Genomic DNA, 144,179 nt, shown 5'->3' with positions numbered 1-144,179 from the left:
ATGACGTTTTTATGATTTTTCTGTTTGCAGGTTAACTCTCCTCCGAGGAACTACTTTGATTTTTGTTTTTCGAACCGCCATCCGGGTTCAGCTGTAGGGTCGCGGTTGCCGAAGTCTTTGGAGTGCAAGCCTGAGACACTAGGTCGAAGGTTCTGGTTGGCCTAAGGGAGTTGCCCTGGGCTGACAGAGGCATTCCTTAGCATAGAACACCCTACTGCCGCGAGCAGCATATTAGTGAGGATGGAGTTCTTCGAGTTGGAGAGACCTGTCGAGACAATAAGCTGCAAGAGCAAAGTTTACAAATTAATGAACAGAAAACAATTTTTAATACTGTGTTTATTTATGTTGCTGAGCTTAATGATATTTTTAATTGGTTATGTGACATTCTCTTTTTAAGTGATGTTCATGCCCACTGTGCAACCTATACCTCCTCCTACTATTTCTTCTCATTCTTTTCACCCTCTGCCCGAACATGAAATAGTCAGAAGATTGGAATTTGCTAACAATTCCTTTATTCAACTTTTGCACCAACACCAGCTAGTTATGAACACGACAAATTGTTGGATTTGTGGCCTAATGCCCCATACGACCGATAAAGTATTCCGTTCTTGGTTTTGCCTTTCAGCCTTAATGGTTTTATTTGGGCATACAGAACGATGTTCATTTATGCTCATAGTGTCTATCCCCAACGTTCAGCGAAAGATAATCCGAAGAATAGTGCTCTGGCCAAGGGTATAGTCGACATGGTCAAAGGAATTAGTTCCTATGAGACTATTCCGAAAGATGAGACACAACCATACATTGGTTGGAATGTTACTGGACATGGAGTTAGTCTGAGTGTTAACCAGGGAGCGAAAAGTTCTCCACCGATTTGGATAGTGCCCTATCAATCAGGGTCGCTATTGTCTGCAGGGTAATGGCAAGAATCCGAAAGCTCAGTTAGGGAAGAGTGTCTGCACTGAGACTTATGTATTTGCGTCTCAGACTTCCCTAGCGTTCCTAGCAGCTAAGGGTACCTATTTCATCTGTTACGACAAAGCGTACACATGGTTGCCCCCTGACTTCTCGGGCACATGTTTTGTTTCTTTCCTGTTGCCTCCCACTTTTTCAGCTGCAGCAGATTACCATAAGACGAGAGTTGCTAGGGGTGTCTTCCGCAAAGAAGATACCGCAGGGCAAGAGTTGGAAGATTTCTTTAGGGGCTTTCTGCCGTTCTGGGGACCTATGGCTAACAGCAGAAACATTCGCCAGTTGACAAGAGTGGTTGAGTCCACCGTAGTCGAAACTGCCGGTGCCCTTGGTAACTTGACTGCTGAGCTCCAGTCGGATCGACTTATGACACTTCAGAATAGAGTTGCTCTAGCCATACTAGCAGATAGAGGTGGAGTGTGTTAACTGATTCAATTGAACTGCTGCGTTTTCATTCCAGACAACGCTCCGACAGTCTTCCAGGCCATTTCCAAGCTACATAAGATCTCTGAGTCTGTACATATAGACAAGGGAGATTGGTCGTTGATGGGATGGTTTTGGGGATTGATATCCACGTGGGGATGGAAGATTCTGATGGTCATTGGGATGGTCTTAGCTATCCTTTTCCTGTTCTGTCTCTGTGTACAGTGTGCTCCTGCTAATTGTGGCCTCTGTGCTACTTCGTGTGCAAGGAGACCTGTCCAGAGAGAGGTGCTAAGTACTAGGATGATGCTACAGCAACATATCGATGATCTGATGAATATAGACCTAGATTCAGACTGATATGGGTTTGGGTTTATTGCCTATGTAAGGACAAACGGAGGGTCTGTGGTTCCGTAGTTTGAGGGTCCGTGGTTCGGTGGTTCCGAACCCGTTCAATGAAGGTCGTCGGATATAGACGATTTTGGTGTCAGCGGACCGCAAATGACGAGTGCGGTATTTACGAGTGTTTTTGTCATAATCGATCAATGAGAACACTAGGTATTCAGGGATTTCGTTTGAACCCTAAGGTTCCATTTTGTGTACGGCAGCCATTTTGTGTGGTTGCCCTCACATCGGCCGATGGCTGCGGCCGAACGAGTTCTTGGGACACGTACACCTTAGCTGACTCTTATATGACCTGGCCGAACTGACTCCCTTGCACGAGGCCGACCTCGCTGAGCCAGTTCCTTGTTAAGCAGCTGGTCAGATAAAGATCAAAGAGCAGGACATTGCCTAGTTTATGGCACATTGCACCCACCCTTTTATCTTGCTTCCATCTGTTTCTGCTCCTTCCTTTATGGCTTAATTACTGACTTGGGTTAAGGTTTTATGATGGGTTTGTCCGGCCTGATCGAACAGGATATTGGAATGTGCTTGGTCATTTCTGGTGGGCTGGACAACGGAACGTGGGATTGTCTTCATGCCCTACTTTTGAAATGTCATGTCCCCATTGGTCAGTTTGTATGTAATTGAAGCCTGGAATGTGATTTTTGGCATAAAAGGCCATGCTTCGCTCATTGAATTTGTGCAGTCTCTAGCGAACCACCCGTGTTGTGCTTGGTAGACCTCTGTTCCTGGTTGCAGCCAATAAACTTTGGTCTTTGACGTCATCAAGAAGTGTCCCGTGTCTCTGTTTGCCGAGGCAGGGGAACTCGAAGACATCGGGCGTTTTCCCTGGTGCCGCTGGGTTCTAAAACCCGGTTCTTCAAGACCACTGGGCTGGCCCAAAGACTGCTAGGGGACTCAATCACCCCTAGCGCAAGCATCTTTGAGAACTCCTCTTTGATGCAAGCACTCACCCTGTCAGTTATCCTGTAGGTTTTGTGCTTTACAGGTAAGCTGTCTCCTGTGTCCACATCATGGACGTACCAATCTGTGACACCAGGAACCAGGGAGAACAGGTCAGAAAACTGTCCCAGCAACTGGCGGCAGTCATTCTGTTGCTCAGGGGTCAGGGTGGAAAAGAGGTTAACACCATCCACTGACCCATCTTGCTCTGTTGCAGACAGGAGGTCAGGAAGAGGCTCAGTCTCCTCCATTCCAGCATCTGTTGCTAGAAGCATGCCCACTTCAGACCTCTCTAAGTGGGGCTTTAGGCAGTTGACATGTAGGACCCTCAAGGGGTTCCTAGGAGACCGCAAGTCCACCAAGTAGGTAACTGGACTCTTGCGCTCCGCAACCTCAAATGGTCCAGTCCACTTATCCCGTAGCGCGCAGGGCTTCACTAGGGCCATGACCTACACTTTCTGACCAGGTTGAAGCTTTACCAGAGTGGCATTCTGGTCATACCATCTGTTCATCTCCTCCTGGCTGGCTTTCTGATTCGCCTCGGTGAGTTGTGTGAAACACCGAGTCTGGTTCCTGAAGGCTAGCATGTAGCTATATACATCCTGGGGAGGTTTCCTTGGAAATTGCTCCCAGCCATCCTTGACCAGACTCAGAGGTTCTCTGACTGGGTGTCCATAGAGAAGCTCAAAGGGACTGAACCCGAGAGATTTCTGTGGCACCTCACGGTATGCAAAGAGTAGGCATGATAAGAGGACGTCCCACTTACGCCTCATAGGTTCCTCAAGACCCAGAATCATGCATTTTAGGGTTCGGTTGCACCTTTCAACCAACCCATTACCTTGGGGGTGGTAAGGAGTGGTGAACTAGTAAGTTACCCCACACTTCTGCAACAGGGACTTCATATACTTAGAGATGAAGTTGGTTCCCCGTTCAGACACTACCTCGCGAGGGAATCCTACTCGTGAGAAAATTCCCATCAGTGGTCGTCCCACCACAGGGGCCGTCACTGTCCTCAGAGGTATGGCTTCCGTATACCGGCTGGCATGGTCCACCAAGACCAGGATGAACCTGTTGCCCATGGCTGTCTTGGGGTCCAGTGGCCCCACAATGTCACTCCCTACCCGCTAAAAGGGTGTACTGACCACAGGAAATGGCTGGAGAGGAGCCTTTTGCTGCCTCCTACTCTTTCTACTTGCCTGGCAAGTCTGACATGTCCTGCAATGAGTGTCTGAACTCTTGCGCATTTGGGGTCAATGAAAGTGGGTGACAAGCCTCTCAAAGGTCTTGTCCTGCCCCAAATGTCCTGCCAACGGCACATCATGAGCCAGCCCCAGTAGGAAGTCCCTGAAACTCTGGGGTACCACCAGCACACTGGCTAACCCAGGTTCATCAACCTCACTATACAGGAGACCATTCTCCCAGTAAATCCAATGTGATCCTGACTGATCACCTGCTGCCTGGCTTACAGCCTGTCGCTGCAAGCCCTCAAGAGAAGGGCATTCTCTCTGCTCCCGGCAGAATTCTTCCCTGGAGGGGCCTCCTTCCTGCTGCCAATGGGTCAGCTCAGGCAGGTCCCCCAGTTCAGCTACTTGCTCCCTGGTAGGCTCCAGGGCATTCCCTCAGGGTCTACCTCCTACTGGGCCGAGGGAACTTCGGGGGCCGGTTTCCCGTGCCCACTACCTCTTCTCTCTAAGACAGGTTCCTGGGCCTCCCTCACAGGCTGCAGGTCCTCTTGAGCACCCCTACTGGCTGTCATTGACCAGGTGGTCACGCACGCCCAGTCAGGCAGACCCACCATCTTCAAGTGAGTACTCTTCACCTTTTCCCAAGGTGAGCTCTCTAAATCGTTCCCCAACAAACAGTCAACAGGCATGGCGGGCCTCAAAGCTACCTGAAGAGTATCAGACACCCCCCACTCAAAGGGAACCTCAGCCATTGGACAATGGCTCTCTGTGTTGTCAGCGGCAACAACTCAGCAAAATGCATGGGGGACAATCTGCTCTTGAGACACCCTAGTGAGTCCAGAATCCTCACCTCTGACCACCAATGTTAGCTTTGGGGGTCTCTAGTTGGCACAGGTAGGTACTTGTGACAAATAGGGATGCTTGCCTCTAGTCAGGGTAAGATGGTACACTCCTAAAATAACCCCTGCTCACCCTCTTGGTAGCTTGGCATGAGCAGACAGGCTTATCTCAGAGGCAGTGTGTAAAGCATTTGTGACTACATACAGTAACCCAGTGACAAAACTACAGATGGACACCACACAAGGTTTCTATAAAAAATAAGTATCCTTTATATAGATTTACCACAAGACCGTAAACGACACAAATACACAATACTATACTTAAGATGGTAGTTTTAGCTTAGTTCAGTTCAGTTCTTAAGATGCGACACTTCGCGTCAATGTACCTTATGATGCGTTGCGCTTCCACAACAAGTAATGTTGCAATGAAAGAAATAAAGACGTGAAGATCTTCCAGGTGGGGCACGCTTCTCCGATGATACGAGAAGTCTCAATTCGATGCATCAGCTGCAGTGGCAACACCCTTTTTTCAGCGATGCGACAGCAACAGCTTCAGCTGCGACACTCTTCTCCGACGTTTGCGAGAAGCTTCGGCACGATGCGGCAACTACAGCGGCGACATCCTTGTTCAGAAATTCGACGGCAGCAGCTCCGACGGCGGAGCGCTTCTCCCGGGATGCGAGGCGCTTTCCTCGATGCGGTGCAATGCGACAGTTACAGCGGCGACACCCTTGTTCAGAAATGCGACGGGAGCAGCAGCGACGGCGACACGCTTCTTCCTAGTTGCGAGACACTTTTCTCGATGCAGTGCAATACAACAGCCCCAGTGGCGACACCCTTGTTCAGAAGTGCGACGGCAGCGGCAGCGACACACTTCCTCTTCGTTGCAAGACGCTTCTCTCGATACGGTGCACTACGACAGCTCCAGCGGGGACACCCTTGTTCAGAGATGCGACTGCAGCAGCAGCGACAGCGACACGCTTCTTCCTCGTTGAGACGCGCTTCCAGCTACTTGCAACACGCAGTGCCTCAGAAGGCCCAAAACAGCAGCAGGCACTTTTAAAGAACACTGGGGAGCTGGGGGGTGAAGTCTGTTGTCCCTGAGACTTAAGTAGGAGGCAAGCTCTTTTCCAAGCCCTTGGAGATCCTTCTCAAGTTGAAAGCAAAGTACACAAAGTTTCTTTCTCCTTCCTTTGGCAGTCAGGTAACCACTGCAGGCCAATCCCCCAAGCAGCACTTCAGCTTAGAGATAGTCTCTCCTCAGTTTCTTCAGGTTCCTTTCCTCAGTAAAGGTTTCTTCTTATAGTCCAAAAGTGATCTAATTTATAACCCAAAATCCTTTGTCCTCTGAGGGCAGAGGGGCCTTTGCCCAGTCCAAACCAGTTCTGAAGCACTCTGTTTACAGGACTCCTTCTTTCCTTTCACAGTGCAGGGCAGAAACATCAGACCCACCCCAGGAGGTGGAGCCAGCATTGTGGAAGTCAGGCACAGCCCTATTCAGGTCCCAGGTGCAACTCCTCCCACCCATCTATCAATCAATCATATCATTTGTAAAGCGCACTACTCACCGTGAGGGTCTCAAGGCGCTGGGGTGGGGAATGCTGCTACTGCTCAAAAAGCCCGGTCTTGAGGAGTTTTCTGAAAGGTCAGCAGGTCTTGGGTCTGCCGTAGGTGGATGGGGAAGGTTTTACAGGTCTTGGAGGCGAGGTGGGAGAACGATCTGCCACCGGAGGTCGCTCTTTGGAAGCGGGGGACTGTGGCGAGGGTGAGGTCGGCGGAGTGGAGCTGGCGGGTGGGGGTGTAGAAGCTGAGTTGTCTGTTGAGGTACGTTGGTCCGGTGTTGTGGAGTGCCTTGTGTGCGTGGGTGAGGAGCTTAAAGGTTATCCTCTTGTTGACCGGGATCCAGTGCAGGTCTCTCAGGTGGAGTGTAATGTGGCTGCAGTGAGGGATGTCGAGGATCAGGCGTGCAGAGGTGTTCTGGATGCGTTGGAGCCGTCCCAGGGGTTTGGCCGAGGCTCCTGCATAGAGGGCATTTCCGTAGTCCAACCTGCTGCTGGCGAGGGCCTATATGACCGTTCTTCTCGTTTCAGTGGGGATCCACTTGTAGATCCTGCGGAACATGTAGAGGGTGTTGAAGCAGGAGGAGGAGACAGCGTTGACATGTTTAGTCATGGAGAGGGTGGAGTCGAGGATGACCCCTAGGTTGCGTGCGTGGTTGGTGGGTGTTGGGGCGGTTCCCAGTGCGGTTGGCCACCAGGAGTCGACCTAGGCCGAAGAGGTGGATCCCAGGATGAGGACCTCCATCTTGTTCGTGTTCAGCTTCAGTCGGCTGTTCCTCATGTCAAGTCAAGTCAAGTAAAAAAATTTATATAGTGCACTACATACCCAGAGGGTCTTAAGGCGCTTGAGGAGGGGGGGGGGCGGTTTATTTATCGAATATCCAGGTTTTAAGCTGTTTTCTGAAGGCTAGGTGGTTTTGGGTAAGGCGGAGGTGGATGGGAAGGGAATTCCAGGTTATTGCCGCTAAGTGGGAGAAGGATCTTCCCCCCATGGTAGCTTTGTGGATGCGCGGAACAGCGGCGAGGGCTTGGTTGGACGAACGCAGTTGGCGGGTGGGAATGTAGAAGGAGAGGCGCGAGTTGAAGCAGTCAGGACCAAGTTCGTAGAGGGCTTTGTGTGCGTGGGTGAGGAGTCGGAACGTAATCCTTTTGTTGACGGGGAGCCAGTGCAGGTCTTTCAGGTGACCGAAATGTGGTCTGTGCGGAGGATGTCAAGTATGAGTCTGGCTGCGGCGTTTTGAATGCGTTGGAGTTTTTTCAGCAGTTTTGCGGTGGCGCCGGCGTAAAGAGTGTTTCCGTAGTCCAGGCGGCTTGTGACCAGTGCTTGGGTGACCGTTTTTCTTGTTTCGGTGGGGATCCATCGAAATGTTTTTTTGAGCATGTGTAGGATGTTAAAGCATGAAGATGAGACGGCGTTGGCTTGTCTGGTCATCGAGAGAGATGAGTCCAGGATAATTCCCAGGTTCCGTGCATGATCCGTCGGTATGGGAGCTTTTCCTAGGGCCGTTGGCCACCAATAGTCGTCCCAGGCGGAAGGGGATGCACCTAGGATGAGACCTTCCGTTTTGTCCGAGTTTAGTTTCAGACGGCTGTGCTTCATCCACTCGGCTACTTCTTTCATCCCTTCATGTAGGTTGGTTTTGGCGGTGATTGGGTCTTTGGTGAGTGAAAGGATCAGCTGAGTATCATCGGCGTAGGAGATAATGTTGAGGTTGTGTTGGCGAGCGATGGTTGCGAGGGGGCTCATGTAGACATTGAAGAGGGTAGGGCTGAGAGAAGATCCTTGAGGAACGCCGCAGATGACTTCGGTGGCTTCTGACATAAAAGGGGGAGGCGGACTCTCTGTGTTCTTCCAGCGAGAAACGAGATGATCCAGTCCAATGCTGTTCCTTGAATTCCGATGTTGCTGAGTCGTTGTATAAGGGTGCTGTGGCAGACTGTGTCGAAGGCTGCGGAGAGGTCCAGGAGGATGAGGGCGACTGTGTCTCCGTTATCCAGGAGTGTTCGGATGTCGTCTGTTGCAGCGATGAGGGCGGTCTCGGTGCTGTGTTTGGCTCTGAAGCCAGACTGTGAGGAGTCGAGTGATTTGTTCGTTTCGAGGAAGGCGGCGAGCTGATTGTTGATGGCTTTCTCAATGACTTTGGCAGGGAATGGGAGGAGCGAGATGGGGCGGTAGTGTTTGAGTTCGGTGGGGTCAGCTGTGGGTTTCTTCAGAAGGGCGCTGAGTTCGGCGTGTTTCCATTTTTCTGGGAATGTGCCTGAGTTGAGGGAGCAGTTGATGACGTCTCGGAGATGGGGTGCGATAATGGAGTCTGCTTTGTTGAAGATGTGATGAGGGCATGGGGTCAGTAGGGGATCCTGAGTGGATGGAGTTCATTAGGCGAAAGGTGTCTTCTGTGGTGATTGGGTTCCAGTTGAGAAGGTTATTCAGAGGAGGTATAGGTTCGGAGGTGAGAGGGGTTGACTGGTTTACGGGTTGGTTGTCAAAGCTGTTATGAATGTTGGCGATTTTGTCATGGAAGAATGAGGCGAGGGAGTCGCAGAGGGCTTGAGAGGGGGTGATGTCGTTGGAGCTGGCGGTGGGGTTGGTGAATTCTTTAATGATGTTGAAAAGTTCCTTGCTGTTGTGGGCGTTGTTGTCTAGTCGGTCAATGAGTGCTGATTTTTTGGCTGTCCGGATAAGTTGGCGGTGTTTGCGGGTGGCGTTTTTGAAGGCGGCTTGGGTGATAGTGTTTGGGTCTTTTTTCCAAGTTTTTTCAAGGGAGCGACAAAGTTTCTTGGATTTCTTAAGGTCATCATTGAACCAGGGGGCGTTCTTGCTTCCTTGTTTGATGTGATGTTTTTTCAGGGGTGCTAGTTTGTCGGCAGTTTGGGTTATCAATTGTTTGAGGTTGATGGCGGCTTGGTTAGGGTTCGTCGAATAGGTAGGGGTTTTTTGAAGGAGCGAAGAGGAGATCTGGTCGATGGTGATTTTGTTCCAGTTTCTTCGCAGAGTTGGTTGAGGGTGGTTGTGAATCGTGGACTTATTGTAAATGAAGTGGATGCAACTGTGGTCCGTCCAATGGAGAGCTGTGGTGTGATTGAAGGTGATATGCTTGCTTGAGGTGAAGATAGGGTCGAGTGTGTGTCCTGCGTAGTGGGTGGGGGTGTTAACAAGTTGTTTGAGTCCGAGATTGGCGAGATTGTCCAGGAGGGTGGTAGTGTTCCTGTCGTTGCTCTTTTCTAGATGGAAATTGAGGTCTCCCAGTAGAATGTATTCTTCTGAGAGGAGGGCGTGTGGGGTGATGAAGTCAGTGATGTCTTCAATGAATTGTGTACGGGGTCCTGGGGGTCTGTAGATGAGTGTGCCTCTGAGTGTGGTCTTGGGGTCGGTGTGGATCTGGAAGTGGAGGTGTTCGGCGATAGTGAGGTTGTCTTCTGAGCTGGTTGAGACGCGGATGGAGTTCTTATGGACGATGGCGATGCCTCCTCGTGTTTGCTTGGTGCGGTCCTTACGGATGATCTTGTAGCCGTCCGGAATGGCTATGGCAATGTCTGGAGCCGATGAGGCATTTATCCAGGTTGCTGTTAGGAAGGCAACGTCCGGGGAAATGGTGTCGAGTAGGTTCCAAAGGTTGATGGCGTGTTTGTGAACCGAGCGGGTGTTGAGAAGGATGCATTTAAGGTGGTTGGTGTCGGGTCTCTGTTTGGTGTTTGTAGATTTGGTGTGGGTCTTGATGGAGTCGTACTTGCAAGAGAGGCAAGTGAAGGGTCCATGGGTGTGTTTCGGAGCGGTTTGGGCACAGTTAGGGAGTCGGCCAGGGTTAAGTGCTAGGAGAGTGGATGAGTCGTAAGTAATGCGGGAGGGCTGGGAATTGCGGGGACCAGGGGGTCTGGCACTGGGCGCGGTCCAGGCGCGGACGGGCGTAGACGGGCTTACCTTTGGCGCACCTTCGGCGCCACCGCTGCGCGTGGACGCTGCGCTTAGGTCCATCGGTCTGAAATGGAAAGTGGAGGGGGCGGAGCGTGGGAGGGGCAGCTGGGAGGCGGGGAGCGGGGAGGAGACACGGTCCACGAGTGACCAGACACAAAATGGACGGACTTAAAACGAAACTGGGAATGAATGAATACAATAAAAAAGAAACAGGCAATGCAGCGCAATATGCTATGCAAATAAATTAACACAAACGATACCAGGCGCTATGCTCGCCTCTAGGCGCTCAGGAAATGCAGGCGCGGTCAGAGCGCGCTCACCCAGGCAGGCAATGGGTGTCAGGAGCAGTAACTGGGGCAGGCAGTCGGCAATACGAGCACACTCTGCCGGAGGAGGAGAGCAATCAGCCAGGAGATCGTGGCGGGGATCGTGGGGGAGCGACCGCTATGGAACTAGTCCAGGGAGGATCGGGCTGCTTTGCTTGTGGGTGGGAGGGGCATCTGGGAGGCGGGGAGCGGGGAGGAGACACAGTCCACGAGTGACCAGACTCAAAATGGACGGACTTAAAACGAAACTGGGAATGAATGAATACAATAAATAAACAAACAGGCAATGCAGCGCAATATGCTATGCAAATAAATTAACACAAACGATACCAGGCGCTATGCTCGCCTCTAGGCGCTCAGGAAATGCAGGCGACGTCGGAGCGTGCTCACCCAGGCAGGCAATGGGTGTCAGGAGCAGTAACATCCATTCATCAACGGCCTTTATTCCTTCGTGAATGTTGGTTTTGGCGGTGTGGGGCTCCTCGGTGAGGCAAAGGATCAGCTGGGTGTCATCTGTGTAGGAGATGATGTAGAGGTCGTGCCAACGGGCGACGTGGGCGAGCGGTGCCATGTAGATGTTAAACACAGTTGGGCCTAGGGATGAGCCCTGGGGTACGCCGCAGATGATCTCGGTGGCTTCGGAGCGGAAGGGGGGAAGGCGGACGCTCTGTGTTCTGCCGGAGAGGAAGGAGATGGTCCAGTCCAGGACCTTCTCTTGGATCCTGGCGTTGTGGAGGTGTGTTCGTAGTGTGTGGTGGCAGACCGTGTCGCAGGCGGCTGGCAGGTCCAGGAGGATGAGGGCTGCCGTTTCTCCGTTATCCAGCAGGGACTTGATGTCATCGGTGGCAGCGATTAGGGCAGTCTCGGTGCTGTCGTTGCTGTGGAACCCGGACTGGGAATGCTCCAGGATGTTGATCTCCTTGAGGTAGCGGGTCAGTTGTTTGTTTGATGGGGTTCTCGATGACCTTTGCTGGGAACGGGAGCAGGGAGATGGGCCGGAAGTTCTTGGGCTCCTTGGGGTCCGCCTCGGGTTTCTTGAGTAAGGCGTTGATCTCGGCGTGCTTCCAGCTCTCCGGGAAGGTTGCTGTCTCGAAGGAGGTGTTGATGACTTTCTGGAGATGGGGTGCGATGGCTGTGCTGGCTTTGTTGAAGATGTGGGCATGGGTCTGACGGAGATCCAGAGTGGATGGTGTTCATGATCTTGATAGTGTCGTTGTCATTGATGTTGGTCCAGGAGAGAAGGCAGTTGGTGCGGATGGTGGTCGTGGGGGTGGAGGACTCAGTGGTTGTCGGGCGGTCGTGGCATTGAAGCTGTCGTGGATGTCTGCGATTTTGCGATGGAAGAAGGTGGCTAGCGAGTTGCACAGGTCTAGCAAGGGTTGGACGTCATTGGTTTTGGAGGTGGGGTTGGAGAGTTCCCTCTAGATGTTGAAGAGCTCTTTGCTATTGGGCGCGCTTTTGTTTAGGCGGTCTTTGAAGGAAGCCTTTTTGGCGGGTCTGATGAGGTGATGGTGTGTGCGGGTGGCGTTCTTGTGGGCTGCGTGGCTGTCCGGTCTTCGTTCATGGAGCCAGATCTTCTCCAGCTTCGGCAGGTTTGCTTGGAGGCCCGGAGGTCTTCAGTGAACCAGCTGGCTTTCTTGCTGTTGTGACTGTTGGAGGGTTTCTTGATCGGGGCGAGGGAGTTGGCACAGTTTCTGATCCACTGTCTGAGGTTGCGGGCGGCGGTGTCGGGGTCGGTGGGGTCAGCGGGTGGGCTCTGGGCGAGGGTGGTGGTTAGCTGGTCATCTGTGATTTTGCTCCAGCAGCGGTGAGACATCTGTTGGGTGTGGTGGTCCGTGGTGGGTTTCTTGAAGGTGAAGTGGATGCAGCGATGGTCGTCCAGTGCAGTTCAGTGGTGTGGTTTAAGGAGACATTGGGGCTTGCAGAGAAGATGGGATCAAGCGTGTGACCGGAGGAGTGGGTGGGTGCTGTGACGAGTTGTCTGAGTCCGAGGTTGGCTAGGTTGTCGATCAGGGTGGTGGAGTTGGTGTTGTTGTTTTTCTCAAGGTGAAAGTTCAGGTCCCCGAGGAGGATGTAGTCCGTGGAGGCGAGGGCGTGTGTGCTGACGAAGTCAGCGATGGAGTTGCTGAACTGTGGTTGGAGTCCCGGGGGTCTGTAATGAGGGTTCCTCTGAGGGTGGTGTTGGAGTCGGAGTGGCTCTGGAAGTTCAGGTGTTCGGCGGCACTGAGGGTATCGTCGGTGTTGGTCGAGACTGAGAGTGTTCCTTTGGACAATGGCGATTCCTCCTCCTGCTCCGTTGCTGCGGTTCCTGCGGGTGATCTATGGCAATGGCCATGTCGGGTGCCGAGGCAGGGTTCAGCCAGGTCTCCATCAGGTATGCGACGTCTGGGGAGGTTGAGTCGAGTAGGTCCCAGAGTTCAACGGCCTGTTTGCAGGGGGAGCGGATGTTGGGAGGATGCATCTGAGGTGGTTAGGTTCTTTGCTGGTCGGCAGCATTGAGGTTCCGTGACGATTTGAACCCGTGTTTTCAACATTGTCGTAAACCCATAATTTCGGTACCAGTGAACCGCAAATGATCCATTTAGTATACCCTGGTGTTTTCGCTATGCTACGAGCAAGAGCACTCCTGTTACAAACACATTTCCGATACACCGATGGCATCCATTTTAGATTATGGCATCCATCTTGTATTCTTGCCCTCACATAGTCAATGGACACACAGTGACCTCTGATCAATTCATTTCACTTAAGGACACGTAGGCTTTAGCCGGCGATTCACCTTGCTAGTGACACGTGCACCTTAGGACAGAAACGCTGTGGCCGCATGACTCGGCAAAAGCTGCCTCCTCTGCCTGAGGCCAGTCCTGCTATACTGGTTCTCGTGCTCGTTGGCCTGATCATGATTAGGTGGCCGAAGCCGGTAGCCTTGCCCATTTACGACCCACAAACATCTCTTATCCTGTTTTTCTATCTTCTGCACCTGGCTCTGCTCCTTTCCTTCTGGGCCTTTATTAGGGGGAGGTAACAAAATTTACGATGAGGCGGTCCGGCTCTAGTATGAAAAGATGACATGGGATTATGATCGAACAGTGGGAACCTCTCATTCGTAATGTTTTGACATCAGAAATTGTTGACGATTCCTGTGTAACGCCAAATATTTATTGTTTAGGACATAAAGTTTAAGAAACGCACTAGTATGTGGAGAATGTTGCCCCCAGCTAAAAAACTTGTATTTAAGGAGCAACCAACTTTGTGCAAATTGAACAGGCTCCTAGAATCTGCCCGTGTGTAGTTTCTGTGACTTCTGTGTCCCTGCAGTAATAAACCTTTGGTCTTTGACGCCACCATCGAGAAGCCCGTGTTTCTGTTTATTTGTGCACCGAGACAGGTAGAACTCAGGGGTCTTCGGGTGTTGTCCCTGACACCTCTGGACCTTAATAAAAGTCCAGAACTCCAATTGGCGCCCAACGTTGGGCGACGTCATTCGGTACCGGTCCAAAAGCCTGAAGAGTTCGAGAAGCTTCGTGTGAAGATTCCAGAGGGAGGCGCCCCACTTCATCGATCCCGGCATATCGCAAAAGTGGCCCGACGTTCTCTTCCACGAGGGTTCCCGTTCGGACGGCTGCAGTGGTCCGCTGCCTTGACTGTCGCCCTGTCTTGGACCCGAGGTGCAGACCTTAGTACGGCGAGACGAGACGGGTTTCTCCTTGGTGACGTCTTCAGTGCCTCAGTTAAGTATTAAGTGGTTGCTAGTTGTTTGGTTACTTCTTAAGGGTTTGCTCCTGTTTGGATAATCCTTAGTTCCTTGGTTTGGTTTGGTTTTGTAAGATTATCACTGGTTGTTCTAGTTACGATAATCTTTTGGTTTAGTTTGGGTATCGATACATTTGTTCACTTTGGTAGGCCTAAGTTCTTAGTTCGAGTGCACACCTTTGTTTGTGTTTGTTCTGTGTTCCGGTTTATAAAATGGTAAGTCGGAAAAACTATATGTTTTCATGTTTTGGTTGCAACAGGGATTCCCGGTTGGAGGACCCATGTTCGGTTCCTCCGATTGGAACTCCTCTTTATGATCTTTATTGCAAGCACGGTGTGGGACCTATATCTTATAATGAGGTATGGATCCGTTACACGGAGAAAGATGGTGTCCTTAGTTGGCCACTACATGGTAGTTTTGAACCCGAAATTCTCGATAATTTAGAAATGAAGTTGTTTAAGAAGAAAGCCCGTCCGAAAATGTTTGATTCTTTCCGTTGTTGGCGAAAAGAATCCAAACAGAGAGAGACTAAAAAGTTGAAGAAAGAGCAAAAAGAGCAAGAGTTGACCTTAGAACAGTCTGCCAAGCAGCTGCAACTCAATGAATCTGAGAAAGCGATGGAGGTAGCCAATAGAGAGCGTAATTTAGCGATAGACAAGTGCTACCCTGCCTTGCCATCGAGTACAGCTAAAACAATAGAGGACCCTGAAAAGGATCCCCTGTTGTCTTACTTGTTGAGGTCACCTCCACCGTATGCACAGGGTGCTAGAGCTCCACCTCTGCCGAATGTTTTGTTACCGGTTGCTGGACAGCCTGGTATACCTGCTCCTGCTCCCCTGAACCAAGCACCTGCACTCCCTGTGGTTAACAGTATTCCTCCGGCACCCCCTCTTCCAGGGTTGCCAGCTCCTCTGCCTGTGCCTGTACCGCTGATACCTGTTGTTTCGCAAACTACTTTGCCTGCTACCCCTACTATGGCTGTTTCTTCTGTCCCGACTACTACTCTACTTCAAACTTCTGCAAACTATGTGACTCCGCTTTCTGTTCGTCGGAGAATCACTGATTCTGTCTCTAATATTCTATCTCCCTTTTACAAAACTCTGATTAGGAGTCCAGCCTCTGAATCTGTTCAGAGACGTAGTCAGCTTCCTAGTGTTGAAGAACGGGGAATATTAGACTCTACAGCCCTTAGGTGGATTTCGAAAGTTGGAAGGTATAATGTACGAGATGTATTAGATACATTTATGCAATGGAATGAACCGACACAGCGCTATGTGTTTGATGTTATGTGTTCCCTTTTACGTGAGGAGTGGGAGGAGAACGATTCTGAACAAATTCCGGATGAATTAATTCATGTCCAACAAAAATTTGCAGCAGGTATGATAGTTGGTCAGGAGATAAAAGAAGCAATGGAACTGATTTTAGTCTTCAGGTTTGATCCTTCCCTCCGTTCACCAAGGGAATTAGAGAAACGAAGCACAAAACAAGGTCGCCAATATCCTATGAGAGAAGTTCCGCCAATATGGCGCGAAGCTGTTCAAGCTGATGCAGTCAATGGTATTGCAGCCGCTCCAGCCCAATTCCAGAGAGTGTGGATACACATTCCGTGGAAACGAGCTGAAGTGTTAGCAGTAAAACAGGCCTTGCCAGATCCGCGTAAAAATCCCGCTGGATATTACAAAGAGTTGGCCCAGACGGTTGAAGCTTGCGTAATGAATTTAGCAGACATTGACATGCTATTTGGCAATGTAGTACCGCAACCAATTTGGGCTAAAATTCGTAAAGAAAATCATCCAGTTGCCCTAGGTGGTGATTGGCAGGCTATAATAGCGGCAGATGGTCAACAAATTGGTGGTTCTAAACCCGAACCTCTAATTGCTAATTTGCCCGGTAGAATAATCGATTTAATGAAAACTCTAATGCCAGCATTGCGCGTTAACTGGGACAAATTGTCCGCATGCAGACAAAAGAAGGACGAAAGCGTCTCTGACTTTTTCACTAGATTTAAAGAAACTTTCGTAGATCACAGTGGTCAGGATATGAGCACGGAAGGAGGCCAGAGATTATTTGTTGATAAATTTGTGCACAATCTGTTACCAGAGCTTAGTAATAAATTAAAAGATTCTGAAAGTGCGTGGGCTGTCTCTACGACTGCGCAAATACTTGCAACTGCCCAGTATTATGAAAATAGGGATAAAGAAGAGAAAGAAAAATCAGAAAAGAAAACAAAAGATTTAAAAACTAAAGTCCTTTTGCAGCAGGCATATCCGCCTCGCACGAATCAGACAAACACACAGCAAGGGCCATACCAGAGGACCGACTATGGTTCTCAGAGACCACAATACCAATGGAATCAGTGTGCTTACTGCAAAAAGGAAGGTCATTATAAGAATGAGTGTCCAGTACTAGCACAAAATAATGCTGCTGCAGCTCAGAGAAATCGTGGTGGTTCTACGCAAAATTCTAGAGGTCGAGGACGAGGTACTATGCCTCCACAAACAAATGATCGCCCTTCTAATTATTTTGATCAGCGAAACGGACAATCTGCACAGCCAACTAGATCTCAACAGTATCACGTTGAGGATTACTGTGAAGTTAGTGAGGAATTTCAGCAAAATGAGTACTAGGACAGCCATGGACAAAGAGAGGGAGTAGTATCAGTTCCAGTAGATCAGAGTGGGCCTTATGTCGCAGTAGCCACATCAGGTGTAGTCGAACCGTTTCTGTTGGATACTGGTGCAGCAAAAAGTTCTATCATACATGCGAAACTCCCTGGCGCACCTTTGTCTGGCTTAACAAATGTTTCAGTAGGTTTTTCAGGCGCCCCTGTTCACAACCCTGTTTCTGGTCCTTTGTCTATTTCTGTTGGGCCTCGTCAATTGAAAGCACCCCTGATTTTGACGACTGGTTGTAATGAGAATCTGCTTGGTTTAGACTTGTTAAAACGCCTATATGCGACTTTGTACTGTTCTCCGTCAGGAGTACAGCTTACATTGGGTAAAAGAATCATCTCCCCGATGTACTTGTCAATGGATGCGCTCCCACTGGAGCTGCGTTCTCTCCCTGATACTCTTTGGGCGACTGGTCCTAACGACGTAGGTCTTTTGGAAATTCCACCCTATGTAGTAACTTTGAAAGCAAATGTCAAATTTCCACGAATCCCACAATACAAGATCTCTAGTGAAGGTGAACGTGCGCTCTTATTGATAGTGCAAGATTTGATCAAGAAAGACGTAATAGAGGAAACTAGAGGAAATGTCTGTAACAGCCCTGTACTGCCAATTCTAAAACGCACTGATCCTTCAAAGCCTCCAGTCTATAGATTTGTAATCGACCTTAGAGAGGTTAACAAAATCGTGATCCCACAGTTTCCTGTGGTTCCAGACATTACTGCATTGTTAACGTTGATTCCCGCTACAGCCACATGGTTCTCAGTTATCGACTTGAAGAATGCCTTTTTCAGCATTCCGATAGCCGAAGAAAGCAGAGATATTTTCGGCTTCTCTCTAGGAGGCCGAAGCTTCAGGTTTAAACGTGCTCCACAAGGCTATTGTGAAAGTCCATCCATTTACAGTCAGGCATTAAAAGGTCAGTTAGATTCTTTTGTACTTCCTCCTGGTTCTGCTTTGGTGCAATATGTTGATGATCTTCTAGTGGCTGCAGATGACAAGGAAACTTGCAAAGCAGCTACAATTTCCTTATTGCATCATTTGTCTGACTTAAATCACAAGGTGTCACCTTCCAAAATGCAATATTGTTGTCAAGAAGTGACCTACCTAGGTCATCTCTTGTCAAAGGAGGGAAGAAGGTTGACCCCAGAGAGAATAAAAGCAATTATGCAGATGAATGTTCCTAACACACAGAGAGAAGTGCGTGCGTTTTTAGGTATTACCTCTTACTGCAGGCAATGGATCCCAAATTTTTCTCTTTTGGCAAAACCATTGGTGTCCTTGACTGGAAAAGGTGTTCCTAGTCCCGTGCCATGGTCTGCTGAATGTCAGCAAAGCTTTTCTGAGTTACGAAATGCACTGTGTTCAGCTCCGGTGTTGGGAACACCCGACTTCAGTAAGCCATTTACACTCTATGTTCACGAGAGAGAAGGTTGTGCATTGAGTGTTCTGACGCAACGATTTGGTGATAAACAATGCCCTTGTGCGTATTTTTCATCAACATTAGACCCGGTAGCCAGAGCGTTGCCTAGTTGCTTGAGAGCTACAGCAGCAGCTGCAGCATCCATTCGACAATCTGCTGGTTTGGTCATGAACAACATGCTAGTGGTCATGGTTCCACATGCTGTGGATACACTCATGAACCGAACAAAGACACAGCACCTTACCAGTGCTAGATTATCAGGCTATGAGCTGACACTGCTAGCAAGTCATATTCAGATTAAAAGATGCAATGTATTGAATCCAGCAACACTGTTGCCGACTAGTCAGGAGTCGAGTGATTCTGAACCCCATGACTGTTGTTTTAGAACCGAGGAGGAGACAAAAGGACGGATTGATCTTAAAGACACTCCATTATCAGACCCAGATGGTACGTTATACGTTGAAAGTTCTTGTTTTAAATTGGAGAATGGTGATGTAACAGCTGCCTATGCAGTAACGACTTTGAGTACGATTGTAGAGACTGCAAGAGTGAATCAGAATTCTGCCCAAGCTGCAGAATTAATTGCATTGACTAGAGCGTGTGTTTTAGCTAAGGGAAAGAGAGTGAATGTGTTCACAGATAGTCAGTACGCATTCGGTGTAGCGCATAGTTTTGGCCGATTGTGGAAGGAAAGAGGTTTTATTACGTCTCATGGGACTAAGATCCAGCATGGTCAGCTAGTCAATGACTTGTTGGAATCTCTAACCTTACCAATGGAAGTTGCGATTGTAAAGTGCAGTGCTCATCGAGCGGTTACGGATGATGTTGGTCGTGGAAATGCTTTTGCTGATGAGACAGCTAAACAGACAGCTAGGAATACGATGAGTGGGATGTATGTTGCAACATCTGCAAGATGGGGTGCTGACTCGGGAATGTGTGAGGACACAGTGGAAAGTGTGAAAGCGATTCAGGAAGAAGCGACTGATGAGGATAAACTTGCATGGAAAGAGAAAACGGGTAAATTAGACTCGAGTGGATGTTGGATTGATTTGTCGGAACAGCAGCGTTGGATGTTGCCTGATGCGTATGTATTTGCGGTGGTAACGATGGCGCATGGAGCAGCGCACATCAGTTCTAAAGGGATTTGTAAGATGTTGGCTCCAGTCTGGAAGAATGAAGGAATTAGTAAGTGTGCAGAGAGAGTGGTGAAAAATTGCATGATATGCCTGATGCATAATCCTGGCAAGGGAATCCCCACACCCACTGGTCACTTCGCTCCTCCTTCTTGCCCCTTCGAAGTGATTCAGTTGGATTTCATTCACATGGATCGATGTAACAACCTTAAATATGTCCTAGTGGTAGTCTGTGCTTTTTCAAGGTGGATCGAAGCATATCCACTAAAAGATAATACTGCCTTGTCCACTGCCAAAATCCTTCTAAAAGAATACTTCCCCAGGTATGGTATGCCACGGATTGTATGGTCGGATAATGGAAGTGAATTCGTAGGGAAAGTTATGCAGAGTGTGTGTGCAGGCTTGGGAATCAAGCAAAAATTTCACAGTGCGAACCACCCCCAGTCAGCAGGTTTAGTTGAAGGGTACAATGGCACCCTCAAGCTGAAACTGGCCAAGATACAAGACTCCACGGGCTTGTCCTGGCCTGATGCACTACCTTTGGCCCTGTTATCCACAAGAGCGACTGTGCATTCCCGAGTAGGGCTTAGCCCCTATGAGATTGTGTTCGGTCGCCCTGCTAATGTTTGGGGGGTACCAAGACCTAGGGAGTTTAAACAACTGGAATACCCAATGCTAATTGATTACCTTTTTGACTTGACTGCTAAATTGAGTCTCATTCACCAACAGGTTTTCGATGCATTGCCAAAGCCTCCGGAAAGTCCAGGTCATCAGCTGAAACCCGGCGATTACATTGTTATCAGGAACTTTGGACGGACCAGGAACCTTCAACCCAAGTTCGTCGGCCCGTTTCAAGTGCTGTTGGCAACAAGGACTGCTGTACGTGTGGCTGGAAGGAAGAATTGGGTTCACGCGACTCATACTAAGCGTGTACCCCTTCCACTCCCTTATGATAATTGGGTTAGACAAGGAATTGGTGCCTCTGACACAGAACCGGTTCCTAGATATGTTCCTTTCAGTGATGCAGAACTGATAACTGATTCACCGAACTCTGATTCTCCTTCTGAAGCTGCTCCTTTAAACACTGATCAGAACACTGCATCAAACGAACATTTGTCCTCTGCGAACTCGAACATTGTTACTCCTGCTGAAAACAGACTATTTCCGGATCAAACTACTCCAGGAAAATTGAGATACAACCTACGTTCTCATTCTAAGGACAAATAAAGCAGGAAACTGCCTATTTTTCATATTTCGATCTAATTCATTGCCTCCAGCCAGGAAGCTTGCTGAATATTTTGTATTTCTCTGTGTATTTCTGTTGTTCTTATTACCTTGCCGTCTGGGTCGCCGTAGGGTCGTGGCTTTGTGCCTAGTTGAATCTGCGGGGGCCAGACGCAAGGTCGGTCTTTCTGTTAGTTCTGGGAACTCCCAGGGCTGATAGAGGCATTTTCAACTACGTACATATCATCAGTGGTCGCGAGCGGTTGTAGAAGATGGAGCTTCCTGGGCTGCACCGAGAGAATGTAATTTATGTTCGCAGAAATAGATTATACAAGATTCTTCATAACAAATGTTTTCTGATGCAATGTGCAATTACGTTTTTGATTGTTTTAATAACGTTGGTGGGTGGAATCGTCTTTGGTATCCATTTAATTTTTGTACCGATAACAACTACAGTACCTCCCCTTGATCTTGTTTCTTCTACTGTTGCTTCTTTTCATTCCTTTCATCCGTTCCCCGAACATGAGCAAGCTCGACGCTCAGAATTCATAAATAACACTTTTGTACAGCTCTTACATCAACACCAACTGGTAGTTAACACAACAGACTGCTGGGTATGTGGTTTGATACCACACACTATGGATAAAGGCATTCCCTACCTGGTCTTGCCTTTTAGCTATAATGGATCATGTCGGGCCTTCCAGACTGTATTTGTCTATGCTCTCGAGACCTATCCCCCGCGTCCTCCACGTTCCACTAAGTATAACTCCGTTAATAAAGCCTTGATAAAGGGAATAACTGACATGATTAAAGACGTCAATAACTCCCCAATTATCCCTAGAGATGAGAGAGAGAGAGTTGGAATTCTACGGAATATAGCATTAGTTTGGGTGAAAGCAAGCGTAAGAGCTCCACTCCAGTCTGGGTCGTACCTCACCGAGGTCAATTCTGCTTGCAGGGTAATGGGAGAAATCCAAGAGCTCGGCTAGGGAAGAGTGACTGTGTTGAAACTTACGTGTATCCGTCAAACTCTTCCCCTGCCTTCCTAACTGCTAAGGGTACCTACTTCATCTGTCGGGATAGGGCATATACATGGTTGCCTGCTCACTTTTCAGGTTCATGCTATATTGCTCGACTGTTGCCTCCGACATACACTGCTTCCCCAGATTATCACAAGACCAGAGTAGTAAGAGGTGTTTTCAGCAAAGAAGATACCGCTGGTCATGAAGCCGGAAACTTTTTCAAAGGTTTCCTTCCGTTCTGGGGGCCTATGGCCAATAGTAGAAATCTACGTCAGCTAACACGGGTAGTTGAATCTACTATTACAGAAACCGCTGGTGCCCTTAGTAATTTAACAGCTGAGCTCCAGGCGGATCGTCTCATGACGTTACAGAATCGTATGGTTCTTGACGTAATACTTGCAGATCGAGGTGGGGTATGCAGAATGATCCAATCAAGCTGCTGTGTTTTTATCCCCAATAATGCTCCAACCGTATACGAAGCGATCTCTAAGCTACACAAGATTTCCGACTCTATTCATGTAGACAAGGGAAATTGGTCATTAATGGAATGGCTTTGGACTTTACTATCAGCGTGGGGATGGAAGGTTCTGATGGTCGTTGGTATTATCTTAGTATTCCTATTCTCGTGCTGCCTTATTATCCAATGTGGTCCTGCTTTGTGTAGCCTCTGTGCTGCAACCTGTTTTAGAAAACCGCCTGTATTTGGAGACAAGGTACGAGAAAGGATGATGCTGCAACAACATATCACTGACCTAATGAACATAGAGATAGACTCTGCTGAGTAAGTGCCTATGTAAGGGCAAAAGGAGGTCTGAGGTTCCGTGACGATTTGAACCCGTGTTTTCAACATTGTTGTAAACCCATAATTTTGGTACCAGTGAACCGCAAATGATCCATTTAGTATACCCTGGTGTTTTCGCTATTGCTCCAACCGTATACGAAGCGATCTCTAAGCTACACAAGATTTCCGACTCTATTCATGTAGACAAGGGAAATTGGTCATTAATGGAATGGCTTTGGACTTTACTATCAGCGTGGGGATGGAAGGTTCTGATGGTCGTTGGTATTATCTTAGTATTCCTATTCTCGTGCTGCCTTATTATCCAATGTGGTCCTGCTTTGTGTAGCCTCTGTGCTGCAACCTGTTTTAGAAAACCGCCTGTATTTGGAGACAAGGTACGAGAAAGGATGATGCTGCAACAACATATCACTGACCTAATGAACATAGAGATAGACTCTGCTGAGTAAGTGCCTATGTAAGGGCAAAAGGAGGGTCTGAGGTTCCGTGACGATTTGAACCCGTGTTTTCAACATTGTTGTAAACCCATAATTTCGGTACCAGTGAACCGCAAATGATCCATTTAGTATACCCTGGTGTTTTCGCTATGCTACGAGCAAGAGCACTCCTGTTACAAACACATTTCCGATACACCGATGGCATCCATTTTAGATTATGGCATCCATCTTGTATTCTTGCCCTCACATAGTCAATGGACACACAGTGACCTCTGATCAATTCATTTCACTTAAGGACACGTAGGCTTTAGCCGGCGATTCACCTTGCTAGTGACACGTGCACCTTAGGACAGAAACGCTGTGGCCGCATGACTCGGCAAAAGCTGCCTCCTCTGCCTGAGGCCAGTCCTGCTATACTGGTTCTCGTGCTCGTTGGCCTGATCATGATTAGGTGGCCGAAGCCGGTAGACTTGCCCATTTACGACCCACAAACATCTCTTATCCTGTTTTTCTATCTTCTGCACCTGGCTCTGCTCCTTTCCTTCTGGGCCTTTATTAGGGGGAGGTAACGAAATTTACGATGAGACGGTCCGGCTCTTGAATGAAAAGATGACATGGGATTATGATCGAACAGTGGGAACCTCTCATTCGTAATGTTTTGACATCAGAAATTGTTGACGATTCCTGTGTAACGCCAAATATTTATTGTTTAGGACATAAAGTTTAAGAAACGCACTAGTATGTGGAGAATGTTGCCCCCAGCTAAAAAACTTGTATTTAAGGAGCAACCAACTTTGTGCAAATTGAACAGGCTCCTAGAATCTGCAGGTGTGTAGTTTCTGTGACTTCTGTGTCCCTGCAGTAATAAACCTTTGGTCTTTGACGCCACCATCGAGAAGCCCGTGTTTCTGTTTATTTGTGCACCGAGACAGGTAGAACTCAGGGGTCTTCGGGTGTTGTCCCTGACACCTCTGGACCTTAATAAAAGTCCAGAACTCCAGCATGGTGGGGCAGATACTTGTGAAGCTGATGTTCCGACAGGTGAAAACTCTGTGGGTGCACTTCCGGTGGCCAGGAAACAGGTGTGTGGTCGTCCGGTGTTGAGTGCGTGGAGGGTTCTGGCATCGTAGCAGTGTTGGGCATCATGGCGTTCGTGGAGTCCAGGGGTCCTGGCGCTGGGCGCGGTACAGGCGTGGACGGGCGCAGACGGGCTTGCCTTAGGTGCGCCTTCGACGCACCAGCGGCGCGGCTGCTGCGCGGCCTCCATATGAGGGGATGTGGGAGGGTAGAGCAGCTGGGAGGCGGGAGCGGGGCGGCGAATGGGATTACAGGGGGCGGGGCCGCAGGGACTCAGCGGTGGGCAAAACGGGCAAGGACTGTGGGAGAACTGGGCACAGGAAGGAAAAACAAGTTTAGGCAAGAAAACAAGTAAAGGCACAGAGGAATAAAAACAAGTCTGAGCAAGAAGGCAAGTAGAGGCACAGAGGAATAAAAACAAGTCTGGGCAAGAAAGCAAATACAGGCACAGAGGAATAAAAACTTGTCTGGGCAAGAAAACAAGTACAGGCATGGAGGAATAAAAACAAGTCTGGGCAAGAAGGCCAGTAGAGGCACAGAGGAATAAAAACAAGTCTGGGCACGAAAGCAAGTACAGGCACAGAAGAATAAAAACACGTCTGGGCAAGAAGGCAAGCAGAGGCACAGAGGAATAAAAACAAGTCTGGGCAAGGAAGCAAGTTCAGACACAGAGGAATAAAACAAGTCTGGGCAAGAAAGCTAGTTAGGCACAGGGAAAATTCAAGATTAGGCAAAAACAATGCAGGCAGAGCCATGCAGCAGCGTGGGGAGCGACCTGCCGGCGAGCAGGTTCTGATGCAGATCTCTCTATTCTCCACTGGGCTGACTCATTCTGTCTCTTGGAATCCCCCAGCCCTGTCACTCAAAAACACCAGACAAGGAATACACAACCTAGCGGAGGCAGGCTTTAGATAGTTAGACAAGCAAATACCTACTTTCTAAAAGTGGTGTTTTCAAACACAGAATGTTAAAACCAACTTCACCAAAAGATGTGTTTTATCACTCTGAGTCCAGACATACTAAACTCGAATTTCCACCATGTTCTCTGAGTCAGTTAGGATTATAAGAATGTAATAATCTAACCGCCCAACCTGGCCTATGGAGAACAGGTAGCCTTGCAATAGTGAAAAACGAAAATGACTGTAATTCACGATTAGGACATGCCACACACATCAGGGCTTGTCCTACCTTATACTTAAAGTGCACCCTGCCCTTGGCCCTACCATATGGGTGTCTGATATGAAGAATAGGGAAGGTTTATGGACTCGCAAGTTGTTTGCACTTGCCCAGTCAGCATAACAGTAGTAGACTGCACACAGGCTCTGCAATGGCAGACCTTAGACACATTTTAAAAGGCTGCTTCTGTGGGTGGCACAACCAGTGCTGCAAGCCCACTAGCCGCATTTGGATTTACAAGCCCTGGGTACTCCTGGTGCACTGTACTAGGGTCTGACAAGTAAACCAAATAGTCAATCATGGACTCACCAATTAATACATTCATTTACAATAGGGAGTACTTGCACTGTGGCACTGGACAGCAGTGGCAGGGTGCCCATAGCATCTAACACCAGCAAAAACACATGAGGCAACAGCAAAAATGGAAGGGAGACCCACGCCAATGATGCCAGGTCTAACAATGACCATATTACCCTCCCCACACACACCCAGACCTTACAGACCAATTTCAGTGTGGCGAAGACTTTTTCCATTTTCAAAAGGCCCAAAGTGGGTAAAGTGGGGAACTTTTTCCCCATTGGTTAGAACATGCCCATGAATCATTCCCACTCAGTAGCTTGCGTCAGGCTTTTATGCGAAATCGCCAGGCACCCACTTCAAAACACTCCTGCACCTGGGGAAGATTGGCACGGTATGCTCAGACGTGAGTCCCTTGCTCATTTTGCCACTAGATTCAAGCAAGCCTGCCTGAAAACGTCTGTAATGCCAGAAACCGGTCCTAGGAAGCTTGTTTCCGGTCCAGGGAAGGCATGGCTTGGCAGTTCGGGCTGGACTGTTCCCATGAGGCACACGTTCAGACTGATTTGCATATGGCCATGTCTGAACTGGGGTGGCAGAGTGGTCTAAAGAACAGTGATGGATTCAACCCATATCTGTTGACTGGGTGTGAGTGTTTGATTGGTTCAGATGCTCCGTCCATCACCACCCTCTTTTGTACCGCTTTGTTCGCCATAAGTTGGCAGGGTACGCTCAGACGTGAGTCCCTTGCTCACTTTGCCACTGGATTCAAGCAAGCCTGGCTGAAGACAGCTGTAATGCCAGAAACCGGTCCTAGGAAGCTTGTTTCCGGGCCAGGGAAAGGCATGGCTGGGCAGTTCGGGTAGGACTGTTCCCATGAGGCACAAGGTCAGGCTGATTTGCATATGGCCATGTCTGAACTGGGGTGGCAGAGTGGGCTAAAGAACGGTGATGGATTAAACCCAGATCTGTTGACTGTGTGTGAGTGTTTGATTGGTTCAGATGCTCCGTCCATCACCACCCCCTTTTGTACCGCTTTTTTCGCCATAATTTGGCAGGGTATGCTCAGACGTGAGTCCCTTGCTCACTTTGCCACTGGATTCAAGCAAGCCAGGCTGAAGGCGGCTGTAATGCCAGAAACCGGTCCTAGGAAGCTTGTTTCCGGTCCAGGGAAGGCATGGCTCGGCAGTTTGGGCTGGACTGTTCCCATGAGGCACAGGGTCAGACTGATTTGCATATGGCCATGTCTGAACTGGGGTGGCAGAGTGGGCTAAAGAACGGTGATGGATTAAACCCAGATCTGTTGACTGGGTGTGAGTTTTTGATTGGTTCAGATGCTCCGTCCATCACCACCCCCTTTTGTACCGCTTTGCTCTGTGCAATAGCTACGAGGGGGTTGAGTTCAGGTTAATTTAGTGACTTTGGGAGTTCACCCTGACAAGGATTGCAATTGTGGCTTGAGGTAAGTAGTCACCCCTCCACCCCAAAATAATAATACAATTTCTTACACCAATCATTAATGACCACCAGATAGGATGCACTGTAATATGACAGCATATCAGCTATAACCAAGCACCCATCGTTTGATGACTTGATGCATTTACAAATGGCCTCTGAGAGGGGCCCCTGTTCACATATGGAGTTCAGTCATATGAAGAAGTCCTAGGATGCATTGGGGATAGTTTCGAAGTTGGTACAGCATTTAATTCTAATGATGGTAGCACGGGAGACCAGTATAGAAGGTCTTGTTGGAGACTCTCTAACAATGGAGCTCTGCAATACACCCTTCTAGTCCATTGACACATAGATTCTAAGGTATACAAACCCTTTATATTAAATTTTAAGGTCCATTGCATTATTGGTGTATTCTCCTTGATTGGGTAGACCAGTCACTGAAGGAATGAAGGCCATCGCCGAATGGATGACGATCAGCCACTTGAAACTGAACTCGTACAAGACGGAGGTCCCCATAATTGGATCCACCTCCTCCACTTGGGAGGACTCATGGTGGCCGGCTGCACTGGGAGCTGCACTGACGCCCACTAACCATGCATGCAACCTGGGAGTCATCCTGGACTTCGCATTGTCAATGTCTCAGCAAGTGAACGCCGTTTCCTCCTCCTGTTTCAGCACCTTCCCCATGCTCGGCAAGATCTACAGATGGATCCCCACCGGTACCAGAAGGACAGTCGCCAAGGCCCTTGTCACTAGTAGACTGGACTATGGCAACGCTCTCTACGCAGGATCATCAGCCAAACTCCAGAAACTACTACAACGCAAATAGAATGCCTCTGCACGCCTCATCCTCGACATACCCCGCCACAGCCACATCACAACCCACCTGAAAGACCTACACTGGCTTCCCGTTAACAAGAGGATCACCTTCAAGCGCCTCACCCACGCTCACAAAGCTCTCCACAACATCGGACTAGCGTACCTCAACAAACGACTCACCTTCTGCACCCCGAACCGCCAGCTTCGCTCCGCTGACCTCGCCATCACCACCGTCCCCCGCATCCGTCGAACGACAGCCGGCGGCAGATCGTTCTCCCACCTCGCCTCAAAAACATGGAACACCCTCCCCATCCGCCTACGACAGACCCAGGACCTGCTGGCCTTCAGGAGACTCCTCAAGACCTGGCTGTTGGAGCAGTAGCATGGTGATAGTTGCAACGTTATCTCCTGCTTGAGTCCGTTGAGACCCGTGATAGTGCAAATCAAGGTGGCCTGAATGCGTCATTAAAAAGCTTTGCATTCCATCTATGGGGTATGGAACAATCAATATATTAATTTCTAAGTGGCCATCCATCCTCCGTTAACTGGGTCATTAATTCAGTGTAAGTCAGCCACTAGGCACTAAGGACCTGATTTAAAGTCTGGCAATGGGGGTTTTCTGTCACAAACGTGACCAATATCTTATCTGCATTGTTACAAGTGCATTATATCCTATGGCATTTGTAATAAGGTTGAAGGGATATAGGTTACGTTTATGATAGAGTAACCTATCGGCCAAACTCTAAATCAGACCCTAAGCTTCCATCCCATCTGTTTCCTGTGTCCACCGATCGGATGAGTCAGTATCAGTGGGGAGTTCGAGTTCGGGGAGTGTCAAAAGAAAGTACTCTATCCTAGAAAAAGAAGTATGTGGATGTGAAGAGAAGTAGCACTTACTTGACTTCATACAGCAGGGACCCTGGGACACTGCTGACCTGCAAGAACAAAAAAATAAAGTAAAATAGAAGCCAAGGAAAGAGAAGTATAAGGACGAAGAAAGACTGTGAGGGCAATAAAGAGAGGCAACAGACTTTCCTGGATGTTCGCCAAGGACGCTGCAGACCACAAGAGACAGTGGAGGACCATAGAAGGGAATAGACGAGGACAGAGACTTGGAAGATCACTGTTTAGGAAAGAAGTTTCAGGCATAGACTGAAGCAAATGGCCCGAGTTCAGGGAACAGCCGCAACCGTGCTCTACCACAGAGGGTGAAAGGGGTGGAGTGCGTTTGAAGCTGAGTGCCACCCATTCCAGACCCCACTAGCACTAGGCTCCTGCCACATTCCTAGAGAAACGTGGCTCACACAGGTTAATGAGCATATGTGAGGGGGAAGAAGAGGAAGACGTAAGGAGGCTAGACAACTACTTACTAACCCTTGACTAATTTAAAATGAGAAATAGAAATCCTGGGAAGGAAAGAAAGGTATGCAAAAAAGGGTGAGGGAGAAGTACAAGAGAATCACAATAAGCAAAATGGAAAAAAGAGAAAAGGAGTATGCCACTTATGTACTCTAGAGTACTGAGATTTAGGGGCTTGGTACTACCATTAAGACACCAGAGCAAGGGCAAGGGATCTAACTCAGGATACATTGGCCATAAAAGAAAGGAGGAAAAGGAACTGTTCTGCTGTAAATAAAGAACCCACTTACCTGATGCATGATTGTTTTGTTTCTCTGAATGCGGCAGCACACTGAATCCAATACCCCAAGGTGGATTGTAAGGGAGCTATTATGTATTAATTAAGATTGTACATTATTAATTGTCAGTTGAGCAAGTAATCTATGTTCTAATTCACATGTACACAGTTATAATATTATTGCCTTAGAAACAATTTTGTTATGACTTGCTAAGTGCATTTTCCGGGGGGCGTGGCCAAGCAACATGGCCGTCAGGATGTGAGCTCTCTAGGCTCTTGGCCGGCCCGACAAACAATCCTGCTAATATCCTGCACTGAGGCGCCCTTGGGTGCATCTGTCTCCCTCTCGTGCTCCCCCTCACCTGCGGTCCCCCTCAGTGAGAAAGAAGTAGCCTGGTGACGCTGGGCGGACAAGACACAGTAGGGGCAAAACCTTCCTGACTCCCCTGCGCCTGGTGACTGCCTCTGGCGGCCAGGGGTCTAGATCTCATGGAGTCCCCACCTATTCTGTTGGTGCTGTCCTGAGCTGCCGGGTGCATCAAGATAATCGGAGCCCTTGAGGAGCTACCTGGCGATGCTGCCCCGAGACTGGTGCGGGTGGAGAGCCCCGTGTCCCCTCCACCTGGCAAGAGTTTCAGATGCCAGGATCGGCTATGAGCGCTCTGGAGCGGCCCAGAGCCAAAGTGTGACTGGTGGCTGTCTCCGGCCCAGAGAAGGCCACACAATATCCGGTTGATGAGAGGAGGTGGTAGAAGGACCTGATTTGAACGGGGAGGCCCACCGGGGCCGGAGGACCTCGGTTCGTGGCTGCTGGTGGCCCCAGACGGCTAGCGAGCTGTGCGCTGAGGGGCTGGCGGAGGGCTGAGGGACAGGGCCAGCGACAGGGACTACTGTGTGCAAGCCCACTCAGAGCGAGGCGTATCTTGTGCAGTGGGGCCGAATGCGGTCTGATAAGAGTCAGAAGTTGACACAGAACTGAGTAGGGGACTCCTGTGGGACCAGAGGCAGATGCTCCTGGATGGAGAAAGCCTACTGCTTCACCTGCGGTGCCAGGGCTGTAGCGGCCTTAGAGACGAGGATCCCTGCTGGAGCTGCAGAACCCCAGGGGCATTTAGAGGTGAGCCGATGTGAGGATTGACTGGTATCTTCACCTCTGACAGACCTTTGGGGGGATCCCCGAAAAGGCACTCGTAGCGTGTGTGCAGAGGACCGCTGGGTACCCACACTGGGGGCACATTGCTAGAGACCTTCCTACTACTACAGGCCCCATCTGGATGCCCTGAAAACTAAGGGACACTGCTCCCGGGGACCCTCTGTGGTGGTGTGAAAGCACAGTCTAGTTGCTGAGAGGGCCAGAGGGACCCCAGGGGCCAGCAGGAGCGGGGGGAATGCTAGGAGCTGGCTGTTGGGGGGCCAGTGAACTGGTTTCCCACTTGGCCACCCAGAAGGTTAGTGCTGGCGAACTTGTCTTTGAGACGGAGCCCCTGAATGGACTGATTGATCTGGTCTCTTGCTATCGCCCGGCCATCGTGTTATGAGGATTCACGGTATCGAAACAAGGATGGCCAAGGATAAGCCGGTTCGTTCCTACGCTCCTAACACGATGACCCAGTACTCTTCCCAGCGCCTAGCCTCTCTGCACATAACAAGACAGAGGGGTCCTGATGGTGATAGTAACACCGCTAGCGAGCCTTCATGGGCAGAGATTCTGTTGGCCCTCTAAGGGTTTCGAGCCACTCTAGAGCAGCAAATCGAAACGTCTCAATCAACGAGAACCTGCTGAGAGCAGATCTATGCAAATTAGCAGATAAAGTGTCAACGCCTGAGGGGGACATTGTACAGTTAAAAGGAGAGGTGGCCTTGCTAGAGCAGCAGGTGACACAGTTGATCAACTCTACAGGAGCGTTAGAGCGCAGGACTGAGGAAGCGGAGGGCCGCTCGTGCCATAGTAACATCAGAGTCCTGGGAATACCAGAAAAGGCAGAGGAGGGTAAGACAGAAACCTTTCTGTAATGCTGGATATGTACTAAGCTCTGCCCCAGGGGCCTCTCAAACATATTCCTGGTGGAAAGAGCGCACCGGGCCTCGGTTCCTCCCCCGCCCCCGCGGGGTCCCCCCAGGTCAATAATCTCAAAAATCCTGAAATATCAAGACAGAGACTGTATCCTGCGTGCAGCGAGGAAGGCCCCCGAGCTATGCTACAAAATAGCAAGGTATCTGGTTATTCCGATTACACAAGACAGGTCCAGGAGCAACAAAAAACTTTCCTGGGAGTTAAGCAGAAGCTCAGGGAACTGCACTTACAGTAGATACTAATCTATCCAGCCAAGCTGAAGGTGATGACGCAGTGGAAGGCCTACTTCTTTGAAACCCCCGATGAGGTCTGGGAGTCATTGGAGATCCAGGGGGATGCTCTCCCGCCAGCAGGGAAATCAGAGGGGGTGGGGAAACCGGATGACCCGGGGGGGCAGGAGGCGAACACCGCTGGAACCATTCTGCAGACAGCGACCCGCTGAGCCAACAGAGAACCACCGTGACTGAGGATGGAACCATGCAGGTGGAGACCCAGGATCCGTGTATCTCTTCGCAACAGACAAAGGAGCGGTGAGTGGAACCCGGGCCTGTCCCATCAGTGCTCAACATCTCAGAAGAAGTGATTCATGAAACAATCCTGGACACAGCCCTGTCCCAGTATGACTCTGGATTAAAATATGGACTCAACCATAGCATGGTCTTAGTCTGGGAGGCTATTTAGGACAGGCACACCATGATTTACTTAACTGATTATGTGATGTGTGACCAGTGGTCCCTTATGGTGGTGGAGGGGGGGAGGGTGATCTCTCCGGGGTGGGAGTAAGGAATATCGGAAAATATACATATACACTAGGAGGCTAGAGCCCGGAGGAGCATAGGCCTCATTCAGTGGGGCACCTCTGAGATTGGATCTCTTGATCTACTTGCCGGGCTAGGCTGAGAGGCCATAGTCTTTGGGGAAGTTTAATGGCCCCGTTTGGGCTGAAGGAGAGTCTGTGCACATCCTGGCACAAGCACAAGGAGGGCTTAACTATATGCACTGTTGCAGGTCATTTGCCCGTGGGAGGGAAATGTTGGGATTTGTTTACTTTGCATGTTTCCACTTGTGTTATACAGCATGGAATGGCTAGAATGATTCTGCATGACACCGGGACATGGGACACAAGAGCAGATTACCACCATGACAATGGGGACTAAGTTCACGAGCTGGAATGTAAGGGGGCTGGTCACTTGTACAAAGCACTATAAGGTTCTCTCATTCCTCTGGAGATATCACGTGTCTGTGGCATGTCTATAGGAAACTCATTTGGACAATTCAGGAGCCCAGAGGCTAGAAAGAAAGTGGAGGGGACAAATATTTCACTCATCATACTCTACCTATGCCGGGGGTTTACTCATATGGATGGCCCCAGGGACACGTTTTCATTATGCTACATGGAAGCTGCCATTAATGGTAGATATATACTGTTCAGGGCTAGGATAGATGGGCGAGACATAGTCATATTTAACATATACACCCCAAATGTAGATGACCCTGACTTTTACCAATCCCTCCAGTAGGTGTTGGCATTGGATGTGAGTGCTCCAATCCTTTGGGTGGGAGACTTTAACTGTGTTTTAGACCCTGAGTTGGACAGGTACCCTCCCCGCTGAGACACAAAGCCCTGAATGACAAAGAGACTCCGGGAGGGGGTAGGGGGAGTAATGGGGAAATTGGGAGCGCAGGATATCTGGAGGATTAGACACCTCACTCAGCAGATATACACTTGCTACTACCCCACCCACAACACATATTAGTTTCAACAGAGTCTTGGAGGCAACTCCAGACGCTGATATATATGTTGAGGCATACTGGAAGATGCTGTTCAAAGGCAGCATATAGCAGGAGCACTGAGGAATTATATGACAATTAACTGGGAAGGGGGGAATATTACCAGGGTTACAAAATGGGAGGCCCTGAAATCAGTGTTAAAAGGTGCCTGCCTGAGTCTAACTTGTGGCGTTCGTAGGCAACTGAAGCATGAACTGGGGGCAGAGGAAGCAGTATTGACAGAGATAAAAACCCAGGACTGGGCTAATCCAACTGAAGTGACCCAGGATTGGGAAATTCTGACACACATTAGCGATATCTGGGACAGGCTCGATAAGTACACACTCAGTCAGTACAAACAATGTTTACACAGGGAGGATGACAGGTCGGGCGAATATTGGCTTGGATCCTCTGTAGGGAACAAACCGCGCCCCAATAGTGGCACTGCAAGTCCCTTCAGGCACAGTGGTGCACACCAGGGCTGCAATCCTACAAGAGCTGCAGTGCCATCTTCAGACCGTATATACGGTGGACCCGACGATAAGGGCAGACTCTTATCTTCTATATTTGCAAACCATGAACCTGTGGAACTTCCTGCACAAGCCAGGAAGGAACTTGAGGCCGAACTTACCACTGAGGAAATACAGGCTGCACTACTAATGCTCCCAGGTTCTAAGTTCCGGGTGGCGATGTATTCGTGCCTTAGTTATACCGGGCATATGCTGATACGCTGACCCGGGCACTCTTATAGGTATATCAGGAGGTCTTTGACAAAGGAATCCTCCTTCCTACCATGAGGCAGGGTGAAATATGTATGATCCTGAAACCTGGTGGGAACATCTGCAAACCTTCCTCCACTGCCCAATTACCATGATCAACGCAGACGCGAAAATGCTATGCAAACTCCTTGCTTCTTGCTTGGGACCCACGATGCTGCACCTCGTGCACGAGGATCAATGCGACTTCATCCCGGGCAACAATACTGCAATGAATTTGCGTTGCCTGAAACATGCAGGAAGTGAAACATCGGGAAGAGGAAATGGTACTTGTGTCGATAGACCTAGTAAATGCGTTTGACTCGATCGCCTGGGGTTATCTCCAACAGGTACTCAGAGCCGTGGGGTTTGGACCCTGATTCTGCTGATGGGTCAAAATATTGTACACAGAGCCACGTGTGTGGTGAGACTGGGAGGGGCTAGCTCTGAGGAATGGTTTCTAGGGCGAGGCACCTATCAGGGGTGCCCGCTCGAGCCCCTCCTTTTTGCCCTGGCCATTGAGCATTTGACGGTGCAGATTAGAACCAAAATGGAACAATGGAGCATCCAAGTAGGAGACAAGACCTATATAGTTTCCCTACATGTGGACAACGCTCTCTTTTACCTAGCATAGCCCGAGTAGCCATACCCAAACCTTTCCCACACTTTGAATGCTTTGGGGAGGTCTCTGGTCTCAATCGAGATAAATCACTGATCGTCCCTACGGCGGGCATAGCTGCTAGCCCTTTGGAGGGCCTTCCAGACTTGGAACTTAGATGGGAACAAGCTCACTTATGGTACCTTGGGTCCAGATTGTACTAGACATGGCTCAGTTAATAGCCCTAAACCTGGATAGGGTCTTGAAGGCCCTGATAAGCTCTGTGACTTTCTGGAAAACTTTAACGCTGTCCCTGGCTCGTAGGCTCGCAGTGTCCAAAAGTGTGATGCTCCCCAGGTGCCTATACACGCTTCAGAAATCACTCTGCCTGGTTCTGGCCTGAATCTTTAAGCAGTTGAACACGATTCCTATTTCATTGTTATGGGACGTAGCCGAGTAGCCCTCAATACATTGACACGCAGACACAAAGAAGGGGGACTAGAGGCCCAAGGCTTTGATTTATACTACTTTGCTGCCCAGCTCCAACACGCGTCCCGTTGGTTAGAGGAAGGGGACAAGTAGGAAAAGTGTCTCTTAGCTGGCTGAGTAGACCCAGAAGCCCTCCCAACAGCGCTGATAAGGGGAAGGGGGTTGAGGAGGACATGCCATACCTTGTGCACGAGCCGCAGGTATATGGCAGCAGTAGGTAGATAAGGTGCTGTGACATGAGCTATTCCATAGAGACCGCCCCTTCTGGATATTGGTCCCTATTAGAGACACCAATGCTCACATGTCCTTTCAAGCTTGGAGGGAGGGCGGATGTGAGGTCCTCGCGCATCTCTTTCCGAATGAGGTGTTCATAACGTATGAACAAACCTGTGAAAGCTTTGTGCTTGGGCAGGTGTAGAAATCAAAAAATCCACTTCTCAGGGGTCTCACTGATACTTAGTCCATTTAAACCAATAATAAAGAATTTGGCACAGAAGCTGAAAATATAAAAGAACATTTTTATTAAACTCAAATGAGTGAGACAATGTCACACAGAAGCCTTAGCAACTGAATGAGGCAGTCTGCCCGAATGGTCTCACTTCACATATTATATACTCTTTATCCTGCCCCAGGCATGTAAGGGAGTTGTATCAGTTAACCTTTTATTACATTCCTAAACAAATGGAAAATCTGGAGGGTCAGCAGGTGAGTAGCCTTTGGGGTTTTAGCAGGATATGGGCAAAACATAATTACATAGTTCACAAAGGTTAATCTGATTTAGATGGCACTGCAGGGCATGGCATGATTACATGTACAGTATCCCAACCCAAAAGTTAATCATTAGGAATGTCCCAAAATCAATCTCCAAAAGCCGGACAAACCTATAATTGAAAGCATAACCCATGTAATGAAGAAACATAAAAAGAAACAGTAACAGATGATGAACAAAATAAGGCATGTGCAAGGAAACTAAAAGTTAACGATGTCTGTAGTTCCGTAGTTTGAGGGTCTGTGGTTCGGTGCTCCGAACCCGTTCAATAAAGGTCGTCGGAAATAGACGATTTTGGTGTCAGCAAACCGCAAATCACGAGTGCGGTATGTACAAGTGTTTTCGCATTAATCGATCAATGAGAACACTACGTATTCAGGGATTTCGTTTTAAACTTCGGGTTCCATTTTGTGTACGGCAGCCATTTTGTGTGGTTGCCCTCACATAGGCCGATGACTGCGGCCGAACGAGTCTTTGGGACACGTACACCTTAGCTGACTTCTGAATGACCTGGCTGAACTGACTCCTTGCCCGAGGCTGACCCCGCTGAGCCAGTTCCTTGCTAAGCAGCTGGTCAGATAAAGATCAAAGAGCAGGACATGCCGAAGTTTATAGTACACTGCACCCACTTTTCTATCTTGCTACCAATCTGTTTCTGCTCCTTCCTTTACGACATAATCACTGATTTGGGTTGAGGGTTTTATGATGGGTTTGTCCGGCCTGACCGAACAGGATATTGGAATGTGCTTGGTCATTTCTGGTGGGCTGGACAACGGAAAGTGGGATTGTCGTCATACGCTACTTTTAAAATATCAAGTTTCTATTGGTCAGTTTGTATGAACCCAATGCTAATTTGGAATGTTGCCTGAGGCTTGATTTTTGGCATTAAAAGACCATGCTCCGCTCATTGAATTTGTGCAGTCTCTAGCGAACCACCCGTGTGTGCTTTGTTCCTGGTTGCAACCAATAAACTTTGGTCTTTGATGTCATCAAGAAGTGTCCTGTGTCTCTGTTTGCCAAGGCGGGGGAACTCGAAGGCATTGGGCGTTTTCCCTGGCGCCGCTGGGTTCTAAAACCCGGTCCATCAGTTGGTGCCCACGTGGGGCGACTTCAGCAGTACCGGTCCAAGCCCGAAGATCGTGGAGAGCTTCGTGTGAAAATTCTGGAGGAAGGCCAACCACTTCATCAACCCCTGTATGTCGTCGTGGTCCGAAAGTCTTTGCTGCGAGGTTCACCGCCTTCCGACGGCTACGAAGGACTGCTGCCCTGACTGTCGCCCTGTCTTGGAGCCTTAGACGTTTGTAGAGCGAGACGATTGACGGGTCTTCTGGTGACGCCATCTACATTTCAGTTAAGTATGAGTGGAGCGTCTCCTAGTCCTTAGTTTGTTTTGGTATCCCTTTTAGTGGATCGCTTTGATTTGGTACCTGCAGGCCCCAAAGCCAAGGGACTTGTGTATTCGCGAGGCTATCGTTTTGAGATTTTCCTTGTAGTTTGAAGCTAGACTAGTGAGCAAGATGCCTGGTCTTAGCAGACTTGGAAAGTTATTTAGTTGTGGTTGTTCTAAGGATTCCCGGTTAGAGGATTCGTGTCCGGTTCCTCCAATTGGAACTCCTACATATGAATTATACGTGAAGCATGGTGTGGGTCCTATTAGTTATGATGAGATCTGGGTGAAATATACGAGAAAAGACGGTGTCCTACAGTGGCCCCGTTATGGTTGTTTTGAAACTGAGATTCTAGACAATCTTGAAGTGAAACTGTTTAAGAAGAAAGCCCGGCCGGCAATGTTTTACTCTTTCCGCATATGGCGCAAAGAAGCCAAACAGAAAGAAATTAAATTAGCGAAGAAGAATAAACGAGAACGAGGTATGTCAATGGTGCAAGCTGCTATTGCGTATAGGGATAATGAGGAAGAGCAAGAGAGCAAACAGATGCTTAGAGTCAAGAAGTTAGCGGTAGATAGATGCTACCCAGTTTTCCGCTTAAAGAACAGGAAGAAAAGAAAGATCTGGCGAGTGATCCTTTAATGTCGCATCTATTGAGTTCGACACCCCCTTATGCACAGAGTGCTACGGCACCACCGCCACCAGTTGTGGCTGTGCAACCTCCAGTTGTTGTGCCACCTGTGATTCCTCCACAGCCACCTCCTCTTCTGTTGGCTACTGTTCCTTTGGCGCAGCCTCCTCAGGGGCCGCCAACTTTGCTTCCTTCTTTGCCTGCTACTACTATGCCTATCGATAATACTCCTTCTGTTCCGACTTTGGATTCTTCTACTATTGTTCCGTCTTCCCTTATTCTTCCATCTTCTCCTTCTACTAGACAGAGAGTGACTGCTGCTTTTTAGGTCTCGCCTGTCAATGAGCATGCGCATTGAGCTTGCGAGACTATGGGGGCTTAAACAGACTTTAACCAACTTGCAAGGAATCGATGGCGATTCCTTGCAGTGCCCGTGAAATTCAAGCTCAATGCGCATGCGCATTGACATTAAAAGCGCGTGCACATGCCCCCAGCCGCCTGCCTTGCACGTCTTTTCCCTCAGCCGCACTCCTCCCACACCCCCGCTCCGCCCCCTCCCCTGCCTGCCGTGTCGCATTTCTTCAGGGCACCTCCCCTCATCACTTCCCCAGCAGCATCTGTTCCCCAGCCTGCCGAGAGCAGCTCTTCCTGCTCCGCCCTCTCCCCACTCTCTCTCCCCTCACGACGCTCCTCCCGCTCCGCCACCTCCCCACTCTCTCTCCCAGCACACCTCCCCCTCCAGCATACAGCACGGAATTCAGGCTCCGCCAGCAGCTCTTCCCCTCCCCACTCTCTCTCCCAGCACACCTCCCCCTCGATCCGCCCCTTGTTTAAACCTTGAAAAGACATCCCGCCTCTCCTCCCCCTTCCTTCCCTCCCCCCGGCTTCTTCCCACCCTCCTCCCTTTGCCCGAGGACATCACGAGAGCCGCTAACCCTCCTCCAGGAGCCAGATGATGAGGGAGGAGACGCACAACTGCAGACCTCTCCTGCTGGCACACGAACAGCAGCATCTGTTCCCCAGCCTGCCGAGAGCAGCTCTTCCTGCTCCGCCCTCTCCCCACTCTCTCTCCCCTCACGACGCTCCTCCCGCTCCACCCCCTCCCCACTCTCTCTCCCAGCACACCTCCCCCTCCAGCATACAGCACGGAATTCAGCAGGAAGAATTGAGTCCAGGTTCCGTGGACTATTCTGCTCATTGCCTTTTTCAGGAAGATTTCATTATGACTGCTGCCAAGAGGTGCTTCACTATTAAAGCAGCTGGTTAATCCTCATCCCAAACTTTGATACTTTCATTACGGCAACTAGCGTCCTTGTCATCCCTCCCTCTGTCTAGGTCTATATACTGAATGTTCTGTTATTAGCGTATTTCCTCCACTGCAAATTAATTGCCCATCAAATTACTAACAATAATATTTTTGACATATAGCGCTTGGAACTCTGCCAGCAGCTCTTCCCCTCCCCACTCTCTCTCCCAGCACACCTCCCCCTCGCTCCGCCCCTTGTTTAAAGCTTGTTATTCTGAATGTCTGTCTAATTTTACCCCGTGTACAGCTGTGTTTATTCTACGGGTAAGCAACCTTCGAGACTGCAGCCCATGTCTGCTTGCCTTCAACTGTGTTTTTACTGTAATATATGGACTTCGTGGGCTTTATTTGATTCGTGTTCGGCTCTGTCTAGTCTGTTGTTCAAATGGGGGTTGTTTACAGTTCCGCAGGTAGCTGAACCTTTTCCTCCTGCTTGCATCACCAAACACGCCCTCATTGCCCAGTTGGAGGTGGGGAGCGGCGGGTGTTGATGAAAATGATCTGATAGCTTCTGATGGGCTCGTCACAATTCGTCTTCGATAGTTTTCAGTGACACAGCCATGGCTTAGTCTTCAACTATAAACGTATCCATGCATCCATTTACCCACCCATTCACATTTGCATTCATCCATGTGTGCATCCATCCACCATCACCTCCAAATCCACCTCCACCACCACATCCACCACCACATCCACCACCACATCCACCACCACATCCACCATCACATCCACCATCACATCCACTATCACATCCACCGCCACATCCACCGCCACATCCACCACCACATCCACCGCCACATCCACCGCCACGTCCACTTTCACATCTACCACACCCACCACCACCACATCCACCACACCCACCACCACTACATCCACCACCCCATCCACCACCACTGCATCCACCACCACCACTGCATCCACCACCACCGCATCCACCACCACCACATCCACCGCATCCACCACCACATCCACCATCACCACCACATCCACCACCACATCCACCACCACATCCACCACCACATCCACCACCACATCCACCACCACATCCACCATCACATCCACCATCACATCCACCGCCACATCCACAGCCAAATCCACCACCACATCCACCACACCCACCACCACACCCACCACCACTACATCCACCACCCCATCCACCACCACCCCATCCACCACCGCATCCACCATCACCACATCCACCACCACATCCACCACCACCACATCCACCATCAACTCCAAATCCACCTCCACATGCACCACCACATCCACCACCACATCCACCATCACATTCACTGCCACATCCACCGCCACATCAACAGCCACATCCACCGCCACATCCACCACACCCACCACCACCACATCCACCACACCCACCACCACTACATCCACCACCACCACCACTGCATCCACCACCACCACTGCATCTACCACCACCACTGCATCCACCACCACTGCATCCACCACCACCACTGCATCCACCACCGCATCCACCACCACCACATCCACATCCACCACCAAATCCACCACCGCATCCACCACCACATCCACCACCACATCCACCACCACACCCACCACCACCACCACATCCAACACATCCACCACCACATCCACCACACCCACCACCACTACATCCACCACCCCATCCACCACCACCCCATCCACCACCACCACCGCATCCACCACCACCACCACATCCACCACCACCACCACATCCACCACCACATCCACCACCACATCCACCACCACATCCACCACCACATCCACCGCCACATCCACCACCACATCCACATCCACCGCATGCACCACCACCACATCCACCACATCCACATCCACCGCATCCACCACCACCACATCCACATCCACCACCACATCCACCACCACATCCACCACCACACCCACCACATCCACCACCACCTCCACCACCACATCCACCAACACCACATCCACCACCACCACCACATCCACCACCGCATCCAACACCACCACATACACCACCACATCCACTGCCACATCCACCACCACTTTCACTACACCCACCACCACCACATCCACCACACCCACCACCACCACATCCACCACCACATCCACCACACATCCACCAACACATCCACCAACACTTCCACCACCACCGCATCCACCACCACCACATCCACCACCACCACATCCACCACCGCATCCACCACCACTGCATCCACCAACACCACATCCATGACCACCACCACATCCACCACCACATCCACCACCCATCCACCAACACATCCACCACCACCATATCCCCCAGATCCACCACCACCACATCTACATGTGTGTGTGTGTGTGTGTGTGTGTGTGGCTCTGTGTGTGTGTAGGTGCAAATGCAATGTTCTTGGATTTTCGTCACAATAAAATACACTGAACATAATCTTCACAAAAGTTATTTACAAACGTTTAAGGTATTGCCATTATAAATTACAATAACTTTTATTTAAGTATTAATTATTTACAAAAATAAAAGCCATTGTTATTTGTAATATCAATACATCTAAGTCACGTAAATACAACACACATTGCATTACAAATGCTATAGGTGTCACATTTGCGAAAGTTAAAACTATTGACATTGTAACTGACAAAGCTATTAATTTTGCTATTTTCAAAACCAACACATAAATAAAAAAGTGTCATTTACAATAACAATCGCTCAAACTTTCCTAATGCGAGACCTATTGCATTTCCAATGCTTGTTCTGGTTTCCTTTCTCCTTTGTTGGGCCAATTGGGTAGGTCTCCTGTTAATGAGCGTAGACAATCACGTAGTCAGTTGCCTGGTATAGACGAGCATACAGTTTTGGATCACATGCCACGTAGATGGGTTACGTACACTTCTCAGTACGATATTGGAAGTGTCATGGATGCTTTTCGCCAATGGGAAGCCCCGACACAGCGATACGTCTTTGAGATGATGTGTGTGTTCCTCCATGAACAATGGGTTGACGAAGTTGGTAAAGCTCCTGAAGAATTGTATCGAGTGCGTTCCGAGTTTGCGAAAGGGACCATTGTGAGTCTCCATGACATTGAGAGAGCAATTACGACGTTGTTGTCATTCCGTAATAACACTCCTCCCGAGCGATTGTTTGAGCCTGATACGTCAGTTAGGAGAAAAGCGCGTCAATATCCGATGCGTGAGGTTCCTCCAGTTTGGAGACCTGCTGATCCTAATGAAATGTCGTCCCACAGCCTATCTGGAGTACGATTCGACATACGGATCATGATAATGAATTGGGTGATACATGGGTTAACATTGTTGCTGCGAATGATAGACAAGTTGGAGGCGCTAAGCCTGAAGATCTTATTACTCAACTTCCCGGTAGGATAATTAACTGTATGAAGACACTGATGCCCGAAGTGCGTGTTAATTGGGACAAGTTGTCTGCTTGTAAGCAGAAGAAAGACGAGACTGTGTCTGACTTTTTCACGCGGTTTGAAGAGACGTTTGTAGATCATAGTAGTCAGGATATGGCTACTGAGGGTGGCCAGAGATTGTTCGTCGACAAATTTGTACATAATTTGCTTCCTGAGTTGTGCACTAAGTTGAAAGATTCCGAGAGTGCTTTGGCTGTGTCTACGTCAGCGCAGATTTTAGCTACGGCCCAGTACTATAAAAATAGGCGCAAAGATGAGTTAGAGAAAGCGGATAAGAAGACTAAGGAATTGAAGACTAAAGTTCTTCTACAACAAGCTTATCCACCCCGTACTAATAATCAGCGCGATTATCAGCAACCTCAGCAATGTTCGAGAAACTCGCAAAGGAACGAGTCTTCTCAACAGCGTTTTCCGTATGGGCCTAATCAGTGTGCGTATTGCAAAGAAGAGGGTCATTTCAAGAATAGTTGTCCGGTTTGGTTAGTGCGCACAAATGATGTTACTGGTATGAGAGGTAGAGGTGCTCAACAAGTACCAAGAGGTAGAGGTCTAGGACAGAACGGACGTTCTTTGCCTCCACAGAATTCAATGAATATTTTTGATCAGCAGCAAGGTTCGTCTGGTAGGACAGCACAGTACTATATGGATGATTACTATGTTGAAGGTGAGGAAGTGGATGGTAATGATTGTTAGGACAGCCATGGACAAAGAGAGGGAGTTGTTTCAGTTCCAGTAGATCAGAGTGGACCTTATGTTGATGTGATTGCATCAGGTGTGTCAGAACCTTTTCTGCTAGATACTGGTGCTACAAAGAGTTCTATTATTCACTCTAAACTCCCTGGCGCACCTTTGTCTGGCTTTGACAATGTTTCTGTGGGTTTTTCTGGCGCCCCGGTCACAAATCCGATTTCTGCTCCATTGTCTCTTTCTGTTGGTCCTCATAAGTTCGAAGCACCCCTTCTTTTGACTACAGGTTGTAATGAGAACTTGTTGGGATTGGATTTATTGAAGAGATTGTATGCGACGCTGTATTGTTCTCCGTCAGGAGTACATCTTACCTTGGATGAGAGAGTGATCTCTCCGATGTACATGTCGAAAGACAGTCTTCCACCTGAATTGTCTTCTTTACCTAATTCATTGTGGGCTGAACGATGTAGGTCTTTTGGAGATTCCCCCATATGTTGTGACACTGAAGGCGAAGCTAAGTTACCACGCATTCCAGAGTATCGTATCTCGAGTGATGGTGAGAGAGCACTTTTAGCGATTATTTATGATCTGATCGAAAAGTGTGTCATTGAGGAAATGAGAGGTAATGTGTGCAATAGTCCCGTTCTGCCTGTTCTGAAGAGAACTGATTCTTCACAGCCTCCTGTATATAGGTTTGTGATTGATCTTCGCAAAGTGAACAAGATTGTTGTTCCACAATTTCCTGTTGTGCCTGATATTACAGCTTTGTTGACTCTGATTACGGCTACTGCCACGTGGTTTTCGGTGATTGACTTGAAGAATGCTTTCTTCAGCATCCCGATTGCCAAGGAAAGTAGAGACATCTTTGGATTCTCTTTAGGAGGACGAAGTTTCCGCTTTAAGCGCGCTCCTCAAGGCTTTTGCGAGAGTCCATCGATCTATAGTCAAGCTTCGAAAACACAACTTGATCTGTTGGTTTTACCTGATGGTGCAGCCCTTATTCAATATGTTGATGACTTGTTAGTTGCCGCTGATACTGAAGAAATTTGTAGGGAAGCCACGTTGCCACTGCTTCGCCACTTGTCTGATTTTCATCACAAAGTTTCTCTCTCCAAGTTGCAATATTGTCGACAAGAATTGACCTACTTAGGTCACCTCTTATCGAAGGAGGGAAGGAAACTGACCCCAGAAAGAATTCAAGCCATTGCGAAAATGAGCGTTCCTAAGACACAGAGAGAAGTACGTGCGTTTTTGGGTATTACATCATACTGTAGACAGTGGATCCCTAATTCTTCGTTGTTAGCGAAGCCTTTGATAGCTCTTACTGTTAAAGATACTCCAAATCCTATTCCTTGGACTGACGAATGTCAAAAGAGCTTTTCCGAATTACGCAATGCGTTGTGTTCGGCTCCTGTGTTGGGTACTCACGACTACAGTAAGCCTTTCACATTGTATGTCCACGAGGGAGAGGGATGTGCATTATCAGTGTTGACTCAGCAGTTCGGCGATAAGCAACGCCCATGTGCGTACTTTTCGTCGACTTTGGATCCGGTAGCTAGAGCGTTACCGAGTTGCTTGAGAGCTACAGCAGCAGCGGCTGTTTCAATTCGACAGTCTGCTGGTTTGGTTATGGATAACACGTTAGTGGTAATGGTTCCACATGCAGTGGATACCTTGTTGAACCGTACCAAGACACAGCACTTAACTAGTGCTCGGTTGTCAGGTTACGAGTTGACCTTGTTAGCGAGTCATGTGCAGATTAAACGATGCAACACGTTGAATTCAGCCACGTTGTTGCTGATTTCAGTTGAGACAGATATTGAAGAACAACATGATTGTTTTCTGAGAACTGAAGAAGAAACGAAAGGGAGAATAGACCTTAGGGATACTCCTCTTCCAGAGTGTGATGGTACTTTGTGGGTTGATGGTTCGTGCTTTAAGTTGCTGAATGGTGATACGACTGCGGCATATGCTGTTACGACTTTGCATACGATTGTTGAAGCTGCACGTATCCCACATAATTCAGCACAAGCAGCGGAGTTGATTGCATTAACGAGATTATGTGTGTTGGCGAAAGGAAAACAAGTGAATGTGTACACTGACAGTCAGTATGCATTTGGTGTGGCTCATAGCTTTGGCCGTTTGTGGCGTGAACGAGGGTTCTTGACTTCACATGGAACGAAGATCCAGCATGGGCAGTTGGTGAATGAACTTCTTGAATCTCTTACTTTGCCATTTCAAGTAGCGATTGTGAAATGCAGTGCCCATAAGAAAGTTACGGATGATGTTGGTCGCGGAAATGGGTTTGCGGATGAAGTCGTGAAAGAAACTGCGAGAAATGTGATGAGCCGAATGTATGTTGCAGGTCCGGCGAGATGGGTTCCAGAGAAGAGTATGTGTGAAGATACGATTGAGAGTGTGAAATCCATTCAAGCTGAAGCTACAGACAAAGAGTTGAATGAATGGAGAGAAAGTAAGGGTAGATTGGACTCGAATAGTTGTTGGACTGATTTGTCCGAGCATCAGAGATGGTTGTTGCCTGATGCGTATGTGCTTCCAGTTGTTACAATGGCTCATGGCATGGCACATATCAGCGTGAAAGGGATTTGCAAGTTGTTGGCTCCGGTTTGGCAGAATGCGGGAATTCCAAAATGTGCAGAGAACTTGGTTAAGAACTTTATGGTGTGTTTGATGTATAATCCTGGTAAGGGAACTCCAACACCAGCTGGTCATTTTGCTCCTCTTACGTATCCGTTCGAGGCTTTGCAGCTAGACTTTATCCACATGGAAAGATGCAACAACTTGAAATATGTTTTAGTGGTTGTTTGCTCTTTTTCTAGATGGGTAGAAGCTTATCCCCTTAAGGACAATACTGCCTTGTCCACAGCGAAAGTCCTAATAAAGGAATTTTTCCCTACGTTTGGAATGCCGAGAATTATCTGGAGTACAATGGGAGTGAATTTGTGGGTCAAGTCATGAAGAGAGTGTGTCAGGGACTAGGAATTCGGCAGAAATTCCACGCTGCAAATCACCCCAATCAGCTGGTTTAGTTGAGTGCTATAATGGCACCTTGAAGCTAAAGTTAGCTAAAATTCAAGCGAGCACTGGTTTGAAATGGCCAGATGCTTTGCCTTTAGCGCTTTTGTCCACAAGAATGACTGTGCATTTGAGAATGGGTCTGAGTCCATACGAGATTGTCTTTGGTCGCCCAGCGAATTTTGGGGTGTACCAAGGCCAACTAAGTTCAGCGAAATTGAGTACCCTGTGTTGCTTGATTACTTGCACGAACTGACGACTAAACTGCGTGTTTTACACCAACAGGTTTATAACAGTTTGCCACAAGCTTCTGAGGATCCAGGCCAAGCTATTGAACCTGGAAGCTGGGTCCTTATCAAGAATTTTCAGCGGAGCAAGAACGATCAGCCCCGCTGGGCAGGACCCTATCAAGTGCTCCTGTCTACACGTTCTGCAGTTCGAGTGCAAGGCAAGAAACACTGGATCCACGGCGTACATTGTAAGCGAGCACCATTGCCCTTACCGTACGATCAGTGGGTCCAGGAAGGACTTCCAAACTCTGAAACGGAAACTGTTCCATTCAGCCATTCAGCGATGCCCGTCTGATTGGTACAAACTCTGAGAAAGAAAGTGACGATCTTTTACAAGAAGCTGTGCCTCCTTCTAATCGATTGAACACTACTGAACCTGATTTGTTGCTTAAGGACCAAACAGTGCCCGGACAAATAAAGTACAAATAAAGTTTTTATGATTTTTCTGTTTGCAAGTTAACTCTCCACTGAGGATCTACTAATTTTTGTTTTTCGAACCGCCATCCGGGTTCAGCTGTAGGGTCGCGGTGCCTAAGTCTTTGGAGTGCAAGCCTGAGATACTAGGTCGAAGGTTCTGGTCGGCCTAAGGGAGTTGCCCTGGGTTGACAGAGGCATTCCTTAGCATAGAACACCCTACCATCGCGAGCAGCATATTTAGTTAGGATGGATTTCTTCGAGTTGGAGAGACCTGCAAGGGCAATGATTTTTAAAAAAAAGATATGCAAACTGATATCAAAGAAAAGTTTTTTAATACCGTGTTTGTTTTTGTTATTGAGTTTGATGATATTTATAATTGGTTATGTGACATTCTCTTTTAAAGTGACGTTTGTTCCCACTGTGCAACCTACACCTCCACCCACTATTTCTTCTCATTCTTTTCACCCTTTGCATGAACATGAGGTAGTTAGACGATTGGAATTTGCCAATAATTCCTTTATTCAACTTTTGCATCAACACAAGTTAGTGATGAACACAACAAACTGTTGGATTTGTGGTCTAATGCCCCATACGACCGATAAAGGGATTCCATACTTGGTTTTGCCTTTTAGTTTAAATGGTTCTATTTGGGCTTATAGAACGATGTTCATCTATGCCATTAGTGTTTATCCCTTACGTTCACCGAGGGACAATCCGAAGAATAGTGCTGTTGCTAGAGGCATAGTCGACATGGTCAAAGGGACTAATGCCGTTGAAACTATTCCGACAGATGAGAAGCAACCATATAGTGGTTGGGATATTACTGGATATGGAGTTAGTCTGAGTGTTAACCAGCGAGCGAAAAGTTCTCCACCGATTTGGATAGTGCCCCATCAGGGTCGCTATTGTCTGCAGGGTAATGGCAAAAACCCGAGAGCTCAGTTAGGGAAGAGCGTTTGTACTGATACCTACATATTTACGTCTCAGTCTTCCCCAGCATTTCTAGCCGCTAAGGCTACCTACTTTGTTTGCTACGACAATGCGTATACATGGTTGCCCCCTGATTTTTCGGGCACATGTTTTGTTTCTTTCCTGTTGCCTCCCACTTTTACAGCTGCGGCAGATTACCATAAGATGAGAGTTGCCAGAGGTGTCTTTAGTCAGGAAGATACTGCAGGGCAAGAGTTGGGAGATTTCTTTAAGGGTTTTCTGCCCTTCTGGGGACCGATGGCTAACAGCAGGAACATTTGCCAGTTGACGAGAGTGGTTGAGTCCAGCATAGTCGAAACTGCTGGTGCCCTTAGTAACTTGACTGCTGAGCTCCAGTCGGATAGACTTATGACACTTCAAAATAGGGTTGCCCTTGATGTCATACTAGCAGATCGAGGTGGAGTATGTAAACTGATTCAATCGAGCTGCTGCGTTTTCATTCCAGACAACGCTCCGTCAGTCTTCCAGGCCATTTCCAAGCTACATAAGATCTCCAATTCTGTTCATTTGGATAAAGGAGATTGGTCATTGATGGGATGGTTATGGGGATTGATATCCACTTGGGGTTGGAAAATTCTGATGGTCATTGGGATGGTCTTAGCTATCCTTTTCCTGTTCTGTCTCTGTGTACAGTGTGCTCCTGCTATTTGTGGCCTCTGTGCTACTTCGTGTGCAAGGAGACCTGTCCAGAGAGAGGTACTAAGTAATTGGATAATGCTACAACAACACATCGATGATCTGATGAATATAGATCCAGATTCAGACTGACATGAGTTTGGGTTTGTTGCCTATGTACGGGCAAAAGGAGGGTCTATAGTTCCGTAGTTTGAGGGCCTGTGGTTCGGTGGTCCGAACCTGTTCAATAAAGGTCGTCGGAAATAGACGATTTTGGTGTCAGCAAACCGCAAATCACGAGTGCGGTATGTATGAGTGTGTTTCGCATTAATCGATCAATGAGAACACTACGTATTCAGGGATTTCGTTTTAACCTTCGGGTTCCATTTTGTGTACGGCAGCCATTTTGTGTGGTTGCCTTCACATAGGCCGATGACTGCGGCCGAATGAGTCTTTGGGACACGTACACCTTAGCTGACTTCTGAATGACCTGGCCGAACTGACTCCTTGCCCGAGGCTGACCCCGCTGAGCCAGTTCCTTGCTAAGCAGCTGGTCAGATAAAGATCACAGAGCAGGACATGCCGAAGTTTATAGTACACTGCACCCACTTTTCTATCTTGCTACCAATCTGTTTCTGCTCCTTCCTTTACGACATAATCACTGATTTGGGTAGAGGGTTTTATGATGGGTTTGTCCGGCCTGACCGAACAGGATATTGGAATGTGCTTGGTCATTTCTGGTGGGCTGGACAACAGAAAGTGGGATTGTCATCATACCCTACTTTTAAAATGCCATGTTTCTATTGGTCAGTTTGTATGAACCCAATGCTAATTTGGAATGTTGCCTGAGGCTTGATTTTTGGCATAAAAGACCATGCTCCGCTCATTGAATTTGTGCAGTCTCTAGCGAACCACCCGTGTGTGCTTCGTAGACCTCTGTTCCTGGTTGCAACCAATAAACTTTGGTCTTTGACATCATCAAGAAGTGTCCGTGTCTCTGTTTGCCAAGGCAGGGGAACTCGAAGGCATCGGGCGTTTTCCCTGACGCCGCTGGGTTCTAAAACCCGGTCCTTCATGTCCTGTACATTGATTGTCAATCTCAGACAAAGATTGATCAGGGAAATTGGCTTTGCGAGGTCAGTTTCAGGTGGAGACGTCAGTTTCTTACAGTTCATTTCAGAGTCAAAAAGAAAACTTAGTTAATGTACACATGAACAAAGAAGGCCAGGCCACTTTGTTCGCCAGGCTACCTTCACAGGCCTACGTAAGGGCAACACAAAATGGTGGCACAATATAAAATGGAGTCAGTCTCGAGAATTACAGAACCTCACAGGGTCACTACTTACAGTACAAGGGTATCCAAGAGGTAGCAAATGTTACCTGGCCTCAATACCCAGACACCCCACAGTCGACAAACACTCTGGACCTGCTCCTTACAAGTGGTTCCAGGCACACAATGATATTGCTCCTTTTCAAAGCCATGAGGCGAGACTCGTCTGCTTAACCCCCGCTGTCTAGGGCAGCATGGGAGAGGGACCTGAAAGAGCAAATAGAGGGCAGGACTTGGACAGCCATATGCGAGCTTACACATACAGTCTCCTGCAATGCCAGGTTTATATTGATCCTCTATACCTTCTTACACTGCACCTATCTCACACCAGCGAAACTACGACTTATCTCACAAAACAAAAATAGCATGTGCCCCAGTTTTGGCACAGTGCACGCAGACTTTCTCCACCTTCCAAGGGCATGCCTTGAGCAGCGGCAGTTCTGGACACAGGTGGTAGAAAAGGTGTGAATGAGCACAGGTATCCCCATACGAGAAGAGCAAATCCAATCTCTGTTAGCGCCTGTACACAAACCCAAGAAACAAAAAATAGCATACAAACTGCTGCAGCTCATGGTGATCCTGGCCAGACGTAGAATAGCTATAAATAGGATGGGGCAGAGAAGCTGGGATATATCAACATGGCTGTGGGATGTCAGGGTGTGGGCCTTAGTGGAAGAACTACACATAAAATTAAAATCCAAGGACAATAAACTACAGGCAGATCTCAAGGAGTGGCGAGAGCTGTGTAATTTGGCCCTCAACTCAGGGGTCGCGGAGAGCGAGCAGAGTGACACTGCTTCCAGTGGGAGTGGAACACGTAGTTGAAAACCAGGGAAGGGAGGACTCAGGGGTGCAAGTGGAATGAATACCTCCTCATTGCTCACAGTGGACCACAATGACACCTATAGCCTATCCCTCATTGTCAAGTATATTACTGCTTAAATTTTGGATGATGGCCTTGAAATTCTAGAGACTGTGCTTATGATACCTACTATTTATTGTATGCTGTAATGTTGTTTGTTTAAACAATTAACAACAACAAATTAAGTTTTTAAAAAAGTTCATGTTCCTGGCTTATGTTAACTAGGTCTCCACTAGGCCTCGACGGCATCTTGTTCAAGATATCATATTCACTGTGTATTATTTCTGCTGCAGGGTGTCAGGCTAGTTGTGTTTGTTTATTTCTGAATGATAGTGTTCTCGAAAAAGACTCTCTAGCAAGAGCTACCTAATGTACCATTTTACCAAGGATCTTCCGCTTGCACGATATACTACATTCATTCACAATGGTTCACTGTTGTTTATGTAACTATTTTGTTCTGACAGCCCGGATGACATTGGTTGGGGCTGAATCAATATTCATGTGGTGGGTAAGTGCTTAAGTGGTAAGGCTGTATGCCAATTTTAAAGTCTGAATTCTGCTGTATTGGAAATGTATTTCTTGTCTTATTTCACAATAATTCTGCACTTTTCATGCTGTTAAATGGAGAAATTTGTTTTATATTAACCTTTGATGTTGGGGGTGAGCCAGATGATCTTTGTGTTTCACTAGGTACGCTGTCCCATGTCTCACTGATTTTTCTGCACATTTGGGACCAAGTCTATTTTTGACCTTGTCTCTTATTCTGTATTCTCTTATTATAGCGATTCTTCATGGCAATGACTTTCTGCATTTCAATGAGATTTGCTACGCTTGGATTTTACTATTTTGTATTGTACTTTTTTTATTTTTGTAATAAACCTTCCTGAATTTCTAATTCCACCCTATAACGCACTTACTGAGTCAGTTTTTTCTTATTTGACTGTATTTTCTATATCCTGATTATGTACCTTATCTTGGGATACTTTGCCTCAAGAAATTAAGGTACACTGTTTTTTGATCAACCCCATCCGTGGGCATGTTTTTGAGGTGTAAGATGTTAGTGGTAAACCGCACCCACAATCTCATCTAGAGAAAGGAAAGCTTGAACGGCCCATTGTACAAAAGAATAGCATGAAACCATACAGAAGCAATAAAAGAGACCTTAATACTTGAACTTTTTCCTCAAACCTATTGAACTAATACATTTCCGAATATATAAGGATCCTGATCCCAATAAGTCTGTTTCTGGTATTCTCAGCCAAACCCCTAACAATATACCAGAGCAGAATGTTGAACTGTTGCTCCCGAGGGTATGAAAGATGCCTGTAGTCTCTCAGGCCCCGGATCTCATGAAATCTATCAGGAAGAGGGGAAAATTGTGATTGTGTGTAGAGGTCGAGCCACCTGCTGAGTGACTGATTTATGCTACATCACAGTTCCCGCCTACAACATCACCCCAAGGGATTTGGGCCAGCACTGTATCTATTCTTTACAGGAAGTGTGCTGATGGGGGAAGGCACATATATTCTGTATGGTCCAAGGCTTCCCATGTAGGAGGCCTGAGATCGTGCCAAATATCCTATTGGGTCATATTGTGTTTGTAGGATTTGGAAAGGGAAGTGGCTCTTCAGCAATATGGCCCTTCTTCTGGAACCTCGTGCGAACACAACATGAAAACTTGCTGAGAAACCATAGCGTCCTAAGATTCCACAGTTAGTGCCCATTCTGTGTGTTTCCTGCAAGAACAGAGCATCTGGAGAATGCCTTGTTGCTGCTTTCAATGCAGCTCTACTGATTAATCTTGTCTAGAAGGCATTTTACATTAAGTCAGGAGTCTGTGTGATCTATTGGGATCAAGAGGCGTCTTTCATGGACTGGGATGTGTCCATGTAAGTTCCAATAGCAGGGAGAACACAATGTCCCTGAAAAAGAAAAGTAACTGATGAACCAACCCTAAACTACCACATTATCCTCCTCCTATACTTCTAAATGCAAAGAATCTGTTGGTGAGGATTGAGTGCCCTATTTGTGTCCCTATTTGTTACACAGTATCATGTGTGTCAGTACTCTGAAATCAACAATTCCAAACTTCCCAATCATGAACGTCTAATCATAGAACTGTTGGCCCAGAGATTCCAGGCCACAAATATAGCAATCTGCGGTTTATGATTTGGGAAGTGCAACATCCACCCCACCCCTGCAGCAGGACCAAGGATTTGTGTATTAGCATCTATGCAGGCAACCACCCCAAAGATATCCTCTCCATTGTCAGTGTGGCAACACTGTCAGCATTAGAAAGAGCACAGGAGTGGTGAGGAGGTGGTTGTCTGGATGTGTGTAGATCTGACCTTATTCATCGCTCCATGTCCCCCATGCCAGGAGCATCAACCCGATGGCTGATGTTGGCGTTGGGAATTTCCTTTGCTTATTGAGCCCTCCGCAGAGGAGCATGAGTCCGACTGAAACACCCTGTTGCTGCGACAGAGGCTCTTTCCCCGCCCCCAGTACCTCAAGCGTTTACGTTGATGGCTCATTTCCATGAAGTCTTTAACCAAGGTGGCCCACAGTCACTCATTGGCAAAAACTTTTTACTCCACTGCCCAATCTCAGGCTGCCTCCAGGATTTAACGAAAAAGGATTACTTGTTGAGTATACCTTTTAGTTCTGCAGGGCAAAGTGTCACCTAAGTCAGTTTCTTGTGCTTTACATTGCCGCCGGTCTTCCTCACTAGTTGCACATGTTTTGGGTAATCGAAAAAGAGGAGGATAGCGAGCCAATCACAACTTAATGTGACATCTGCAACCAATATTCTGCTACAGACCTTGGCTCTCTTGAAGTTCATTTGTGATTCAAACAGCCTTTACTTCGCTGTAGGTCCCAGATACAGTTTCTCATATTTAAATTGAAGAGCACCATCCTCTCCTTCAAGTAAGATCCAGGCTACTTTCCTATGTGTCCATTTGATGGCAAAGAATTTCCAGAGCCGGATAAAGAATTCTATGTATGGATCTACTGAGTTTTCAGGGATTCCCACACTGCATGTTTCACCTCCTACAGCTGCTTCTGCCTTCTCCCCTCTATATTTTGGCGCCTTTGCTGACCCAACAAAGAGAGAGAGCGTTTTTAGATTCTTGGCCAATTAAACATTAACATCCAGTGCCACTCTCCGACTTTTCCTGAGATATTTTCTTGTCCTCTGTAGCGTTGAGTGCACCCATTATGGAGGTTGCTTCTGTTGCAAGTTTGCCTGCTCTCTTGGGCTGCAGCAGCCAAAGAGAAGCCCTCCTGTTCCTTCGTGGGCACTGGCTGCGCGCACAGGCCCCTCCTCCCTCACTCTGGCCCTCGGGAACTTATAGCGCTTGTCCACTACTGCCTATAGCGCTTGTCCACTACTGCCGCCATCATTCTCATTGCAACAGAACTCGCCCGGTCAGTTCTCCACCTCTGGCAAAACACGAGAAGTGGTGTGAGAGAGAGACAGAAATTCCCAGAAACATCACAAACATTAGGTTTTGCTCATTATAACCCCAGTGCCTTCAGCGTCACTCTTCCCGGGAAAGAAATTGCCACATCTGCAAACCAGATGTGCGGTGCAAGGCAACATGCCCAGACGTTCATTTCCAGTTGTTTAGTTACACAATTACCGGGAACCGTTGTGCAATTAGCAAATACTGAGTGCACAGAGGGGGCAGTGGGGCGGGCCAGGCCTTGTTGGCCGTGGTGTTTGTTTTGCTGTGCCATCTTGCAGTCACTATATTACGTTTTAATTAGGTCCAGCTGGCCACCGTCCTCGCGCTTCCTTGCAATGCCTCCTCAGCTCCCAGGAAGCCTCGACGTCCAGAAGGGAGTGGGGCCATGAACACACACACACACACCCACACACACACCCACACACACGCACAAACACACACACACGCTATCGCTTCCCGCGGCTCAGCAAGGTCCTGGAGGTCTGCTGCTCGACTCCCACGCGATCCCATAAGCTGCGCCATGGGGGCAGCTCGAAGGAGGGACAGAGGACAGAACAAGCATTTGCAAAGCCAATAGGTTTCGCCTGTGTAGGATCTATTTGACTTTGTCAATGTTTTTTTTAGACAAGTTGCACAACAGCGCGAGCAAACAACAACGGGAGGAGGGCGTGGGTGCTTTTAAGGTCGAGGATCTTCACTTTACTTGAAAAAGGGCTTCTGTTTTCCAATTTGCAAGAAAGGAGTCTGACTAGGAGCAGTGAGGATGTTCTCACAACAGATACTGCCTCCACGTGGATTTTACTTGGTTGTACGGCGCCGTGTTTCTGACTGCCTTTAGAAGGATCTATGAATATATTTTACACAGCAGAATGATGCTTGCCTTGGAGATGAAACGCAGCATGGGGCTTGTGCTTTTCTCAGCATTGGTTCTTACTGTGGAAACCATCCCCTCACCGGAGTAACGCGTTCATGCTAAGAGGTGTCAATCTTAGCCTGACAACGCGCTGCCCCAACTCACTCCAAAAATGCAGCTGTGAGGTTGCGCCAGCACAGAACCCTCAGGGGCAGATTTACAATAACTGCCGCTTCCCTGCATATTAGCAGGGATGCGGCAGTCATTGTGCGCTATGCCTCCTCCACCATGGATGCGCCGTATGGGGCAAAAACGGCACAGATGCGTCACGCATCTATGCCGTAAAGGCGGCGCATTGCTGGAGTTGTGTCGCAAGCGTGACTCAGCTCCAGCAATGCTCTGGGGGGGCCTATTCTTCCAATGCTGCGTCAATCCTTACGCCTGCTTCAAGCAGGCGCAGGGTTTTGACGCAGCATAGGCCCAGAAGTGACTGAGTGAAATCTTGTAGATTTCCCTCAGCCACTCTTAGGAGGCGTTCCTGCGCTGGAACGCGCCCCCCCCCCCCCCCCCCCCCCTGTGCAGGAATGCCTCCTTCTGGTGCAGGGCTTTATAAAGAGAGGCATCTCCCAGATGCGTCACGTTGTAAATAAACCGCAGAATGGCGCATCTTTTGCGCCGTTGCTGCATCACAAAAGTGACGCAACGGTGGCGTAAAAGAGGAGCAAGGGGCTTGTAAATGTGCCCCTCATTGAACAAGGCTTTTTTATCAAGAAAAGCTGACATTGCCTTGCGGCCTTCATCATGAGTTGCTTCCCTCGGGTTTTGAGGAGGGAGGTCAAGCTGCACACTCGATCACAGATGCAGTGGGGGCCTTGTCTCTAGAATCGATTTCCGATCCCATTCACTCTGGGAGTTAGGTACATACATCTTCAGGATGTTGGGGTCCCTGGGCCAAACGAATATTAGAGGCCCCTGTTTGTAACAGCTTTGAATTTATGATCTTGGTTCAGTTCTTTCATGTCCGCTTTTGCCAGGACACTGACGGTGCACAGGCACACTGGTTCAAATTCTAAATGTGCTTACGTCTAATGTTTAGGGGTAGTGAGGTGTGCTTTCAATATTGTAACACAGCAGCAGGTCACATATTATTGCAAATAATCTCTGTGCATATGTGAGATCCTGTTTTGATCTAAAAGAAACTTTTGGATGTTGCATGAAAAGCAACATTTCTCTGCAAAATGGTGTAATAGGCGCTCAAAAATCACCCACATTAAAAATAAATTAATGGAAAACGATATTTGAAACAATCGGATTAAGAATTATACAAGGTAATCAGGCAAAGTCTCTCTGCAGAACAGAGGAGGATCTATCAGGGGTTCATCAAAAAGGCCATGGCCCTGGGCCAGTGTCCACTTTGCCCATACCTTAAAACATCTCTGCGAAGTGTAGTGAACAATAAACGCCGGAGGGGTAGGGGTGAAGAGACATCGATAGCTGGAGAAGGGTTTCGAGAAGCAACACGAGGGAGGAAACAATACCAGCAGGATATGGGTGGGGTGAGAGAAATGGACTACAGAGACATGTACTTTATAAGAGTGAATGGTAAAAAAAAAAAGAGTACCTAGTGACTGGCCACAGACAGGAAGCTGTATATGGTCCATGCTCCATGGCAGGGACACTCTGAAAAGCCACCGGAGTAAGCGGAGAGGATGAGGAGGCTCTGACCAATACGAAGTAGAGAAACAAGAGTTACGTCAAAGCCAACCAATGGTAAGTAATGGGTCGGCTCTAAGCCTGTTTAAAGCTTTTTTGTTTTTTAAAAGAGATTTTGCAAGCACAGCACATGTGAAATCTAAAAATGGCCTCCTTCAGTCACCACACACCTATCAATACTCTTGGATCCTCTCACTCCACAGAGTGTCACCTGCAGCTTTCTTGACATATGCCTCCACTCACCATATGTTTATATAATGGGTGCTTTATTAGGAAACAGGTGATCCCTTCTCCCCGCCTTCTCCAAAATTCTGGAGAAAGAAGTTAACCGCCAACTTCCCAGATATTTGAAAGCCAACGGTATTCTTCATCCTACGCAATCTGGCTTCCTCTCCCAATTTAGCACTTAGAACATGCTTCTTGAAGTTACTGAGCACATCTGAAGCTCTCTTGATAGGGGAGGCAAAGCAATGCTGATACTGCTTGACCCCACAGCAGCATCTGACACTGTACCCCATCTCAAGCTGCTGCAGCACCTACACGAGATAGGGATCAGACACCAGGCTTTCAGCTGGTTAATATCATCCCTGTTCAGACGGATGCAGGAAGGCTGGCTGCCACCGTATACAGCCGAAGCCATGCCCCTGTGGTTGGGCGTTCCGCAGGGGTCGGCTCTCAGTCCTATGCTGTTCAACGTTTATCTGACACCCCTCGACATGCTTGCAGAGTCTTTTGGTGCTAAGGTCATCTCGTATGCAGATGACATGCAGCTGCTGTTTACATGTGAGTAAGGCATGGATTTAGACATTAAGCTGATTTCTTGTTGTCTTACCAAAGTTTTTCAATGGCTGGAGTTGCATCATCAGAGATGCAATCCGGATAAAAAAGAGATTGTGACCTTTGGAGCTGTCCCTCTCAACTTTGTGGAAGTTTGCTGGCCGAATTAATCTTCCATACCCGCACCAACCCCTCGCAAAACTGGGTCAAGAATCTCGGAATTCAAATTGATAGTGTCCTCTGCTTCCCTCCGCAGATTCAAGCTCTGGCTGGGTCAGGTCTTCTGCTCCTGTCGGAGGCTGCTGGCAGAAAGGTAGTGCAGGCCCTGATAACATCTAGACTGGACTATGGAAATGCATTGTCCTTGGGCCTCCCTGACTATCTCTTCAATAGACTACAGGTGGTAAAGAACTCTGCAGCGAGACTGCTGCTCAGACTTCCTCCCAGGTCCTACATGACTCCTCACCTAAGGGCCCTGCACTGGCTCCTGGTGAAACAGAGGGTGGCGTTCAAAGCCATGGTCCTCATGAACAAGTCCTTGAATGGGACAGGGGCATCATATCTTAACAAGAGGATCGGTTCTTACACCCCCTCCCTCACCCTTTGTGCCTCCTCGGCGCGCATGGCAAAGCTGCCCCAAATTAATCATCTCAGAATGGGTGGAAGATCCTTTTTCCTACCTAGTACCTCTCTCTTGGAACAGACTTCCACGCGACCCGTGGTTGATAGACAGCCTCGATCTGTTAAAGAAGAAGCTCAAAACCTACCTTTTCAACAGCTAGAACCCCTCTTCCCCCTGTGCCAGTGCCAGGACGCAGTAGCCGTGCGCTTTATAAATTAACATTTGGTGCTCCCTCTCCAGCAGCAAACAACTGACTCAAGATAGAACCCCACTGAGTCAGAGTATTAAAATAACTTAGAACACTAGTCTTGTGACATTCTTATGTTTGAAGGTACAACCACATTTATCATAAACACATACACAACAGGCTCCTTCTCAGGAGACAGTACAAAACAACAACCCAAGCTATATACAGCATGTAGCAAGCCACTGTAGTGGGCTGGCCCCACGTGTTCAGGAGACAAAGTAGACGTAGCCAAGATGATTTTATGTAATTTAATAAGTCCATATGTAGAAGTTACAGTAAGCCCATAAGTAGAGTAGATCCAGAACCCCAGCAGGGGAAGCCTCCTAGCTGCTCAGCCCATCTTCCAACTGCCAACACACACACCAGGCACCCAAGCATTCCACTCACACTAACATTCTACACGGAACACTCACACCGGCTGAGCAGCTAGGTACAGGATGAAAGGGAACATATTAACATGACCTGAGGATACTACAACCACTATAATCAAAGAGGCCAGCAATAAGTTAACATTCCCTGGCACAACGGATCACAGTCTGGCACCACTCAACTTACGAATTCATCAACTAAAATTTTGCCATAGTAAATCTCCCTGTTCTCCATAATATTCCACAAAACATCGCAAGCTTCACAAATTCCGCTGCACCTCTCTTGTACTTGTGCCCCTACCAGCATCTGTCCTCTACCCCCTACTTTCAGAGCCTTACAACTCACTGTCATAATTTGTACCCTTCTTCCTGAGAACTGTCTCGTCCATTCAGGAACCTTAGCCAACACTTCTATCCCCCCTCAACTGGTCCCTAACTCCTAACCCCATAATTATCTTCCACTACAGACTTGCCACTCCAGTGCCTCAAAGCGGGAGACAGGACAACAATTTGACCCATCTATGTATACTACTATTATAAAGAGAGAACTGTGTCCTTTGAGCCAGGTAAACTCGAAAAGTACACCACCAGTCGCAACACCCAATACAGCGTTGGAAAGGGGGGGTCCTGTAGATGGACATAGGCTATAAAAAAAATAAAAATAAACGTTATTTAAAAAAAAACCAATAAAAAAAAAGCAGTCCCGAAGAAGTAGCGCCGGCCGTGTGCGCTAACAACGTGGACGTGCGTGCTGACATCATCTAGCGCGGGGAGGAGTGGCGGACAGCAGCGGTGAAGTCGGGCTGAGATACATGAAGCGCAGGGAGGAGCGGAACGTGTGCAGCTCAGAGAAGCGATGGGAGGAGGCGGAACGAGGAGCGTTGAAGTCGGGCTGATGGGAGGAGGCGGAACGAGGAGCGGTGAAGTCGGGCTGATGTGACGAGGCGGAACGAGGAGCGGTGAAGTCGGGCTGAGGTAGGTGAAGCGCGGGAGCGCTTGGAGGAGGCGGAACGTGTGCGGCTGAGTGAAGCGCGGGGAGGAGTGGAAATGTCATGGCGGGCGGGGGCCGGAGCGGGAGAGCACGCAAGCCTGAAATGCTGCCCCCAGCCCCCTTCTGCCCCGGGAAACGCTGGGGCGGGCTGCTAGTCTATACTACTAAAATAAAGCAGAAACTTTCAGGCTTTGAGGCGGGTAAACTCGGGCACCACTGCGCCAATCTACACACCCGATACACCGTTGAAATCGGCAGGGTGTGTAGATGGTTATAGGCTACATAAATTAAAAAAATAAACGTTATTTAAAATTTTAGATTACAAAAAAAAGGTAGTCCCTCAAAAGTAGCGCCGGCCGCGACGTGCGTGGTCACGTTAGGAGCACGGGGAGGAGCGGCGTCCGAGGAGTGGCGGACATGGCGCGGGGGAGGAGCGGTAACGTCAGGAAGCAGAGGACCGGCAGCGGAGGAGGAGCGGCGGACATGGCGCAGGGGGAGAGCGGTGGTGCGAGCGGACAGACGGGAGCAGCGCCGGCGGAGGTAAGGGCACTCATGTAGGGGCAGGCGGGGGTCGGGGCAGGTGGGCCGGGCGGGGGACGGGCGGGCGGTGAAAAGAAACGGAGCATTACAGGAGGAAAAGGAGGAAAAAGTGACATATAGCCACAGGGGTTTTAGATGGAGGAGCGCCGGCGGAGGTAAGGGGACCCCAAGTCCATTGAGAAGTGGTTCGGGTCGGGGAAGGCGGGGGACGGGCCGGGCGGGGGACGAGCCGGGTGGGGGCCTGGCATAATGGACAATGTAGGGGCAGGCGGGGGTCGGGGAAGCTGCCTGTTGCTCCTGGACAAGGTCGGGCGGGCTGCTAGTACTAATATAATAAAGAGAGAGCCCAAACCTTTGAAGCGGGTAATCTCAGTAACCACAGCACCAATCACAACACCCAATACAGCGTTGGAAAGGGCATTTGCTATGCAGACGCCCACCATATACATTTAAAAGGTAAAAGAACCGTGCCTGCAAAGTAGTCCCTTGTGGGCGTGTCTGCGTTGTGCTGTGGGCATGTGCTCGGGCCGTGACAAACACTGGGGGCGTGTGGTACGTTCCGCCCTTCATGCCATGTCTCATATCGTGTGCTAATCCCACCCTGCTCCCTATAAATACCCCTGCACCCCATAATCATAACCCACCCTTACTCCTTAAAATACCCCAACACCCTTAAACACTAACCATCTTAACCCTATAAATTCCCCAAAATCCAAACCTATCCCTAAACCCTAAAAATACCCCTGTACCCCAAAACCCAAACCTAGCCCTGAACCCTATAAATACCCATGTACCTCAAAACCCAAACCTACCCCTGAACCCTAAAAATACCCCTGTACCCCAAAACCCAAACCTAGCCCTGAACCCTAAAAATACCACTGTACCCCAAAACCACCCCTGAACCCTAAAATACCCCAGTACCCCAAAACCCAAACCTAGCCCTGAACCCTTAAAATACCCCTGTACCCCAAAACCCAAACCTACCCCTGAACCCTAATAATACCCCTGTACCCAAAAACCCAAACCTAACCCTGAACCCTAAAAATAACCCTGTACCCCAAAACCCAAACCTACCCCTGAATCCTAAAATACCCCTTTACCCCAAAACCCAAACCTAGCCCTGAACCCTAAAAATACCCCAGTACCCCAAAACCCAAACCTAGCCCTGAACCCTTAAAATTCCCCTGTACCCCAAACCTACCCCTGAACCCTAAAAATACCCCTATACCCCAAAACCCAAACCTAGCCCTGAACCTTAAAAATACCCCTGTACTCCAAAACCCATACCTATCCCTAAACCCTAAAACTACCCCTGTACCCTATAACCCAAAACTATATCTGAACCCTTAAAATACCCAAACATCCCAAAACATATACCTCAGTACCCCAAAACATATACCCCTATACCCATACTTACCTTATCCAAACATTTTTAAAAACCATGCTTTCACCATTCATGCATTTACAACGAATTTCGTTGTAAATGTATGCCTGGTAAAAGCATATAAAATGTAATGCCATGTGTTATAATGGCATTGCGGAGTCATGGTACTTTCGTAATGAAAGTATGTGGAGTGATGGTATGTAGAAAGAAAGTTGCAGAATAATGGGTGTTTACCCTCCCCCGGTAAGTACATTAGTGGCACGGCGGCCCACATCTCCAGCAACATACTCATATTTTTTCACCACCCATTTGAAAAATGCACAGGTCTCTCTCATTGATGGCCAGCACCGACATACACTTTTAGACACACCTCCTGCCACAAGTTCTAGAATTGCAAACTTTAGAGCTGGGGAGCTACATTCGAATCTCGGCATCCTGTGATTCCAGGCAAATCTCTTTGTCTCCCTGTGCCTACCACAAATGAATGTGTTCTTCTGTAATGTAAATTGTGCTCATAACATGTTGTCGAGTTCGCGCTATATAATATTGCAAGGAAAAATAAAGTAGGGAAACTCGAGTTCACACACTACTGGACGCGCACTCTTAAGTGCATCAGCAGTGTACTGTGAATTGGAGCGTTTCACAGGCCTGTCACACATAAGAAATGCTATCAAAACGGAATCCTACAAAACAATATACTACTGGCCGACAGCAATTCATACCCGGACAAGGTCGGGACGGGCTGCTAGTTGGTTATGTAGGGGAAGGCCAAGAAACAGAAGGCACACCTCTGAGCCTATACTCATAAAGACCTCACCATGCCATCAGCCAATAGGCAGCTGAGACTTCTCGGATCACTCCATTCACAAGGAAAGACCCTGTGGAGAACACGGATGCCTTCCGTCCCCCCACACCATTCATTGGGTGAAATGGCGCAAAACACAGCATACACTATTAAAGGCATATAAAGTCTGCTTTAATGAAACAGGTCTGGGACAGATTAACATTCTCTTACATCAACAACAAGCCACTAGGTGTGGCCTTTGGGACCGTATAAGTGTTTAGCCATGCAGCACATTATCCTGGATGCTGTGCCACCCAGTCCTGAAGAGTTATACAATTACTACACACTGGATTATGCAGTCTGATTCAGGAATACATGCTTGCCTCAGGAAACATTTATTGATACATTTGCCATTCTCACACCAGTGCACTGTACTCTGAGAGCTCACATGTAGAGCCGACGCACTTCAGTCAGAGGTGTTGCAGATGGCACCGCGCACCACACTCTGAGATCTCACATGTGCAAAACAGTGCACTGCAGTCAGACATGTCTCAGGCACCACTGTGCACTGTACTTAGAGATGTCCTGCTTTCAGAAATGTAACAAGCACCAATAACCTGCCATAATGTGAAGAATCACGAAAAGGCCCTGCTATCGCAAATGCCATAAAGAGACATGAAAAGATGGCTGACTGATTAAACACTCTCTCCTGGCATCTGCTTTACGTGTTTGGGAAGCCTTGGGCAGTATGTAAGCCCCTTGTCTTACATGACATCCACGGAAGTCCCAGACAGTAGTTACTTGGAATTTCTTGGAAGCGGTGGGTAATAAAGTTTTAAAAATATTTTCTGGCACATACGTCCGCCTCCCTCCCCTAGCAAAGCAATAGCCCTGCGATATGTAAAGATACACAATGTATAAGGCTAATCAAGTCATAATTCAATGGGTTTGAAAAATGAGAGAACCTTATATTCACACATTGTTTGAATTGTTAAAACATGTGACAGGTTAGGGTGACACAATGGTGCGCATGCGGGTTGTGTGCTAATAGTGAGGGTAAGGGCAGACTGTTTTAATGCACCTTAACTGTTTGCTAATTCTTAAAAATAAGATGGGGCAATGATTATTTATGCATTTGTATGGTGTAGCGTTTGCATGTGGTTACGTTGATAAATAGCAGCCTTGCTTTAGGAACACCCCCACCTTTAAACAGAGAAGTAGTCCTTAAAACATGCACCTGATAATAAGTAGCGTGTACCGGATGCAGCACCCGTGTGAAGTGCTGTTAAGAAGACCGCATCTGTATCGTTTTATTGCCACTTTGAGTTTGGTATATGGAAGTGTGTGCTTGAAACAGTGCAAGCTTTGTTTGTATTATGCGTCTTAGTAACAAGTTTGTGCGGCAAAGTTAGGAGAGCATGCTTCTGACTTTGTTGCTATGTATTTATATTGTAACTGTCGCATTCGCTGAAAAGAGGCTGACAGTGTATGCACGCTGTTTGGTAAGAGCTGACATCTCGTTGTCTTGGCAGTGGAAAGGGTGCGACAAGGAGGGACGGGTAACAGGAGAGCTGAACAGACTCGGGTTAAGAACTGAAAGCAGACGTCTAGCTCTAAAGATGGCTGTCGTTCTGCTACCAACATATGGGCCTTGTTTGCGGAATGTAAATACTTTCTGAAGTGACCGTAAGCACAGGATAGGAAGCTTCCCACCGTGATGTAACTCCAGATGAAATAAAACAAGCGATACGCACATAGAGTTGCTAACCAAAAAATAGAAAACAAGCCTTAACTAATCCTGCGAGGTAAGCACGGTCACAAATATATATTTCGAATAAAGTGTCAATGGCTTCAGCGTGTGAGTTTAGTTTCAGTGCACCAATGCAGCAACCAAATGTTAATAAAAAAACGAAAAATACATATTTCAAATAAAGTGTAAATGATTTCAGCATGCAAGTTTAGTTTCAGAGCACCAATGCAGCAACAGACTGTTAACGAAAAACCAAACTCGCAAAACGTAAATATTTCATAACGCACCCAGCATTGGTTTTCCTGGTGCCTACCAAAACAAGCAGGATACACAAACCAAAGGAAAACAAAAACAGCACGAAATAAACAGAGGAGCAATAATATATGTAGCAGGGCCCGTTGTCAGGTACAGGAACCATCCACGGAAAGGAGGGACAAATGAGAAAAAGAGCGTAGGCCTGTCCTTAATTTATTAATTTAAGATTTTATATAACATAATCTGAAACCCTGAAAAGGGCATCCTGGAAAAAAATCCAAAACATTACAGAGAAGAGATCGCTCAAACCTGCTAGGAATGCCATTTTTATTTTTGAATTAATTTAAATTGGGCAGCTGGTGGATAAAGAGAGGAATCAACTTCCAGTATTGGCAGCAACGTATGAGAATGATCAGCTGCCCTTCCTGCAATGGGTGATGCGAGGTAGAATATCAAGATGCAAGGAGGCAAACAGTAAGACTCGTGAAGGCTGATAGGGTTTCAGTCTATCTTTCAGATATGCAGGGCCATTGTGGATTACAGCTTTATGAGCAAAACACAGGGTTTGAAAAGACCACTTTGTGCAATGGAAGCCAGTGCAGATTTTTTATGTGATGGGTAATGCCTGAATGAGTCGGAGGGTTAAGACGAGAGAATCTTGCACGATGATTTTCCGGGTGGCTGAGTTGATTTCTTTCACCATGCCCAGATCTTGGTAAAAAAAATGACTCCTAGATTCCTTGCAGATCTAATGGGGAAAGGTGTGGGGATGATGTGCCACCACAGAGAGGACCAAGTGGAAGATAATCTACCGATCATGAGGACCTCTGTTTTGTTGGTGTTCAGTTTGAGAGAATAAGAATAATCCAGGCAGCCAACAGCCACAACAGGAATAGAATTCACCCTGATTTACGGGATAGTTGTATGAGATGGATATAGTGATTTCAATGTAGTCTGCGTAGGAAACTATGTCGAAATCAAAATCTAACCAGCAGAGCAGGTGGAGCAATATAAATGTTAAAGACAGTAGGGTTTAAAGAGGAGCCCTGAGTTACATTGCAAGAAACAGTAATAGCCGCAGAAAGGAAAGGAGGGGAAGGCAAAACCTAGGATATAAAACAGAAAAGAGCAGAGCATTTTGAGGGCCTATTTGCAGATGGCGGCACTGAAGAAGTGACACAGGCAAATGGATTGAGAAGACGTAAAAAGCCACTGAAAGGTCAAGTAGGATCGGGGGTCGAAGCCACCCTGATTTTGGATCATCCAAATATCTTAGGCAGTGGCTTTTAGGGCTGTCTCAGTTTTGTAAGAGGCCTGAAAACCTGACTGAGAGGAGTCCAAAGGAACATTGCCTCTAGAAGGCTGGAAATCTCGTTGTTGAGCACTTTTTAAAAGTTTAGTAGCCAGTGGTATGAGACAGATCAGGCAGGAGGCTTCTTTTGACAGAGGTAGGGCTAGCGCATATCTCCAGTAGTCTGTAAGATAGCTGAAAGTATTGGATTGTTCCACAAAGCAGTAAGAAACAGGGGGCAAGGGTCTAAAGGAGAACAAAACCTGATGGAGGCTACAATGCTGATAACGTCCTCTAGGGTAATTTGGTTAAAAACAGCTAGAGAGAACCTATTAAGAGCAGAGCAATCAGTATCCAATAAATCTAGAGTTAAGGGTGATTGATGAATTTCAAAATGTATGTGGAAGTTAGAGATTTTGTCTAAGACATATAAAGCAAATGAGGAGCATAATTCATGTGATGGTTAAATGGCACTACTGCAGGTTTTGGGTTGTAAGAAGTCTTTTACTACGGAGAACATTTCTGGCTGGGGTTAGTGGCCTTCTTTTTTCTGTCAGAAAAGTGAGTGCAATGAGTAAGTCTGATGAGGTGCTGGTAGGTTTTAATAGCCACTTCATACATCATCATCAAAATCTTTATTCGACTATTAAAAACAGCCATAAAAGCACAGACAATATAATACATAAAAATTTGGCGCATATTAAAAGATACAGACATTGGTGTCATCCATTACTAGTTTATAGCACAATACTTTCCCTTGCAGTAATTAATTTTAAAATAAACAGGGCAGTGCTATAACATGTCAGAGGATCTTCTAAGCTTACGAGGAATTTCATTGCAAATTTGTGGGACCTGATTCCACAGTTAACAAACAGGGGAGACAGATAAAAACTCCTAAAATTACAATAAACTGTGCATAACAATAGAAAGTGCAGCACGCTTTGTTTACTCTTATTATCACACGGGCAGGGTACCGTCTCTGAACGGTGTGTCTTCGTTTTTTTGGGAAAGCAACACAATAGTATACAATATCACATCTAAGCCTAAATAAAACAAACCGATGCTGTGCATGAGTCACATGCAACAGATAGCCATTATTTCCCTCTTCTAGCACATATGTTTTGTATAGAGTCACAGTTGGTTTACTCAGTTCCATTTTTGCTCTACGGTTGTGTCTAAATGACAAAAAAGAGGCCTTAATGTTTTTCTTTTTAATAGTTAATATTTTTTCAGGGTCCGACCATACAGACATATTAAACAAATTCCCCAGTGTAGTGTTAATATAAGACAACAAGGGAATTTTCGGGGCATCATCCATGTTTAAGCAGTCTAAAGTGATGGATCTGGTAAAAGCAGTTTCTTCATGTCTCCAGATTTGTGCCCATAATAATAAGGGTCCTGCCATCAAGATGTCCTCTAAAAATTGCAACCCCACCTCATGATGTGCGATGGTATTCGATACAGAAGATGGTAAAGACAACAAGAGTTTTATAAAACAATTTTCTTCAGTTTGCAACGCAACACTATTTGTGTAGCCCCAAAGTCCTGCCCCATATATAGCAGTATGTACTCCTTTAGCTTTATAAATGGTAGCTATTCCTTGATTGGTTGATTGCCCGATTTGGCCGCAAATTTAAAAATCCCTTGGTTGGCCCTACTCATTTTACCTTTTGTATTTATGATGTGTTGGGACCATGTACCATTGTCTGAGAACAGTATGCCAAAGTAGGAGAAGGAGTTTACTGTACAAATTGGGGTACCATCTATAAGAAAGGTTCTACGGAGTTTCTTTTTGGACACACATATCATGGTGAATGTTTTCGATTTGTTGATTACTATCCTCCGTTGTTCCATAAAACCTAAGAAGCCATGTTATGTTATGTTATATGGAATTTATATAGCGCGCAGCTACTGCGAAGAGTGTCCCAGTGCTGAGATAAAAGACCACCATAACAGCCGACGGAGATCCACCCTAACCTCAGAAACGGAAAAAGCCTTGAGTTGGAACAGCCACATCTTCAGATTCCTCCTAAAGGTTAAAAGGACCGGGATCTGACACAGTGGGGAATGAAGGCTGTTCCAAAGTCGAGATGCTAATGCATGAAAAGATCTTCCTCCAACCCGGGAAAGCACGACCTTCGGAGTCGAAATCAAGCACTGGGTAGAGGACCTCAAGGTAAGCAGAGGCTTGGAAGGCTGAAATCTTTCCCTTAAGTAGAGGGCCCCAATCTTATAAAAAGCTTTGAAGACCAGGACTAGGGCTTTAAAGTGGATTATTTTCCGCACCGGAAGCCAATGAAGTGCGGACAAGAGATGAGACGTATGCATCCTAGGTCTGGTCAAAAAGAAGGCCCTGGATGCCATATTCTGGAGAATCTGTAGTCGGCCAAGTAGGTATTCTGGAAGTCCTAAGTACAAGGAATTAACGTAGTCCAGTCTCGACATCACGAGGGCCTGGACAACTGCTTTTTGATGGGAGACTGGTAGTAACCCTGGGCGGCCAACTACGATATGCTCGCAAAGTTTGCGTAGCTTGTGCTACTTCGCGCTACGCGACTTGCACGTAGCACAGTGCAAAATCGTGTAGCGTAGCGTAGTTGTCATTTTTTGCTCGCTTGCGGTCCTCACTGTCGAGTTGGTGACCGCGAGCGAGCAAAATGACATCCCGGTGAGGCTCTTTCCTCGTTCACGATCAGGAACATCAAGCTAACAAGGAAAATGAACCTCCCGGCGAGATTCTCAACACGGGGAGGTCAGGTTTCTCATTGCGAGTGGTCGCGTATGCTCGCGACCGCTGGCAATGAGAAACTACCAGTCAGCTCGAGTAAATATCTACTAGAGCGACAGAAAACGACAGCTCGCACTGTACGAGATGCCGTTTTCAATGATTGCACAGTGCGGACAAGCATCGGGCACTGTGCAATCATCGTGAACAGCGCACTACTCAGTTCGCATAGCGCTACGTGTATCTCGCGTAGTGCGAAATGCACTTCGCGTAGCTACGCATAGCGCAACTATGAGAACTACGCCCAGGGTTAACTGGTAGTAGGGGGGAGAACGTTTTTCAGCATTTACAACATCCCAAAACAGGTGCCTGCCACTGATTGGACTTGCGCCTTCATAGAAAGTGCAGAATCCAATTTGACCCCCAAGTTTTTCACAGAAGTGACCTCAGACGAGGGGGGGGGGGGACGACATGTCTTGCAGCCACCATGTGTGCCAGACTTCATATGGACGAGGGCCCAAAGAAAATAATCCCTGACTTATCAGTTACATTTCAATTGGTTACAACTAAACCACGAGAAAATCTCAGAGTGGCAGTTGTTTATCCTGGCCCTATTGAATTCGAAGCCCTTCTAGCACGTGAACAACAGTTGAGTGTCGTCAGTGTAAGACACTATTTTAGCACCATGCTTCTCGGCGAGAAGGGCAAGGGGGGCCATGTACAAATTAAATAATGTGGTACTCAGGATGGATCCCTGTGGGACCCCAACATTCAAGGGGGGGATTTCTTTAGAGAAAGGTGGTTACCAGACAATTTGGGAGCGGTTGCTAAGAAAGGAAGTGAACCATTTCAATACATTCAATACAGTGCCTCTAAAGCCCCTCCCCTCAAGTCTTAGGTGTACATTCTGCCTGAGGACCAAAACGAACCATGCTAGTTAGTTTTTCATATAAGCGTGAAAGGAAGTTAATATTTTCCCAAGGGTATCGCAAGTCGGTCAAGGTTTGCCATAGTAAGTTATGGGCAACTAAATCGAAGGCACTACTCAAATCGGCAATTTTTATTTATTTATGTATTTGTATCGCGCCTGAATCAGCCCCGAAGGGGTATCTCCGCGCGTAGCTTCTGGAAGGGTATTAGGGAACGACCAGGAACATGAGACTGCACTGATACTGAGGAAATATAAATTTTATGGTCAAGTAATGTTCCCTAACGTGTCCCCACCGTCTCCATGTACCAGCTTAAAGTGCATGTAACTTCCCTCCTGTGCCAGCTATGAAGACGCAAATACATTTGCGTCCAACGTTAACATGTCTTCTTTCAAACCCACCCTGAATGGGTTGAATATTCCGTTTCCAAGTATACCTTGCCAACGTCTTTTTATGGTGTACTCCACACGTTTTTCAGCTCTGGCAAACTAGGCCCTGAATTCTGTCATCGAGCCTTTTTTCCTCTGCTTTCTGACTCTGAAAGTCTCAGCCCAGGCTGTCTCTGTACTCGTGACCTCTGCCTTACTCCCTGTGCGGCTCATGGCGCTTAGCTCAGCCTGCTGCCTGCCAAGACTGTATTCAACCTTCGAATTATCTGTTCCGCTCCTCGAAACTGCATTCCTGCCTACTAGTTTAAGTAAACATCCCCCCAGCTGCAGAGCAAAGGGCCCGGCCTCACTGTCTCCGTGCAAGTAATTCATAGCCTCTGTTACCATGGAAGGCCCATGCCCCTCGCATCTCCTGCAGACACTTAGGCGCTTATACACGCACTCACAGTCAGTATAGAATAGCTTCTGCCCCAGAGACCTTTCCCTCTAGATAGTATGGTTCCCAAACATCAGATATCAGATATGATAGAAGTACGAGTTGATCTGACATGCCAGACTTCTGTCTCTTTTCCGCCAGTGTAAATGTCAAGTCCCCTGCACCCGTCTGTTTCAAGTCAATCATACGTCATGCAGCTGCGCGCGCATCCATGCTTCATATTTCTGCTGACATTACAAAATTCTGCTTTGTTGCCACCCACTGTGACACCTATCTGTGACGTTTCTAGTACACACCTCCATGTGCACGCCCAGTTCACGCCTTCTAATTACGTATCACTATCACGTGGATGCTGTTATCTTGTTTCTCTCAGCTGTTACGCCTACTGTATTGGTTTCTATAATGCAAGTCAAGTATATAAGCTATGTATTGTCAATAAAATATTGCTCTATCCCTTCCTGAACCCCTGTGGTTGCAGGAACATGATATCCAGGTCATGACCATTCCTTTTTAAGGAATAAAACCCCTAAGAACTCTAACACCACGGACTCTGCCTCTTTCTTTCCGATTGAGTTATTATTGATTAAGTACTTACCTGCATAGAAATTAGGACGGTAAATCAAATATTTACCACATTATTTTGGCACCCGAACAGGGACCCCTCCCCCACCCCACGCGCCGGTTGGTGCGTTGCAAGCTCTGTCCCCTGCCATCAGTTAGACGGAAACTACGCGTACTGGCAGGATTTCCTGTATCTCCCTCTGGCCCACGGAGGTGACGAAGACTGCGATCAGCACCCAGACGAGGCGGTGAGGAGTGCGGAGGATCCCGACCAGAGCCTAGCTGAAAGAAGCAAGGTCCGAGGTGTCAAGAGGCCCACCAGTTTCCGAAGTATCCACGTGTCGAGTCCAGTCGAGTCCAGTCCGGTCCAGTCGAGTTTTCCGAGGCCTTCTGTTTTCCGTGCTTCCCGGTGAGTACCATTGCTGGGACGTATCAAGACGGGTTTGGGTACACAAACGCGGTCTGCACTGTTTTAGACAGTGTATCTGTACTGTTTAGCAGTATATCCGTTATTTCAAGTTTTTGCACTGTTCTTAGCAGTGTATCTGTGCTGTTTAGCAGTACATCCGATATAGGGGGTAGTCATATATGTTTCAAATGTTTTCCATGTGATTTATGTCGTGGTATGAGTGTGAATGTTTTTTTGTGCATTATTGTGTTCTTTTGTAACTAGCTGTATTCAGTATTAAGTAGCAAGGATTGAGCATTCAGTATTAAGTAAACAAGATGCCGTTTTTCAACAAGTTAAAGCAGATAGGAACTAGGAAAGGGATACTAGAGGAAGAAATTCCTATCCCCCCTAGGGACACTCCTGGAAATTTTATGTACCACAAGCATGGCTTAGATGCCATATTGTATCTAGATTTATGGGCCGATTATACTAAGCATCTAGACGAAAGACATAGATGGCCTGTTACCGGAACATGGGATGCCGAGTGCATCATGAAAGTAGAAGAAGCACTATGGAAAAAGAAAGCCAGACAATCTCAGAAAGACGCCATAGAATTTTGGCGTAAAGAATCACATAAGCGTGCTGAAAAAGCACTCCGTAGAGAAGACAGACTTAAAGAATCAGATAAGGCCCAAGAAAATGAATTAGTTACTGAAGGGATCCGAGTAAAATCAGAGCAAATAGACCGTGCACGAAATAATCTCGTAAATGGCATGTATCTAGTGGCCGAGGGTTCGCCTGAGGTCACTTCAGGGATACCGAAAAATCTGCCGCCACCACTGGTTCCAACTAAAGTAAATCACAGAACTACTAGAGACATATTCCTGAATTCCTATCTAGAGGATGGAGCACCCGCTTACACCAATCTGCCTGTCCGCGTCCCGCCTACTGACGGTGACGGAGGTGGCAACCCGCCTCCAGACCCTATCCCGCTATTACCGCAACAAGGTTTCCCTGTTCGACAGTCCTCCGTTCCTGCACCTCCACCACTTCCCGCACCTAAGATTGATATACCGAAACCTGATCCTACTAAAAGACAAGTTCAAGTACACATACAGACTCCACAGAGAGATAATGTCCAAGCTTCCGCCTCAGGAGGTGCGACCGGGGGTTCCCGGACCCCGCCAGCAGCACACAGATTACACCTTAGGGACATACAGAACCCTTTCACGTTCCAATCACCCCGTCTCGACATGCTCAAAGAACCGCTTCCAGTTTGCAGATACGATCCAGTACCCGGCAAAGACGATAGGATGTTGATAGCATCACTACGATTGCGACAAGCTACAGATTACCTAATATTATTCTCAGGAATGAAAGAGCACTTAGATAGAATATACCATTTTGTCCAGACTGGGGAAGACCCTGAAAGTATTAAAGAGGCCATGGCACATCAGAAAGTTGACACTCAAGCATATATATTACGTTTTTTCATAAATTGTCTAATAAGAGAACGAGACAGGCCTGAGACAGAACAGGATGAAATAGAGGCACTCAACAAGTGGGGTCAAAATATATCCGAAGGAAAACATGATAAAGGGGGTTGCATAGCCAGTATGTACAAGAGAATAAGAAAAGCAGTGATAGAAATACACGAAAAAGAGAAAGAAAAAGCTTCCGAGGAGGAGGAGAAAGAATCTGAAGAACAAGAAAAGACTACAGACATGATAGCGTATGTAGGTAAGGGAACTTACCTTAGGAAAGGCATTCGTCCGGAAAGCAAGAGAGTTTTTCTCTCTGGCATAACAAAACCGAATTCTCCGGAACATCAGTTCCAAGAGACTGATAAAAGGCTTCGAGAACGAATGGGGTACCATGTACTCAATTCTATGGATGAACAAGAACTAGCCCGGTCAGCAGTACTATGGGCTGACAATCCGAACATATATAATGATGACACAGTAGCGCAGACATTTCTGAACCTCTCCCCAGACGAACAGAAATTAGCAGGTGTATACATGATTCAGCACCTCCTCACGTTATACAGAAACCAACATTCTGATCCAGGTCCCTTACCTGATACATTAGACGCATTACTCATGGACAGATGGAGAGGTCTAAGTACCAAGTTAATACAAATAATTCTAAAACAACGACATAGATATAACACTTTCTTAAGTACAGAATATGTTCCCGCTCCGCCCACAGAAAGAAAAATGTATCATATGGAGCGTCTGCATGGCATTGAAAGTCAGAACCCCTTACGGGAAGTGCATCCAGTTATGGGAACCGATAATAACCTGAAACGTGTGTATGTACACACGCCTCTGACCAAGTTAGAACTATTGGAAATGAAGAAACTAGTACCCTGTCATGACAAAGACCCTGCAGGTTTTCACAGAGAACTCAAAGATATGTTACTGATGGGAGATTACACATATGAAGATATCATGAAAATGTTAAAGGTACTGCTGCCCACGGGCATCTACGAGAAGCTCAAGGAAAAAGAATGGGAGGTAGGAGACAAAAAGATTGTATGGGCAGAAATAGAAGACGAGGAAGAAAAGCGTACCCCAGGGCTAGGCCTTGGGGAGAAAACTAAAGCATTACCAGGTTTAATAGTACAGGTTCTGCCAAGATTACTGACAACTAGAAAGGAAGATTGGGACGCAATTTCGGCCTGTAAACAGAAGCAAGATGAAGATACTAGTGATTTTTATTCAAGATTCGAGAAATGTTTCATTATTAATAGTGGTCTTAAACCAAGTAGCGAGTCGTACCCGCATCTTTTTGTATCAAAGTTAGTTGAGAATTCCCTGTTAGCAGTTAAAAACCGTGTATACAAGGTTGAGAGTACATGGCAAGCAAATACGCCATCACAGATGTTACAAATGTTACAATACCATCAGAACAGAATCAGAGAAGAACAGGATCATGAACAGAAACGCATGAAAGACACGAAAATGAAAATGTTAGTGGCCCAATCAGTTCCAGCCGACAGCCAGAGAAAGGGTACGACCCAGACAGGTCACGCCGCAGCTCCCGTTAAAGGGACATGCAACTATTGCAAGCAGCCAGGTCACTACGTACATGAATGCCCAGTCCTGAAACATAATATAGCAACAGGCAAAACTAAGGAAAGACCGCATCCACCTAGACAAGACCAGGTCCAGCAACAGACTTCACGGAATACACAGCCTACGCATGTTTCATCTCATACAGCACAGACGGTAGCGGTACCACAGCCACAGCCCATTGCCGCGACTCAGCAAGTTTCACAACAGATGTACCAGTATGCCCAATCTGCTTACCCCGATTATCCACGATACACATGAAACAGCCTGGAGAGGGAAGTTGGCTTGCCTCTTATTGAGATTCCTGTAGATCAAGAGGGTCCTTATGTACACAGTCAAGTATTGGGAAAAGACAGAAAGTTTTTAATTGACACAGGGGCAAGCCGCACAACAATCAGCCATGATGAAGTTCCAGGGGCACCCCTCTCAGGCTCACAGAATGTTTCCCTTGGTTTTTCAGGACAACCTATTGTAAATGAGGTATCAGAACCAGTTCCCCTGGCTGTGGGTCCATTATCACGTGTTACAGACCTATTACTTACAAAATCATGTCCAGAAAATCTGTTAGGAATAAAGACCTTGAAGGCTCTAGGAGCAGTGATATGTTGTTCTCCGGAAGGAGTTAGACTCTTTCTGCGAGATTTCAAGGGTCACTATGTATTACGAGAGTTTGATATCAGATTGAAAAATGTACCAGATCACCTGTGGGCACAAGGCCCAACCGATGTAGGCTGCATGCACATTACCCCATACCGTGTTACACTGAAACCAGGGTTTGTTTTACCAAGAATCAGACAATACAAGTTACCACCTGATGCTGTAGTGGCTTTACTGAAAATCATTGAAGAGCTCATTGCCCAAGGAGTGGTGGTAGAGACCGACTCCAATATCTGTAATTCACCTATCATTCCGATTCTTAAACGTACTGATCCCAATGCACCGCCAGTATATCGGCTGGTGATTGATTTACGAGAACTGAATAAATGCATCGTTCCACAGTACCCTGTGGTTCCCGACATCTCTTCCCTATTGACTGCTATTGATTCAGAAGCAACGTTCTTTACTGTAATTGACCTCAAGAACGCCTTCTTTAGTGTGCCTATTGATCCAGAGAGCCAATATCTTTTCGGATTCAGTTTAAATGGACGAAGTTTCAAATTTTCACGCGCACCTCAAGGATTCACAGAAAGCCCCAGCATCTATAGTCAAGCACTGAAAAGACAACTAGATTGTATTCAAATGCCAGTTAACACCGCCTTACTGCAATACGTCGATGATCTGTTGATCACCGCACGAAGTGAACCCGAATGTGAACAAGCATCACTGACAGTTTTACACTTTCTGGCCGACAAGGGACACAAGGTGTCTCCTTCGAAGCTACAATTCTGTGTTCAGCAAGTTGTGTACTTGGGTCACTTGCTGTCCAAAGTGGGGAGACAGCTCACTCCTGATCGCATCCAGCTAATCGTAAATATGCCACAACCCCAGACACAAAAGGAAGTGCGGGCCTTTATAGGCCTCACCTCGTACTGTAGACAATGGATTCCTCAGTATGCATTTCTAGCTAAACCACTCATTCAGTTGACAACACAGGAGGCAGCAACTTCGACTGCCCTTCCGTGGACTCAGGAACATACACAAGCCTTTGAAGAATTAAAGAAAGCTTTATGTCAAGCACCAGTTTTAGCGACACCATGTTACAGCAAACCTTTTACACTTTTTGTTACAGAACGTGATGGTACGGCGTTGTCTGTCCTCACTCAAGATCAAGCAGGTTCACATAAGCCTTGCGCTTATTTTTCAAGTACATTGGATTCAGTAGCCCAGGCACTCCCTGCGTGCTTAAAGTCAGTAGCAGCAACAGCACTAGCAATCAGACAGAGCGACTCAATTGTTTTAGGACATCAATTAACAGTACAAGTTCCACATTCTGTAGAGGTTCTTTTAAACAGAACTCAGACTCAACACTTGACTATAGCACGACTGACAGGTTATGAATTAACACTATTCCAGCCACACATAGAAATCAGACGCTGTAGCATTCTGAACCCCGCTACATTATTACCTTCAATAATGACAGATCCAGCCCCGCATGATTGTATAGAGATCATTAATGCAGTAACAAAGCCCAGACGAGACTTAACAGATGTTCCATTGACGAATCCAGACCTGACACTTTATGTGGATGGTTCATGTATGAGAACAAGTACAGGAGAATTAGTGGCCGCATATGCAGTGACCACTGAAACTGTAGTCAAAGAAACATATCGTATTGATACACTGTCTGCTCAAGCGGCAGAGCTTATTGCTCTGACCCGAGCCTGTATACTAGCCAAGAACAGAAATGTTAACATATACACAGATTCCCGTTATGCGTTCGGAGTCGTACACGACTTCGGAATGTTGTGGCAAGAAGGAGGTTTCTTGACCTCTCACGGTGCCAAGATCCAACACGGTCCCCTCATTCAAGCACTGTTAGAAGCAATACATCTGCCTTCAGGCATATCCGTCATGAAGTGTAAAGCACATACTAAAGTTACAGATTCTGTTTCCCAGGGTAACGACCTGGCAGACCAGACAGCAAAACATACAGCACTGACTCACACCCAGATAACTGACGTGACAAAGACAATAGTACCAACACATTGTATGACAGTTAGGGATCCCGCCCTAGATGTAATCGATATTCAGACACATGCTACTGCAGATGAAATAAAGAAATGGACCGAACTAGGAGGGATCCAGACAGATCAAGAATGGATGACGAAGGGAAAATCTACATGGTTTCTCCCCGACTCTATGGTTCAAGTTATAATCAATACAGCACATAGTCCAGCACATCTAGGAGAGAAAGCGATGTTAGACAGTTTACAGAATCTCTGGTATAACAAACACTTACGAGCAGCAGCAAAACAGAAAGTGCGTACTTGCATGATCTGTTGTCAGTTCAATCCAGGTAAAAGCGTCCCTGTAGAGCAAGGTGGATTTCATCCTCCCGATCACCCTTTTGAAGTCCTCCAGATGGATTATATCCAGATGGACCGTTGTCGAGGATTCAAATATGTCCTCGTAATTGTTTGTGCACTTTCCCGTTGGACCGAAGCATATCCAGTCCCAGATTACACTGCTCCGACCACTGCCAGGCAGCTGGTTCGAGAATTTTTCCCAAGACACGGCTTGCCTCGTGTCGTGTACTCAGATAACGGACAGCCATTCTCATCCGAATTAATGAAGCAGGTTTCCCTTCTGTTAGGGTATCAGTGGAGATTCCATTGTGTCCGACATCCCGAAGCCGCAGGCCTTGTAGAGAGGCATAACCAGACATTAAAGACCTGTCTTGCTAAAGTTTGTAAAGAAAAAGGGGTCGACTGGATAGTCGCCCTGCCAGTTGCGCTGTTCTACATGAGGATGGTCGCCCACTCGCGATCAGGACTGTCCCCGTATGAAGTGGTCTTTGGCAGACCACCGAATATGTGGGGGACGCCCATACCTAAGAAAATTACCGATGTTGATTGTAATATGCTGACAGATTACCTTGCCTCCTTGATGTCTGCACTCCAATCATGTCGTTCACAGGTTGCCGCAGCCTTTCCTGACAACACAGATGTAAAGCCGCATGATGTCCGTCCAGGAGATCTGGTCCTAATTAGGAACTTCGACAGGAAAAGTCCGCTGGAGCCCCGCTGGAAAGAGCCGAAGACCGTCCTTCTCACAACAAGGACCGCTATCAAAATCGAAGGGAGAAAGGGGTGGATCCACACAAGCCATATAAAAAAATGCAATGAACTAATGCCAGGAAAAGACTTGTTCACCCCTTCCAAAGACTGTATCGAACCTAGTGACTTTAAAGTTCCGAAACAAGAGAAAACTCCCCAAGAGGAGTACAGACTGAAACTCCGATCTAGCAAGTCAGACAGTTTAATTGTTTAAGTCCTCCCCTAGGTGAATCGGTTAAATAGTTTCTGACATGTATCCCCTAGATCGAGATAGAGAGAGAGAGAGACAACTCAAGAAACGTACATATTGTAAATCACTCCGTAGTCACTGTATAGTGACATTATTGATTATGTTTTTTCTAAGCCTTCTGATTATTGTTGCTAGTATATTACTTTCTATATATTACCCTATTTTCAAGCGTGAACAATCTGCTTATAATGACACTGCCGAACATTCCTTTAGTGAATTACCTCCCCACGAACTTTCTTACAGACTTGCGCTGCGCAACAACACATTCATTAGTATGTTACATCACTCCCATCAGACTCACAACGCTACAAACTGCTGGATATGTGGCCGACTCCCTCCCTACCAGAAATACAAGGGAGTTCTGCCCCTCTTTCCGTACCCGTTCACACACAATGGTTCCTGTGGTGCCTGGTTTAGAATAATTAATTCCGTAGATCCTGATATTGCTGTTTTTAAAGGGAGCTGGGTTTGGGGAAACTTGAACTTAGTTCTGCTTAATGCCTGTTATCCTGACAAGAAGGGACTTCCCATTAGAATAGGAACTGATCTAGAAAATGAAGTATATGGATTAGGTAATTATACAATTAACCTTATGATTCTTACTGTTGAATCCGAAGCTGCTCCAGTTCTCCCTGCTATGTCAGTATTACCAGTCACAGGTGAATTATGTGTCAGTAAGAAGGGTTCAGTACACTTAGGTCATAGCAAATGTACTACTGTGGTCGAATTCAGTGACCAAGGCAAATCTTCTTTTAGAGCTACTCGTCATTCCTATTTTGTTTGTGGCCATGCCGCATACATACGCTTACCTCCAGATTGGGATGGTACCTGTTACATTGCATTCCTTCTGCCACCTGTTTTTCTAGCTCCTCCTGATTATCACAGAAATACAAATCTAGTAAAGAATAGACTCCGAAGAGATCTCCCGATTGTCGACTATACTGAAACGGCATGGGAGCAGTACACAGATTTCAATAAAGGATTCTTTTTCTTCACAGGCCCCGTCCAAAATAGTAAGCTAATCCGCAGATTAATTAGAACACTTGAAGCAGTAGTGAATGAAACTGCCTCCGCCCTGGGTAACTTAACAGAGGAGCAGTCCGCCATGCGGGTTGTTGTCCTTCAGAATCGTCTTGTTATTGACGTCATCTTGGCAGACAGAGGCGGAGCTTGTAAGGTCATCGGGTCAAGTTGCTGTGTTTTCATCCCAGAAAACGCGCCAACAGTATATCAAGCTATTACACGTCTTCATAAAATTGCAAATCTGATACATCAGAATCCAGGCACCTGGACTTGGTCCGGTTGGTTCTGGACAACGTTAACCGCTTGGGGATGGAAGATCCTATCCTTCCTAGGCATTGCCCTCGTCATAGTATTCAGTTGTTGCCTGTGCCTACAGTGTGGGCCAGCGATATGTGGACTGTGTGCCACGTCGTGCATTGAACATTCCAGTTTTTTCTCAAAACGTGAAAGAAAGAAAGATGAGCAAATGATGTTACAAGAACAGACTGATCGATTCATGAGGATCGATATATCATGAAGGGTCCGTAGGGAACAAGGAGGGAATGAGGAAATATAAATTTTATGGTCAAGTAATGTTCCCTAACGTGTCCCCACCGTCTCCATGTACCAGCTTAAAGTGCATGTAACTTCCCTCCTGTGCCAGCTATGAAGACGCAAATACATTTGCGTCCAACGTTAACATGTCTTCTTTCAAACCCACCCTGAATGGGTTGAATATTCCGTTTCCAAGTATACCTTGCCAACGTCTTTTTATGGTGTACTCCACACGTTTTTCAGCTCTGGCAAACTAGGCCCTGAATTCTGTCATCGAGCCTTTTTTCCTCTGCTTTCTGACTCTGAAAGTCTCAGCCCAGGCTGTCTCTGTACTCGTGACCTCTGCCTTACTCCCTGTGCGGCTCATGGCGCTTAGCTCAGCCTGCTGCCTGCCAAGACTGTATTCAACCTTCGAATTATCTGTTCCGCTCCTCGAAACTGCATTCCTGCCTACTAGTTTAAGTAAACATCCCCCCAGCTGCAGAGCAAAGGGCCCGGCCTCACTGTCTCCGTGCAAGTAATTCATAGCCTCTGTTACCATGGAAGGCCCATGCCCCTCGCATCTCCTGCAGACACTTAGGCGCTTATACACGCACTCACAGTCAGTATAGAATAGCTTCTGCCCCAGAGACCTTTCCCTCTAGATAGTATGGTTCCCAAACATCAGATATCAGATATGATAGAAGTACGAGTTGATCTGACATGCCAGACTTCTGTCTCTTTTCCGCCAGTGTAAATGTCAAGTCCCCTGCACCCGTCTGTTTCACGTCAATCATACGTCATGCAGCTGCGCGCGCATCCATGCTTCATATTTCTGCTGACATTACAAAATTCTGCTTTGTTGCCACCCACTGTGACACCTATCTGTGACGTTTCTAGTACACACCTCCATGTGCACGCCCAGTTCACGCCTTCTAATTACGTATCACTATCACGTGGATGCTGTTATCTTGTTTCTCTCAGCTGTTACGCCTACTGTATTGGTTTCTATAATGCAAGTCAAGTATATAAGCTATGTATTGTCAATAAAATATTGCTCTATCCCTTCCTGAACCCCTGTGGTTGCAGGAACATGATATCCAGGTCATGACCATTCCTTTTTAAGGAATAAAACCCCTAAGAACTCTAACACCACGGACTCTGCCTCTTTCTTTCCGATTGAGTTATTATTGATTAAGTACTTAACTGCATAGAAATTAGGACGGTAAATCAAATATTTACCAAAGAAGTCATTAGTCTTGTGTAAAAAGATATGTTTTTAACTTCTTTCTAAAGGAGATGAGATTAGGGGTGTGTCTCAGCTGTGGGGGCAGAGATTTCCAAAGCATAGGGCCTTTAAGTGAGATGGCCCGTCCTCCCTGTCTTGCTCTCGTCACCCTGGGGACCTGAAGCAACATAGTGCTGCTGGAACATAGGGCACGTCCAGGTGAGTAGGGGACAAATATGTCTCTTAAGTATTGAGGGCCAGACCCGTAAATAGATTTGTGCATTATACAACATACTTTAAAGTTAACGCGTTGTCTCACCGGGAGCCAGTGAAGGTGAGAGAGGAGAGGGCGTGAGGGAGTTCGGAACAAGGCATTCAGGATGAGTCTTGCTGCGGTGTTCTGTACCACCTGCAGTCTGCCCAGTTGTTCTTGATTGGCAGAAATGAGGAGTCCATTGCAGTAGTCTATCCGACCGATGACCAATGCTTGTACCAGCGTCTTCCTGTGGATGTCAGACAGGAAGGGGAAAATGCGTCGTAGTAGCCCAATTACTCGGAAACAGGTTCCCGTAACTTGATTGACATGATCTTTTAATATCAATGCTTGGTCTAGGCGCACTCCCAGATTTTTGACAGTCTGCTTCGGTACAGGGACAGGTCCTAGCTCAAGTGGCCACCAGTCGGGGGACCATAGCAGGGTGGCCCCTCCAAACAACATGACTTCAGTTTTGGTCACATTGCATTGGAGGAAGTTATGGGCCATCCAATCTGCCACGGCTCTCATACCATTTTGAAAAGATTGTATAACTGTCGGTGTAAGGGTTTGGAAGGGAAACAGCAGCTGGGTGTCATCAGCGTAGGAGATTGGGGTGAACCCGTGAGATCTTATGATGTCCGCCAAGGGGGCCACGTATACGTTAAATAACGTGGGGCTTAAACAAGAGCCCTGTGGCACTCCCTTGGTGAGCTTCCTACAGATGGAATTGTGGGAGCCTAATTTGACACCTTGTTGACGGTCCGCAAGAAAGCTTTCTAACCATGCCATGGCAGCCCCTTTTATTCCCACCTCCCTCAGGCGGCCGAGAAGAATGTTATGCGACACCGTGTCGAAGGCAGCAGACAAATCCAATAGCACCAGAATCACTGAGCTCCCCCCGTCAAGTGACATCCTGATGTTATCAGTCACTGACAGGAGAGCTGATTCTGTTCTATGGTTAGGCCTAAAACCAGATTGAGAGTGGTCTAGGCCGCCTGCTGCCTCGATGTAGTTGGACAGGTGCGCGTTGATGTGTTTCTCTGCAAGCTTACTAAGGTAAGGTAGGAGGGAGATGGGCCGGAGGTTGGAGAGTTCCGTCCAGGGGAGAGCAGCATTCTTGCGGATGGGGTTCACCACCGCTCTCTTCCACTCAGTTGGCACGTTTCCCTTCTTTAAGGACTGGTTTATTACATCTTGAATGTGAGGGCCCAACAAAGGACTCAGGGGGACTAAGGTTTTGGCAGGGATCAGGTCCTCCGGAGACCCAGATTTTACATGGGTCATTAATATTTGAAGTTCTTTACTATTGATAGGGGGAAAGGTGGTCAGTGAGAGATTAGTGTTTTTAGTGGGGAGAGGTGCATTCAGGGTACCTTTTTCTGTTTGGGACACTAGGATCTTACCATAGATGGAGTCAATTTTATTTTCAAAGTATAAGGAGACTTCCTCACACAGACTTTGAGAAAAATCATCTGGGCTTACACAGGCCGTGGGCTTGACAAATGTCTCAAGAATCCTATATAGCTCTTTAGGTGAATTGCCAGCTTCCGTGAGTTGTTGGGCTATGCAGTTTTTACGAGCGGCTTTAACATGTTTATAATAGTTAGTTTGTGCTACACGGTGGGCCTTCCTATTATCTGCGCGTTACAGGGGGTAGGGGTTTCTTGCTGGATCCTTTGTTGATTTTGAGTATATTAAACTCTAAAAGAAAGTGATCAGTCCACCCTAATTGTACCGGTTTATTGCAGGATATGTTATCAAAATTAGTGTATATCAAGTCAATACAGTGTCCACCTTCATGTGTGGGGCCCTCATTTTTTTGTGTAAGGCCTATGGTCGCTAGATCAGCAGACAGGCTCTTAGTGTCAGATAGTTCAGGCTGATCAGTATGTATGTTAAAATCCCCTAAGAGTAGGAAATCCTCTTTGGCCCGTATATGTGGGCCAAGTATTTCTAGGAGGGATAGGGAGAAACTTGGGCATGTTACTGGTGGGAGATAAATGAGTGCAAAGCATAGATAAAGGGAGGCAATCTTTGCCTTAGTGTATTTGCCGACGAGTAGCTCCAAGTTAAGACATTGCTGAGTTGTCCCCAGACATTTCCTGAACCCATACTGCACAGCCATTAAGATACGATGCTCTTCAGCCCATTCCTCCAACATTTTAAGTAAAACTCTGTGAGAAGTTAGCCTGGCATATGATGTCCACTATTCTGGTGGGCACCTTGCACCAGTATAATCGACCTTTATTGATGGTGGTTGTAATGTCAACCTTATAGACAAGCTATCCTAGTGATAGCATGGACCAGCAGTCTTAGGCTAAGGTTTCAGAGAGCATGTGAAACACGCTGTTTTACCAATTATAATCCCTTGAACATCAAAGGAAAGGACACCACACAAGGTATATATCAAATATATATGTATTTATTCTAAACACAACCCCTCTGCACTCTTTATGAGGTCAGAGGTAAAAGTACATCACAAGTTACTCAATTAGCATACGATAAGCTGCACAAATACAGTTATGCCTTAGGCGCCTCACAAACCACATACTAAAGAAGTGGTATAAGAACCACATGAGAGTTAGGCAGCAGGCCTAGGGCCTGTAGAATCTCTGGGACCACACTAAACAACCAAAGGTTAGGAATTAGGAGGTCCACGGGAGACCTTACAGTGTCTAAACACAGTCGCGAGTTACCATTGACTTATAATGGGAAACAAAGAAGTTACAAAGTTACTGTTTAAGGACACTTCCGGATGGACTACCATGAAACCCCTTTAGACTAGGACACTTCGAGAGTGAAGACCCACAGGAGCACCGGAGTACTCGTGTTACCTCACCCAGGGAAGCCGGGTGCATAGGTGCCTTTCGGTGTCAGGTTTTGTTATCGTTTTCTATGCAGAGCTGTAAAGAAGTGCTGCAGGCGACAAGAGGAAAAGTGTCCTGGTGGATCCAAGGGTGGATCAACGATGTGAAGAACCTGAAAGCAGAGGGGACAGAGTCTGGGTCACTAGCCAGTGACCAGGAAGGAACCAGGAAGGAACCAGGCGATGTCGGGTGCTTGAAGGTGAAGCAGGTGAGCTTGTCTCTTCAGCCACGAGGTCCAGGAGGCATCGATGATGACCAGGCGCTGGATCCAAGCTGTGCCAGAACAGATCTAGTTGACTGCAGTGTCGGTATCCAGATTGGACCCAACAAGCCTTGGCAACCGCAACCCATGCAGGATGCCAAGATTGGCACTGTTGCAGACCACCAACATCTGTGGCACTTCTCCTTTGAAGGGAAGCTGGAGCAAACCTGGAGCAACCAGGAAAGCAGTTTATTTTAAAAGAAAAGTCTTCAGGGGGCTCACTAGCTAATGGGCAACAAACCGAGAAGACACGTCAAGCTGAATTGCAAGAACGGGCCCCACGTGGCACTCGTGGAGTGTGGAGGGCTGAGCTTCAGTGCAAATGGCGCTCGGGTCTGGGGCTTCTCGTACCCAATGCACAACTGCAAGGGTACCTCGGTAGTTGAGCTGTTAGCAAAATGCAGGATGTCCAGGGTGTCCAGTCTCACGTCTCTCGTGTCTGCCACGGGTCTCAGCTTTGCTGTGGATGTGTGTCGGAGTTAGAGAAGTTTGAGAGTCTAGTTCCTGTGCCACTGAGTCTTTGGGTTCCGGTGTGAGCATCGACAAAGCAGACTGGCAAGTTACTGGTGGTACCTGTTTGCACAGGATGGTCACTCCTTGACCACAAATCTTCAGTCTTCTAGTCAGAATAGAATGTCGAAGGTCCAAGAGTTCTGTATCAAAGCTTCATCCAGGATAATCTAAAGTCCTGGGGACACAGCTCTTATACTTATACTAAGCTAAGGGGCTGGATTACCTGCCTAGGTCCCTCCTATGGGTGGACCTGAGAAGGGGGTGGTTACACCCCTTTCCCTTTGTCCAGTTTCGTGCCAGAGCTGGGGCTGGAGTGCCCCAGCAACTGGTTTGAACTGGGCTATGCACGGAGCACCTTGTGTGCCCCAGGCAGTGTCTCAAAAAAGCATCTGCTGATGCAGCCCTCCCTGTCCCAATACACATCTGCCTGTCTGGGGAGGTGCTGGCACCTCCCTGGACAGGAAACCTATTGTCAAGGCCTCCCCTGCCGGAGTTTCATCCAGCAGCAGGAGGTCAGACTTGTGTCTGTAGCAACAGCATCCATTTTGTGATGCTGGGGCTCTGTTTAACTTTAACCGGGTAAAGCAGTAACATACATGTCTTTTCCCTCTAGAAGGGTGGAATGCTACCCCCGTTGCCAGAATTGGCGGGGGAGGGGGGGGGGGGGGGTAGTATTCCAAAGTGTGTGACACCTTACACAACAGCATTAACCGCGAGGATTATAATGCACTTAAGAGTATATGCTATGGCTATATCATCGAACAGCTATAAGTAGATGGTTCCGGAAGCTGCAGAGGGGCTCAGCTCATGCTATGGCACCCTCTCACATAAAACCAAGCACTCTGCCTCCAGGATTGTCAAGGCCTACCATAGGAGTGACTTATAGGTGCATATGTGTCTATATGTATAGGTAGATATATATATACTATATCTAAGTAAGGGGTGATTACACCACCTTACCCAAGCTGAGTGATCAGCCTGTGGTGTCAGTTTTGAGGGCCAGCCAGGGGAGGCATAATACATGCTGCAGCCCCTGGTAGGCCTTGGATGCACCTATGCCCTGGGTACCTATGGTACATTATACAGGGGCTCACAAAGGTGACCCAGTACCCAATCTGGTATGTACCTAAAGTAAATGGTATCAATTTAGAGAGAAAACAGCTGGGCTGTGGGTCTGATTAGCAAGCCCACAGCCACACTAAAGTCGAAAAACCAGAAAATCACAGCAAAAAGTGGGGGTGACCATAGGAAGCAGACCCTACTCCTCTACAAACCATACTCATGACTTTTAAAGAAGTATCCAAGAGGGAAATCGGGCAATACGTTGTTTGGGTCAGTGTTGTCCCCCTTTTTATATATCGGGGCAATATTAGACTCGCCCCATGTTTGTGGTGTTTTTTCCTTAGCGGCTGAATTGAAAACTCTACTTAAAATAGGTCCCCATAGTTCTGATTCAAAATTTATAGACGTCTACTGGGACTCCATTGGGGCCTGGTGCCTGCCCCCAGCACTCTCCTGGATTGCCAGAAGAACATCTCCACATGTGATGTCAAAGATACAGAGCCTCTCTTCTTGAACTTCCCTATCTAATCCCCCCAGTATCTCCTCATTGTTGTTGAAGATTCCAGAGAAGTGTGCCAACCATTTTTCTGCCAAGATAAATGAACCAAACTCTGGTACATCATCATTTTTTTAAAAAGGGGCATTTACAGTGTCCCAGAAGAGTGTGTTGTTCCTTGTTTCTGTTGAGGTAATCAGGTTTCCCATGCTTCTTTCTATAGTACCTTTTTCCTGGCTACTAGAGCTATTTTATATTCTTGTCTTAGGAATTTAATCACCAATGCATCTTGCGGTGTTTTGGACAGTGCATTTTTAAGCACCTGGAGTGCTTTGGTGCAGGTATTGTCAAACCACCCCTTCTTATTTTTGGCTGTGTTACCAGTCTGCCTAGTTAAAAGTCTTTTAATGTACATGGTAATGCAGTTAAAATTACTAATTAGTACGATTGGGGAAATATAGTCCTGGAGGCAAGAGGCTATTTCGCCCTGATTGTGTGTTATTATTTGCTTTAGTGTCCTACTGGGATCAGCACCCATCCACTTTATTCTAGTTCCGTTATTCTTAATTGGGATAATATTATCCGCCATAGAAAAAACCTCACCCTTAGTGCCCCAAAAAAATAAAGATAAGGCCAGTAAATTGTGGTCACTCAAAATAGAGGGAACAACAATGGGGATTCCACACCTTAATATATCCGGGGTAGACACTAGTATGTGGTCAATAGCCGAGTACATATTTCTCCCTATAAAGGTTAGTAATGTGACTTCGTCTTGGCCACGTGTGGTTCCGTGGTTCTCGAACTGGGTTCGATGGTTTCGAACCCGTTCACTAAAGATCGTCGGAAATGGACGATTTTGGTGTTGGCAGACCGCAAATGGCGAGTGTAGCGTGTCTGAGTGTTTTCGTATGAATCGATATAGGAGAACACTCTGTATTCAAGGATTTAGTTTGAACCTCCGGGTTCCATTTTGTATACGGCAGCCATTTTGTGTGGTTGCCCTAACATAGGCCCGATGACTGTGGCCGAACGAGTCCTTGAGACACGTACGCCTTAGCTGACTCCTGGGTGACCTGGCCGAACTGACTCCTTGCCCGAGGCTGACCTCGCTGAGCAAGGTTCTTGTTCAGCAGCTGGCCTGATAAAGATTAAAGAGCAGGACGTGCCCGAGTTTATGGTACACTGCTCCCACCTTTCTATCTCCTTTCCAATCTGTTTCTGCCTTTCCTTTACGACATAATCATTGATTTGGGTTGAAGGCTTTATGATGGGTTTGTCCGGCATGATCGAACAGGAAACCTGGAATTTGCCTGGTCCTTTCTGGTGGGCTGGACAACGGAAAATGGGATTGTCTTTGAGTGTCGTCATACGCTACTTTTGAAATGTTACACTGTCATTGGTCAGTTTGTATGCACCGAATGCTAATTTGAAATGTTGCCTGAGGCTTGATTTTTGGCATAAAAGACCATGCTCCGCTTATTGAATTTGTGCAGTCTCTAGCGAACCACCCGTGTGTGCTTCGTAGATCTCTGTTCCTGGTTGCAGCCAATAAACTTTGGTCTTTGACGTCATCAAGAAGTATCCCGTGTCTCTGTTTGCCAAGACAGGTGAACTCGAAGGTTTCAGACGTTCTCCCTGATGCCGCTGGGTTCTAAAAACCCGGTCCTTCAGTTGGCGCCCAACGTGGGGCGACTTCAGCGGTACCGGTCCAAGCCAGAGGTTTGTGAGAAGCTTCGTGTGGAAATTCTGGAGGAAGGCCAGCCACTTCATCGACCCCTGTATGTCGTCGTGGTCCGAAAGTCTTTGCTGCGAGGTTTCCCGCTTTCCGACGGCTACGAAGGACTGCTGCCCTGACTGTCGCCCTGTTTTGGAGCCTTAGACGTTTGTAGAGCGAGACGATTGACGGGTCTTCTGGTGACGCCATCGACATTTCAGTTAAGTATAAGCGGAGCGTCTCCTAGTCCTTAGTTTGTTTGGTATCCTTTAGTGGATCGCTTTGATTTGGTACCTGCAGGCCCCAAAGCCAAGGGATTCGTGTATTCACGAGACTATCGTTTTAAGATTCCCCTTGTTGTTTGAAGCTAGACTAGTGAGTAAGATGCCTGGTTTTAGCAGTTTTAGTTACTTGTTTAGTTGTGGTTCAATAAGGGACTCCCGGTTAGAGGATTCGTGTCCGGTTCCTCCGATCGGAACTCCTACATACGAGTTGTATGTGAAACATGGTGTGGGCCCTATTAGTTATAATCAGATCTGGGTAAAATATACGAAGAGTGACGGTGTCCTACAGTGGCCCCGTTACGGTAGTTTTGAAACTGAAATTCTAGATAACCTCGAGGTGAAGTTGTTCAAGAAGAAAGCCCGGCCGGCGATGTTTGACTCTTTCCGCATATCGCGCAAAGAAGCCAAACAGAAAGAAATGAAATTAGTGAAAAAGAATAAGCGAGAAAGAGGTATGTCAATGGTGCAAGCTGCCATTGCGTATAAAGATAATGAAGAAGAACAAGAAAGTGAACAGATGCTCAGAGTGAGGAAGTTAGCGGTAGATAGATGCTACCCAGTCTTGCCGCCTGAAGAGCAGAAAGACGAGAAAGATCTTGCGAAAGATCCTTTAATGTCGCATCTGTTAAATTCACCGCCACCTTATGCGCAGAATGCTACGGCACCACCGCCACCAGTGGTGGCTGTGCAATTGCCGGTTATTGTGCCTCCTGTAATTCCTCCACAGCCAGCTCTTCCGTTGGCTACTGTTCCTTTGGCGCAGCCTCCTCAGGGGCCGCCAACTTTGCCTTCTTCTTCGACTGCTACTTCTATGTCTGTCCCTAATACTTCTTCAGGTCCGACTTTGGATTCTTCTTCTACTGTTTCGTCTTCCCTTATTCTTCCGACTACTCCTTCTCCTAGACAGCGGATGACTGCTGCCTTTTCTGGTTTTCTGACTCCTTGGTTGGGACAATTGGGTATGTCTCCAGTGAGTGAGCGTAGACAGTTGCGTAGTCAGTTGCCTGATACGGATGAACGAGTGGTTTTAGATCACCTGGCACGTAGATGGGTTACGTACACGTCTCAGTACGACCTTGAGGGTATCATGGATGTCTTTCGGCAATGGGGAGCACCTAAGCAACGATATGTTTTTGAGATCATGTGTGCGTTCCTCCATGACCAATGGATGGACGAAGTGGGTAAACCTCCTGAAGAGTTGTTCCGATTGCATTCTGAGTTTGCAAAAGGAACGATTGTGAGTTTCCTCGACATCGAGAGAGCGGAGTCGACGTTATTGTCATTTCGAAATACTGCTTCTTCTGAACGGCTGTTTGAGCCCGATTCGTTAGTTGGGAGAAAAGCGCGTCCATATCCGATGCGAGAGGTTCCTCCGGTTTGGAGACCTGCTGATGCCAATGCTGTTCCGCCTGTTGTTGCGCACTTTCAGCGAGTGTGGGTACATGTTCCATGGAAGCGCGCTGAAGTTCTAGCGCTTAAGCAGACTTTGCCTGATCCGCGGAAAAATCCAGCGGGATATTATAAAGAGCTTACGCAAACTGTGAGTTCGTGCATCATGAATTTGGCGGACATAGATATGTTATTTGGGAATGTTGTTCCAAAGCCCATCTGGAATGTCATTCGACATACGGATCATGATAATGAATTGGGTGATTCGTGGGTTAATCTTGTTGCTGCACACGATAGACAAGTTGGAGGTGCTAAGCCTGAAAATATTATTACAGAACTTCCTGGTAGGATCATTAATCTCACGAAGACTTTGATGCCCGAAGTACGTGTTAATTGGGACAAGTTGTCTGCATGTAAGCAGAAGAAAGATGAGACTGTGTCAGATTTTTTCACGCGTTTCGAAGAAACTTTTGTCGATCATAGTGGGCCTGATAAGGCTACCGAGGGTGGCCAGAGATTGTTCGTCGACAAATTTGTACACAATCTTCTTCCCGAGTTATGCACTAAGTTGAAGGATTCTGAGAGTGCTTGGCCTGTTTCTACATCAGCGCAGATTTTAGCTACAGCTCAGTACTATGAGAATAGACACAAGGATGAGTTAGAGAAAGCGGATAAGAAGACTAAGGAATTGAAGACTAAAGTTCTTCTACAACAAGCTTATCCACCCCGTGTTAATAATCAGTGTGATTATCAGCAACCTCAACAGTATTCGAGAAACTCGCAAAGAGACGAGACTTCTCAACAGCGTTTTCCGTATGGCCCTAATCAGTGTGCGTATTGTAAAGAAGAGGGTCATTATAAGAATAGTTGTCCGGTCTTGTTACAACGAGTGAATAGTGGTCCTGGTGTGAGAGGTAGAGGTGCTCAGCAAGCGCCTTGAGGTAGAGGTCGCGGACAGAACATAAGTTCTTTGCCTCCACAGAACTCAATGAATAGTTTTGACCAACAGCAGAATTCGTCTGGTAGGACAGCACAGTATTACGTAGATGATTATTACGTTGAAGGTGACGAAGCAAATGGTAGTAATTGTTAGGACAGCCATGGACAAAGGCAGGGAGTTGTTTCAGTTCCAGTAGATCAGAATGGACCTTATGTTGAAGTGATTGCATCAGGTGTGTCAGAACCTTTTCTGCTAGACACTGGTGTTACAAAGAGTTCTATTATGCATTCTAAACTCCCTGGCGCACCTTTGTCTGGCTTTAATAATGTTTCTGTAGGTTTTTCTGGCGCCCCCGTTATGAATCCGATTTCTGCTCCATTACCCCTTTCTGTTGGTCCTCGTAAGTTTGAAGCACCCCTTCTTTTGACTACAGGTTGTAATGAGAATTTGTTGGGATTGGACTTGTTGAAGAGATTGTATGCGACTTTGTATTGTTCTCGGGCAGGAGTACATCTTACTTTGGGTGAGAGTGTGATCTCTCCGATGTATGTATTGAAAGATTGTCTTCCATTGGAATTGTCTTTGTTACCGGATTCATTGTGGGCTACGGGTCCAAATGATGTGGGCCTGTTGGATATTCCCCCGTATGTTGTGACACTGAAGGCGAATGCTAAGTTACCGCGCATTCCACAATATTGTATCTCGAGTGATGGTGAGCGTGCACTTTTAGCGATCATTTATGATCTGATCGACAAGGGTGTTATTGAAGAGACACGAGGTAATGTGCGCAATAGTCCTGCAATAGTCCTGTTTTGCCTGTTCTAAAGAGAACTGATCCTTCACAGCCTCCTGTATATAGATTTGTCATCGATCTTCGTGAAGTGAACAAGATTGTTGTTCCGCAATTTCCTGTTGTGCCTTACATTACTGCATTATTGACTTTGATTCCGGCTTCTGCCACCTGGTTTTCGGTGATTGACTTGAAGAATGCTTTCTTCCGCATCCCGATTGCCATGGAAAGTAGAGATATCTTTGGATTCTCTTTAGGAGGACGAAGTTTCCGCTTTAAGCACGCTCCTCAAGGCTATTGCGAGAGTTCATCGATTTACAGTCAAGCTTTAAAGACACAACTTGATCTGTTGGTTTTACCTGAAGGTGCAGCTCTTATTCAGTATGTTGATGATTTGTTAGTTGCTGCCGATACTGAGGAGATTTGTAAGGATGCCACTTTATCATTATTACGTCATTTATCTGATTGTCATCACAAAGTTTCTCTCTCAAAACTGCAATTCTGTCGACAAGAGGTTACATACCTAGGTCACCTCTTATCGAAGGAGGGAAGGAAACTGACCCCAGAAAGAATTCAGGCTATTGTGAAAATGAGTGTTCCTACGACACAGAGAGAAGTACGTGCGTTTTTGGGTATCACATCGTACTGTAGACAGTGGATTCCTAATTTTTCCTTGTTAGCGAAGCCTTTGATAGCTCTTACTGTTAAGGATACTCCACATCCTATTCTATGGACTGACAAATGTCAGAAGAGCTTTTCTGAATTACACAATGCGTTGTGTTCGGCTCCTGTGTTGGGTACTCCCGACTACAGTAAGCCTTTCACATTGTATGTCCACGAGAGAGAGGGATGTGCATTGTCGGTTTTGACTCAGCAGTTTGGGGATAAGCAACGCCCATGTGCGTAGTTTTGGTCGACTTTGGATCCTGTAGCTAGAGCGTTGCCAAGTTGCTTGAGAGCCGCAGCGGCTGTGTCAATTCGACAATCTGCTGGTTTGCTTATGGATAACACGTTAGTGGTTATGGTTCCACATGCACTTGAATCGTACCAAGACACAGCACTTAACTAGTGCTCGGTTGTCAGGGTATGAGCTTACACTGTTAGCGAGTCATGTGCACATCAAAAGGTGTAATACCTTAAACCCAGCTACATTGTTGCCGATTTCGCTCGAGACAGATGATGATAGTGAAGAACAGCATGATTGTTTTCTGAGAACCGAAGAAGAGACGAAAGGGAGAGTGGATCTCCGGGATACTCCTCTTCCTGACTGTGATGATGCTTTGTGGGTTGATGGTTCGTGCTTTAAGTTGCCGAATGGTGATACGACTGCAGACTATGCTGTGACGACTTTGCATACGGTTGTTGAAGCTGCACGTATCCCACATAACTCAGCACAAGCGGCTGAATTGATCGCACTTACGAGAGCGTGTGTGTTGGCAAACGGAAAACGCGTGAATGTGTACACGGATAGTCAGTATGCTCATAGCTTTGGACGTTTGTGGCGTGAACGTGGATTTTTGACATCGCATGGGACGAAGATCCAACATGGGCAACTGGTGAATGAACTTCTTGAGTCTCTTACGTTACCATTGCAAGTAGCGATTGTGAAATGCAGTGCCCATAAAAAGGTTACGGATGATGTTGGTCGTGGTAATGCGTTTGCGGATGAAGTTGCGAAAGAAACTGCTGGAAACATGATGAGTCGAATGTATATTGCGGGTCCAGCGAGATGGGTTCCAGAGAAGAGTATGTGTGAAGATACTATTGAGAGCGTGACATCTATTCAAGGTGAAGCCACAGAGAAAGAGTTGAATGAATGGAGAGAAAGCAAGGGTAGATTGGATTCAAATGGTTGTTGGACTGATTTGTCAGAGCATCAGAGATGGTTGTTGCCTAACGCGTATGGGCTTCCAGTTGTTACAATGGCTCATGGAATGGCACATATTAGTGTGAAAGGGATTTGCAAACTGTTGGCCCCTGTTTGGCAGAATGTGGGAATCCCCAGATGTGCAGAGAATTTGGTCAAGAACTGTATGGTGTGCTTGATGCATAATCCTGGTAAGGGAACTCCAAAACCAGCTGGTCATTTTGCTCCTCCTACGTATCCGTTTGAGGCTTTGCAGCTAGATTTCATCCATATGGAGAGATGCAACAACTTGAAATATGTGTTAGTGGTTGTTTGCTCCTTTTCTAGATGGGTAGAAGCTTACCCCCATAAGGACAATACTGCGTTGTCCACAGCGAAGGCCTTGATAAAATAATTTTTCCCGAGGTTCGGAATGCCGAGAATTATCTGGAGTGATAATGGGAGTGAATTTGTGGGTCAAGTTATGAAGAGAGTGTGTGAGGGTCTCGGGATTAGGCAGAAATTCCACGCTGCAAATCACCCCCAATCAGCTGGCTTAGTCGAGTGCTATAATGGCACTCTTAAGTTAAAATTGGGCAAAATTCAAGAGAGCACTGGTTTACAATGGCCAGATGCCTTGCCATTAGCACTTTTGTCCACAAGAATGACTGTGCATTCGCGAATGGGTTTCAGTCCGTATGAGGTTGTGTTTGGTCGCCCGGCAAATATTTGGGGCGTACCAAGACCAACGAGGTTCAGTGACCTCGAGTATCCTGTGTTGCTTGACTACTTGCGTGAACTGACAACTAAAATGAGTGTTTTACGCCAACAGGTGCATGACAGCCTTCCACAAGCTGCAGAGGATCCAGGCCATTCTATTGAACCTGGATCGTGGATTTTTGTACGTAACTTCCAGCGGACCAAGAACGAACAGCCCCGTTGGACGGGGCCCTACCAAGTACTCCTGTCAACAAGATCTGCGGTCCGAGTGCGAGGCAAGCATAACTGGATCCACGGATCTCATACTAAAAGGGCACCTCTGCCCTTGCCATGCGATAAGTGGGTCCAGGAGGGACTTGCAGACTCTGAAACAGAAGTTGTCCCACGGTTTATACCGTTCAGCGATGCGCGGCTGATTGGAACAAACTCAGAGAAAGAGAGCGATAGAATTTTGCAAGAATCAGTACCTCCTGCAGATCAGTTGGAGACTACAGAGCCTCACCTTTTGTTCGCTGATCAAGAATTAGCTGGAAAGAATCGCTATAATCTGAGACCGAGAGTTACGGACAAATAAGTAAAGACTAATAAAGTTTGATGATTTTTTTCTGTTTACAGGTTAACTCTCCACCAAGGATCTACTCATTTTTGTTTTTCTTGAACCGCCATCCGGTTCTTGCTGCTAGGGTCACGGTTGCCACCAGTCTTTGGAGTGCAAGCCTAAGACTCTAGGTCGAGGGTTCTGTTGGCCCAAGGCAGCCTTCCTGGGTTAGCAGAGGCATTCCAGAGCAGAAACAACCTACCACCGCGGGCAGCACATTTAGTTTAGTATGGATTTCTTTGAGTTGGAGAGACCTGTACAGACATTGACTTTTAGAAAACGAATATGTAAAATAATATTGAAGAAAAGTTTTTTGATACCATGTTTATTTTTACTATTGAGCTTCGTGATATTTATAGCCGGTTATGTAACATTTGTTTTTAAAATGACGTTTAATCCCACTGTACAACCTACACCTTCACCTACTATTTCCTCTCATTCTTTCCATCCTTTGCCTGAGCATGAGGTAGTTAGGCGATTGGAATTTGCTAACAATTCCTTCATCCAACTTCTGCACCAACACCAGTTAGTGATGAATACAACAAATTGTTGGATTTGTGGTTTGATGCCTCATACAACTGATAAGGGTATTCCTTATTTAGTTTTGCCCTTTAGTTTAAACGGTTCGATTTGGGCTTATAGAACGATGTTCATCTATGCCCATAGTGTTTACCCCCAACGTTCACTGAAAGACAACCCGAAGAACAGTGCTATAGTTAAAGGCATTGTTGACATGATTAGAGGGATCAGCTCGTATGAGACTATTCCGAGAGATGAGACATTAGCTTACATTGGTTGGAACGTTACTCGATATGGAGTTAGTCTGAGTGTTAACCAGCGAGCGAAAAGTTCTCCACCGATTTTGATAGTACCCCATCAGGGCCACTATTGTCTGCAGGGCAACGGCAAGAATCCGAAGGCTCAGTTAGGGAAGAGTGTTTGCGCTGAGACTTATGTATTTGCGTCTCAGTCTTCCCCAGCGTTTCTAGCTGCTAAGGGTACCTATTTTGTTTGCTACGACAAAGCTTATACATGGTTGCCCCCCGACTTCTCGGGCACATGTTTTGTTTCCTTTCTGTTGCCTCCCACTTTTACAGCTGCGGCAGATTACCATAAGACGAGAGTTGCTAAAGGTGTCTTTAGCCAAGAAGACACTGCAGGACAAGAGCTGGGAGATTTCTTCAAGGGTTTTCTGCCGTTCTGGGGACCTATGGCTAACAGTAGGAATATTCGCCAGTTGACGAGAGTGGTTGAGTCCACCATAGTCGAAACTGCTGGTGCCCTTGGTAACCTGACTGCTGAGCTCCAGTCGGATAGACTCATGACACTTCAAAATAGAGTTGCCCTTGATGTTATTCTAGCAGATCGAGGTGGAGTTTGAAAGCTGATTTAATCGAGCTGCTGTGTTTTCATTCCAGACAACGCTCCATCAGTCTTCCAGGCCATTTCCAAATTGCATAAAATCTCAGATTCTGTCCATTTGGACAAAGGAGATTGGTCTTTGATGGGATGGTTATGGAGATTGATATCCACTTGGGGTTGGATGATTTTGATGGTCATTGGGATGGTCTTAGCAATCCTTTTCATGTTCTGTCTCTGTGTACAGTGTGCTCCTGCTGTTTGTGGCCTCTGCGCAACTTCGTGTGCAAGGAGACCTGTCCAGAGAGAGGTACTAAGTAATAGGATGATGCTACAGCAACATATCGATGATCTGATGAATATAGATCCGGATTTAGATTAACATGGGTTTGGGTCTGTTGCCTATGTAAGGGCAAAAGGAGGGTCTGTGGGTCCGTGGTTCTCGAATTGGGTTCGATGGTTTCGAACCCGTTCACTAAAGATCGTCGGAAATGGACGATTTTGGTGTTGGCAGACCGCAAATGGCGAGTGTAGCGTGTCTGAGTGTTTTCGTATGAATCGATATAGGAGAACACTCTGTATTCAAGGATTTAGTTTGAACCTCCGGGTTCCATTTTGTATACGGCAGCCATTTTGTGTGGTTGCCCTAACATAGGCCCGATGACTGTGGCCGAACGAGTCCTTGAGACACGTACGCCTTAGCTGACTCCTGGGTGACCTGGCCGAACTGACTCCTTGCCCGAGGCTGACCTCGCTGAGCCCGTTAAAGATCAAAGAGCAGGACGTGCCCGAGTTTATGGTACACTGCTCCCACCTTTCTATCTCCTTTCCAATCTGTTTCTGCCTTTCCTTTGCCTTTCCTTTGCGACATAATCATTGATTTGGCTTGAAGGCTTTATGATGGGTTTGTCCGGCCTGATCGAACAGGAAACCTGGAATTTGCCTGGTCATTTCTGGTGGGCTGGACAACGGAAAATGGGATTGTCTTTGAGTGTCGTCAAACGCTACTTTTGAAATGTTACACTGTCATTGGTCAGTTTGTATGCACCGAATGCTAATTTGAAATGTTGCCTGAGGCTTGATTTTTGGCATAAAAGACCATGCTCCGCTTATTGAATGTGTGCAGTCTCTAGCGAACCACCCGTGTGTGCTTCGTAGATCTCGGTTCCTGGTTGCAGCCAATAAACTTTGGTCTTTGACGTCATCAAGAAGTATCCCGTGTCTCTGTTTGCCAAGACAGGTGAACTCGAAGGTTTCAGGCGTTCTCCCTGACGCCGCTGGGTTCTAAAAACCCGGTCCTTCACACGGCTTCCCACTTCATACATTTATCTGTTGGCAGCCAGATAGGTGCACCTCTATTTCGGCTTGAGGGCTTTGCATTGATGTTTATTATCCCAGAGCTCTTCCCAATACTACAAAGCAGAGAGTGATTTGCATTGTGAGCATTGAATATTACAAGGCCCAGTTGTGCTGAGTGCCTGAATGATGCAATGATAAGAGTTGTTTTTACTACAGTCAAGACAGCAGTACAATGATTAGATAGATCTGATTTGAATGCATGAAGTACATTGCCTTGTGATACCATGAACCGTCGGTGGAAACTATAAGACTGAGACAGGGCATTAGGGGGATTATTGCTGCACTGAAGCAGCCAAATTAAAGGTACCACAAAGTGATTCATGCAAGCGAGCGGCAGAGGATAAGCAGCAGAAGAACCTGTTCATTGAAGTTAGTGAGTCCTGGACCTGTCCTATTGTCAGGAGGAGTGCATCAGTGTGACATCATTGCACTAACAGTGAACTTCCATCCCTATTTGGAGTTTAGTAAATAGAGAGGTGGTGGCAGTGCACCATGTTTCATACATCCATAGTTGTTGCCAGACCTTTTTATCTGTGTCAGTAAAATGGACACCATTTTCGCACTTGTGTAAGTTTCCACCTCTCTGCACTAATACAGATTCTAGAGCTAATATCCCAAGCATATGTTGTGTGTGTTTATGTACCTGGCATTTTGTGGTACATGTATTGTGTGTGTGAGTTAACCGGACTATTGGAGGCCCGAGAGATCCATTTTAGGATGCCTCTGACCCGACCATGTGCACAGATGCAGATGACGTTGTGTTCCTAGACTGCAGCAGTGTACTGCTGACATTCCTGACTCTGGAGCGAGAACTAGACACTGAAGTGGGGGGGGGGGGGGGGGAGACAGGAGACAAGGCTCCTTCTGAAATTCAGTTGAGCCTTTTGCTGAAAAGTAGTTCAAGTTCAAGTTCGAAAATTTTTATAGCGCACTACTCACCCAGAGGGTCTCAAGGCGCTTGGGGGAGGGTGGGGTACTTTACTTATCGAATATCCAAGTTTTTAGTTGCTTTCTGAAGGAGAGGTGGTTCTGTGTAAGGCGGAGGTGGGTGGGGAGAGAATTCCAGGTCTTGGCCGCTAAGTAGGAGAAGGATCTTCCCCCCATGGTGGATCTATGGATGCGCAGAATTGCGGCGAGGGCTTGATTGGACGATCGTAGTTGGCGGGTGGGGGTGTAGAAGGACAGTCGCGTGTTGAGGCATTTGGGTCCTAGGTCGTAGAGGGCTTTGTGTGCGTGGGTGAGGAGACGGAACGTTATTCTCTTGTTGACGGGGAGCCAGTGGAGGTCTTTCAGGTGACCGTAAATGTGAGCTTGGCGGGGGATGTCTAGGATGAGTCTGGCTGAGGCGTTTTGGATGCGTTGGAGTTTTTTTCTGTAGTTTGGCTGTGGTTCCGGCGTAAAGGGTGTTTCCGTAATCCAGTCGGCTTGTGACCAGTGCGTGGGTGACCGTGTTTCTTGTTTCGATGGGGATCCAGCAGAAGATTTTTTTGAGCATGCGTAGGATGTTGAAGCATGATGATGAGACGGCGTTGACTTGTCTGGTCATCGAGAGGGAGGAGTCCAGGATGAAGCCCAGGTTACGTGCGTGGTCCGTAGCTATGGGTGCGGTTCCCAGGGCCGGTGGCCACCATGAGTCGTCCCAGGCAGAGGGGGATGAACCTAAGATGAGGACTTCTGTTTTGTCCGAGTTCAGTTTTAAACGGCTGTTCTTCATCCACTCGGCTACTTCTTTCATTCCTTCGTGCAAGTTGGTTTTGGCGGTGTTTGGGTCTTTGGTGAGGGAGAGGATCAACTGGGTGTCGTCTGCGTAGGAGATGATGTTGAGGTTGTGTTGGCATGCGATGAATGCGAGGGGACTCATGTATATGTTGAAGAGGGTGGGACTGAGTGATGATCCTTGTGGTACGCCGCAGATGACTTCGGTGGCCTCTGATCTAAAAGGGGGGAGGCGGACTCTCTGGGTTCTTCCGGCGAGGAACGAGATGATCCAGTCCAATGCTTTTCCATGTATTCCGACGTTGCTAAGGTGTTGTATGAGGGTGCTATGACAAACTGTGTCGAAGGCTGCGGAGAGGTCAAGTAGGATGAGGGCAGCTGTTTCTCCGTTGTCCAGTAGAGTTCGAATGTCGTCTGTTGTTGCGATGAGGGCGGTTTCGGTGCTGTGTTTGGCTCGGAAGCCGGACTGTGAGGGGTCGAGGGATTTGTTGGATTCGAGGAAGGCGGCTAGCTGACTGTTGACGGCTTTCTCAATGACTTTGGCAGGGAATGGGAGGAGCGAGATGGGGCGGTCGTTTTTAAGTTCAGTGGGGTCTGCTGTGGGTTTCTTTAGAAGGGCGCTGAGTTCGGCATGTTTCCAGCTTTCCGGGAAGGTAGCGGAGTTGAAGGAGCAGTTGATGACGTCACGGAGATGGGGTGCGATAATGGAGTCTGCTTTGTTGAAAATGTGGTGGTGGCATGGGTCGGTTGGCGATCCTGAGTGGATGGAGTTCATCAGGCGGATGGTGTCTTCAGTGGCGATTGGGTTCCAGTCGCAAAGGATGTTAGAGGGCGGTTTTGGTTCGGAGGTGGGTGGAGTGGACTGGTCTTCGGACTGGTTTCCAAAACTGTTATGTATGTCGGCGATTTTGTTGTGGAAGAATGAGGCTAGGGAGTCGCAGAGGTCTTGGGAGGGAGTGATGTAGTTGGTGCCGGCGGTGGGGTTGGTAAATTCTTTGACGATGTTGAATAGTTCCCTGCTGTTTTGGGCGTTGTTGTCAAGACGATCCTTGAATGCTGATTTCTTGGTGGATCGGATCAGTTGGTGGTGTTTGCGGGTGGCGTTCTTGAAGGTGGTCAGGTTGTCAGAGGTTGGGTTTTTTCTCCAGGCTTTCTCGAGGGTACGACAGATGTCTTAAGGTGATCGTTGAACCAGGGGGCTTTTTTGCTACCTTGCTTGATTTGATGGTTTTTGAAGGGTACTAGTTCGTCGGCGCTGTGGGTGATCCATTGTGTGAGGTTGGTGGCTGCTTAGTTTGGGTCCGATGATTTGGCGGGAGGGTTTTGGTGAAGCGATGTGAAGAGCTGGTCGGTGGTAATTTTGTTCCAGTTTCTTCGGGGAATAGGTTGTTGGGGGTTGTGGGTCGTGGTCTTTATGTAGTTGAAGTGAACGCAGCTGTGGTCAGTCCAGTGGAGAGCTGTTGTGTGATTGAAGGAGATGTGCTTGCTGGAGGTGAAGATTGGGTCTAGCGTGTGTCCGGCATAGTGGGTGGGGGTATTGACAAGTTGTTCGAGTCCGAGGTTGGCCAGGTTGTCCAGAAGGGTGGTAGTGTTGCTGTTGTTTTTCTTTTCCAGGTGGAAGTTGAGGTCTCCCAGTAGAATGTAGTCCTCGGAGGGGAGGACGTGTGGGCTGATGAAGTCGGTGATGTCTTCGCTGAATTGTGTGCGGGGTCCAGGTGGTCTGTAGATGAGGGTGCCTCTGAGTGTGGTCTAGGGGTCGGTGTGGATCTGGAAGTGAAGGTGTTCGACGGTTGCGAGGTAATCGTCGGAACTGGTCGTGATGCGGATGGTGTTCTTATGGACAATGGCGATGCCTCCTCCTGTTTGGTTGGTGCGGTCCTTTCGGATGATCTTGTAGCCGTCCGGGATGGCTATGGCGATGTCGGGTGCTGATGAGGTGTTCATCCAGGTTTCTGTAAGGAAGGCGACATCCGGCGATGTAGTGTCGAGTAGGTTCCAGAGTTCAATGGCGTGTCTGTGGACCGAGCGGGTGTTGAGCAGGATGCATTTTAGGTGGTTAGTGTCGGAGCTCTGTTTGGAGTTTGTGGATTTGGTGTGGGTCCTGATGCAGTCGAACTTGCAGGAGTGGCAGGTGAAGGGTCCATGGGTGTGTCCTGGGGCGGCTTGGTAGCAGTTTGGTGGGCGGCCGGGGTTAAGGGCTGAGAGGGTTGCGGCGTCGTACGTTATGGGGGCGGAGTGGATTTTGCGGGGCCAGGGGGTATGGTGCTGGGCGCGGTCCAGGCGCGGACGGGCGTAGACGGGCTTACCTTTGGCGCACCTTCGGCGCGCATGGGGCGCTTCCGCTGCGCGTGAACGCTGCGCGCAAAAGCATCTGTCGTAAGTAGATAGTGGAGGGGGTGGGGTGAGGGAGGAGCAGCTGGGAGGCGGGAGCGGGGTGGAGAGGCTGGCTATGAGGCACAACAACAAATGGCAGTGAATGCAGAACCGAAACAGGACAACAGGACGAGATTGGGGCACAAAGGGCAGTGGCACCGGCACAAACAGGCGCTAATTATAAATTTAAAATCAAGCAATGCGAGCGCTAAATATGCACAGATTTAAATGCGAGCAATGGACAAACTAGCACAATTACAATGCGAGCAATGGACAGCAGTAGTGAGCAGTAGCAGGCACTAATTCTTTACAGTCAATTCAAGCAAAGCGCTACGATACCCAGGCCAGGAGCGTGGGGAGCGACCGTTTCTCAGAGAGTCTGAACGCTTCTCAGAGAGTCTGAACGGTTATTAGTCTTCCAGTAGCACTGACATTAGGTAAATGGTGCGGGTGGGACTGAAGTCTCTATTGTTCACGGTGAAAGGGACCCCATATGTGAGGCCATTCTTTTGCCTTTCCCCTAATCACCTACTTACTCTTCAGTATGGCTGATGATAACCAAGTGCAGAAAGCTCAGACACCTTTGTTCCTCTGTTGTAGTCGCTTCAGACTGTAGACTACCCTACTGTGAGGAGCATTGCTCTTCAAAAATACTATCTGGAGAGAAGCTCGGAAAGGGGACTTGAAAAAACATTGGTTTCAAAAGGGAAAAGTTTGATCCACATCTCCTGTCTGCTTTGACTGTCTAAAATGGGGATCCACTGACCCACTTGTTCTAGTTCCAAATTCTCTATGAGTAAGGAAGGCTGTACAACCAGAGCTGGTGTGTGGCTAAGAGCCACCTTCCACAAGTGAGGAGACTTCACCTGAAACTATCCCTTGCAGGAAGAAGCTGCTCATCTGACTAGAAATGCCTAGAAGCCAGCCTGCCTGCTAAGAGGTGAAGGAAAAGGTCTTCCAACATGGCAGGATGAGGGACTGTCCAAAAGGAGCCAGGAGCAGTGTGACCCCAGTATTTTTCTCTCTATATGGATTGCTTTTTTCAAAGTCCTTTCATGCCCACCTACACCATCCTTGCAGAATATGCCTGCAACCCGTTAAACAAGATCTCCAAGATAGAGCTCTCTCTGGTCTATAACAGCTCCCTTCTCAATAGCTGCATGACTGAATCCCTTGACACCCCTCTCTCACCCCACACCAAATCCTGGCTACTCTTCAACCCCATTCATGAAGCCGAAATCAACTTGATCTCCAACTCAAAGCCCTCTGTGCACGTCTTACATCCTTTACCTAGGCAACTGACCAAAAAACTGAAATGCGCCCTAGCCCCACTTTGGTGCAAGATCATAAACAGTTCCCTTAATAGCGGAAACGTCCCCAACTGCCTCAAAGTGGGTCAAGTCAACCCTCTGCTGAAAAAAACCTGGCCTAGTCACGTCAGATCTGAACAACTTCAGACCTGTCTCCAACCTCCCTCTTCTTTCCAAAATCTTAGAAAAATGTATATTACAACAACTAACGCAACACTTGGAGAGTATCAAATTTCTTGACTCCCATCAATCTGGCTTCAGGAAAGGCTGCAGCACAGAAACCGTGATTCTCAACATCATCAACGACATCCACAAATCTCTGGACTCAGATCAATGCTGCCTCCTCATTCTCCTCGGCCTATCGGCTGCATTCAATACGGTTGACCACAAACTTCTTATCAAAGCTCTGCAAGAAAGGGCGGGGCTTGATGAGATAGTCCTCAAATGGTTCTCCTCTTTCCTACACAACCGCTCCCAGAGAATCAAAATCAGAACTTTGAATCGGACCTGCACCCAATCAACAGGGGAGTTCCTCAAGGGTCAGTGCTCTCCCCTCAACTATTCAACATCTACATGCAACCCCTCACCGCCCTACTAAAAAAAGCCAACATTCCCTTCCATCTGTATACAGACGATACGCTGATCTACTTAGAAATCTCATCTGCGAAGGACATTCAAAGTCTCAACGGCATACTGAAGGAAGTTCAATTCTGGTTGACAAGCAATCACCTAAAACTGAACCCTGACAAAACTGAACTACTCCTCATTTCTAACAAAGCAGAGAACCCCAAAATGGTAGATTGGCTAAAAACCATTGATGCGCTCAATGGAAACTCCACCCTGGCGGACACGGTTAAATCCCTAGGCATCACGCTAGACCCAAAGCTGGACATGACCAAACATATAAAAAACTGAGCCAAGAGCGCCTTCCACAGCCTAAGGTTATTGAACAAAATTAAACCTTTCATCCCTCCCAAAGATCTCAAACAAGCCACTCAATCATTGGTGCTGTCTAGACTAGACTATGGTAATGCAGCCCTCACAGGAATTCCAAAAGCACATCTTGCCCACCTCAAAACGACCCTCAACGCGACTGCCAGAATGGTCACTGCACTCAAGAAATTTGAGCACATCTCACAGGCACTAAGGGAAATCAAATGGCTCCCAGTCAAAATGCGGGCTAATTTCAGAACAGCTTGTCTTACTCACGAAGCCCTACACACCAGCAAACCCGAATACCTAGCGGCCAAACTCAAAAAAGCAGGACAAAACAGGAACCTCAGAAGCTCAAACACCCTTCTACTCATTCCACTGAAAGCTCGTTAACAAAAAACAGCCGCCAGATCATTTGCAGGAAACGTGCCCAAAATATGGAACTCTATTCCTCCCCACATCAGAACTAATCCCTCCTTTACGAACTTCAAAAGCCAGCTCAAAATCCTGTTCCTCGATCGATCCCCAGTGAACCGATAGGTCTTGTTGGAGCGCTAACTATTGACTCAGCACTCTGCCTTGATTATACGTCAGCTAGCCCCTATCCTTTTCTCTGGCATTGTATCTTCTCAGTTTCTGTATTTCGGGATTGTCCGCATCATTGCATTTGTGTTTAACATGTCCAGTAATTGTTGTAAAGCGCTCCGATACCCACCGGTCAGGTCAGCACTACACAAAACTCTGCAAATAAAAAATAAATAAAAAATTAAATAAATTACAGTCCCTTCGTTTCCTAACTCTCACAATTCCAGTAGCATAGCTGACTTTTTCAAGTCTATATCTGGAGTCAACCCATGGATTACTTCACCACTGTGAATGAGACAAAGCATCCTCAATATCATTGTTCACCCCCAACATGCCTGAAGCCTGAAGAATAATGTTATCAGCCATGCATTGTACACACACTTAGTGGTAACTCTTCCTAAACAGGGGGGACATTTCGACAACTTTTTGTTGAAAAGGAGTGTGTCTAAAGCTAGAGTGAGTCGAATAAAAATGGGGATGGGGGAATTCCTCCTTTTGACAATGGTGCCCTCACACACCCTGAGGTTTCGTGAATTCTGAACCTGTTTTATAAAGGTTATGGTATTGTTACGAATTCAATAGTAACAGACGTAAGTAGTGAGTGCGGCATGTACGAGTGATTTTGCCATGTTTGATCGATGGAATCACTACGTATTCAGGGATTTCGTTCTGAACCCTCGGGTTCCATTTTGTGTACGGCAGCCATTTTGAGGCTGCCCTCACATAGGCCGATGACTACGGCCGAACGAGTCTTTGGGACACTACACCTTTAGCTGACTTCTAGGTGACCTGAGCGAACTGACCCTGTTGCCTGAAGCTAGCCTTGTTAAGCCAGTTCCTTGTCCGGTAGCTGGTCGATATAGAGATCAAAGAACAGGACATTGCTGAGTTTATTGTACATGCACACACCCCTTTATCTTGCTTCTCATCTGTTTCTGCTCCTTCTTTTATGGTCTATTTATGCTTTGGGTTATGGCCTTTTATTATGGGTTTGTCCGGCCTGTCCGAGCAAGAATGTTGGGCTTTCCCGTGTAATTGATGGTGGGCTGGACAACCGAAAAGTGGGCTTGTCGTCATGCGATACCTTTTGCAAAGTTACCTATGATTGGACAGTTCGTAAATAATGAGTGTTTGTCAGGAATGTGATATTTGGCATAAAAGACGATGTGTTGCAATATGAAAATTGAGCAGATTCTAGCGAACCTAATTGTGTCGTACTTCGTAGAAGTTCTGTTCCTGGTTGCAGCCAATAAATTTGATCTTTGACGTCACCGAGAAGTATCCCGTGACTCTGTGTTCCTAGGCAGGAGAACTCGAAGACTTCAGGCATTTCCCCATGCGCCGCTGGGTTCTAAAACCCGGTTCTTCAGTTGGCGCCCATTGTGGGGCGACTTCAGTGGTACCGGTCCAAGCCTGAAGATTGTGAGGAGCTTCGTGAGAAAATTCTGGGGGAAGGCCAACCACTTCATCTACCCCTGTATGTCGTCGTGGTCCGAAGGTTTTTGCTGCGAGGCTTCCCGCTTTCCGACGGCTACGAAGGACTGCTGCCCTGACTGTCGCCCTGCCTTGGACCTTTAGATGATTTGTAGAGCGAGACGATAGACGGGTCTTCTGGTGACGTGATCGATACCTCAGTTAAGTATGAGTGGAGCGTCTCCCAGTCCTTAGTTTTTGGTTTCCTTTGGGATCTTTGATTTGGAACTTGCAAGCGCCAAAGCCGAGGGACTCGTATATTTGCGAGACTATCGAGTTTGGTAATCCCTTGAAGTTTGAAGCTAGATTAGTGAGCGAAGATGCCTGGTCTTAGCAGATTTGGAAAGATATTTTGTTGTAGTTGTAACAGGGATTCCCGATTGGAGGATTCGTGTCCGATACCTCCGGTTGGAACTCCGACTTATGAGCTCTATTCTAAACATGGTGTGGGCCCCATTACGTATAATGAGGTGTGGGTCCGATACACTAGAAAAGACTGTGTTCTAAAATGGCCCCTAATGGTAGCTATGACACAGAGATTTTAGATCATCTGGAAGTTAAACTCTTCAAGAAGAAAGCCCGGCCGGCGATGTTTGACTCTTTCCGCCTTTGGCGAAAGGAAGCCAAACAGAGAGAAATTAAACTAGCAAAAAGAAATAAAAGAAAGAAGGGTATATTGTTAATGCAGGCTGCTATACAGTTTGAAGATAATGAAGAAGAACAAGCAAGTGAGCAGTTGCATAGGCAACGTAAAATGGCCCTCGATAAATGTTACCCAGCTTTGTCACCCCTTCCACAAAGTGCGACGAAGGACCCTGAGAAGGATCCTTTGATGTCACATATGTTGAGTTCACCACCCCCCTTATGTGCAGAGTGCTACGGCACCTCCGCAACCTTTAGTTGCGCAACCTCTAGCTGTTCAGCCTCTTGTTGTTGCACAGCCGCTAGCTCCTCTTCAGCTGGTTCCTCCTCCTCTGGCGCAGCCTTCTCAAGGACGGCTGACTTTCCTAACAGATCCGTCTCCAATTTCTCCGACTTTTTCTCCTGTATTTCCTACTTCTTCTGATACTTCTTCTGTTATTACTTCTACGTATGTTTTGTCTCAACCTGCTTTGCCTCCTGTCCTTATGGCAGCTTCTCCTTCTGTTCGACAGAGAATGACTGATACTGTTACTGGTCCTTTGTCTCCTTTCTTTGGGTCATTGAGTATGACCCCTGTTTCTGCGCGTAAACAGTTGCGTAGCCAGATGCCTGGTCCCGAAGAGCGGGCAGTGTTGGATCATTTGGCGCGTGAATGGATTACTAATTCTTTGAGATATGATTTAGAGTCTGTTATGGATGTCTTCCATCAATGGGAAGCACCAAAGCAAAGGTATGTCTTCGACATGATGTGTACTTTCCTCCGTGAGGAATGGGAAGATGGTGAATTGGGACATACTCCGTCAGAGTTGTTCCGTGTGCAGTCCGAGTTTGCGAAAGGGACGATAGTGGGTCTCGATGTTGAGAAAGCAGTTGCGACGTTGCTTTCGTTTAGGAGTGAGCGTCCTTCTCAGTCGTTGTTTGAGCCTGATTCTTCTGTTGGGAGAAAAGCGCAACAGTATCCAATGAGAGAGGTTGCTCCGGTATGGAAAGAGGAAGTTCAGGTCGATGTTAATAATGGTATTCAAGCTGTACCGGCTCATTTTCAGCGTGTTTGGGTACATGTTCCATGGAAGCGAGCTGAAGTTTTGGCCCTTAAGCAGACTTTACCTGATCCCCGAAAGAATCCTGCAGGGTACTATAAGGAGTTTTCACAGATAGCTGAATCATGCATGATGAATTTAGAGGATAAAGATATGTTGTTTGGTAATGTGGTTCCTCAGCCTTTATGGGCGAAGATTCGTCATGAGAATCATGCACAAGAGTTAGGTGATACATGGGCTAACATTTCTGCTGCAGATGGTCGTCAAGGTGGTGGAGCCAAACCTGAGCCTTTAGTTGCTGAACTCCCCGGTAGGATTATTACTTTTATGAAGACTTTAATGCCTGCTATGCAAGTGAATTGGGATAAGTTATCTGCATGTAAGCAGAAGAAAGATGAGAGTGTGTCTGATTTCTTCTCTAGGTTTAAAGAGACATTCGTCGATCATAGTGGTCAGGATATGAGTACAGAAGGTGGCCAACGATTGTTTGTAGATAAGTTTGTTCATAACTTGCTTCCAGAGTTATGTAATAAGTTGAAGGATTCAGAGAGTTCATTGGCTGTTTCTTCGTCTGTTCAGATATTGGCTACTGCGCAATATTACGAGAATAGGGATAAGGATGAGAAAGAGAAAGCAGACAGAAAGACTAAAGATCTGAAGACGAAGGTTCTTTTGCAACAAGCGTATCCGCCTCGTACTAATCAGCGTGAATATCAGCAACCTCAGCAGTTTCAGAGAGGTTCGCAAAGGTTCGAGCTTTCTCAACAGCGTTTTCCTGTAGGCCCTAATCAGTGTGCGTATTGTAGGGAGGAAGGGCATTTAAAGAGTAGTTGTCCGTTTTTGTTGCAGCGTGCAAATGGTGCATCTGGTGTGAGAGGTCGAGGTGTTCAACAAGTTCCTAGAGGTGGAGGACGTGGTGTGTTCCCCCAGAATACACGTTCTTTTCCTCCACAGAATACGATGAATTGCTTTGATCAACAGAATGTCGCGTCTGGTAGGTCGACTCAGTATTATGCTGACAATTACTATGTTGAGAGTGAGAATGTGGATGGTAATGATTGCTAGGACAGCCATATACAAAGAGAGGGAGTTGTGTCAGTTCCAGTAGATCAGAGTGGACCTTATGTTGAGGTGATTACATCAGGTGTGTCAGAGCCTTTTCTGTTGGATACTGGTGCTGCGAAGAGTTCTATAATGCACTCTAAACTCCCTGGCGCACCTTTGTCTGGCTTGATGAATGTTTCGGTAAGATTTTCTGGCGCCCCAGATTGTAATCCAGTTTCTAGTCCTTTGTCTCTTTCTGTTGGACCTTGTAAATTTGAAGCACCCCTTATTTTAACGACAGGTTGTGGTGAGAATTTGTTGGGATTGGATTTGTTGAAGAGATTGTATGCGACATTGCATTGTTCTCCTTCAGCAGTACAGCTTGCATTGGGTAAGAGAGTGATCTCTCGGATGTATTTGTCTAAGGATCGACTTCCATTTGAATTGCGTTCTCTCTCTGATAGTCTTTGGGCTACTGGTCCTAATGATGTGGGTCTTTTGGAGATTCCTCCATACGTTGTGACGTTGAAAGCAAATGTTAGATTGCCACGTATTCCCCCAATATCGGATCTCTAGTGATGGTGAAAGAGCGCTTTTAGCGATCATTTATGATTTGATTGAGAAAGGTGTGATTGAAGAGACAAGAGGTAATGTGTGCAATAGTCCGGTTTTAGCCGGTTTTGAAACGCACTGATTCTTCGCAACCGCCTGTCTATAGGTTTGTGATCGACCTTCGAGAAGTGAACAAGATCGGTGTACCGCAATTTCCTATTGTTCCAGATATTACTGCTTTGCTGACTATGATTCCTGCTTCAGCTACCTGGTTTTCGGTGATTGATCTGAAGAATGCCTTCTTCAGCATCCCGATTGCCGAGGAGAGTAGAGATATTTTTGGCTTCTCTTTAGGAGGCCGAAGTTTCCGGTTTAAGCGCGCTCCACAAGGCTATTGTGAGAGTCCATCCATCTATAGTCAGGCTTTGAAAACACAGCTTGATACGATTGTTTTACCTGCTGGTGCTGCTCTTATTCAGTATGTCGATGATTTGCTAGTTGCTGCTGATGATGAGGAAAAATGTAAAGAAGCTACTCTTTCTTTGTTGCGACATTTGTCTGACCTCCATCATAAAGTGTCACTTTCGAAGTTGCAGTATTGTCGACAAGAAGTGACCTACTTAGGTCATCTCTTATCGAAGGAGGGAAGAAGATTGACTCCAGAACTAATTCAAGCGATTGCGAAAATGAATGTGCCAACCACACAGAGAGAAGTGTGTGCTTTTTGGGTATTACTTCGTACTGTAGGCAATGGAGTCCAAATTTTACACTTCTTGCGAAACCTTTGTTAGCACTTACTGTTAAGGATACTCCGAATCCTCTCCCTTGGACTGACGAATGCCAGAAGAGTTTTTCTGAATTGCGTGACGCATTGTGTTCGGCTCCTGTGTTGGGTACTCTCGACTACAGTAAGCCTTTTACACTCTATGTTCATGAGAGAGAGGGATGTGCATTGTCGGTTTTGACTCAACAGTTCGGCGATAAACAACGTCCATGTGCGTATTTCTCGTCGACTTTGGATCCGGTAGCTAGAGCATTACCGAGTTGTTTGAGAGCCACAGCGGCAGCAGCTGTTTCTATTCGACAGTCTGCTGGTTTGGTGATGGATAATATGTTGACCATGATGGTTCCACATGCAGTGGATACTTTGTTGAACAGGACCAAGACACAGCACTTGACTAGTGCTCGATTGTCAGGTTACGAGTTGACACTTTTGGCGAGTCATGTACATATAAAGTGATGCAACACATTGAATCCAGCCACGTTGTTGCCGATTTCTGTTGAGACAGATGTTCAAGAACAGCATGATTGTTTTCTTAGGACAGAGGAGGAAACAAAGGGTAGAATAGATTTAAGAGATACTCCTCTTGCAAAGTGTGATGGTGCCTTATGGGTAGATAGTTCACGCTTTAAGCTTCCGAATGGTGATATGACTGCAGCATATGCTGTTACGACTTTGCATACGATTGTTGAAACTGCACGAATCCCACAAAATTCAGCTCAAGCAGTAGAGTTGATTGCATTTACAAGAGTGTGTGTGTTTTCGAAAGGAAAGAGAGTGACTGTGTATACCGATAGCCAGTATGCGTTTGGTGTTGCCCATAGTTTTGGACGTTTGTGGAAAGAGCGTGGGTTCCTGACTTCGCATGGTACGAAAATTCAGCATGGTCAGTTGGTGAATGAACTTCTTGAGTCGCTTACGTTACCGATGCAAGTTGCGATCGTGAAATGCAGTGCACATAAGAAGGTAACCGATGACGTTGGTCGTGGTAATGCGTTTGCGGATAAAGTGGCGAAAGAGATGGCGAAAGATGTGATGAGTCGAATGTATGTTGCGGGTCTAGCGGGATATGTGAAGATACGATAGAGAGTGTGAAGTCAATTCAGGCTGAAGCTACGGAGAAAGAATTGAGTGTATGGAGAGAGAATACGGGAAAATTGGATTCGACTGGCTGTTGGATTGAGTTGTCAGAACATCAGCGATGGTTGCTACCGGATGCGTATGTGCTTGCAGTGGTTACGATGGCGCATGGAATGGCTCATATTAGTGCAAAAGGGATTTGTAAGTTACAAATGGGGGTGGGGTCGCACACTACTCACACACCGGCGGTGTCGCCCCTAAGGACTCTGGTCAATGTAGGAAAGTGTTCGCGATGCATCATCTTTCGATCTTCTGCTATCTTCGCTGTCTTCGCCATCCGCCATCGAAAGATGATGTATCGCGAACACTCTACTACAATGACCAGAGTCCTTAGGGGCAACTTCCGCCGGTGTGTGAGTAGTGTGCGACCCCACCCCCTTTTTGTAACTTAAAGCTCCCTTGAGCAGCGGGCTGACGAGCCTGGGATCCCGCACCTACGCGACCCCAGAACACTGCCTATCCCTGCTGACGAGGGTTGAAAACCCGAAACACGTGTCCAGGGATGGTGAAGACAGCGAAGATAGCAAGATCGAAAGATGATGCATCGCGAACACTCTACTACAATGACCAGAGTCCTTAGGGGCAACTTCCGCCGGTGTGTGAGTAGTGTGCGACCCCACCCCCTTTTTGTAACTTAAAGCTCCCTTGAGCAGCGGGCTGACGAGCCTGGGATCCCGCACCTACGCGCCGGAGTGGTACTATACCTGGCAGATATTGGCAGCCATCGGCGACCCCAGAACACTGCCTATCCCTGCTGACGAGGGTTGAAAACCCGAAACACGAGTCCAGGGATGGTGAAGACAGCGAAGATAGCAAGATCGAAAGATGATGCATCGCGAACACTCTACTACAATAACCAGAGTCCTTAGGGGCAACTTCCGCCGGTGTGTGAGTAGTGTGCGACCCCACCCGCTTTTTGTAACTTAAAGCTCCCTTGAGCAGCGGGCTGACGAGCCTGGGATCCCGCACCTACGCGCCGGAGTGGTATTATACCTGGCAGATATTGGCAGCCATCGGCGACCCCAGAACACTGCCTATCCCTGCTGACGAGGGTTGAAAACCCGAAACACGTGTCCAGGGATGGTGAAGACAGCGAAGATAGCAAGATCGAAAGATGATGCATCGCAAACACTCTACTACAATGACCAGAGTCCTTAGGGGCAACTTCCGCCGGTGTGTGAGTAGTGTGCGACCCCACCCCCTTTTTGTAACTTAAAGCTCCCTTGAGCAGCGGGCTGTCGAGCCTGGGATCCTGCACCTACGCGCCGGAGTGGTACTATACCTGGCAGATATTGGCAGCCATCGGCGACCCCAGAACACTGCCTATCCCTGCTGACGAGGGTTGAAAACCCGAAACACGTGTCCAGGGATGGTGAAGACAGTGAAGATAGCAAGATCGAAAGATGATGCATCGCAAACACTCTACTACAATGACCAGAGTCCTTAGGGGCAACTTCCGCCGGTGTGTGAGTAGTGTGCGACCCCACCCCCTTTTTGTAACTTAAAGCTCCCTTGAGCAGCGGGCTGACGAGCCTGGGATCCCGCACCTACGCGCCGGAGTGGTACTATACCTGGCAGATATTGGCAGCCATCGGCGACCCCAGAACACTGCCTATCCCTGCTGACGAGGGTTGAAAACCCGAAACACGTGTCCAGGGATGGTGAAGACAGCGAAGATAGCAAGATCGAAAGATGATGCATCGCGAACACTCTACTACAATGACCAGAGTTCTTAGGGACAACTTCCGCCGGTGTGTGAGTAGTGTGCGACCCCACCCCCTTTTTGTAACTTAAAGCTCCCTTGAGCAGCGGGCTGACGAGCCTGGGATCCCGCACCTACGCGCCGGAGTGGTACTATACCTGGCAGATATTGGCAGCCATCGGTGACCCCAGAACACTGCCTATCCCTGCTGACGAGGGTTGAAAACCCGAAACACGTGTCCAGGGATGGTGAAGACAGCGAAGATAGCAAGATCGAAAGATGATGCAACGCGAACACTCTACTACAATGACCAGAGTCCTTAGGGGCAACTTCCGCCGGTGTGTGAGTAGTGTGCAACCTCACCCCCTTTTTGTAACTTAAAGCTCCCTTGAGCAGCGGGCTGACGAGCCTGGGATCCCGCACCTACGCGCCGGAGTGGTACTATACCTGGCAGATATTGGCAGCCATCGGCGACCCCAGAACACTGCCTATCCCTGCTGACGAGGGTTGAAAACCCGAAACACGTGTCCAGGGATGGTGAAGACAGCGAAGATAGCAAGATCGAAAGACGATGCATCGCGAACACTCTACTACAATGACCAGAGTCCTTAGGGGCAACTTCCGCCGGTGTGTGAGTAGTGTGCGACCCCACCCCCTTTTTGTAACTTAAAGCTCCCTTGAGCAGCGGGCTGACGAGCCTGGGATCCCGCACCTACGCGCCGGAGTGGTACTATACCTGGCAGATATTGGCAGCCATCGGCGACCCCAGAACACTGCCTATCCCTGCTGACGAGGGTTGAAAACTCGAAACACGTGTCCAGGGATGGTGAAGACAGCGAAGATAGCAAGATCGAAAGATGATGCATCGCGAACACTCTACTACAATGACCAGAGTCCTTAGGGGCAACTTCCGCCGGTGTGTGAGTAGTGTGCGACCCCACCCCCTTTTTGTAACTTAAAGCTCCCTTGAGTAGCGGGCTGACGAGCCTGGGATCCCGCACCTACGCGCCGGAGTGGTACTATACCTGGCAGATATTGGCAGCCATCGGCGACCCCAGAACACTGCCTATCCCTGCTGACGAGGGTTGAAAACCCGAAACACGTGTCCAGGGATGGTGAAGACAGCGAAGATAGCAAGATCGAAAGATGATGCATCGCGAACACTCTACTAAAATGGCCAGAGTCTTGAGGGGCAACTTCCGCCGGTGTGTGAGTAGTGTGCGACCCCACCCCCTTTTTGTAACTTAAAGCTCCCTTGAGCAGCGGGCTGACGAGCCTGGGATCCCGCACCTACGCGCCGGAGTGGTACTATACCTGGCAGATATTGGCATCCATCGGTGACCCCAGAACACTGCCTATCCCTGCTGACGAGGGTTGAAAACCCGAAACACGTGTCCAGGGATGGTGAAGACAGCGAAGATAGCAAGATCGAAAGATGATGCATCGCGAACACTCTACTACAATGACCAGAGTCCTTAGGGGCAACTTCCGCCAGTGTGTGAGTAGTGTGCGACCCCACCCCCTTTTTGTAACTTAAAGCTCCCTTGAGCAGCGGGCTGTCGAGCCTGGGATCCCGCACCTACGCGCCGGAGTGGTACTATACCTGGCAGATATTGGCAGCCATCGGCGACCCCAGAACACTGCCTATCCCTGCTGACGAGGGTTAAAAACCCGAAACACGTGTCCAGGGATGGTGAAGACAGCGAAGATAGCAAGATCGAAAGATGATGCATCGCGAACACTCTACTACAATGACCAGAGTCCTTAGGGGCAACTTCCGCCGGTGTGTGAGTAGTGTGCGACCCCACCCCCTTTTTGTAACTTAAAGCTCCCTTGAGCAGCGGGCTGACGAGCCTGGGATCCCGCACCTACGCGCCGGAGTGGTACTATACCTGGCAGATATTGGCAGCCATCGGCGACCCCAGAACACTGCCTATCCCTGCTGACGAGGGTTGAAAACCCGAAACACGTGTCCAGGGATGGTGAAGACAGCGAAGATAGCAAGATCGAAAGATGATGCATCGCGAACACTCTACTACAATGACCAGAGTCCTTAGGGGACCCCACCCCCTTTTTGGGATTTGTAAGTTGTTGGCTCCAGTATGGCAGAATGCTGGAATTCCTAAGTGTGCAGAGAATGTGGTCAAGAATTGTATGGTTTGTCTGATTTATAATCCTGGTAAGGGAACTCGAACTCCAGCTAGCCACTTTGCGCCTCCGACGTATCCGCTTGAGGTTCTGCAATTGGATTTCATCCATATGGAGAGGTGTAATAACTTGAAATATGTCCTCGTAGTTGTTTGTGCCTTTTCAAGATGGTTAGAAGCATACCCCCTGAAAGATAATACTGCCTTGTCCACAGCCAAAGCCCTGCTCAAGGAATTTTTCCCTAGGTATGGTTTGCCAAGAATAGTGTGGAGTGATAACGGGAGTGAATTTGTGGGTCAAGTGATGAAGAGAGTGTGTGATGGTTTAGGTATTAGACAGAAGTTTCACGCTGCAAATCACCCCCAATCAGCTGGCTTAGTTGAATGCTACAATGGCACCTTAAAGCTGAAACTAGCCAATATTCAGGCGAGCTCTGGTCTTCAATGGCCCGATGCTTTGCCATTGGCACTTTTGTCAACCAGAACGACAGTACATTCTCGAGTGGGACTTAGTTCTTATGAGATAGTTTTTGGTCGCCCGGCAAACATATGAGGAGTGCCGAGGCCGACAAAGTTTAGTGAGATCGAATATCCTGTGCTGATTGATTATTTGTACGATTTGACGGCTAAATTGCGTGTCTTACACCAACAGGTTCACAAAACATTGCCACAAGCATCTGACGATCCAGGACACGCCATTGAACCTGGCTCGTGGGTCCTCTTGCGGAATTTCCAGCGGACAAAGAACGATCAGCCCCGCTGGACTGGACCATTCCAGGTCCTGTTGGCAACGTGTACTTCTATGAGAGTGCACGGTAAAAAGAACTGGATCCACGGCGTACATTGTAAGAGGGCTCCTTTGCCTCTGCCGTATGACCAGTGGGTCCAGGAGGGTGTTGGTGATTCAGAGACTGAGACTGTGCCACGTTTCATTCCGTTCAGCGATGCACGTTTGATTGGGACAAGCTCTGAGCGTGAGGACGACGACATTTTACAAGAAGCTGTGCATCCATCAGTTCGACTGGACACTACTGAGCCTGAGTTGTTGTTTCGTGATCAGACATTGTCTGGTAAAGGCCGCTATAATTTACGACCAAGAGTCGATGGACAAATAAACAAATAATTTTGTTTTGCTTTTTGAAACTACGCTCTCTCATGTGAGAAACTGTTTTGATCGATTTTTGTTTTTCGAACCGCCATCCGGGTTCAGCTGTTGGGTCGCGGTATAAAGACTCAGAGTGTACAGCTGGAAGACATAAGGTCGACAGTTCTGGTTTGTTCTAGGGCGTTCCCTGGGACATTCAGAGGTACACTTGAGCAGAAGAGAACCAACTGCCGCGAACAACACGGTTAGAGGATGGAGTTTCTGCCGATTGAGAGAGCTGTTGAAGAAGTGAACTCTAGGACAAGATTATGTAGATTAATAAGTAGCAAATGTTTTTTGATAACGTGTCTTTTTATGCTACTTAGCATGACAATGTTTTTGGTGGGATATGTTATTTTCTCTTTTCAAGTGACGTTTGCACCCACTACACAACCTATGCCTTTTCCTTCTATTTCTTCGCATTCTTTTCATCCTTTGCCCGAACATGAGTCCATTAGAAGATTGGAATTTGCTAATAACTCCTTTGTTCAACTTCTGCATCAGCATCAGTTAGTAGTGAACACCACTAGTTGTTTGGTGTGTGGTCTTATGCCTCATACTACTGATAAAGGTATTCCTTACCTGGTCCTGCCATTTAGCAATAATGGTTTTGTATGGACGTATAGGACGATGTTCATCTATGCCCGTGAAGTTTACCCCCTGCGTTCTGTGAAAGATAATCTGAGGAATAGTGCTTTAGTTAAGGGAATAGTAGACATGATTAGAGGAATTAACTCCTATGAGACTATTCCTGGGGATGAGACACTAGCATATATCGGATGGAACGTTACTGGATATGATATTAGTCTGAGTGAAAACCAGCGAGCAAAAAGATCTTCTCCGATTTGGATTGTACCCCATCGTGGTCATTTTTGTCTGCAGGGTAATGCCAAGAATCCGCGAGCTCAGTTAGGGAAGAGTGTTTGCACTGAGGCGTATGTTTTTTGCGTCCCAGACTTCCCCACCGTTTTTAGCAGCTAAGGGTACATATTTTGTTTGCCACGATAGAGCATATACATGGTTGCCCCCTGATTTTTCGGGAACATGTTATGTTTCATTTTTGTTGCCCCCTACGTACACTGCTGCAGCAGATTACCACAGAACGAGAGTTGTTAGAGGTGTCTTCAGTAAGGAAGATACTGCAGGACAAGAATTGGGAGATTTCCTGAAGGGTTTTCTGCTGTTTTGGGGACCTATGGTCAACAGTAGAAACATACAGCAATTGACGAGAGTGGTTGAGTCCACCATAGTTGAGACTGCCGGTACCCTTAGTAATCTGACTGCTGAGCTCCAATCGGATCGTCTTATGACGTTGCAGAATCGAGTTGCGTTAGATGTCATACTTGCAGATAGAGGAGGGGTATGTAAATTGATCCAATCGAGCTGCTGCGTTTTTATTCCAGACAATGCTCCGACAGTGAACCAGGCCATTTCCAAGCTACATAAGATCTCCAAGTCTGTACATGTGGACGAAGGAGATTGGTCATTGATGGGATGCTTTTGGGGATTGTTATCCACTTGGGGATGGAAGATTCTGATGATCATTGGGATGGCTTTAGCTATCCTTTTCCTGTTCTGTCTTTGTGTACATTGTGCTCCTGCTATATGTGGCCTTTGCACCACTACGTGTGCGAGGAGACCTGTCCAGAGAGAGGTACTAAGAAATAGGATGATGCTTCAGCAACATCTTGATGGTCTGATGAATATAGACCTAGATTCAGATTGACTCGAGTTTAGCTTATTGCCTATGTAAGGGCAAAAGGAGGGTCTGAGGTTCTGTGAATTCTGAACCTGTTTGGTAAAGGTTATGGTATCGTTACGAATTCGATAGTAACAGACCGTAACGAGTGAGTGCGGCATGTACGAGTGATTTCGCCATGTTCGATCGATGGAATCACTACGTATTCAGGGATTTCGTTCTGAACCCTCGGGTTCCATTTTCTGTACGGCAGCCATTTTGTGGTTGCCCTCACATAGGCCGATTACTACGGCCGAATGAGTCTTTGGGACACGTACACCTTTAGCTGACTTCTAGGTGACCTGAGCGAACTGACCCTGTTGCCTGAAGCTAGCCTTGTTAAGCCAGTTCCTTGTCCGGTAGCTGGTCGAGATAGAGATCAAAGAACAGGACATTGCTGAGTTTATTGTACACGCACACACCCCTTTATCTTGCTTCTCATCTGTTTCTGCTCCTTCTTTTATGGTCTATTTATGGTTTGGGTTATGGTCTTTTATTATGGGTTTGTCCGGCCTGTCCGAGCAAGAATGTTGGGCTTTCCTGTGTAATTGATGGTGGGCTGGACAACCTAAAAGTGGGCTTGTCGTCATGCGATACCTTTTTCAAAGATACCTATGATTGGACAGTTCGTAAATAATGAGTGTTTGTCAGGAATGTGATTTTTGGCATAAAAGACGATGTCTCGCAATACGAAAATTGAGCAGATTCTAGCGAACCTACTCGTGTCGTACTTCGTAGAAGTTCTGTTCCTGGTTGCAGCCAATAAATTTGATCTTTGACGTCACCGAGAAGTATCCCGTGTCTCTGTGTTCCTAGGCAGGAGAACTCGAAGACTTCGGGCGTTTCCCCTGGCGCCGCTGGGTTCTAAAACCCGGTTCTTCAACCCTTGCGGGTGTTGTGTTTCATCATCGGGCGTTGCTCCCCGTGGGGGTGAAACTGCAGTCCCCCACGGGTTCCGCGATAGGGCTCTTTGTCGGAGATCTTTTATAGGAGGTGCAGCAGTTGTGCATGTGTGTGTTTTTTGGCCTGAGAAAAAAGTATGTGGGTGAAGATAAAATTGCCTCTCCGGTACCCCAATACAATTAAATTCAAGGTTCCAAAAGGTAAATTAAAATCAAGGGCACTGGAGCTATCCTCAAAACAAAAATGTAGGGGGTTAGATATGCTCCCAATGCTCTCAGTCGGTGAGGGTAATGAGAAAGTGCAATATGACCAACGCCCGATGATGAAGCACGACATCCGCAAGGGTGTGTGAGGGCACCATTATCAAAAGGAGGAATTCCCCCATCCCCATTTTTATTCGACTCACTCTAGCTTTAGACACACTCCTTCTCAATAAAAAGATGTAGAAAATGTCCCTGTTAGGAACAGTTACCACTCAGTGTGCATACATTTACTAATGGGAGCATTGGTACTGGACCTCTTTTCTTTTTCTATAATTGCTCCCTGTCTACCCTTTTTTTTAAATGTGAGAATCATTTGTGCATTCCCAGAACAAATATCCATTACAATCTCAACATCCTCTTTCCTTGCACCATTTCCAATATAGTGCCTGAATCTCTGCCCACAACAAATGATGAAATATTCAGAATTTTGCTTCAGATTTGTTAGCGACAACCACTAACGATGATTCCATAAGATAATCGCACTATCACTCCTCAAACGATTTTACTACTCTCCTTTCCTCAACTTCCGAGGACAGCTACCACTGTATAATTTCCAGCCATGCTGCCACCAATTTCAAAAACTTTCCTCTCAACACTGTTCCATAGAATCACTTAAAACTAAACGGAAACTGTTTTTCAAAATTCTGCTGCCTCCCTGCTCAGGTAATATGGCAACCAGCATCTTTCTGGCCTAACTGCCATGCAAGCTTTTTCTTTGTGCCGACAGAAGCCACCTATCTCAGCTGCATTGGCTTCCCATTTGTAAGAGGATCCTTTTCAAGACCTTGCTACTGATTCACAGGGCTGTTCATCAGTGTGGTACAGGGCACCTCAGAGTAAGAGTGAGCTTTTATGCATCTTCCATGCGTTTGCGCTCAATCAACCTCTTTCTGGACAAAATCCCTAGGATTCGGCAGTCTAGAATGGGGTGTAGGTCTGATGGAATGAAAATGTTTTGCTATTTCGTTTGTGCTTTGTTCTCATGTTAAGTTTGCGGCACCATTTTATGTTCACCCGCCATTTTGAATCATATTGTCAGCTACATATCCACAGATTTGAGAAGCAGGCTGTGTAAATGTTAATTTCTCCAAGGTTAGGCCTTGCTCTGCTAATGAATACGCTGTTCTTATTAACACATTCCTCTCTCATAGATAGAGGCTTTCTCCCACCAGCCCAGCAATAGACACAAACGGGAAACAACCTTTACAACGCAACTTTTACAACCCACTACCATTACAACGAAACTTTTACAACGCAACATCCATTACAACGCATGCATTTACAACGCAACCATTACAACGCATGACACTACAACGCACACCACTACAACGCATGTCATTGCAACTCAGTCATTACAACGCATACCATTACAACGCATAACATTACCATCCAACACTTACCCTACTGTTGCACCCCCTGGAGTTAGAATAGTCATTTTTACCCCTACACTATCCAACACTTACCCTACTGTTGCACCCCCTGGAGTTAGAATAATAATTTTTACCCCTACACTATCCAACACTTACCCTACTGTTGCACCCCCTAGTAATTTTTACCCCTACACTATCCAATACTTACCAAACATGCAATGTAATGTAATGTGTTGTAATGGTATGCGCTGTAAAGGTAGTATGCGTTGTAATGGAATGCGTTGTAAATGTAGTTTTTAAAATTTCGTTGTAATGGCATGCGTTTTAATGGCATGCGTTGTAATGGATGTTGCGTTGTAAAAAATGTGTTGTAAAAGTGTGCATTGTAACGTCATACATCCGACACAAACTGAATGACCTTGGTAGCAAGATAATGTGTGCCCGGTCTCAGAGTCGAGACTCGTCTTACTGCACTTCTTTGTTTTAGCTGCACCTACTAGTAGATTTCCATTAGGGGCGGTTCATTCTTGGTTCAGAAAACGTACATGATATATCTCTATTTTTGCTGAAGTCAGTCCCTCTGCAGCAATCCTAGGAGGCTGGTCAGACTGGACTCCGCTCAAGTGCAACTGAATAAAATATACTTGGTTTCTATTTTCTACTGTGTGACCGACTCTTCATTTGTATGGAAGGCTAAGAGGTGGTCGCGAGTGACACAGGTGGCCCTAATCGGGTCACTTCCTTCAGTTAGCGCCCGAACAGGGACTCCATGGGGTGACTCATACTCGCAGTAGTTTGGGTCTGAAAGTCGGGGCCATCGTCGGGCCGGACGGGCAGACCAGGGATCCCTGTATGAGAGTGACCTGAACTTGCACCTGCCCCGTCTGTCTTACCGGGCGGTGCCTAGAACAGCGGTCATCTCGACTGGGGTTCTGAATGGCAAGACCTTGGTTTTGACTGTTTGGTCCGAAGAGTCAGCAGTGGAGAATAAATTTGTTTGACCTGTGTGCACCAGGTGAGTTTGTTTTGGTTCTTTGTGGATATGGTACTTGGTTTGTCTATGGTACGGTCCGATTTTGGTTTGCATTTGGTACGCTCTTTGGATACAAAGGGTTTGCAGACACTTTGCCCGGCATCATAACGAATTTGGCTTACTTTTGAAAATGCCCGTGTTCAGATGCTTTTTTGTTTCTTGTTGTCGTTGTTGTTCTACTGATGCTCGACTGGAAGAAAGTCAGCCAGTGCCTCCGGAAGGCACACCGAATTTTGATATGTCTGTAAAACATAGCCTTGGCCCTATTATTTTTAGTATGTTATGGCACTAATATACGAGGGACAATGCAGAGTTGCAGTGGCCATTAACGGACACTTTTGATGAACAAAACATTGAGTTTTAACAGGAGAAGTTGTTTGCAAGAAGTAGTAGGCCGTCTATGTTTGATTCCCTCAGAACATGGCAAAAAGAGGCTAGACAGAGGCAAATGAAAGCAGAGAAAGAGGCCCGGAAGGGGAGAGTGCAAACATTGACTCAGAAGGCTGTAGCGCATGATAGAGAGAAACAGGAGATAGGAATTAAATGTGAATATAGGAGGTTTTGACTGAATATTGATAAATCTTATGCAGCCCGAGAAGAAAATGATGTTTTTGCGGAAGAATTGCTAGATACTCGTCTCCCACCTCCGTATGCCCCGCAGAGGGTATATATCCCTCTTCCCCCACAGGGCTGGCTACCCGGTTCTTCTGTCCCTGCTGTTTCTGCTTCTGTTACTGTTGATCAGAATGCCTTGGCCACAGCACCTCCTGTTCTTTCTTTGTCTTCACAGTCTGTGGCAACTGCGACTGTTAGCATTCCTGCAACACCTTTTGCTTCGGCATCCCTTTCGCCAGCTCTTACACCCACGACGCAGCCAGCAGCGACGTTAATGCCCACTATGAAGGACCGGGTTTTAAAACCCAGCGGCGTCAGGGAAAACGCCTGATGACTTCGAGTTCCCTTGTCTTGGCAAACAGAGACACGGGATACTTCTTGATGACGTCAAAGACCATAGTTTATTGGCTGCAACCAGGAACAGAGATCTACGAAGCACACACGGGTGGTTCGCTAGAGACTGCACAAATTCAATGAGCGGAGCATGGTCTTTTATGCCAAAAATCACATTCCAAAGGTGGCATCGATTACATGCAAACTAGCCAATCACATGGTGACATTTCAAACATATCGCATGACGACAATCCCACTTTCCGTTGTCCAGCCCACCAGAAATGACCAAGCACATTCCATTATCCTGTTCAGTCAGGCCGGACAAACCCATCATAAACCCTCAACCCAAATCAGTGATTATGTCGTAAAGGAAGGAACAGAAACAGATTGGAAGTGAGATAGAAAGGTGGGAGCAGTGTACCATAAACTCGGGCCTGCCCTACTCTTTGATCTTTATCTGACCTGCTGCTTAACAAGGAACTGGCTCAGCGAGGTCAGCCTCGGGCACGGAGTCAGTTCGGCCAGGTCATTCAGAAGTCAGCTAAGGCATACGTGTCTCAAGGACTCGTTCGGCCGTAGTCATCGGCCTATGTGAGGGCAACCACTCAAAATGGCTGCCGTACACAAAATGGAACCCGAAGGTTCAAACGAAATCCCCAAATACTTAGTGTTCTCATAGATCGATTCATGCGAAAACACTTGTACACGCTACACTTGTCATTTGCGGTCTGCTGACACCAAAATCGTCTATTTCCGATGACCTTTTTTGGACGGGTTCGGAACCACCGTACCAGACCCACAACTCACGGAACTACAACTACCTCTGTTATCACTCCCACTGAGTTCATCCATTCACTGACGTTACAGAGTATTGGGACACTAGTACATGGCCCTGAAGATAGAAACTGGACGAAATTTGAGGAACGATTGGGGCAAATGTTGATGTGATGTGATGTGGGAGATGCAGAGAAAAAGGTGGTGGCTAATCAGGCTGTACAGTAAGCATGGGCTGAAAATTCGTTCCGCTAGCGGAATTTGCAGATTTTCCGTGATTTTGCGATCCACGAATCTCGCGAAATTGCGCTAAAATCCGCGAATCAGCGGGGACGAATTTTCAGCCAAGCACTTACAGGGTTACAGCAGCAGGTACAAAAGTTGAAGCTAATTTTTTGTAACCTTTTACAAAAGGGTTACAAAGAAATTAACTGCAACTTAGGCACCTGCTGCTGTAAGCCTGTAAGTGCTTCCTGGCGCCTCGTTGCCTACTTGCAACTATTCTCTGACCCTTGAAGCAGGGTCAGAGAATAGCTACAAATAGGCAATGAGGCGCCTGTCACGAAAATTAAACCTCAACAGGAAGCACTGACAGATATAAAAACAAGCATTTGCAATGCAATAGGTCTCGCATTAGGAAAGTTTGAGCTATTGGTATTGTAAATGACAATTTTTTTATTTATGTGTTGGTTTTGAAAATAGCTAAATTAATAGCTTTGTCATTTACAATACCAATAGTTATAACTTTCGCAAATGTGACACCTATAGCATTTGTAATGCAACATGTTTTGTATTTACATGACTTAGATGTATTGATATTACAAATTACAATGGCTCTTAATTTTTTAAAATAATTAATACTTAAATGAAAGTGATTTTAATTTATAATGGCAATAGCTTAAACTTTTGTAAATAACTTTTGTGAAGATTATGTTCAGTGTATTTTATTGTGACGAAAATTCAAGAACAGAAGTGAAATATTAACATCTTTTTGTGACATTTGTAATAAAGCTTGAAACATTGAGAGAACATATTTGAACCAGTTGTTGTTGAATGGTTGTGCAGATTGATGCTGGGGTGGAGCTGAGTGGTGCTATGGTGGTGCTGAGTGATGCTGTGGTGGTGCTGAGTGATGCTGTGGTGGTGCTGAGTGGTGGTGTGGTGGTGCTGAGTGATAATGTGGTGGTGCTGAGTGCTGCTGTGGTGTTGCTGAGTGGTGCTGTGGTTGTACTGAGTGATGCTGTGGTGATGCTGAGTGGTGCTGTGGTGGTGCTGAGTGACACTAGGATGATGCTGAGTGATGCTGGGGTGGCGCTGAGTGGTGCTGAGTGGTGCTGTCGTGGTGCTGAGTGATGCTGTGGTGGTGCTGAGTGATAATGTGGTGGTGCTGAGTGGTGCTGTGGTGGTGCTGAGTGATAATGTGGTGGTGCTGAGTGATGCTGTGGTGGTGCTGAGTGATGCTGTGGTGGTGCTGAGTGATGCTGTGGTGGCGCTGAGTGGTGCTGAGTGATAATGTGGTGGTGCTGAGTGCTGCTGTGGTGTTGCTGAGTGGTGCTGTGGTTGTGCTGAGTGGTGCTGTGGTGATGCTGAGTGGTGCTGTGGTGGTGCTGAGTGACACTAGGATGGTGCTGAGTGATGCTGGGGTAGTGCTGAGTGGTGCTGTGGTGGTGCTGAGTGATGCTGTGGTGGTGCTGAGTGATAATGTGGTGGTGCTGAGTGGTGCTGTGGTGGTGCTGAGTGATAATGTGGTGGTGCTGAGTGATAATGTGGTGGTGCTGAGTGATGCTGTGGTGGTGCTGAGTGATGCTGTGGTGGTGCTGAGTGGTGCTGTGGTGGTGCTGATTGGTGCTGTGGTGGTGCTGAGTGATGCTGTGGTGGTGCTGAGTGATGCTGTGGTGGCACTGAGTGGTGCTGTGGTGGTGCTGAGTTGTGCTGTTGTGGTGCTGAGTGATAATGTGGTGGTGCTGAGTGATGCTGGGGTAGCGCTGAGTGATGATGGGGTGATGCAGATGGCAGAAAGGCACAAAAAGCAGTCTAACAAAGGGCAGAAGGGCAGAAATACAAGGGAAAAACGAGTCTAGCAGAGGGCAGAAGGGCACAAAAAACCAGTCTAACAGAGAACAGAAGGGCAGAAAAACAAGGGAAAAACGAGTCTAACAGAGGGCAGAAGGGCACAAAAAAGGAGTCAAACAGGGGGCAGAAAGGCACAAAAAACGACTCTAACAGAGGGCAGAAGGGCTGCTCAAAAACAAAGGAATAACAGAGGGCAGAAGGGCACAAAAAACGAGTCTAACAGGGGGCAGAATGAATCCCGCCCTGCGTGTTTGTCCACGAAGATGCCACCTTTTTGTGCAATACCTCTACTCAACTGGAGTACTTTCTACTGTCTAATCAGTAAGTGCTACCTCGTTGGCTAAATGTATAGGGGCAGATTTACAATAACTGGCGCATCCCCAGGGGCGCACCATGTGGCAAAAACGGCACAGATGCGTCACGCATCTGTGCCGTAAAAGCAACGAATTGCTGGAGCTGCGTCGCAAGCGTGATGCAGCTCCAGCGATGCTCTGGGGGGCCCTATCTCCCCAATGCTGCCCTGTGCCTGCTTCAAGCAGGCGCAGGGTTTTGATGCAGCATTGGCCTAAAAGTGACTGAGTGAAATCTTGTAGATTTCACTCAGCCACTTTTAGGAGGTGTTCCTGCGTAGGAACGCCCTCCCCTGCACCGGAACGCCTCCTGATGGCGCAGGGCTTTACAAAGTGACGCATCTCTCAGATGCGTCACGTTGTTAATACCCAGCACCATGGCGCATCTTTTATGCTGCCGCTGCGTCACAAAGGTGACACAACTGTGGCGCAAAAGAGGCGCAAGCGGCTTGTAAATCTGCCCCATAGTGTTTTTACTACACTGTAGCTGCGAAAGGGCCAGAAGATGTGTCTCCAGTGACCATGTGTGCCTGTGCCTGTGTTACAGGCACACATGGTCACTGGAGACACATCTTCTGGCCCTTTACGCAGCTGCAGTGTAGTAAAAGCACTATACATTTATCCAATGAGGGAGCACTTACTGGATTAGCCAGTAGAAAGTACTCCAGGGCAAATCGCAAAAGAAATCCGGGAGTTCACGCGAAAAATTCATGAATTCGCAGATTTATTTTGCGATTTTGCGGGGAAATATCCGAATTCGCGAGTTCGCAAATTTCGCCCATGCTTACTGTACAGTAGGCTCGTAACCCCATTTACAGTGTGGAAGACGTGTGGAGTGTGATGAAAGATTATGAGTCTATTATACAGCAACAAGCCCTTGAGCACATGTTGACTACTCTGATTGGTCTTTGGGAGCAGTGTTTCAATGATGCAGCACCGCAGATTATCTATGATATTAAGGATCATGTATACATTGCTGATATGGTGCCTGGTCACGTTTTTGGTAATGTTGCGACATTGGTCGCTTATTGGAGTAGGCTGCTTGAGAAGAGCCCGAAGACAATAACTCAGTTTCCGATGATGGAGGTCCACCCCATATATTACCCTGAAATACCAGAGCTGCAGGATCAGCATGATGTTGTTACTAGACCAGGGGTAGCCGCCCATTCCAAGAACAGAGGGTCTATACTCCATGGAAAAGGAGTGAGGTTTTGTCCCTTAAGACTTAGTTACCTGACCCTAGGAAAAATCCTACTGCATATTATAAAGAATCGACTGAGGAAGCTTCTTCAACAGTAATGACGCTTGCAGATATCGAAATGCTCTTTGGTTTGTTGGTCCCGGTTGATATTTGGAGTACACACAGAGGATCATGTGACGGAATTGGTTGGTACCTGGGATCAAATTAAAGTATGGAACCAGGAGAAGAAGCCTGGTGAGAAGCCTAAAGCAGAAATCCTTGCTTTATCAGGCCGTATATGCATTCTCTTATCCCGCCTAGACAAGTTGATTGGCACAAGCTATTGGCGTGTCGTCAAAAGAAAGACGAGAGTTTGTCTGATTTTTTCACTCGGTTTGAAGGTGTGTTTCTAGATTATAGTGGGCAGAACTTGTAAATCAAAAGTGGTGTGCGTTTGTTTGTTAATAGATTTGTCTGAAACTTGCTTCCCAAGATTGCGACTCGATTACAGGCTTCGAGAGTACCTGGTCCACATCTTCTCCTTCTGTTATCTTGAATATGGTGTAGTATTATCCCAACTAGTATTATGAGCACAGGGACAATGAGGATAAGGAGAAGGTGGAAAAGAAGCACAAGGATTTGAAGACGAAGTTGTTGTTGCAACAGACTTCTTGATGGAATGGTAGAGGGTGTGGTGGTTTGGCCCAACAGCTTCCCCATACTAGCAGGAATACTACACCTGTAGGGTCGAATTAGTGTGCGTATTGTAAGGAGGAGGGACACTGGTGCAGAGAGTGTCCTGTACTTCTGCCGAAGGTGGCGCTCCCAAGAGGGCGAGAGTCTCGTGGATGAGGTTGTGCAGATGATGGCCAGGACAGGGTTCAGAACGCTGGGGCATCTCAGGGTCGTACTGATCAGAACTACTTTGACGACCCTTGGGGCAAAAAGTATTATCATGATGACTACGATACGGATGAGGTGACCGCAAAGTCTTACAGCTAGGACAGCTGGGGATAGAGTGAGGAACCAGTTTCCATACTTGTTGACAACGAGGTCTGTACATTAGTGCGGATTTGCATGGTTTGACTAAGGAGTTTTTGGTGGAAACAGATGCAACTAACAGCTCTATTTCTTATTCCTTGGTCCCTGGGGTGACTCTGTCTGGCTATAATAATGTTTCAGTAGGATTTTCTGGTGTACCAGTTGTGAGCCCCATTTGAAAGCCTCTAGTGTTGACTATCGGTCCTTTCACTGTGTATTCGTCATTCTTGTTGACGTCCAATTGTGGAGAGAATTTGATGGGTTTGGACTTGTTGAAGAAATTGCATGCTACAATTTACTGCTCCCCAGCCGGCGTCTATATGACGATGGGTCCTGGTGGGGTGTGCACTAAGTAGTGTCTGTCCAAAGATGCGCCCCTCCCTGCTAAATTTAAATATGTGCCCCCCACATTGTGGCGACGGGCGAGACAGATGTGGGTTTGTTGCAGATATCGCCTGTTTTGATTCGTGTCAAGGAAGGTGCTATTTTACCCTGTATTCCTCAGTATAAGATACCGCAAGCAGGTGAGCGAGGTTTGATAAAGATTGTGCAGGATTTGATTGAGAAAGGAGTGGTGAGGAGACGACTGCTAATATTTTCAATAGCCCTATTATTCTCATTCTTAAAAGGACGCCTTCTGGTCCCTCTGAGTATCGAGAAGATGTTTATCGCTTTGTGATTGATTTGTGTGAAATTAATAAAATAGTGATTCTGAAGTTCCCGGTGGTCCCTGACATTATGACTCTCTTCTGCTAAATTATTTTCTGTCATTGACTTGAAAAATGCATTATTTACTAGTCCCATGCATCATGATATCAGAAATCTGTTCAGGTTCACCATTGCTGGTAGAAGTTTTAGATTCCGTTGCGCTCCTCAAGGCTATACATAGAGTCAGATTATCTATAGTCAGGCATTGAAAGGTCAGCTGGATTCCTTGTCACTCCCTGCAGGTAATGTATTGCTTCAATATGCTCATCACCTCGGATACAGAACAAGGTTTCAGAGACAGTACAGTCAAATTGGTGCTACATTTAGTTCAACACAGCCATAAAGTATCCCTTTCCAAATGTCAGTATTGTCGACACGAGGTCACCTACTTAGGTCACTTACTGTCAAAGGAGGGTAAGAGAGTGACCCCTGAACGCATCAGTACCATTGTTAAAATTGTCCCCAAACTCAGAAAGACGTGTGTACTTTCATAGGTATCACTTCCTTTTGCAGGCAGTGGATACCTGTCTATTCGTTGCTTAGTAAGCACGTGCTTGCGCTAATATTGATGGTTGTGCATGAATCCTTGCCTTGGACGAGTGCAGAGTGTCAGCAGTCTTTTGAACAATTAAAAACTGCACTTTGCTGGGCTCCCATGCTTGGTGCCCCTGATTAGGCAAAATGCTTTGTATTGTATGTCCATGAGATGGGTGGTTGCGTGCTCTCTGTTTTATCACAATAATTTGAAGATAAGCAACGTCCGCGTGCTTATTTCTTTGCTGTGCTTGACCCTGTCGCCCGAGCCCTCCCGATCGGTCGCGGCTGTGGCCCTCTCAATAACACAATCGGTGGGACGGGATACTGACCTCCAAATTATGGTACCCCATGCTGTGGATACACTTTTGAATAAGACAAGGACACAGCACCTCACGAGTGCACGTCTGACCTGTTACAAGCTAAAGCTCTTTGAAAAGCGCATTACAATCAAATGCTGTGCCACTTTGAATCCAGCCAGGTTACTACCCCTCCCTTCTGTGAATGAGGAGATGGACATACATGATTGTATGGTGGAGGAAGAGACAAAAGGATGGGTAGACCCGACTGATGTTCCCTTATTTCACCTCCAAGGGGAACTATATCTCGATGGCTCTTGTTTCAAATTACCAGATGGCACCACCACTGCAGCATACGCAATTACTACTTTGTATACATTAGTTGAGATATCACGAGATCCTTTTCAGTCCACCCAGGCAGCTGAGTTAGTCACCCTTATTCGAGCTTGTGAATTGAGCGAGGGGCTGGTTGTTAATATTTATACTGACAGCCAGTATGCCTTCGGGTCGCCCATAATTTTGGGAGGCTCTGGGTAGTGAGTGGGTTCCTTACTTCAAACGGGACGGGACACATTCAGCATGGTCCTCTTATACATTGGCTTTGTCTGCTTTGACACTCCCTGAGAAATTAGCAATAGTGAAGTGCAGCGCCCATAAGAAAATTACTGACAATGTGGGTAAGGGGAACACTTTTCAGATCAGAAAGCTAAGCAAACAGCCAGAACTAAGATGAAAAGAATGTTTGTAGCAGGTCCCGCCAGGTGGGTGCCCGAGTTCTCCATGTTTGAGGATACACTTGAAAACGTGAAGGAGATACAGAGTGAGGCCACAGTAGAGGAATTAACAGTGTGGCAAGAAAGTACAGCAAACTTGAATGTTGAGGGATGTTGGATTAACAAGTCAGGGAAGAAAAGATGGATGTTGCCAGATGCATATGTTCTTCCTGTAGTCACTATGGCTCACGGGCCAGCTCATTTCAGCTGTACGGGTATTTGCAAGTTGTTAGACCCTGTATGGCAAAATGACAATATCTCAAAGACAGCTACACATCTAGTAAAATACTGTATGGTGTGCATGATGCACAATCCTGGCATGGGTACCCCTACACCACCTGGTAATTTTGCACCTCCCACTTTCCCTTTCAAGGTCCTTCAAATGGACTATATTGAAATGGACAGAGTTAACAATCTGAAGTATGTGTTGGTGGTTGTTTGTGCATTCATTAATTGGGTTGAGGACTACCCCACTAAAGAGAATACAGCCATTGCAACTGCAAAGATACTCCTGAAGGATTTCTTTCCTCGCTTCAGCTTGCCCGGTTTGATCTGAAGTGATAACGGAAGTCATTTCAATGCCAAGGTTATTCAGTTACATTGTGAAGGACTACACATCAGACAGAAGTTTCATGCTGCGAATCACCCTCAGTCAGCAGGTTTGGTTGAGAAGTACAACGGTACTCTCAAACTGAAATTGGCAAAGATTCAGGAGACCACGGGGTTACAGTGGCCAGATGCTTTACCACTAGCTCTTTTGTCCACAAGAACAAAAGCACACTCTAGGACAGGATTGTCACCCTACGAGGTCGTGTTCGGACGCCTGATGAATATCCGAACGTCCCGTGTCCGCTTAGATTTTCTGAAATTGAGTATCCTTTATTGACCGATGACCTGGGTCAGTTAACTGAAAATGGGATTTCTCTTCACCAACAGAGCCAAGAGTCGCTTCCGCCCCTACCAGAGGGTCATAGCATCCAGCCGGTGGACTGTGTGTTACTCCAAAACTTTCAGCAGAAAAAGAGCCTGGAGCCCCATTGGAAGGGGCCCAAGTTAGTCCTCCTCGCTACCAGGACCGCTGTGAAAGTCGCTGGCCGAAAGAATTGGATTAATTCCAGCCGTTGCCTCAGAGTACCCTTGCCCTTACCCTATGACCAATGGGTGAGGGATGGTATAGGAGATGCTGAGGGAGAGAAAATACCTCAGTTCGTCCCCTTTAGTGATGCACGACTTATGTAGATACAAACGGATGTTGAGAACAACAACATGTTGAATTCAGCAGTCCCATTTGAGATCTAAGCAATAATAGAGCCCCTCTTCGTTGACCCCTCTGTGCCTGGAGTCACCAGGTACAATTTGAACCCTTGGTTGAAGAACAGTGCACCAAAGGAGAAGTCAGATTAGTAGGGATGGACTGTGTAAATCAGGGTGGACTTTGTCAATAGTACCAACTATGTTAGTTTAGGGTGAGGTGAGATTGGTGCATTGTTCTGACATTGGACAGGATAGATTGAAGGTGCTGCCTTGGAGGGGTGGTACATTATTCTGTGTGACGTGGAATTCTTTGAGCAGTGTAGGAAACAAGGGGACCCGTCTAGGTAGCTGAGTACCTCGGGTAATTAATGATTTTTTAGAGAAACAAAGGTCCTAAACTTTTACAATGCAGTTATAAGTAATAAACACAGACTTAGATAAGAACTATGTCTCTTTTTCTCCAATGTCCAGCCGGACAAAAGGAATATTTATTTCCAAGATAAAACGAAGATTCACGATTACGTGAGACACGACACAGATCAAAACTGGGCACAAGCCTGTACCAAGTAAGGGAGGAGAGAAAACAATACAAGGGGAAAAAATGACAGGCAAACAGAGTGGAGCAAAAGGTGGCTTACAATACAATGCAATCTTGTGTAAGCACAAACCAACAGTAACTGCAACATATATTGTACAAATGAAAGATGCAGTACTGTTAAAACAGTCGATGTGACGTTTCGATCCCTATCTCCAATTATTAACTGGGATCATCTTCAGGACTACTTATAATACTATTGCCTGAGTGATTTTTAGAAGCCTGCTCGACGATTCTTGGTGAACCGACGGCGTCTATGTGCGAGGCCTCGTGGGTGGTATTGTACACCTGAGCATATAAACAGAGAGCCTGATGAGGCTTCCGTGAGGTGGTGGACGGCGTGGCAGAACGTCTGGAGGGCGTTCCTGATCAGATAAGGGCAGCCTTTGCACAGTGGCAGAGAGCTAGGTGTGGTTTATGATTTATGAGCCTGGAATACTATGAGCAAGAGGCGGCTGCAAGTTGATGCAGTCCAGTTCCAGCCGTTCCTCAATGGGATCTCGGAGTCGGGCGTTGGGAGTCCCGTCCGGTGTAGCGTGATCACAGGCTCTCTGTTTATATGATCCGAGAAACATTAGTTCCCTTAACTGCACTGCGATTAAAATGGGAGGAGGATATAGGCAATAAAATCCCAGAAAAACCCTGGGCTAAGCTAGTGGAAAGGGCATGGAAGAGCACTAGGAATGCCCGCTTTCAACTGGTTCACTTGTATATGTTGCATAGGGCATATCTCACACCAGCTCAAATTAATAAATATTTCGATACAGGCTCAGCAGTATATCCGTGCTGCAATATAAAAGGGGCAGATTTTCGCCACATGTTCTGGGATTGTCCCCAGTTGGAGACTTATTGGAGGGATGTAATTCACTACTGAATGATATTACCAAATTGGAACCAACTATAGGTCCCTGCCTTTTGCACTGGTTCCCCCATACCTCCAGAAATAAGGTCACTAGTAATTTATTTAGATTTGGGCCTTTTGATGGCTAAGAGAGACATCACAGCACATTGGAAGTCAAAAAACGGTCCAAATATTAAGAGATGGAAATCAGAATTCATTAAATGGGCGGGATGCGAAAGCGTTTTTAGGTTACAACTAGCCACACAAGCGAATAACGAGAAAGTTATGGAGGCAGCTAGGGCTTGGGAAACATTGGTGATTTCAGAGATAACTGATGACCCCGGGGCAGAGCCTCCTGCTGAACCAAATTAATGTCTATTGTACAACATGACGAACAAAATACCTGAACTTGGGCGTTCCACAACGCTTGACGAGGATGGACTTCACTATACGAAGCATTGACTAGACTTGAGAACTCCACCTGCAGTAACACTAGATAATGAGATAACTAATACTTTACGTGGAATGCCGAAGGGGGGTGGGATAGACGGGAAGGCAGGGAGGGTTGATTAGTTGGATTGGAAAAATTGGGTTTTATTGGAATGACTAATGCCAATAGTTTGTACGATTTATGATTATTCTTCTAATAAGATGCTTATTTTGTTCTGAATAATTAAACAAATGTGTATGTCTATGTTGGCTATGCCACCTGCATGGTCATGATTATCCTACCAATTTTTTTATTAGATGATGCATAATGTTGCATATATAGCTCAGAGATGCCTGTACAACTCTATATTAAAATCCAATAAAAAATTCAGTTTAAAAAAAAAAATGAATGCATATACAAGAGTAAAGAACGAGACATGGTTTTGGATGGAAATTGCTGATTTCCAAGGGTTTAACATGTCTGAGTATTTCCAATCTTTCCAGGCTCGTAATGTTACTAAGGACAAGCCAATACCAGTGTCAGTGTCAACACAACAGCTAGTTTCTGTGTCCAGGGGACCTGGAGGATAAAGGTGGGGGAGAGCAGATGCAATTCTACATACAGATTGAGAATGACCGATAGTCCACCCTTTATCCCACCTCCTAATGTCTATTTTGTCTGTGGATCCCAAGCTTATCTCTGGCTCCAGATGGGATGGTTGGGCAGGTGTTATCTCTCTTTTCACCTTCCCCCTGTGTATATAGCTCTGTCCAATTACCATAAGGATCATCAGCTGCAGCGTAGGAGTGTATACTTGCCCTGAGTCAGAAGGGTAATTGACACGAAGGATATAGATCAGACGGACACCACCTTACAGCAGTTTGAGGATGCCATGAAGGGTATCTTACCCTTTTGGGGCCTCATATCTAATAGCCTTAAAACTCGCCAGTCAACAAGGGTTGTTGAAGGGGTCATTATTACAACCGCTGTTATTCTGACAAATATCACTGCTGAGCTTCACGCTACAAGGTTAGTTACCTTGCAGAACCGGATGGTGTTAGACATCATACTTGCAGATAGGGGTGGGGCCTGCCGCATCATTGGCAGTAGCTGTTGTGTGTACATACCTGACCACGCCCCCAATATGTATGCTGCCATACAGAAATTGCATAGACTTTCATCTGACATACACTAAGAGCATGGTACTTGGACTCTATCAGGGTGGTTCTGGAGTATGCTCACGTCCTGGGGTTGGAAGATCCTTATTTTTCTGGCTGTGATTGCTGGCATTTTCTTCACATGCTGCCTCTGTATACACAGTCTCCCGACCTGCTGTGCTTACTGTAGAAAAGTTCTCACCCCTAAACAAAGAAAGACAGTTCATGACACTAGTGCTGCGGTCATGTTGCAAAAAGATATTGCAGGCATGATGCAGATTGTCAAGGGCATTTTTGGATCTGCATTATCCCTTGCAATGTCTATTATACTGAGTATATGCTTAGTTCTGAGTGTAGATGTCCTTTCTTTCTTTGCATATTACTTCTTTACCACTCCCAATCTGAAAATGTTTAGCGAATGCTAAAAGGAGGGTATGATGGAATGAAAATGCTTTGCTATTTTGTTTGTGCTTTGTTCTTGCGTTAAGTTAGCATTCAGGGCACCCTTTTATGTTCAGCCGCAATTTTGAATCATGTTGTAAGCTGCATATCCTCTGATTCAAGAAGCGGGCTCTGGAAATGTTCATTTCTCTAAGGTTAGGCCTTGCTCTGCTGGTGAATACACTGTTCTTATTATCGCATTCCTCTCCCATAGATAGAAGCTTTTTCCCACTAGCCCAGCGATAGTCACAAACAGAATGACCTTGGCAGTAAGATAATGTATGTCCGATTTCAGAGTCGAGACTCGTCTTACTGTACTTCTTTGTTTTAGCTGTATCTGCCAGTAGATTTCCATTAGGGGCGGGACATTCTTGGTTCAGAAAACTTACATAATGTATCTCTATGTTTGCTGACGTCAGTCTGATGTATGTAAAAGGGTATATGACACAGGAGCCTTCAGATGGTAGTTAGATGATTTATTAGCATAGTACAGGTTTAGCATACACCTCGTCAGCTGACCAGACACCAAATGACAAGTGTGGAATGCAGCTTGGCTGAGTATGATTCATTTAGAACATAACAAGTATTCTGGATGGGGTAAAGGTAGACAACCAACCTTCTCCCTTTGGAATAAAAACAAAACACCTAAAATGGAGAAACTTTATATGAAGCAGTAACATAAATAATAATTCAAATAGACAGGAGGTCTACGAAACCTCGAACCTCTAGCTTCCATGGATATTGAGACATTTTGAGAAACATCATATTGAGCATAAGGAATGTTACTGTGACCCAACTGATCCTGAACACCCGTAAGATCAAAGGCATCTCCACCACCTTCCCCCCTGCAATAAATTAAAGCTAGAGATGGAGTAATATTCTCCGAGGGAGATAACATGTACCCACTGTTGGGCATAGAACCTTCAACAACCTGAGCGCTATCACTGGAGGATGCAGATTTACCATATAATGCCACGCTGCGAAAGTTCCACTTCTCATCATTATCCAAAACCACACTATGAGGAAAAACGTGTTTAACTAAATAGGTGCCTCTGAATTTAGAAAGTCCCTTAGTAACTCTCCCCGGTTTTACTTTAACAAGATCACCAGAGGAAATTGAGTAAAAGGTTCCGGCATGATGAGGAGGCTCTGGATGAGCACCCTTGACAATACTACTCTTGATCCAAGATGGTGCAAGCTTGGTACCAGGAAGTCTGCCCCTCATAAGCTTGAATGGAGACTTACCATCTTGTTTGTGAGCAGTGGTCCGATATGCCCAAACCATCTCCTAGACCACTTCAGTAGCAACGCCACCAGAAACCCACAACATTTGTATTATCCCTTTAACAACTCTGTTTGCTCTCTCACACATACCATTCCTTTGAGGATTATAAAGGGAAGTGCGATGGTGGGTCACCCCACAACCAGACAAGAACATACGCATTTTAAGAGAAATAAGCTGAGTGCCATTATCTGTTATGAGAACAGAGGGATAGCCTTCATCATGAAAAAGATCTTTAAGAGAAAATATGGTACAATAGGTGGTGATATCTTTAACAAATATGACTGTAAGCCATTTAGAAAACATATCGACAACAACAATGGCAAAACGATGAGCCACAGGCAATTCATCCATTGGTCTGATGAAATCAAGGCACACACTGTGCCAAGGTTGATCAGGAGTGACAATATGACCCATAGTTGAACCAGTAGCAACCGTGAGTCTTTTCTCACCATCTCTACAAGCAGAACAATTCTCAACCCAGGACGATACTTGTGCGTCCATGGCTGGCCACCAAAAATCTACCTTAGGCCTGTGCTGAGTGAGTGTTTGCCCTAAGTGTCCTTCATGGGCACGTTTTAACAGTTTCGGCCTCAAACTGAATGGTGGGATGTATCTGTCACCTCTCATAAGAATACTGTCACCATACACCGAAAGCTCATCTATAACTTTAAGAATAGGATGGACCAGGGGTTGAACACAGCTCTCTCGTCTGGCATCCAATTTGACCAAGTCTATGACTTTAGTGAGGACAATGTCTTTTTCCATGGCAACACACCATTCATCCTTGGTAAATGTACCATCACTCAAGGCCAAATCATCTTGGATAAAGGCTACAGCTCCTTCATCCTGAGCATTGGAATAATCACTCATTGAATTTTCACTCTTGACTGAAAGTCTAGAGAGACAATCAGCCGGTACAGTGAGCCTCACCTTGGGGTCCTTGGGGTCCACCGTCGTTTCCCCCGCCAGGTCCCTTTGGACCTCAACAACTATACCCAGACTTCAACCAGCAGCCTTTTTTAGGACAGGGTTTTGGACGTCCGAGAGGCAGACGGAGAAGTCAGCAACAAGGCCAAGTGCGTTGGAATCTTCCTCCAGCAACTATGGACTTGAGAGACGGCAAAAAGATCCAGAGGGAACAAGCAGGAACATCAGCCTTGTGATAAATCTAAGTAAACATGTCCTAACTGACACCGAAGAACTGGCCCTTAATAAAGGACTAGGCTTTGTGAAAACTAATAAGGGCGACCCGTTTCTCATACAAACTGAAATGGCAAAATTCTATCGTAAAATTAGGCTTCACTATTTGTTTGCCAATAAGACAACCGTAACACAGGGTGGAGACACAGAGAACACAGGCCTTAAGAGACCATCTACCTTTAACCCTAGTACAGCAGGGTTACCGGCTAAGGTACAGGCTTTTGAAGAAGCTGTGAATTATGACCTGAGTCAGTTATACCTCCAACCCCAGAATTGTTTTGTTAATCTGTCCAAAGCTGAACAGGAGGCAGTTACGACATTGGATAATTTGGCATCGGTGGTAATCAAACCAGCCGATAAAGGTGGGGCTACTGTACTAATGGACGTGGATATATACCGTGATGAATGTATGCGCCAGCTTAATGACACTAGGGCGTATCGCAAACTCGACAGTGATCCTACTGACAGGCTGACTATAGTCATAGGCCATATCGTTGAGGAAGGCCTTGCGGAAGGATGGATTACAGAGAAGGAATCCGCATACCTACGCACGGTCAATCCCAAAATGCCGTACTTCTACACACTTCCAAAAGTACACAAGCCACAACGCCCCCCACCCGGTAGACCCATCATATCGGGGATTGGTTCACTGCTGGAACCTTTATCTACTTTTGTAGATTATTTCCTGCAACCTATTGTGCGGGAGATGCCTACTTTCCTTAGGGACACTAAGGATGTCCTAAGAATTTTGCCCGATATTGAATTTAATGCAGATCTCAACTTCTTAGTGTCCTTTGATGTGGAGAGTTTGTATACATCTATCCCACAATCCGAGACATTAGAAGCCATTGAAGCCCTTTTAACCACCAGAGATCTTAACTCAATTACTCCGGTCAGTTTTATCATGACTTTGGCGACCATCGCCATGACTGAGAATTTCTTCCAGTATGAAGAATCCATCTACTTACAAGTTAGCGGGACGAGCATGGGAAGTGTTTTTGCTCCTAGTCTCGCTAACTTGTATGTTCATACCTTCGAACAAACATACGTACTCGCAGACACTAACCCCCATCTCCAGTGTCTGCAAGTATGGAAAAGGTATATAGACAACATTTTGGTCGTGTGGCGAGGAACGGAAGACGAACTTCGCCAATTCCATACTTGGTTGAATGAGAGAAATCAGTATTTGAAGTTTACCATCGAGTTTGACAAACAACAACTAGCATTCCTGGACTTGCTAATTTCTGCATCAGGAGGGGGCTTACAGTCTGAACTGTACCGTAAGCCAATGGCAAGGAATTCCTTGCTTAGCTATGATAGCTTCCATCCAAGGGCGCTAAGGGACAACTTGCCCTTTGGGCAATTCCTCCATATCCAGAGGAATTGTTCCACCAAAATGGCTTTCGGCACACATTCTCTAGCTTTAGAGAGAAACTTGCAAGATAAAAAATATCCGAAACACCTCATCAAGCAATCAAAAAAGCGGGCTGCTAATAACGACAGGGAATGTTTGTTGGAACCGGCACCCCCGAAAACTCAGCAAGAGAGAATGACATGTGTAAATACATACAGCACACTCTCTAATAAAGTGCAGAAAATTGTTAAAAAACATTGGAAGATTCTTAAGACAGGCACCGACTCCATACCTCCTCCATTGTTTGCCTTTAGGAGAGGCCAAAATCTGAGAGACCAGTTGGTCCACACCAGACCCAAAACTATGCTTCCACGGGCAATTGGCACTTTGTGGAATATGCCCTCAGTTACTGGACACCATCCGTGTGGGAGCTGTGCGGCTTGTCCCCAAACCACCAAAACATTGACCATAGACATAGGCACGAATAGACCATGGCAATTGAGACGGTTCACAAACTGTAACAGTTCGAACTTGATCTACTTAATAACCTGTCCTTGCAAACTGAACTATGTGGGGATGACCACTAGAAAAATCAAGCTCAGAATTTCTGAGCATAAAAGTTCGATTCGTTGCTGCAAACAAGCCACAAAAATGACGAATCACTTTTTGCAAGTGGGCCACCAACCTACTGATATTGTATGGACGGTACTGGATCAACCATGGATTCCATCCTCTGTAACCGACATTTCGAAATTCCTGTTCAAATGTGAACAAAAATGGGTTTATAGACTTCGTAGTGATATATGTGGGCTGAATGAAGAAATCCCATGGATGTCTCTTTAATTGCTAGCCCTTCTTTAGAACACTACGATTCTACATGCCTTGTACCCTGTATATCACCAGTGTTAATAGCCATAGCTGGTTGTAGGATATGATATGGCCTATTTCAGCACATATCGCTCAAATTAACGACAGGTATAAGTGATTCTGTCAATAATTAGGTGATAAAAATATGAGGTCTACTTCTCATACATATCATCTGTATGGGTGATATGTAGAGTGTTATGAACATGTCCCATTTGAGCGAGGAAACAGTAATATACCTCTCTTGGTTCTTTTCTTAATGAGCCACAAGACTCTGGGTAATGTCTTTTTTTTGCCCTGGCTTTCCTTTGTCCTGATGGATTATCTGAACTATTATAATTGTCACTACTGGGATATAATTATTTAATCATTTACACAATTGGCGATCATTTGTAGTCCTCTAATAAGGATTTGATCTTTAATCTAGTTCTACGGGAATTTCATTTCCTGATAGAAATAGTGTGCATATGCGTAATTACGCGACTGATGCTATTACACACTAAGCGCGTTGGAAGATGCCGACGTTTAGGAACATGACTTATCCACTCGGTCTCCTCTAGTTCTAATCCGGGGAGTAATTTAGGGACTCCGGATTATTATTGTTTTAAAAATACCAGACTTATCATAGTAGAATTAATAACTGTTTACTACTATTTTATTTGGTGCTCCCAAACTAGGGATTCGAACCCCTAAATACGCGGCATATGGGCTTTGTTAACTACATTTCCCGATACCACTAGCGCGCCTACCAGCTCAAGCGCGCCCGACGTGATGACGCACGAGGGGCGTCAGAACATGCCCAACGCCGAAAGTGGAAGAGAGTCAGACATAAAAACTCTCGCCGGTGCACCGTGTCGGTTCCTCCCTACGAGAGAGCTTAGAGGGACGACCGGTGCACCGACGGATAGGTGAGTCAGAGTATGGGTGATGCGTGGACTGGCTATCATTGGCTTGTTGGGTCTAAAGACCATTGCGACCACTTTATGCCAAAATAACAAACTCGACCAGGTGAAGTTCCCTGGTGCCTGTGGGTGTGTGGCGCGGATGTGGCGCATGCAGGGACGGGTTTGGCTATGGATTGTATATAGATGTAGATACATCTTTTATTCGTTGTTTCTTTATAGTGCGGTGCATCCACTACCTGAGCTCGTGCCAGGTGAGGTGGGGCTGTTCCTTCCCATTACGTGGGTGAGTGAACTTATACTTATAAACTCACTAACTTAGTGATTTATGACCGATTCTGACGGTCTAAATGTTGGTCATTATTTGTTACATGACTAGCACATTGTAATTTGTGGCACAATGTGCATGCTATGTTGTTTATTTGAATTCTTGACACTGTACCTGTATATATACTGTTTTCTCCATTTATTTCAGGATGAGAAGATGATTACACATACACTCTCAGGTGATATGGTTTACGTTGTTTAATTTAGCAGTAGCTCTAATGGCCCTGAAGAAGCAGCAGGGGATCTTTAGACCTCATTCGTCTGCAGAAACATGTCGACCTTATATCTTTTTTTAGTGGACATTTGTTATACCACTAATTAGCACTGTTTTTATTGATTTAGGAGTGTGAGGGTGTTTATTAAAATTGTCTCCCCGATCACGACCTAATTTTAGAGCCTTCTATCTTTCTTTTCACAAACTCACTTTTTCTAAAGCACTGCTATTCAGTTCACCACTAGAAACGCTATTCTATTCACATCAGCATTTCACATCAGCATCAATACTGGGTTTTTCCTGTGTATGGTAGTTATCCGCCAACACAGGTTTTTTACCCCTGATTGTGATTTATATATGCAAAAGAGATTCCAGATGATGAAGGGAGGTCTCGATGGTGGACTGATGGGAACTCGTTTTAGTTAAAACTACTCCCTTTCTCTGTATATGTAGGTACATTGTTCATGTTGGACTCTCTGTTAATTCTAGGCTGGTGTCGGTACAGTGAGCCAACCTTGTATGTAAGAACTTTCATACTGATATTCCTGAAGCCTGGATGCAAGTCTTGCTAGACTAGGGGAACCTCTTCCAGCACCACCAGGAGACAAAACCCGAACCAAAAGTTTGTGATCTGTCTTAAGATGAAACTTGGTATCTCACATGTATGTCCTAAAATATTGTACAGGCCAAGCAGCAGCTAGAGCCTCCTTTTTAATAACCGAATAATTTTGTTCAGAAATAGAAAGGGTACGGGAGGCAAAAGCAATGTTTTTCTCTCCTTCCGGATGTTTCTGTAAGAGTACCGCTCCCAAACCAGTAGCACTTGCATCCACCATTAACACAGAGGTACGCCTGATGTCAAAGGGAGCCAAGACTTTAGCTTCACACAATTCTTTCTTGATAGCAGTAAAACAATCAGTGTGCCTATCATTCCAAGAACATTTTACTCCTTTCTTGAGTAAGAGCCTCAAAGTTAATGTTTTGTCTGAGAAGTTCTTCACAAATTTAGAGTAAAACTCTATAAGACCCATGAATGAACAGAGCTGATCCTTGTCAGATGGACACAGAGCTGAATGTATAGCCTCCAAAAGATTCCTTTTGGCCTGGGCTGAAATCTCATAACCTAAATACTCTATGTGTTGAACAAGGAAAGAACATTTTTCTTTACGTAATGTCAAACCCGCTTCATCAATTCTATACAACACAGATTTGAGCACTTGGTGGTGATCAGAGATGGTGTCACCAAAGACAATAATATCATCTTGGAAAAACACTGTTTTTTTTATTCCCTTGAATATCTGTCACCTTACGCTGAAAAATGCTGGCCCCAGAGGTTAACCCAAAAGGAAGTCTCATAAACTGAAATGTACCCTCCGTGGTTATGAACGCGGTCATATGTTTAGAATCATCATGAAGACAAATATGATTATAAGTGCTTTTCAAATCTAATTTCGGAAGAACTTCGCACTTTGCAAAGTGGACACTAATTCTCCAATGTTGGGGAGAGGAAAAGTGTCTGCCACAACATTTCTATGAGGGATCTTAAATCCACATAAAATCTTATTTTGCCATTCGCCTTTTGCGTAATGACAACCGGAGATACCCAGGAGGATGCCTCCACCGGCTCAATGAAGCCTCCTTGTAACATTTCATTGATTACAGATTTAACTTCATCCCTGATTGCAAGGGGAACCCTTCTCACTTTGTGTTGAACAAGGATGACATCTTTCTTCGGCTGGATCTTATGTACATAACCCTTCAACTCTCCCAACTCATTTCTAAAATCTCTGCTTGAATCATGTAAAATATTGGTGAGTGTATAATCATCTACTAAGTATGGGTGAATTTTGCGGTTCTGCGGTCCGCGAATTCACGCGAAATCGCTAAAAAATCCGCGAATTAGCGGATTTTCCCACGAAATTACAGATTTTTATGCAATTTGCACTATACTCAACTGGAGTACTTTCTGGCTAATCAGTAAGTGCTACCGCGTTGGGTAAATGTATAGTGCTTTTCCTACACTGCAGCTGCGTAAAGGGCCAGAAGATTTGTCTCCACTGACCATGTGTGCCTGTAACTTTGCCACCGCGCCAAAAGGTGCCGAGGTCCCTTGAGTGGGCTGTCCATCATAGTTGGGAAAGGGCGGGTAGACATTTGATACCGCTAGTGTGTGGTGCAGGGCCGAACGGACAGGGCTGCTATTCCTGTTCACATGCCTCTTGTGTTTAAAGGGTCAGAGAGCGAGCAGGGCAGCAGGTGAGGAGAAAGCAGCCTCCTGGCCATAGGAACTACACGGGGATCATGCTCGAGAAACTCATGGATGCAAAGACCTCCCTCGAGTATTACAGCTAATTTTCGACGGCAGATATGGGGTTAAAGCACACTTGGCCAGCCTCGACCGTGCTCACTAATGTTTTGGGCTGATTAAAACGTTACTGAATTTGAGCTTCAACTCGGGCACCTGCTTTATTTATATCTGTAAGTGCTTCCTGTTGAGGTTTAATTTTTGTGACAGGAGCCTCGTGCCATACTTGTAACTATTCTCTGACCCTGCTTCGCGGGTCAGAGCAGGGTCAGAGAATAGTTGCAAGTAGGCAACAAATTCTGGAGGCGCCAGTCAGGAAGCACCTACAGGGTTACTGCAGGTGCCCAAGTTGGAGTTAATTTCTTTGTAACCATTTTGTAAATGGTTACAAAGAAATTAGCTTAAACTTGGGCACCTGTTGTAACCCTGTAAGTGCTTCATGGAAAATTTGTCACGCTCGCGAATTTGGCGGACTTTTCTGCAATTTCGCGAGATTCGCGGATCGCAAAATTGCAGAAAATCCGCAAATTCCATGAGCGGAACAAATTTTCGGCCCACACTTATCATCTACCACCATGACCTGAGTAAGTGCCCTAGGGTTGACTATAATATGCAAGTCATATTGGTGAATCCAACCAAGGTTTGGTGGTCCATCAACGGTGACATACACTTTCCCTTTGATGGACAACTCTGTAAAAGAGATGTTTGAATCAAAGTATCCTAACAAATCTATATTGTCACCCTGGTACCCTGTAGGGGAAATATCACTAGGTTTGAGTAATTTATCGACCTATTCTTAAACATGGACCCAGGAATT

Source organism: Lissotriton vulgaris, chromosome 2_1 (genome assembly GCF_964263255.1).
Source record: "Lissotriton vulgaris chromosome 2_1, aLisVul1.2, whole genome shotgun sequence".
Taxonomy (NCBI): domain Eukaryota; kingdom Metazoa; phylum Chordata; class Amphibia; order Caudata; family Salamandridae; genus Lissotriton; species Lissotriton vulgaris.
Note: the sequence above shows the minus strand (reverse complement) of the source record.